Source organism: Mytilus edulis, chromosome 9, assembly GCF_963676685.1.
Source record: "Mytilus edulis chromosome 9, xbMytEdul2.2, whole genome shotgun sequence".
Taxonomy (NCBI): Eukaryota; Metazoa; Mollusca; class Bivalvia; order Mytilida; family Mytilidae; genus Mytilus; species Mytilus edulis.
In genome coordinates, this window is record NC_092352.1 from 70,273,827 (window position 1) to 70,395,722 (window position 121,896).

General features: G+C 32.6%; 5 protein-coding genes across 5 annotated transcripts in view; 3 read left to right on the plus strand and 2 right to left on the minus strand.

Annotated features, from left to right (window-relative positions):
* The window catches only part of LOC139490139 (integumentary mucin C.1-like), a 983-nt gene extending 275 nt beyond the window's left edge, over positions 1-708 (plus strand). The window contains exon 2 of the mRNA XM_071276989.1: positions 233-708. Within this exon, the coding sequence (XP_071133090.1) occupies positions 233-708 (476 nt within the window). The remainder of the gene's footprint in view (positions 1-232) is intronic.
* A 10,790-nt stretch (positions 709-11,498) lies between these two features.
* LOC139488922 (uncharacterized) lies at positions 11,499-19,744 on the plus strand. The gene is made up of 6 exons (XM_071274895.1): positions 11,499-11,689; positions 13,415-13,589; positions 16,078-16,184; positions 17,394-17,537; positions 18,264-18,344; positions 19,565-19,744. The coding sequence occupies exons 1-6, from the start codon at positions 11,614-11,616 to the stop codon at positions 19,660-19,662; spliced, it is 681 nt and encodes a 226-aa protein (XP_071130996.1). The 5' UTR covers positions 11,499-11,613; the 3' UTR covers positions 19,663-19,744.
* Positions 19,745-39,001: 19,257 nt separating this feature from the next.
* On the plus strand, positions 39,002-48,876 carry LOC139488923 (uncharacterized). Its single transcript, XM_071274896.1, has 6 exons — positions 39,002-39,112; positions 41,333-41,513; positions 44,619-44,725; positions 47,469-47,612; positions 47,902-47,982; positions 48,739-48,876. The coding sequence occupies exons 1-6, from the start codon at positions 39,037-39,039 to the stop codon at positions 48,819-48,821; spliced, it is 672 nt and encodes a 223-aa protein (XP_071130997.1). The 5' UTR covers positions 39,002-39,036; the 3' UTR covers positions 48,822-48,876.
* Positions 48,877-60,652: 11,776 nt separating this feature from the next.
* On the minus strand, positions 60,653-77,016 carry LOC139488929 (uncharacterized). The gene is made up of 9 exons (XM_071274909.1): positions 76,874-77,016; positions 73,623-74,018; positions 71,565-71,894; positions 70,281-70,559; positions 69,029-69,088; positions 65,740-65,818; positions 63,646-64,113; positions 62,806-62,985; positions 60,653-62,125 (listed from the first exon to the last, which is right to left on the minus strand). Exons 1-9 carry the CDS (start codon positions 76,923-76,925, stop codon positions 61,711-61,713), a joined length of 2,259 nt encoding a protein of 752 aa, XP_071131010.1. The 5' UTR covers positions 76,926-77,016; the 3' UTR covers positions 60,653-61,710.
* Positions 77,017-79,186: 2,170 nt separating this feature from the next.
* Positions 79,187-119,094, minus strand: LOC139488931 (uncharacterized). Its single transcript, XM_071274910.1, has 11 exons — positions 118,703-119,094; positions 114,064-114,288; positions 109,090-109,232; positions 106,813-106,993; positions 104,492-104,611; positions 87,079-87,279; positions 83,852-83,977; positions 83,507-83,575; positions 81,980-82,054; positions 80,784-80,865; positions 79,187-80,074 (listed from the first exon to the last, which is right to left on the minus strand). Exons 1-11 carry the CDS (start codon positions 118,779-118,781, stop codon positions 79,420-79,422), a joined length of 1,956 nt encoding a protein of 651 aa, XP_071131011.1. The 5' UTR covers positions 118,782-119,094; the 3' UTR covers positions 79,187-79,419.
* Positions 119,095-121,896: the final 2,802 nt, after the last annotated feature.

The window sequence follows — 121,896 nt, forward strand, 5'->3', positions numbered from 1 at the left end:
GGACTTAAGACCTAGTCTCTTATGATATTCCATAAATTCAACTTGATAGTGTGGATTCTTATGAATTAATTTTGTAATATGTATCAATTCTGTGCGTGACCGCATATAGCGTATATATAACCAACAACAACTACCACTGAACCAACAATAACTAATCCTGAACCAACAAAAACTACCACTGAACCAAGCACAACTACTCCCGAACTAACAACAACTACCACTAAACCAACAGCAACTACTCATGAACCAACAACAACTACCACTGAACCAAGTACAACTACTTCTGAACCAAGTACAACTACTCCTGAACCAACAACAACTACCACTGAACCAAGTACAACTACTCCCGAACTAACAACAACTACCACTAAACCAACAGCAACTACTCCTGAACCAACAACAACTACCACCGAACCAAGTACAACTACTTCTGAAACAAGTACAACTACTCCTGAACTAACAACAACTACCACTAAACCAACAGCAACTACCACTGAACCAACAACAACTACTACTGAACCAACAATAACTACCACTAAACGAACAACATCTACTCCTGAACCAACAACAACTACGCCTGAACCAAGTACAACTACTCCTGAACCAACAACAACTACCACTGAACCAAGTACAACTACTCCCGAACCAACAACAATTACTCCAGAACCAACAACAACTACCCCTGAACCAAGAAAAAACTACCACTGAATGAAGTACAACTACTCCTTAACCAACAACAACTACCACTGAGTCAAGTACAACCACACCTATACCAACAATTACTACTCCTGAACCAACAACAACTACTCTCCAACTGGAACTTTTCCAAACAAAAAGCGTCAAGATAACAAATTATGTAGAAAAAGTCAGGATAAACTAATAAAAAAGGCAGGACGGAAAAGACTGAAAAACAGAAAGGTAGGACAAAGATTACAACTTCAAAGAAATGCAAGACACAAAATTTCATCGGGGTTTTCCAGTTTGAATGGTTTACACTAGTCAATTTTGGGGACCCTTAGAGTCTTCTGTTCGGTATGACATAAGGCTCCGTGATCATGGCCGTTTTTTGACCTAATATGGTTGATTAATTGTGACTAAGTTTGATAGTTGTCTCATTACTTTTGACGTTACTTTTTGTGGCGTTGATACATTCGTGTGACAGAGACACAATTCGTAATTATCTTAAGCTGTTTGTGTGTACTGTCCTAAATAATATCAATCATTCGTTGTTATTCTGTGGTTAAAATGTCCAAATGTACTGTTATACGACTTATTTATGTATTTCGTTTTCCTACGTGTCCTAGCTTGTTTTTTATCCCTTTTCCCGTCATGTAAGGATGTCGTTTTAGCGGTGTGTATATAATTAACATTACAATAAAGCGCGGAGGTTTGGCTAGGCACAAAACCAGGTTCAATCCACCATTGTTTCTTAAAATGGCCTGTTCCAAGTCAGGAATATGACAGTTGTTATCTAATAATTCGTTTCTATTTATGCTGCATTTTCCTTAATTTTTCTCTCTAACTTCAGTGTTGTGTTGTTTTGTTGTTTTCCTCGTATAGTTAATGTGTTTCCTTCGGTTTTAGTTTGTAACCCGGATTATTTTCTCTCAATCTATTTAAAACTGTTGAACAGTGGTATACTACTAGCTGTTGTCTTTACTAAGTATTACGTTCACTTAGTTGATTTATTTATTAATAGACACATCATTTATTTCATCAGTATTTAAAATTGCTTTATTGAAAGGTTCATAAAGTTTTATCTGTGTTAAGAGCTCGTCAACATTTCAGTTACCTCCCTTTCTCCGTGTGATAACTAAGTTGTCAATCACCATAAATATTTCTTTGGTTTCATTTTCTAACCATGTGTCGATGGATCATTGCATTTGTTGTGACTACCTACAACTTTGTATCATTTAATGATATTTCAACAGCTGAGTTGTACAGCAATTCATCGTTATTTGTATTTGGTTTTGATTTAATGCCCGAATTTTTATATTTTACTTCGTAATTTGAATCTTCTCCAAATAATTTAAAGTATTGGATTAGCAATGCTTAGCGCCAATGTAGCAGTGTGTCCTTGTTTAGCTTTAAAGTTGCTTATGTTTTCCGCTATTTGATGTATGGGGCACTTATAGGACGGACCTCAGTGCTTCAGATGAATTTGCGGCTTTTGCCATGAGTAGAGTTGAGAAGAGATATATAACGTATAAACAACGCGTTTGGATTAGTTTATTCTATTTTAAAAACTTTTAATGTATTTTCAGTCACATTTCTCGTTATTTTAGCCCTTTTTGTCTTCTGGCAAGTTTGGGACATGGGGGTCGCAATGTTACAGAAAATAACTAGTTCCTTTATGATCAGGATGAATAATCCTCCATAGCATGTTATTGCACGTACAGATATTTGTTTGTGGTTGTTTCTAGTGGAAGATATTAGCAAGCAAAATCGAGAGAATTGTGCAAATGATGATACAAGCATGAAAATTAGCACGAAGCATCATTATTATATACTTTTAAAAAAAAGCTGCTGGCCATGAAAAAAAAATCATTTTTTCAAGTTGATCACGGCCTTTTTCAAAAATGGCTGTTTTTCCAATTTGGAAATACTTATTTTTCTGGAAAACTTTTTCTTTGACCTTCTGTAAGTGAAAAATACTATCAGGATTGGTGAAGTATTTGATAGAAATAAATATTTGACTTTTCAGGGTTTGCGCATGCGCGAAAATGTAACAATCTTCACACATAAACATTTGAACTATTTACTATAAACTTGGTGCTTTTGGATTTTTAATGATATTATGAATTGGTTTGAAAACATTTTCACTTTTTCGCATGCGCAAACTTTTTTGAGACACACAGAGTGAATTGCATTCACTACCAGGGCACACTGATGTAAATTGTAGTTCATCTCACAGACGAGGATTTGAATTCCAGGCATAGATTACCTTAGCCGTATTTTGCACAACTTTTTTTAATTTTGGATCCTCAATGCTCTTCAAATTTGTACTTGTTTGGCTTTATAAATATTTTGATATGAGCGTCACTGATGAGTCTTATGTAGACGAAACGCGTGCCTGGCGTACTAAATTATTATCTTGGTACCTTTGATAACTATTCGTAAACATAGGTCGTCATTTAATTACTTTAAAAATCTATGCTCTTCTATTCAAGTGAGTGTAATTTCTATGATGCCACTGATTGCAAACACGCCCATTCAGTTAAATTGATCAAGCATTCGATGGATGAGGTGAAACAGTGGTTAACTTTCAGAATTCCGGCCAAACATAATTACAGCTGCAGATAACCAACTTTTGGTATTGGCTAAGCAAATAAGCAAATTTAGTGGGAATGACCAGATTTGTACGGATAAGATGTTTTGTGAATAGTACATTGAAATGGCGTGTTTAAAAAAAAAATGGAGATATATTGTATGAAAGTGGATGGACTTGTGCCCTCACTGAAGCCGATAATGCAACACCTAGAACGTTATATTGCTTTCAAGTATATTCAAATGTACCTTAACAGAATAATGCAATTGTGAAGGGCGATGTTGGTACAACCGAAGATCTCTTTAAGACTATGCATGGATGGATGGAAGTCAGTAGACTGGTAGATGAATTTGAAAAATCTAGTGGTTTGAGTCATTCGTAAACAAATGAACGACATCATAAAGACTCTACAAAACACAAAAGGATTTCTTTGAAAAGTATCAAAGGCTTTCTAAAGTGATGATAGAGTTTGGAAATCCATTTTTTCTTTTTCTAGAACAGTTATCAGATTGGTACAAAATTGACTCTTTTAAGGAAAGAAATACCAGGCGTTAGAATATGTATAAAGTGCCTAGAAAATCAACCTAACGATGTTAGAGTAGATTTGATTCGTAACGTCCTCCCCGGCGCCGGGGCTGGAACCTGTACTTTTTATTTCTAACTTCTATGACAACACCGCCTAGCATTGCGCAGAGACCTTATCCCCTCCTCTAACTCTAGTTTATAAAAATAAGCTTTCGTTTCGGGAGGTGTTACCTTGTCGTAGGAATTAAACAAGGATCTATATATATATATAGATATAGATTGCCTAACAATGTAATTTTAACACACTATTTAGTATGTAAATATAAGAATGTTTAAAATATTTACAAAATGATAAAAATAAACGCAATATTTCGCTCGACCAATAGCTTTATCAAGCGTGCATCTATCCAGGTGAAATCGGATGTAGATGATAAGAAACTTGTACAGCCCAATGTATATGTTGCACTTGAATTTAGCTGCCTTGAAAATAAGAAAATTTTGCAGCTCAATGTATATGTTGCACTTGGATTTAGCTGCCGTGAAAATACATAATTGGTAGTAGAAGTTAGCAACGTCCATTGGCCAAAATTACAGGATAAAAAGGACGATGCTATGTATTAAATTATTCTTTATCTTTCCTGTATCTTTTCTCGTCTTTTTCGTTAAGACCATCAGGTTCTAAAGTGTGGAGTTGGTGGATCCAAAAGTTTTCTCTTCTCCCTCTCGCCGTGGTGTCCCACTCGGTGTTGCCTTCTGTGATTTGGAAAGTAACATTATCAAAAGGATGTCTTGTGAAAGGACAGTTTTTGTTGATTTTGTACGATGAACGATGGTTATTGAGCCGAATATTAAATTTGTCCATTGTTTCTTCCACATACTGAATGCCACAAGTGTCACATATTAATATATAAATTGAGTTCTCCGTTTTACAGTTGGAATTAGAGTAGATGGTATAATTTTGTTTAGTAATTGAGCTGATGAAAGAACAGCTTGTATTGGCAGCTTTACAACACAAACAACTCCTTCGACCACATTGTGTGTAGCAACCGGGAGATGGAGTAGGTTGCTTTGCTAATACATATGTCACTAATTTGTCACGGATGTTTTAGGTATTCCGTATAGTTGTGCCAAATACGGCTAAGGTAATCTATTCCTGGGATAAGAAAATCCTTAACCTTTTCGAAATTTTTTATAAAAATGACCATTTAAATGATATAAATGTCAACACCGAAGTGCTGACTACTGGGCTGGTGATACCCTCGGGGTAGTATCATTCACCATGAGTGGCATCGACCCAGTGGTGTAATAGTTTCAATATGTCCCTTTCGTATATATAGATTATCATTTTATAAAAGCTGGTTGTATTATTCATCTTTTCTAAACTTGTTCTAAAATGTTTCGTAAAACGTTTAACTAATATTAAAATCGATAACATTGATGTTTCATTATATATTATGGTAATGCTGATAAAGATAATTACTTCATCACAGATGGATTTGACAGGATACGTAAGAGTACACATGTTATAGCTTTACTGTATAATTTGATGTCTAAGAAATTATAATAAAAGGAGTAATTTAAAATCAATGATAATGAATCGTTTATTTGAATCTAAACAAATTTTTCTAATAATAATTTCTATATTTTGTCGTTATCAATGTTATAACCATGGTGAATACCTATTGTTTTTATGATATCAGTTGTCCAGGTAAATACCTTTTAATAAGTAGGCCGTGTGCATTTATTTGCGCCAATATTTATTCCCTTAGTCGTTTCGTATTTTTTTTTAGAACCCCAGGCCTTTTCATATTTGGTTAATACTTCAAAAGATTTTTTAACAGACATGTAATTTTTATTGAATAACTGTGAGTCGTCTGCAAACTTATTCAATTTGGTTTCTAGAAGTTACCTATTTTATTCACCAGGCAGTATTATGCATTGAATGTCTTTTTCTGCCCTTATTGCACATGACAGACTGTAAAATATACAAAAAAGAGGTTATATGATACCCCTGCCTGGCTGACCTAACTACTGAAATAATTTATTTAATCCAACATATACTATTTGTCTCGTTGTCAGTTTTTTGTCTACTTAAAAAGTTATCAAAGGTACCAGAATTATGATTTAATACGCCAGACGCGCGTTTCATCTACATAAGACTCATCAGTGAAGCTCAGATCTAAATAGTTATAAAGCAAAACAAGTACAAAGTTGAAGAGCATTGGGGACCCAAACTTTTTAAAAGTTGTGCCAATACGGCTTCGGTAATCTACTCCTGGGGTAAGAACATCCTTAATTTATTCGAAAAATTCAAAGTTTTGTTCACAGGAAGTTTATAAAAATGACATTTTAATTGATATTCATGTCAACATCGATGTGCTGACTACTGGGCTGCTGATACCCTCGGGATCGAAACCTCCACCATGAGTGGCATCGACCCAGTGGTGTAATAGTTTCAATATGCCCATTTGGTATATATAGATTATCGTTATATAAAAGCTGGTTGTATTATTCATCGTTTCGTAAAGTTAAAATGTTTCGTAAAACGTTAAACTAATATTAAAATTGATAATATTGATGTTTCATTATATATTAAGGAAATACTGATAAAGATAATTAATAACTTCATCACAGTTGGATTTGACAGGATACGTAGGAGTACACATGTTATAAATTTACTGTATAATCTGATGTCTAAGAATTTACAATGAAGAGGAGTAATTTATAATCAATGATAATGATACGTTTATATGAATCTAAACACAATTTGTTCCTTGGTTAATCTACACATATCCACAAACGACAAAAAATAAACAACAATTAATAATTAAAATATGTTGACTTTATAGAAACATATCTTGTAGAACAAACTTCTTTTCCTTTTTTCATGCTCAAGTTTATTAATCACAGGCACATTATACTTTTAAAAGAAGTCGGGTTTTCTTTATGTCACTTTTGTTTAGATCAGCTCATTCATCTTATATTTCCTAAGGTTTGGGAGGTTAAATATTTTGACCTGGAGCATCGTTGAAGAGATAGATACTAATTATCGAAATGCGCATCTGGTGAATAGATATTGTTATATTAAAGTTGTTATTGTATTAAAGAATTTTATACAATTTTATCACACAATCAAGATCACTTTCCTTATGTCGCCTCTTTGTGGTGAAAAGAATTATTATAATTATATTTCTATCAAAAACATCTGCCTCTTCAATCTTTTTTACGGTAAATTTCTATTTAGTTGAAGTAGTTCTTGTATCTCGATATAAAGTAAAATAGCAAGATATAGAAAAACTCAAGGGAAAAGGCAAAACGGAATGTAATTTATCAAATTGCTAAATCAAAAGCTCAACCACATCAAATGGACCGAAAACAGCTGTGAAATTGTTAACAGAAGATTAATGATCCATTCAAAATAAATTAACGATCAAAGAACAAAAGATAACAAAAAATGATCAAAGTCATTCTTTGATCATTTGTTTTATCATATGTTCAAAAACTAAGATTTGTTTGTTCTGAAAATTAAATACAAGCGCATTCATCGGCATTATTGATTAAGTGAGAACAAATCATATACAGTAGCTCATGTATCTCTAAATGTTATGTTGATAAAAACAAATACATTGTCTCGTTGGTTTGATAGTTTATTTCAAACCAGAAGCAATGCAGCTTATAGGTACATGTAGATCATAAATATATACATGTATATCATAACAGAACATTTTAAATACAATCGAAGGCAAGACTTCATATTATAAATTATTAAAGGATTGTCATGAAAATTTTATATCAGTGGCTTATTTCAAATATTTTCCTAAATTAAACAATTCCGATACATTCTTTGTTGACAATAATTGAACAAATTTTAAAACAAATGCATTTGTATAATAATACCTTTTGATACACAATTTTCTTATATTGTCATATTTAGGACATTTTAAAATAAAATATAACTCATCCTCGATATCACCTTGGTAACATAAAATACAAAATCTTTCATTTCTTGCTTTTTTAGTATATCTACCATATTCAATATTCAATTTGTGTGAACACAGTTTATACTTGTTAAAAATCTCACACATTGTGGACTGGATATTTTTGTAAAAAAAAATGCCATTGAAAATTAACCACAAGATGTTTATAAATAGTACATTTTGATGATGAATCGAAAAACATATTTCTTTCCTGAAGAAAATGGTCAATTAGCCTTTGTTTGATTAAAATTTAAAAAAAAACTTCGCATAAAACATGCTGTGCATACCAAATATGACCAAAACCTAAGAATGTAACATACATTTAACATTATTAACCCATGATGACTTATTTCTTGATTCACACTCATCATACATATCATTATACATAGCACTAATCATACAATTTCTCGTCCATAATGGACGAATCCTATATTTTAATATTCTTACTTTACTAGATATCAACAAAAAGAATCTTCCCAACAGAGTAAACCACATATATCTTATTTTCCATACAGCAGTGATAAACTTTTTCTTCATTTGGCAGCAAATTCAACTGAGTTTGATTAAACTTTGCATTATAATACAACATAACACCCAGATACAAATAAAGATCAGAAACTTCAATAATTTCGCCATTATACCACATTAGTTTTGCTTGCGTTTACAATAAGTTTCCACTTTTTACAATAGTTATGTAGTAAATTCAACATATTTTGCAACCAATCAATAGTATCAGAAAATATAACAGTGTCATCTGCATACATCAATAAAAACAATGAAAGTTCTGTTATGTCTACTGGCAGACAAAAGCTATTAATAAACTAATTTTCAAAATCATTTAAAAATATTGAAAATAGTATGGGTGATAATGGTTTCCCTTGTAGTACTCCTTTTCCTACAGAAAACATGTCAGAAAATTCAACTTTAAATTTCAAACAGCTCATATAATTATCACATTAAGATTTAATAACTGAAAAATCTTACCACTAATACCACATTTTGCAATTTTATAATATAAAAAAAACATATTCCTTTATAATCTATAAAGCAACAACAAATGTTTATCTTCAATTTCAAATAATTGATCGGAAACCAAACTGAGCATCAGTTAAAATGTCATTTTCGTTAGCTCACAATGTGCGCCTTTCATTAATAATAGTAGTAAAAAAGTTTGCAGAAACAACTACTTAGTGCTATACCTCTATAATTATCAGTAGTATATACATTAATATTTTTATGCACAGGAATGAGTACTCGGTAAAGTAAAGATTGAACATGGACGAAGTTAAAAGAACATTTATGAGGATCATCTCATAACCAATGATATTAATTCGGTTATATTGATTTTATTTTTGCATCCAATTCTGGACAAGTAGTCGTTGAAATTATAATTCACATTTTATAGATAAAGTTAATAATAATCTGTTTATGGTTTCTCTTACATATATTCGAAGGTTTGAATTAATTACACGGATACAAAATTACCCAAACATATATTTTCGTTAATTTGTCAAAGTTTGCATAACTACATGTAGAAAATATATACTCCGTTGAACACACGTTAAATATCTTAATTCACCGCGTTTATGTCCGATTTTTTTAAACAACAAAATCCTTGAAAATTGCTTTCCGGTGATTACATATGAACTCACAGTAGTTTGAATCATTAAGATACATTTGAATTTACTGAGGATTATTTTGAATTCATTTGCAAATGGTATTTTCTGTAAAAACACTGTTCAGCACACTGTTTATATTTTAGATGGTTCCAAAATTTATACCACTCGCACTACTGTTATTGAACAACTACAATAAATTTACTTGGTACCAAAATAAGCGCCTATAAATCATTTTTACAAGCTATTCATTTGATATTTATTAAGTATGTTTTGCTATACACATACATGTGCACATCTTATACTTTAGTACCGACATGATTTATAACAATCGTTTCTAAAATTGTCCGTTTATTTTTGAAATTACAAAAAAACTAAGGTAAAACTCAATAAGGCAAAGTTGGCATTAAATGGATTCGGCTGTTGTATTCGTTTTCTTTGGTCATGTAGCTCTTTAATTGTTTCCGTTAGTAAAAATCTTAGCTTTTTTTTCAAATATTTTGCTATGAAGTCAACGTTGCTGATGCTAGTTAATCCAGAAAAGCGCTTTGAAATCATAAAATGAATATCACGTGTTGTTTTTATGTTTTATACTATAAGTTGTCTACGTTCATATCAGTAGATGTTGATATTTAAGCACCATGAAATATCAAAAAGTAGGGTACTGAAGGGTATTAAAATATCGATATCTACGGACATGAACGTATATACTGTGGATTCATTCCTGTTCGTTGGATACTAATTTTCGGGGATTTCGTTGGTACAGGGGAACCACGAATTTAAATGGTTAACGAATTACAAATTTTTAAAGGATATTATGTAGACTTTGCCAAAAATCCCAAAATTTAGCTATCCACAAATATGAAAGTTTCCTCAATCCACAAAAATTGGAGTTAAACGAAAATAAATGAATCCACAATAACGACTTTATCTCCTGTCATATTTTAAATCTGGCAATTCTCATAGACTAAATATTTAAAAACATACATCATGGGTAATCTACAAACTTCGATAGTTCACAAAAAGCAACCATGGAACTCAGGAAAACGCGTCTGAAGTTACCCAAAGAAATGGATAGCAACGTCCGGTTATATGGGTCAGCAACAACATCGGAGCTAGCTGTGTGTCATACGAAGCTCGTCGAAATATTTTCTTTACATTTCTGTATGTCTAGGGCATTGTTAAACAAGTGTTCGTAGATCCGTTTCGTATTTGAATTGTTCGTGTTACAATTGGTGTCTCTTTTGACACACACTGAGCATAGTTTTAATCTTATGGTTACCTTCAGTGAACTATTTACATATCATCAAACAAGGAGACTAAAGTACTATGTATAAATGTGTGGAAGATATATTGCCGCAAAAGTGGCAAAAGTCGCTGCTTATAAAACTCTTTGTTCTGATAAATAATCAATAACTGGTAAGCATTGAAATTGATAATACTAGAATTTGATCTACAAGCATTACGGGTATTTAAGAAGTGGTGTTTCAATTGCAAAAATTATGCATTATGTTTCTGTTATATATAAATATAGGAAGATGTGGTGTAAGTGCCAATGATACAACTCTCCACCCAAATAACAATTTATAAAAGTAAACCAATATAGGTCAATGTACGGCCTTCAACACGGAGCCTTGGCTAACAACAAACAAAAAGCTATAACGGGCTCCAAAATTACTAGTGTAAAACCTTTCAAACGGAAAAAACCAACGGTCTAATCTATATGAAAAACGAGAAACGAGAAACACGTATAAATTACACAAACAAACGACAACTACTGTACATCAGATTCCTGACTTAGGACAGGTGCAAACATTTGCAGCGGGATTAAACGTTTTAATGGTACCAAACCTTCTCCCTTTTTTGTGTTTTTTTTATCGATAGTCAATTAAACTAGCATCTTGTTTTTACAAATTAGATATGTGTTGTATCTCATGGCTTTTTTATATTTTGAAATAGTTACTAGTATTTGTAATTGTGGTTGACTTACAAAAATTCAGTCAAAAGTGTTGTTTTATATTTCTAATGATGTGTATCGATTTTTGACTAGTAATTTTATTGAAACAAAATAGATAAAAATGTGTTAACGTGTATTGTATAGTGGTATGTATGCGTAGGAAGTTCTAATCGTCACATCTGCACAAAAGAGAAACAATTAACATTAAAATCAGTTGATATAGTAAGCAGATTAATAGTCAATTGAAAGAATTGAGAGAGAGAAGTAGAGATGTCGTATAGAAAAGATAACAATCGCTGGCAAAATATGATTTATTTGGTATTCGTCTTTTTTACAATGTCTGCAGGTAAGATTTTTTATTTGATATTTAGTAATAATAAAATAAATATGGTCAACTTGTATGTAAAATACCAACACATGTATAGTTTTCCTTCAGTTTTGAGTCTTGGTAAAGTGTGTAAATGACAAAAACTATAAATATGATGCTACTTTGCATATTGACATCACTAGCAAATAGAGTTTAAACAAAAAGAAATCTTCATTTGAATCGTCGTAAAGATTAAAATTATATTAATAGACCATTTAGGCATTTCCATATTTATTTTATAGTCAGTGTTTTGAACCACTGGTCCAACTAATCTCTCCGAAATTTTCGAGCTTTCAATGAATATAATTCGATCTTTATATCTATTTTGTACTGGCATGCACATGTGGCGATTGTTTGAGTAGAAGTTGCGGTTTCAATTTTTGTAAGCATTTCCATCCAGAATTATATCTCATGTTGCAGAGCTTCACTTCCTTGACTAGATGTTGATATATCTTAATCATGTTAATGTCCTTTTTTAAATCAGTCTATCAATGTTTTATCAGATTTATGAATTTCAAATATTTTCGGCCCTGACCATCACTGAGGAGACGGCGGACATTATTATGAGAATGCGCGTTTAGTTCATGAACACTGAAACCGTAAATGTTATCATATCTCTATTTAATATCGAAGATACCTCTCCACAACGAAGGCGCCACTGAATTTGATAGAAGTAACGGTGCGTCCATTCCCATTTACAATTATGAACAATACTCAGTTATCACCTATAAAGTAGAGTATGTTTCAACCAATGTGGCCAATTAATGATTAAACATGCACTTGGCGACAGTACCTAGAAACAATGATCTCCGAGTTTTTTATGCATGATATTTATACAACTAAAAACAATAAATTTAAAGCTGACATCTTTGGGGAAAATGACTGTGTTGTAAGTGACCACAGGAGTTCATATCAGACAGAGGTAATGGCGATCATTTGCGTAATTCTATCCACTATTAGATTCACAAACGGATTTTGTCGTTTTTGTAAGACATATTTTCTGACATGTTGCATAATTTTCAATCTACAGTTAATTTACATGTCGTAATAATTTAAAGCCTTACATTGACTAAAACCATACTTGTACATTTCTGCAAAACACTTGGGACAGGATATTGGGGTAAAGCTTTGCAAAATGTTTAACTAATTGAAAGAATAGGAAAACAAGTATTTGAAGTGTTTGTGAGAAAACAATTCTGTGAATAATGCTATGCATAAGATTCAAAATGCCAAAGTTGGTCAGGGCCGAAAATATTTGAAATTATCTTGTTCTATATTGAAAGGATATTAAGATATCATATAACAAAATTCTTTGTATACAGTTATTGAATAGCATTAGCAGCAGACGACAAAAAGCTGCAATTTTCTTTCATTCGAATCTTCTATTTCAAAGCATCAAATCACCCCCAGTTTTTTGTTGGGTTCGTGTTGCTTATTCTTTAGTTTTATATGTTGTGTCATGTGTACTATTGTTTATCTGTTTGTCTTTTTCATTTAAAGCCATGACGTTTTCAGTTTATTTTCGATTTATGTGTTTGACTGTCCCTCTGGTATCTTTCATCCCTCTTTTCTAACTCGACTATTAAACCAAACTACATTATACTGAATAATAAAAATCGTGACTACGTCTGGTACCTGGGTACACTGAATATTGGAATTCCTAAATAAATTATCACAAGACTACGCAATTAGTTTAAATTTCAGATGCTAATTGTCCGGGAGGACTTCCAGCAGATCTACAAAACAGCATGTGGATTGATGGATCAAACACATTAACATTTGGAACCACAACTTTCTCTGGATTTATTTTCGAAGACATGGGAACAATATTTGATGCATTTACTTGTATTAGTAACACAGATAATGTATATGTCTTTGGGTAATGTATTATTTATTTTACATGGAGTTTTTATCAAGCTCGCTGATTCATTAGTAATGCCATTCATCTTCAATCGTTATCAAAATTAATGTTTTAAACATTGGACACGCATTACATCTATCATGCTTAAGTATGGTATGAATTCATTGTACTTTTATGTGCTTTTATTAATCTAGCATATGATAAAATCTGCTCAGCATACGCCTAATTATAAGGCTGATTCCGAAATGATAGTGCATAATCCAGGTCATGAAATTATTTCAGAATAAATTAAACTCTTTTAATCATATACTAAATTCATGAATGTGACCTACCGAATTAGATTATTTACCGGGTTTGTAAAATGAGCAACACGGCAGGTGTCACATGTTGAGTAGGATCCGCTTAATCTGCCAGAGTACCTGAGACCACCCCAGGTTTTTTACAGGGTTTGTGTTGCTTAGTCTTTTGTTATTATTTGTATGTTTGCCTTTTTCATTTTTAGCCATGGCGTTGTCAGCTTATTTTCTATCTGTGAGTTTGAATGTCCCTCTGGTATCGTTCGTCCCTCTTTTCTTCAGTATATGCTTCATTCATTTACGCATAATTTAAATTTGATAAAGTATAAACTGTATTGCTGATTTTAAAGGAAATGTCATCCAATGAGTGCATTCTTTCCTCATTGTTTGATGGCCGTAAGGTGACCCATAGTTGTCATTTTTTTTGTCATTGTGTATCATTGGCAATCAATCCACATCGTCATTTTAATATTGACATACCAATTCCAAGAGGGATAACTATTTTAAATCGAAGCACTTCTAGACTATACGATAAACATGTACGTTTTGTATCAGCTTATTCAGAATGCCATACAATTATCATAATGTACTTTTTACATGACTGTATTGTATATACATGTCATGAGCTCCGGTACAATGTTAAATAAAGGATGAGTATGTACAGTATCCAGTCATCCTGGTGTAATGTTATTAAAGGTGGACTGAAATGCTTAATGTATTTGGGTCAATTTCCCGCATAGACACAGGCAATTAGTGTGTTCGTCTTTATTCTGCATTTATAATTTTTTCTAAGTTTTATTGCGTGTTCAACATTCCCACAAAAAAAAATACAGAACAAAGACAATCATGCAGACCAAAGTTATTCAAGGTATGGTAAAATGGTAGGAGTGATCTGACTAAGATATTCCCTGTTTAGCACACCAGAGTTGGGATGTATTTCAAAAATAAAATTTTCAGTTATATGTGTTAGCAAGCTCGTAAAGAGTTACAAAAAGACTTTTATTTAGTTAATAATTGTACCAAGAAACCAAGGTCATAGACATATCTTTCCGTTTGTTTTCGTACAACATCTTTTAATACCTTTCTTTTCATACTTCAAATTTGATTTTCAAAATTCTATCTGACAGATTTCTGTCAATTCTTTAAAAAAAACTATTATCATCGGCAATCTAAGCAAATTTTGGCAATTTGAATAGCTTGTACGTACTGATCATTTGAATTATATAAGTTACGTGTTGTTATTAAATTAGCAACACGACGGTGCCATATGTGGAGCAGGATCTGCTTACCCTTCCGGAGCATCTGATATCACTCACTCCAGTTTTTGGTTGGATTCGTGTTGCTTAGTCTTTAGTTTTCTCTTTTTGTACATTCCGCCACTGTAATATTGTACTATGGTCATTGTGTGTAAACTGCTCATTCAGTTGTGCTTATGCGCCTAGTCTATAGAGTCTCTGGACGTTATTTTGTTTTTCTTTGTTGACATAGGTATTTGTTTAATAGTGATTACGATTATAATAAAATCAACGGTACCAATTTTGTTGCACCAGATGCGCATTTCGACAATACATGTCTCTTCAGTGATGCTCGTGGCCAAAATATTTGAAATCCAAAGCTTATATAAAACATGAAGAGCAAAAGGACATGAGGATGAATGCTATACTCAAATTTATGACAGTTTCATGTTTTTGATTATCTTTTTGTTTTTGTTTTTCCTTACACATTGTTGTCGACAAAATGACATTTCATGCAAGTAAAATATTTAGTTAATTATATAAACAAGATTGTCATTGTCTACATAATTATGTAAATGCATGTATATAGTACAAAATATGACAGTTGTTTTTCATTCGTTTGTTGTGTTTTAGGTTTTTTTTTCTTGTGATAAGAGACTTTCGGTGGAGAAGGATTACATAGGCTGTGTCTGTTGCCCAATCCAATTCAATTTGTTTGAATTAAATATACTGTTAAAACTGAACTAGATTACAATTTTGAATTTTACTTTAATATCGATATTTATGATTTTTTATTCTTATGTAGTTTTCTAAGCTTCTCTCTTGATATGCATAGATAAACATTTGTGTCACTGAGGTATATTAATGTTGCCTTACTCTATTTATAACAAAATAAATAGTACAAGACAATGTTTGTACAAAAATAATCGTTTAAAAAGAAATTAACGCATAAATTGTTTGTTTTATTTTCTCTAGAAGTGATAATAGCGTTTCGACACCATTGAGTGCCCCTCATTACTATTATCTGTGTATGAGGATAACGAAAGTTACAGACAATTCATATTATTATTACTTATTAGGAGGTAGGATCAATTTATTGTTAACTTATAATTCACAAAACTGATAACATAAATACCAATAGGGCATTTATTATCTCGACTAAAACTTACTAACATAATATATGATAGCTTTTTAATTGAGCTGAAAAAAACAAATTGGTTGATTTGAAAAAAAAACCTGAGGAATTGGTGGAGACAAGTTTTTTTTATATATAAATATGCCCAGGACAAGAAGCTCATTACTTACCAAGTAAATACAAATTTTGAACAAGAACACAAAAGGCATCGTAGATATTTAGACGAATATATATATATAAAAGAAATTATGATATGATTGCCAATGACACAACTCGTCACAAAAGACCAAATTACACAGACATTAACAACTTTAGGTACCTGAAGGGCCTTCGACAAAGAACAAAGCCATACCGAATAGTCCGATACAAAAGGCCCGAACTGATGAATGGAAAACTATTCAAACGAGAAGACTAACGGCCAAATAAACGTACAAAAAATGAACAAAACACAAATATGTAACACAGCAGCAAACCACCACCACTGAATTACAGGCTCCTGACTTGATATAGTTCCGTGCATAGAATATAGGGCGGGGTTAAACATGTAAGCGTGATCCAAACCCTGATCCTAACCAAGTAAATTTGTGTAACAGTTTAACATTAAATCAAACTATGAAATCAGTTGAACAAAGGGGTAACTCATCAGATAGATACAAATAGAAATACATCTTACAAAACTACATACGCTGTCTTCGATAATACTGTTTAGGTTCTTCCATCTTGTACATACATACCTACTAGTAATGTGTAGGTTCCTGTATACCAGGTCTTGAACCAAAGTATTCAAAGATGTAAAGGCGACGATATATATACTAGTATGTCATTAGTTACAATTATAATGTAGAATTTGTTAAAACGAAAGTTTCATGACTTGTAGAAAATCGTTTAAGATATCAGTCTTGTATATTTTCATAGTTTTCGTCAAAATTGATCCTGAAAAGAAATTTATCAATTTGAAAACAAAGTCATGTCGCCGTTTATCTCCATAAATACTTTTAGAAACACTTATATAGAAGTAAGACGAACGACTGATATCTTAATATTAGCGATATATGTATTTTACAAGAAATATACATACTTTCTAGATATTAAGAATAAGAGATAAAAAAACGATGTCTTTACCAAACTTAGACATTTTATAATTCAATGTTTCCAGAAGAAAGTACTGGTACAACTCCAGTGGTAAGAGCTACAAAGAGTAGCGTCACACATTCTGAATCCCGTTTGCTTCCAACATGTGATATTTGTAGTGACAATAATGACGGAAATACGGAAGCATTTTTTCTTCGAAGATCGACAGGTACTATAATTATTCGATGTTTTAGTTCAACATTATACAATTCTGTTTCCTTTTTAAATATATGCTGCATGGGCAAGGTTCCTTACTATTCTAAAGATGTACATGCACGACCAGTTGTGCCTCGTTTGGCCAAAATTTTAGAACAAACTAAAAAGTTACCTTACATAATCTTTAATTTGATTTAACTTCTGTTTTAACATAGATACAAATTCATAATTAAACAAGTTACATTTACAACAAATCAAGCCGAATCGGGTATACATATTTTGCAACATTTCTTGATTTTCCTTTATCTTTCACCTGTCTACTATGAGTCGGTTAATTTTGAAAAGTTTTTTGCGTAATTTTGATTTATTATAATTCTTTGGATACCAATTGTCGTTCATGTCGTATGTAAAAGTAAGCCACGATTTTAAATGTTTATCTAAATACGAACTGTCTGACAGGTTATACGGACAAAATCCGACATAAATATCTACGAAGACAACATGTTTTTTAATCCAAAATAATTGATACCGACACAAATAAATGAGTCATTAGTATATTGTAAATGTACATATTAAAGTGTAATACGTGACATCGAGTTGAAGTTTTAAGTATATTGATTCAAAGCTATTGGAGCTGAAAGTTCTACGAACATTCAAAAATAAAGTGATATTTAAGATATTGAGCTATTCACAATGTTTTCCTTGTAAATAAATGATGATTTGATTTCTATAATTACAGTTCCGTCTGTGCCATCAGTGACAGCAGATCCAATTTGTTTACCGTGTAATACGACACAGGCAGAGTGTGATCTCAGAGCAGGTAATACCGTATGTTTGATAACATACCACCATAAGCAAAATACTATTAAATGTACTTTTATGGGTGAAGTATGAGGCTTTGGATATTCAAACTATAAAAGTAATAAATCAAATAAATTCGGCAAAAATAATTTTTCGTGAACATGTAGTATCGAGAGACTATTCTTTTTTTTTGTTTGACTTATCAAATGATGAGGGTTTTGCTCATTGCTGAAGGCAGTGCGGGGTATTGTAATCATTCCCATATTTGTTCATTGAACTTTTATGTTTAATTATTGTCTCCTCTGTCATTTTTATTTTTAAGGGCCCCAAAAATTACTAGGGGCCAGTTGAAGGACACCTCCGGGTGCGGGAATTTCTCGCTACATTGAGGACCTGTTGGTGACCTTCTGCTGTTGTTTTTTTCTATGGTCGGGTTGTTGTCTCTTTGGCACATTCCCCATTTCCATTCTCAATTTTACTAGTATAAAATCATTTAAACAGAACAAAACAACGGTCTTATATATGTACAAAACGAGGAACGAGAAATGCTTATGAACCACATCAACACAATGCTGATTTAGTAATAAGAAGAACTAAAATGGCTTGGATGACGGAGTAGAAAACATTTGCGCAAGCTTTGCGTCTGTTTGTTGTTACTAATTTAGTCTAGTTTGATTTGAATAAAAGGATAAAAAAACAGACGTTTATTGAAATTGGAGTTTTACGTACTCTGCACTCTACAATATTAAGCAGTCTTCCAATATTTGTTTGTTTGGTCTGTATGTTGAATGAAGCACTTAACAATGACATAACTCATTTAATTATTCCTTCCCTGAAAAGACATAAACTATTTGTCACTCAAAGCTAAACAAACTTTGAATTTTTCGAAAAACTAAGGATGTTCTTACCCCAGGAGTAGATTACCTTAGCCGTATTTGGCACAATTTTTTGGAATTTTGGATCCTCAATGCTCTTCAACTTTGTATTTATCTGGCTTTTTAACTATTTTGATCTGAGAGTCACTGATGAGTCTTATGTAGACGAATCGCGCGTCTGGCGTATAAAATTATAATCCTGGTACTTTTGATAACTATTAACAGAAATAAGAAAATATGTCCATCACAAATTATGGTGTTCTTCATTTATTATGCTATTGGTAAAGTAGAATGGACGATGTTATGATATGGTTATATTGTATTTATTTATTTTGTGTCATTTCAACTATATATCGTATTTTAGAACCAACAACACCTGCTGAAATTACAACGCCTGCACCAAAGACAACAACTCGTGGTCATCACGGTCATTGCAGGAAGAGACATCACGGACATCCTTAGTTTCATCACATGAGAGGATAGTCGATAACTTATCCAAATATGTGGATAAAAATAAGTCAAATAATAAAAATTTGATTTCATAGTTTTATTTCTTTTCAATCGAGTTATTGTCAGAGCCTGGTGTTTTTTAATAGTTCGTACTTGAAACAAACTTATTTGTATTAATGCAAATACCACATCGTTAATTTGTGTGTTACAAAACGGTCTTTATGTGTTATCTTCCATCGGAAACTTAAAGTACCGCATGCCTTGCGGAATGCAAGGACCGACAGAAAATTCAGATAAACGTATAAGTAAAATGCCTAGTATATCAATTGACAATTAAGGTGAAGTGAATGATTTGAACAATAATTGGATTGTGTTGATACGGTTTTCTCTACTTGCTTACACTTATCATATCATTTGAACATAAGGTAGATGGCTGTCATTTGGCAAAAACACTTCATTGCCTAATTTCTACATAATTCGTTTGTTCAATTAGCCTTAACAGTACAACCATTTTTAACTTGTACCATTGCAGTGTACATAAAACGTACGTAGTGTTAGATCAAATGTTCACTCTTAACACAGGCAGTGTTTGTGTGCATCACAACAGAAAGTATTACACAAAATTTCACATCTTAACAATTAAAAATGAGCGAAACATACTTGCGGGACACTCAAACTAGTCAATCAAAAATAAACTGATAACGCTTTGGCAAACATGAAATAAGACACAACTTAGAAAACCACAGATAAGGCAACACGATCCTCATCAAAACTTTGGGGTCATCTCAGGTGCTCCGGAGGTGTAAGTAGAATGTGCGTCACATGTGGCACCCGTCGTTTGGCTAATGTAAGGACAAACACTGTTACTAATCTAATTTGGCTGGTCACATTCTTGAAAAGTGGACAGAATTACAGGTTACAACACTCGCAACAAATCCGTTATCATCTGTGATACGTATATTTCATAACAGTAAACCGACTCGTGATAGGGTCAATAAAACTTACGATAAGCAGTTCATTCCCCGTACCGTAAGTCTACAAATGTGAATATGTACCTATAATGTTCGTAATAAATCAAAATGAACCAGATATGTAACATGAAAGTGAAAGTTTAATTTACAATTGTGAAGCCGGTCGTAATTGATGCATTAACTAAGACTTTATCAGAAACATTGCACTCTAAATATTATGCTTGGTTAGATCCCTCATGTTTTGGTCGTTGCACGTTCCTTCAAATAATACGGATATCCTTGTTTGTCCTAAGCCATATTAATGCCGAATTGAGTAGAAGGTTTGCAACTGTAAATAATGGTATTTCGACTATGTTGTGTCATTGGTATATTGCTTTATCTGATGCTGAACCAGTAGTCTTTGTTTTGTGTAGAGACATAGGTGACCGAGTGGTCTTAATAGTTTAAACAATGTTTCACTAGCGAGCCAAACATTCGACTTCGAATTCGACTCTAATGTGTATTTTTCTAGAATGTCTGTTTTAGTTCTAGGTTTTTATTGTGCATTCTGATTTCTTCTGCTATGGTCATCAGTGCTGAAAATGACCAATCAATCAATACATTTTATTTACTATACTTCAAATGCAAGGCTTAATAAATACACAAAGTAAACAAAAAAGATACAACATGTTCAGTCACGGATTTAAATTAAAATACAATAACAGTGAACCACACTGAAATACTAAGGATGGAAGTAATTTGTTGAGTACATTATATTTTCGATATTTATTGAAAGATCCTAGTGGAGGCCTTTCAACAGCAAATTAATTCATTGCGGATACTTATTAACTCAAAGAACCTATGTATATTGACCACCTGAATATATTAAAAAACGACTCTAAGCAGTTTGGTTTTAAAACAAGGATTCTTCTAAAAGCCTATATTATGAACATGATAACATTGGGAATGGAAAATGGGAAAGTGTCAAAGAGACAACAACCCTAGCATAGATAGTACTGCAACCAGAGTTCATTTTCTAAAACTTTAATGGTCCGGAAGAACACACACCTAAATTATATATCGATGGAAAAAGGAAAACGGGTACAATATACAAATATATCATGCTTACAAGGGGTATTTGCCAAAATACCGGTTGAGAGTTACAAATTTCCAGAGCCGTTAGGCGAGGGAAATTTGATTACCTCGACACCGGTATTTTTGGCAAATACCCCTTGTAAGCATGATATATTTGTTTAATTCCACCGAATGTTCCACCTCAGAAAGTTTATTATAATCAGGTATCATATGAAATTTCGACTTGAATGTATAATTTTTGTATTAGCTGTGCTCTTTGCGAAGTCAAATAGTATTGACTGTATAATCATTTCTTATCATTTTTTTTTATGTACAGTCACTGACTGTATACATATCTCCCTTTTTATGATAATAAGCTGGTTATCGGCTGACTACTTCACTTTGTTCATCAGTTTCAGTGAAGCGTAATACAAGTGGATTCCAGTTTTATGTGACCGGTTGACAATTCGTTTCCGTTGAGTTTTATTTATGACGTCATTCCCGGAATTTGTACGTCATTCGCTCCAAATTCAATAATGATGCTTTTTATCCTAAATATTTCATCTGGAACCATATATTTAGAATGACCATGAATTTGTCATATTAAAATAGAAATAATTCATTGAGTTATTTTTAGACATGGTATTCCCCATCTGCCATGGTATTTGCTAGGGTATTTCCCATCTACCGTGGTATTTGTTAGCAAATACCCCGGCACATGGAATTCCCTAATGGCAAATACCCCGGCAGAGAAAAGAAAATCTCAATATATAGAAATTGGTGAAAAATACCATGTTTCTCATCCAATCAAAATACAGCATTATTACATAAGGTGGAATTATAAGAAAAAATGGGTCGTAAAAATCCAGAGTGGTCAAATTTTTGTGAAATTGAGATTAAAGGTCAGACCTAAAAATATCAATATTTCGACCACAAGGACAAAAAGGAGAAATTTTCTGATATTTATTCAACAGAATGCTACAAAAACGATTCAATCATAAGCTTATGCTATTAAGGATGTTAAAACGACAAATTTGACAACTAATATGAAGAGCTGCCATTACAAAATAGCGTTGATTCTAACCTCCTGATTTTTTTCCATTTATGAATTAGCAAAAGAAGAAGTGGCCTTGACCTTTTCACATCCATAAACTCACATATTGCGTATGGTGTTTCTATACAGTATATTACAGAATTATTTTCTAAACTATAAAACATCAGTTTATCAAATTATTTCAATATTTTTTCTATCTTTGAAAAAAAAATTCTAGCGCTGAAACAGTGTTTTTAATTTTGCATCTAAAAGCTTGGGTATTTTGTGAAAATTAGTATCTAGTTATAGATAAATACATACATGTATTGTGTATTTGCAAAGTCTGGACAGATCAGTTTTGACACAAAATATACCATAATCACCCGAGGCGAATGCGAGGTTTGAAAATCATAAGTGTTACTTGCCTTGATTAGGGGTTTAGTTGAGTGTAAAACAAAGTCAGTTTGGTGCATGCACATTGTCTTAGTGGGATAATCCTGGTATAAAAGTTAACTCATAATTTTTTTTAGGGAAGGATTAAAATTTATACAATGTAATGCCAACTTTCTAATGTTGTGTAATTCAAAATCAGTCACTCATGATTCCGATATAACTTTTAAAAGCGACACACAATACCTCAAGTATTCATTAAATATGGACATAAATCAATCTCTTAGTAATTATAAATGGATTCAGTACGCGTATTAGCACTACAACACACTTCCCTTTTTTTACAAGAACAAGTTTGGTGCAGGACAGAGTTTGTTCAAAGCAAACAGTGTTTGAGTACAAATGCCATCTTGAGCGTAAATACCGTCTTGATTAGGTCAAACTGGTCAGATATAGTCTTACCTTTGCATAGGAAACACAAAATCAACGTGAGTACAACGTATCGATCAATGTTCGTGACTCATATTCCCATATGCATATGCATGATATATCTGCACGGCCAATCCCAAATGTAATGGGGCGAATGTTGATACAGAAACGATTGATTTTGTAGTAGCCATACATTTACGAATATTTTTTTATCTTTAGGGACAATATACGGTTCAGAAGCGCTATTGTGTTATTTTTCATCAATTAACTAATAAATGAACTTAGAAGCCTAGGCTCCGTGTTGAAGACCGGACCGTGACCTATAATGGTTTACTTTTATAAATTGTGACTTGGATGGTGTGTTGTATCATTGGCACTCATACCACATCTTCCTATATCTATTAAGAAGCTATGCGGGCATCATTTCCATAGAAATACTCAAACGAGGACATAGCTCATAAGAGCACTGGTGGCAGAATGAAGTAATTGTTCTTCTTTTTATGTATCCTTGATATTTTCAGACACACTTTGGTGTAATTCTGAAAGTCTTAACAGAGACTTCAATTTTCTCGCAGCAGATATGACATCCCCTATACTGATTTCAGAGCTGAACTCTATATTTCATATCCTTGGCCCTACTGTGTCTGAATTGTAAGGCGTCACAATATCTATTTAGTTCTCGAGTTTAGCAGTTTGGTAAGCATCAGAGACAATCTTGGGTAAAAGTTATCGGAATATGTAGAGCATGTGCTACATGAGAAAGGCTTTTCTTATGGAAGAACAGATCATCACTAACAATCGTTATCAATGAACTGACAGCAAGTTCAAATTCTATTTTTTCAGTAACTGTTTTACCTAATTGCGCAGGAGTTGACTCCAATAAGTACTTGGTAATGCATGGATTACTCACATTAATAAGCACAACTTAAAAGACTGTCAACATGTTTAGAGAACTCAGTTTTGTGTAGTTTTGTGGGTTTTTTTTAAAGGTTTTTCTTTTTCACAAAAAACCTGTTTTCATATCCAAACTACAAGGAAGAAACTGAGCGCGAGATCGTATAAAAGTGTCAGGTTTTGAGGATACGTGTCGATCAGTTTAATCACATATATGGATTTCTGTTGTTCCTAATTTAAAGTTCAATGACAAGGGTGACTGGGGAAACGAAATATGGTCACGTGGTCTTCTCCAGTTTGGCAGTAAAACGAAGTGGGGCGTCCAGTTGGTTGTGCGGGATGTATCAAGTTCGCAGTCACGTCCAGTCAGGATGGGGACGTTAAATCCGATGCCTCGTGTAAAGACTTAGAGAGTACCACGATATTTGCATGTTAAGAACCCTTGAAACAACTCTTTAAGGGGTCCGTAGGTGGCCTGTTGCAATTGAAAATATCTGTCCCAATCCAATATACCATCATTTTCCAATGGCAGTCCAAATTTTCCCGACCATCATCCCGAATGGCCCATATTATGACAAGACCTACCTATTGTTTTTTATTGTTAGCTTGTTCTCGTCCTGAACATGCATGAATATTTGCCACTGGACGTTAAACAATCAACAATCAATCAATCAATCTAATTTAAAGACGCAACAGTTTTGCCTACCGGTGCAAGTCTCATAACATCACTGATGATTCGCCAAAGGAAAGCAGAATATCAAGAGAAGTTGGTTGTAGCATCACCTTGTCACACACCAAATCTCTTCGAAACTTCAATAGTACTTTTCCCCGACCACTTGTATGCATTTTAATTGCTCTGAGGTTAAACATTGACATACAATTGTATTTTCACACAATATCAACTATAGTCATTATCCGGAAAAACCTTTTTTCCGAAGGATTTGGTTAACTTTTATAAAAAGTCAAAATTTTATTAACAAAAATATAACTTATTTATAGAAAATACACGATAGAACTACTATATATATTCAAATCACTCAAAAGTAAATTAACCTCTCCTACAAAATCTTCATAATTACATCAAAACTATCAAATTCATTGTGAAGGAAAATATAAAGGATGGAGCTGATTGACGGATAGGAAATGTCCGTAATTATAAAAGGTACAAATGATGTTTTTATTTTTGAGTTTTTGACAAAAACGTTTGGAATTTGCTCAACAAAATTTGCATGCAGTATCGCAATAATATGTTTTGTCCTCTCAAATGTCAAAGACTGTTTTTGAATCATATGTTTTCTCGTTTTCAAAGAAAACGCGTTAAATTTCTATATAAAAAAAAAACCAGCCAACTTTAAGTTTTACTTGGAGATGGTATTATATTTATGTCTTCATCATTCCGATGATACTTGATGATATGTGCATAGAAAATATTTACGAAAATAGCGGGAAATTTAACCAAAAAATATATTTTTGGATTTTAAGGTAACAACTCAAAACTGTAAATTGAGGGTTACCCCCATTAAAGGGATAAGATACAAAAATGTGACCACAGAAACTTTTTACGACCAGACGGAAATTAAAATATAGATAAAATTCTATCATTTAAAACAATTTGCAGTCGTGCGTTATTCCGGACCATTAAACTCGTTAACTAAGCGTCTTTTTCGATGTCAGTTGCAGTACTAAGAGCAGACAACAGCCGAAGGCCACCTATGGGTCTTAAATGCAGCGAGGAACTCCTGCACCCGGAGGTGTCCTTCAGCTGACCCCTAAATAAATATGTTTACTAGTTGTATGTATAATGAATGTTAACTAATATCGTTTTCCCCTAAAGGTTGGATATTGTTGTTGTTTACATGTAAAAAAGCAGTCAATTAATGAGTATGAGTATACTTCATGGTAATTGGAAGGAATGTTTGTTCGTAGATATTTCTTGGGCTTTTGCTACCTTACCTGGCTTCGATGAACAAAATACCGATATTACGCATGTTAAAATTAGAAATTCGAACACCTGACAAAAGGTTCAAGCAAATACATCTTTTCAAGTACTTTTACAAACAGCATACAAACGTCTGATCTCTAGTGGACTAAGTTAACCTCTCAATGGACTCGCTAGAGTCTAATATCAAAGTACTACATTGGTGGCATTATATCATTAACTTACATTGTTAAGCTTTCTTGTGCAGGTATTTCTTTAATAAAAAAACCTTGACGCATCTTGTCCTGCAGTTGATTTTTAACCATAGCTCTTACCTTAATGCTATCCCTTACCCTAAGCCTAACTCTAACTCTTGCTCTAACCCTCACCCTAACCCTATATCTAACCCTATACCTAACCCTAACTCTAACCTAAACTATAACCCTAGCTATAACCCTAACTCGTATCCTAGTTTTAACCCTTAACGTAACCATAGTAGCTCTTACCCTAACTCTAACCTTCACCCTAACCCTAGAACTAACCCTGACTATAACCTAGATCTAACCCTAACTCAGAGCTTTACTCGACCTAAATCGTACCCGAACTCAAACCCTAACTCTAACCCGAGCTATAACCCTAACTCTTACTCTTACCATAACCGTAGCTATAACCCTTACTATAACCTGAACTCCAAACTTACATGTAGCTCAAACACCTTATCATAACCCTAACTGTAACCCTAGTTTTTACATTAATTCTACCACTAACCCTTACCCTAGCTCTTACCGTATCTCTTACCCTTATGTTTAACCTTATCTCTAATTCCAATTTTAACCCTTACTCTTATCCTAGCTATAACCAAAATTATAATCCTTACCATAACCTTTCTTAAACCTTATATATAACCCTAATCATAGCTTTTATCTAAACTTGTCAGTTAACTCTAAGCTACCTTTAACCCTCACTCTAACCATAACGTCAACCCTACATCTTACTTGAACTTTAACCTTAGCTCTAACCTTTATTCTAACCTTAGCTCTAACCCTAACTTTACCCCTGACAACAAAACTACCTCTAGGATTGAAATTTTATATTTACGCCAGATGCGTGTTCGTCTACTAAAGACTCACCAGTGACGCTCGAATTAATAAAAGTTTGAAAGGCCAAATGAAGTATGAAATTGAAGAGCATTTAGTATGAGAATGATGTTTTTTTTAAATCGCATCAGTCAATCAAATGATTACCTTTGTTTTACTTTCAATGTTGACATTCTTTTCCTTTAAATAACTCTACCCGAACAATGCGTTTGTTCTCCATCTATGGATAAGGAGTTAAATTGAAGTCCAAATTGAATTCAATCAAATTATTTACTTGCAAATGAATAATTCATCATCAATGTTTGTTATCTTTTTTTGGCATATATAAACTATATTGGCACTTAAAAGCAATTTATTATTTCACTATTTCACTTTTATAAATGATTAAACAATAATAAAATCATTTTTTTATAGATTTTTTTATATATTTTAAAGCTTGTGACCCTTTAAAGAGTCAACGTGTTTATTTAAGGATCGTATTCTATCTTAACAGAAGGGGGAATTACCTCAACAAATGGCAGGTTTCAAAACCAGAAGAAATTTAAAAAAAAACAGGATATTCTCCTAGCAAAACAACGGAGCGAGACAGCATGCGAAAAAAGTAAAATGCATATTTCTCGGGAAAACAAATAGTAAAAAAAACGTCCCTAGCCCCTTCTCTCTATTAATCAAATGGTTGTTCGCGTATGTAACGGGTTTACTCATTGGCTAACATTTTCTTTGAATTCAGCAATTCATTTGATACTTTATAATCAACGATATGCTGGCAAAAAGAGGGGCGAAAGATACCACAGGGACATTCTATAGATAGAACATAAACTGGCAACGCCATGTCTAAAAATGAAAAGGAAAACAATAGTACACAAAACACAACATAAACAGCTAAAATCTTAGGCCGTGTTCACACCAAACGCCATGTTTACAATTAGTTTAATGTACTGGACATTGGTTTCACATTAAATTCGTTCACATCTATACACCTTGTTTAATTACCTGTACATTAGATTTGTTCATACTTGTAAACTCTATATTATTTAAATGTTCATTACGTAGAACCGAATGCAAAGTTATCGGAAAACTTTTCTAACAGTAAGGGAAAAACCATTTGACTTCAAATCGGGGGATGGGGGGATTCCGAACCCCAATTGGATAAAAAAAAAAGAGGTCCTACAGATGATACAAAAATATTCTAAATCAAGAGTTTCCCCATACATTATAGTGTTAAGTGTTGAGAAAAAAAACCGGAATAAAACGTTTGCGGAAAAATTTCTAGCCCTGATAAATTAACAAAATACCCCCCCCCCCCCCCCCCTTTGCCCCCCTTTTTTTAAGTTAAGTGGTTGCTTCTTTACGAAAGCCATTTTGATGATTTGCAGTAGTTTAAAAATAATAAAGATGTCTCGATTAAGAATTAGAAAACGTAGGCTGCAGCATCGTGCTTACAGGCGAAGAATATATATTTTTATTCTCATAAAGCCAATGCATTACATCGGTACAGAGATTGAAGGAGAAGAAGGAATTATATATTAGGGATCACTATATTCCTATTCCTATCTTTTCTGTTTGTTTCAAATGGTATTTCTTCTCTAAGGAGTATTTGGTAAAGAGAGGGGGTAATTTTTTTTTTTTTAGTTTGAAGGGTAATTTAACGGATCCGAGATACATATACTAGACAAACAATACATTTACCTCACACTTTTTAAGTAATGCATTTATGAGTGAATCGTTGTTTGAGTAAAGACCAGAGGCAAACATTTCTTCCTTAAATATACACGCCGGGTGAAACTAATGTTTTAAATGCCTATTTTGTGTACACTTAATCTACACAAGGCCTACATCGAGTATCGACTGCATGTAGACAAAACATGTTTTACACTACATGTAAACATTGAATGTTATCAATGGGAACGTAATTTTGTTTAGTTTACATGTGAGTTACACTTTCACAACACCGAGTTTAGGTCAATGTGAACACGGCCTTAGCAACACAAACCTCGTCCTAAACTGGCGGTGATCACAGGTGCTCTTGGAGGGTAAGAAGATGCTGCTCCACATGTGTCACTTGTTGTGTTACCCATGTCATTACATGGACGGTAAATAGTTTTATTCGGTAGGTCACATTCATGAGTTTAGCATATGCTTCAATGATTTAAGCATAAGCTTAGAATAAGCTTAAATTTTTTTAGTATTTGCTTAAATAATTTAAGACCTGGATTTTGCACAAACATTTCCAATTTTGCCTACCGGTGCAAGTCTCATAACATCACTGATGATTCGCCAAAGGAAAGCAGAATATCAAGAGAAGTTGGTTGTAGCATCACCTTGTCACACACCAAATCTCTTCGAAACTTCAATAGTACTTTTCCCCGACCACTTGCATGCATTTTAATTGCTCTGAGGTTAAACATTGACATACAATTGTATTTTCACACAATATCAACTATAGTCATTATCCGGAAAAACCTCTTTTCCGAAGGATTTGGTTAACTTTTATAAAAAGTCAAAAATTTTATTAACAAAAATATAACTTATTTATAGAAAATACACGAAAGAACTACTATATATATTCAAATCACTCAAAAGTAAATTAACCTCTCCTACAAAATCTTCATAATTACATCAAAACTATCAAATTCATTGTGAAGGAAAATATAAAGGGTGGAGCTGATTGACGGATAGGAAATGTCCGAAATTATAAAAGGTACAAATGATGTTTTTATTTTTGAGTTTTTGACAAAAACGTTTGGAATTTGCTCAACAAAATTTGCATGCAGTATCGCAATAATATATTTTGTCCTCTTAAATGTCAAAGACTGTTTTTGAATCATATGTTTTCTCGTTTTTAAAGAAAAACGCGTTAAATTTCTATATAAAAAAAAACAGCCAACTTTAAGTTTTACTTGGAGATGGTATTATATTTATGTCTTCATCATTCCGATGATACTTGATGATATGTGCATAGAAAATATTTACGAAAATAGCGGGAAATTTAACCAAAAAATATATTTTTGGATTTTAAGGTAACAACTCAAAACTGAAAATTGAGGGGTACCCCCATTAAAGGGATAAGATACAAAAATGTGACCACAGAAACTTTTTACGACCAGACGGAAATTAAAATATAGATAAAATTCTATCATTTAAAACAATTTGCAGCCGTGTGTTATTCCGGACCATTAAACTCGTTAACTAAGCGTCTTTTTCGATGTCAGTTGCAGTACTAAGAGCAGACAACAGCCGAAGGCCACCTATGGGTCTTAAATGCAGCGAGGAACTCCTGCACCCGGAGGTGTCCTTCAGCTGACCCCTAAATAAATATGTTTACTAGTTGTATGTATAATGAATGTTAACTAATATCGTTTTCCCCTAAAGGTTGGATATTGTTGTTGTTTACATATAAAAAAGCAGTCAATTAATGAGTATGAGTATACTTCATGGTAATTGGAAGGAATGTTTGTTCGTAGATATTTCTTGAGCTTTTGCTACCTTACCTGGCTTCGATGAACAAAATACCGATATTACGCATGTTAAAATTAGAAATTCGAACACCTGACAAAAGGTTCAAGCAAATACATCTTTTCAAGTACTTTTACAAACAGCATACAAACGTCTGATCTCTAGTGGACTAAGTTAACCTCTCAATGGACTCGCTAGAGTCTAATATCAAAGTACTACATTGGTGGCATTATATCATTAACCTACAGTGTTAAGCTTTCTTGTGCAGGTATTTCTTTAATAAAAATACCTTGACGCATCTTGTCCTGCAGTTGATTTTTAACCATAGCTCTTACCTTAATGCTATCCCTTACCCTAAGCATAACTCTAACTCTTGCTCTAACCCTCACCCTAACCCTATATCTAACCCTATACCTAACCCTAACTCTAACCTAAACTATAACCCTAGCTATAACCCTAACTCGTATCCTAGTTTTAACCCTTAACATAACCATAGTAGCTCTTACCCTAACTCTAACCTTCACCCTAACCCTAGAACTAACCCTGACTATAACCTAGATCTAACCCTAACTCAGAGCTTTACTCGACCTAAATCGTACCCGAACTCAAACCCTAACTCTAACCCGAGCTATAACCCTAACTCTTACTCTTACCATAACCGTAGCTATAACCCTTACTATAACCTGAACTCCAAACGTACATGTAGCTCAAACACCTTATTATAACCCTAACTGTAACCCTAGTTTTTACATTAATTCTACCACTAACCCTTACCCTAGCTCTTACCGTATCTCTTACCCTTATGTTTAACCTTATCTCTAATTCCAATTTTAACCCTTACTCTTATCCTCGCTATAACCAAAATTATAATCCTTACCATAACCTTTCTTAAACCTTATATATAACCCTAATCATAGCTTTTATCTAAACTTGTCAGTTAACTCTAAGCTACCTTTAACCCTCACTCTAACCATAACGTCAACCCTACATCTTACTTGAACTTTAACCTTAGCTCTAATCTTTATTCTAACCTTAGCTCTAACCCTAACTTTACCCCTGACAACAAACCTACCTCTAGGATTGAAATTTTATATTAACGCCAGATGCGTGTTCGTCTACTAAAGACTCACCAGTGACGCTCGAATTAATAAAAGTTTGAAAGGCCAAATGAAGTATGAAATTGAAGAGCATTTAGTATGAGAATGATGTTTTTTAAATCGCATCAGTCAATCAAATGATTACCTTTGTTTTACTTTCAATGTTGACATTCTTTTCCTTTAAATAACTCTACCCGAACAATGCGTTTGTTCTCCATCTATGGATAAGGAGTTAAATTGAAGTGCAAATTGAATTCAATCAAATTATTTACTTGCAAATGAATAATTCATCATCAATGTTTGTTATCTTTTTTTTTGGCATATATAAACTATATTGGCACTTAAAAGCAATTTATAATTTCACTATTTCACTTTTATAAATGATTAAACAATAACAAAATCATTTTTTTATAGATTTTTTTTATATATTTTAAAGCTTGTGACCCTTTAAATAGTCAACGTGTTTATTTAAGGATCGTATTCTATCTTAACAGAAGGGGCAATTACCTCAACAAATGGCAGGTTTCAAAACCAGAAGAAATTAAAAAAAAACACAAGGATATTCTCCTAGCAAAAATACGGAGCGAGACAGCATGCGAAAAAAGTAAAATGCATATTCCTCGGGAAAACAAATATTAAAAAAACGTCCCTAGCCCCTTCTCTCTATTAATCAAATGGTTGTTCGCGTATGTAACGGGTTTACTCATTGGCTGACATTTTCTTTGAATTCAGCAATTCATTTGATACTTTATAATCAACGATATGATGGGAAAAAGAGGGGCGAAAGATACCACAGGGACATTCTATAGATAGAACATAAACTGGCAACGCCATGTCTAAAAATGAAAAGGAAAACAATAGTACACAAAACACAATATAAACAGCTACAATCTTAGGCCGTGTTCACACCAAACGCCATGTTTATAATTAGTTTAATGTACTGGACATTGGTTTCACATTAAATTCGTTCACATCTATACACCTTGTTTAATTACCTGTACATTAGAATTGTTCATACTTGTAAACTCTATATCATTTAAATGTTCATTACGTAGAACCGAATGCAAAGTTATCGGAAAACTTTTCTAACAGTAAGGGAAAAACCATTTGACTTCAAATCGGGGGATGGGGGGATTCCGAACCTCAATTGGATAAAAAAAAAAAAAAGAGGTCCTACAGATGATACAAAAATATTCTAAATCAAGAGTTTCCCCATACATTATAGTGTTAAGTGTTGAAAAAAAACGGAATAAAACGTTTGCGGAAAATTTCTGGCCCTGATAAATTAACAAAATAACCCCCCCCCCCCCCCCCCCCCTTTTGCCCCCCTTTTTTTAAGTTAAGTGGTTGCTTCTTTACGAAAGCCATTTTGATGATTTGCAGTAGTTTAAAAATAATAAAGATGTCTCGATTAAGAATTAGAAAACGTAGGCTGCAGCACCGTGCTTACAGGCGAAGAATATATATTTTTATTCTCATAAAGCCAATGCATTACATCGGTACAGAGATTGAAGGAGAAGAAGGAATTATATATTAGGGATCACTATATTCCTATTCCTATCTTTTCTGTTTGTTTCAAATGGTATTTCTTCTCTAAGGAGTATTTGGTAAAGAGAGGGGGTAATTTTTTTTTTTAGTTTTAAGGGTAATTTAACGGATCCGAGATACATATACTAGACAAACAATACATTTACCTCACACTTTTTAAGTAATGCATTTATGAGTGAATCGTTGTTTGAGTAAAGACCAGAGGCAAACATTTCTTCCTTAAATATACACGCCGGGTGAAACTAATGTTTTAAATGCCTATTTTGTGTACACTTAATCTACACAAGGCCTACATCGAGTATCGACTGCATGTAGACAAAACATGTTTTACACTACATGTAAACATTGAATGTTATCAATGGGAACGTAATTTTGTTTAGTTTACATGTGAGTAACACTTTCACAACACCGAGTTTAGGTCAATGTGAACACGGCCTTAGCAACACAAACCTCGTCCTAAACTGGCGGTGATCACAGGTGCTCTTGAAGGGTAAGAAGATGCTGCTCCACATGTGTCACTTGTTGTGTTACCCATGTCATTACATGGACGGTAAATAGTTTGATTCGGTAGGTCACATTCATGAGTTAGCATATGCTTCAATGATTTAAGCATAAGCTTAGAATAAGCTTAAATTTTTTTAGTATTTGCTTAAATAATTTAAGACCTGGATTTTGCACAAACATTTCTAAACAAGCCAAATATGTCAGCATATGCAAAATGAATTTTATCAAATGCTAATTAAATTAAGCACATCCTAAAGTGATTTTAGAATATTAATATAAGTATAAAGATTAACAAACTACAAATATGTTACATAAGAAATAATTCTGAATTAAAATGCTTTCAAAAATTAAGAAGTGATTAGGAGGATCAGTTGCTTACAACACTGACTACTACATAAGTAGTATATGACTAAAAGGTCTATTAACAGTTAAATTTTAATCTTTTAGACGAAACAGATAAAGATGTCCATTTTTGTTTGAACTCTATTTACTTATGATGTCAATTTGTAAAGTACTAACATATGTATAGTTGTTATCATTTAAACATTTTTCAAAGTATCAACACTGAAGGAAAAACAACATGTTCATTATGTGTTAGTGTTTTACATACAAATTGACCATATTATTATTACCAATTATTAAACACAAATTCTTACCTGTTGACATTGTAAAAAAAGAAGAATGCCAAAAAAAATCATAGTTTGCCTGCTATTGTTGTCTGTCCTGTTCGACATATCTATCTCTATTTCTAAATTCTCTCAATTGATTATTAATCTTTTGCTCTTTTAATTGTTTCTCTTTTGTGCAGATGTGACCATAATATCTTCCTACGCATACATACAAGTACATGTATGCAATACACGTACATGTTGTTTTTTTTTGTAACAGTTTTGTTTCACTAAAAGCACTTGTCAAAAATCGATACTCAAAATTAGAAACATGATACAACACTCTTGACTAAATTTGAGTAAGTAAACCACAACTGCAAATAACTATTTCAAAATACAATAAATATGAGTAGCAAATCATATCTTATTTGTAAAAACAAGATACTAGTTAAAGTGACAATCTATTAAAACATATACCGGACACATATAACATAGTATAGTTAACTTTTATATTTACCAGTCAGTGATAATTTATTAGAACGTCATGTTTTATAAGCAGCGACTTGTCTTTTGACACCTTTCATCAATGTATCTTCCACACAGTTAGTACATTAGTCTCATAGTTTGAAGATAAGTAAACATCACTGAAGGTTACCATAAGATTAAGATTAGGCTCAGTTTGTTTATTTCGACACACTAGTAGTATTTTGTTATTTTTGTGAAAAAGCGAATTTTGTAGATCATCCGCGATGTGTGTATTTAAATATTTAATCTATAAGAATCGCCATATTTGGACTATGATCGGAGATAAAGTCGTTACTAAGGATTCATTTATCTTTGTGGGTACCAATTTTCGTGGATTGAGAAACTTGCATATTCTTGGATATTTAAATTCGTGGTTTGGGCAAAGTTTACATACATACCTTTTGAAAATTTGTTATTTGTTGAACATTTGAATTCGTGGTTCACCTCTACCTACAAAATTCAAAAAATAAGTATCCAACGAATATGAATGAATCCACAGTATATACGTTCATATCTGTAGATATCGATATTTTAATACCCTTCAGTACCATAGTTTCAGATACTTCAGGGTGTTAAAAAATCATCATCTACGGATATGAACGTATATCAAACATGAAAACAACACGTTATATACATTTAATGATTCCAAAGCACTTTTCAGGATTCATCATCATTAGCAGCGTTCATAGCCAAATATTTGAAAGCCAAGGATTGATATCAACCGAAACAATCAAAAAGCTACATGACAAAAATTACTCAATATAATAGTCGAATCCATCTATGGCCAACTTTGTCTCAGGGAGTTTCTTTATATTTTCAAAATTTATAAACGGACATTTTTGGAAAAGATTGTTATAAATCATGTCGGTACAGAAGTATAATATATGTACATGTAGATATCAAAAAATATTATTAAATATCAAATGAATAGTAAATTCATTATACATGTAGAAGTTCAATAACAGTATGTACGAGTGTCATAAATCTCAGAACCATCTTAAATAGTAAAAGTATGATGGACAATGTTTTACAGAAAACGCTTTCCACATGTCGGTTAATTCCCTTCACCATCCGCAACTGGATTAATAATAATCCTCATTATATGAATGAATGAATAAATAATTTATTAAAGTGCAACCTGAATTGCCATTATATAATACATATGATATGAACATTGTTATTTTCAGCCAGCCTTATAGGCTTACGAAGCACTGTCATTTTAAAACATTATTATACTCAAGATTATATTCAAATGTATCTTAATAATTCAAAATACTGTGGGTTCATATGTAATCATGAGTGAGCACTTTTCAGTGATTTTGTTGTTAAAGATCAGACATGAAATAAGATGTTCAATGTGTGTTCAACGGAGTTTTCTACTTGTAATATTATGCACAATTATTGCCAAATTAACGAAATTATATATTCACGTAAGTTTTATTTAGCAATTTGATAAATGACTTTCCGTTTTTCTGTAGGTTGCTATTTAACTTTATATCGAGATTTAAGCACTACTTAGACTAAATAGAAATCAACCGTCAAAAAGATTGAAGAACCAGATGTTTTCAATTAAAATATAATTATAACATTTAATTCTGATAACCACAAAAAGGCGACTATTTCTAATCCATTTGCAGATAGTAAAGGTAATTAACCGACATGTCTAACGCGTTTTCTGTAAAAACATTGTCCATCATACTATCAAATTTCATATGGTTCCAAGATTAATGACACTTGTACATACTGTTATTGAAAACCTACAATGTACTTACTTGGTACCTATAAATTATTCTTACAAGCTATTCATTTAATATTTAATAATATGTTTTTAAGGAATGACTGTAATATTTTTTCTGTCTATGAAGAAACAACATAAAAAATGTGGTGCACACTGAATAACGCGCGTAACGGGTTATTTAACAGTGTGCACCACATTTTTTATGTTATTTCGAATAGACAGAAAACTGTTACAGTCATTTCTTATAATTTAATTCTAAATTCCATTTTTAACCATAGAAAACCATGAAAAAACGTTGATGACGTTACGGTCACATGATTAAATTATGTCTATGGGCTCATAACAAAATAACGTCAGCCAATCAGAAGACGCGTTACATCCAAAATTAAATTATTGCTATATATACATGAGTAAGTTGTACTTCAATACCGACATGATTAATAACAATTTTTCTAAATTTCTCCATTTATAAATTTTGAAATTATTAAGAAACTTAGGTTAAACTCCGTAAGGCAAAGTTGGCCTTAGATGGATTCGGCTAATTTGAGGTTATTTTTGGTCATGTAACCTTTAATTGTTTCGGTTCGTACCAATCCTTTAATTTCAAATATTTGGCTATGAACGCTGCTGGTTATGATATATCCAGAACAGCGCTTTGGCATCATTAAATCTATATCACATGTTTCGCTACGTTCATATCCGTAGATGTTGATATTTTAACACCATGAAGTGTCCAAAGCTAGGGTACTAAAGCATATAAAAATATCGATATCTACGGGTATGAAAGTTTATACTGTGGATTCATTAATATTCGTCAGGTACTAATTTTCGTGGATTTCGTGGGTACAGGGGAACCACGAATTATAAGGTTTAAATAAATACAAATATTCATAAGGAATGTATATAGACTTTGCAAATAACCATGAATTTAAACCTTTCCACAAATATGCAAGTTTTTCTCAATCCACGAAATTTGGAACCCACGCAAATAAATGAATCCAAAGTAACGACTTTATCTCCGGTCATAGTCCAAATGTGGCGATTCTTATAGTTTAAATATATAAAAACACACATCATGGATAATCTTCAAAATTATATATTTTACAAGGAACAACCCTGGAACTAAGGCAAACGCGAGTGAAGTTACCCAAAGTAATGGGCAGCAACGTCCTGTTATATGGGTTTGCAACAACATTGGAGCATAGGGTTTGTCATACAAAGCTCCCGTCAAAATCTTTTCTTTACATTTATGTATGTCTAGGGTTTTGTTACACATGTGTTCGTAGATATGTTTCGTATTTTAACTGTTCGTGTTTTCTTTGATAAAAAAAATCGGATCTAATAACAAAATGCTACTGGTGTTTTTAAATACACAAAATGGGCCTTATTTTGATCTTGTGGTAACCTTCAGTGAAATATTTGCTTATCTTCAAAGTAGGAGACTGAGGTTCCAACTTTATGGAAGATACATTGCTGCAAAAGTGTCAAAAGACAAGTCGCAGCGTCGTTCTGATAAATAATTAGTGACTGGTTAGCATGACAGTTAAGTATACTAGAATTTTATCTACTTTTTCTAGAAGTGGGATTTTAATTGCACAAATTAAGTAATTCGTTTCTGGCATGTGTTTTGATAGATAGTCACTTAAACTAGCATATTATTTTTACAAATAAGATATGCGCTGTATCTCATGTTTATTATATATAGAAATAGTTATTTCAATTCGCCGTGTCAGAATCTAATGCATCCTGGGTAATATTTTCAAAAGTGTTCACCAAAACGTCGTGATTGGTTAAAAATGTCATAAACAATAGAAATTCAACCAATGACGTGACGTTATTTTCATTTTGGGGTACGAACAATGAAATTACCCATGATTCTTTAGATTCTGAAACGGCCAATTGTGGTTGACCTTCAAACATTTAATTAAAAGAGTTTTTATTATGTTTCTAATGTTGAGTATCGATTTTTAACATGTACTTTTAGTTAAACGAAACTGATAAAAATTTGTTTACTAGTAAGATCTAATGGTCACATCTGCACAAAAGAGAAACAAATTCACCATTAGAATCAGTTGAAATAATCAGATAAATAATCAATTGAGAAAATTGAGAAAGAGAGATAGATATGTCGAATAGAACAGATAACAATCGCAGGCAAATAATGATTTATTTGGCATTCTTCTTTTTTACAATGTCTGCAGGTAAGAACTTGTGTTTAACATTTGGTAATAATAATATGGTCAATTGTATGTAAAATACTAACACATAATGCAAATGTTGTTTTTCCTACAGTTTTGAGACTTTGAAAATTGTTTAAATTATAAAACTATACATAATTATGTTAGTACTTTAAATATTGACATCACTAGTAAATAGAGTTAAAAAAGAAAGGGAAATCTTTATCTTAATCGTCTAAAAGACTGAAATATAATCTACTAATTATCTTTTAGTCATGTCCATACTTGTGTGATAGACAGTATTGTAAATAACTGATCATCCTAATCTAATTTTTGAAAGCGTTTTCATTCAGAATCATAATTCATGGATGGAAAGCTCTACTTCCTTGGCCAAATTTTGTTAATCATGTTAATGTCCTTTGAAATTTTATCAGATAACATAAATAACCCCGTCACATTCTCTATGTATTTGTCTGTCCAAAGTCAGTAGCCTATCATTCAGTGGTAGTCGTTTTTTGATGTGTTACATATTTGTTGTTAGCATTTTGTAAGTCGTTAGTTTTCTCGTTTGAACTGTTTAACATTGTCATTTCGGGGCCTTTTATAGCTGCCTATGTATAGGCTTTAGTCATTGTCGAAAGCCGTCCGGGAACCTATAGTTGCAATTTGGTCTGTTGTGGATAGTTGTCTCATTGGAAATCATACCCCATCTTTATCTCTCTTTATGTTTTATTAGGTTTAGGATTTTCAAATAAATCGGCGATGAGTATTGATACTGTTTATATCTATATTTCATTTCGGAGAAAACTCTTAACAAAGAGGGTACCACTGAACTTGACAGAAGTGAGGGTGCGTCCATGTCCTTTCTCAATAATGAACAATACTTAGTTATCACCTGGATATTCCGTTAGGACACTGCAGGGATATAAAATATAAAATTACGTCTAAAACTTGAACACATTAACACTCATTATACTAAATGTAAATGTTCATACATTAATAACAAGAAATGAAACCTGAATTGAATGTATACATTTCATTTATAACCTTATATCTTTAATATACTTCACCATAAGTATTATTTTGATAAAGCTATAAATTGAAAAATTGTAACATATTGAAAGGTATATTTTTCTGTAAAGATCACAAGATGAGTATGTTTTAACCAACGTTAAAAAATCAAAATAAAATGTGTGCACTTGACGACAGTATCTAGAAACAATGGTCTCTGAGTTTCTTATGCATGATATTTATACAATTAAAAACAAAACAATATAGATGGTGCTTTAATAAGATGGACATCTTTGGAGAATACCCAAGTTGTTAATCATCACAGGAGTTCATATCGGACAGCAGTTATGGCGATCAATTGCATTAATCTACCGCCCATTAGGTTCACAAACGGATTTTTGCCGTTTTTGTAAGACATATTTTTCTGACATGTTGCACAATTTTCAATCTATAGCTTTTTTGCATGTTGTGATAATTCAAAACCATACATCAACCTAAAATTGACTAAATCCATCCTAAGGCTTGTACTTTTACGCAAAATATTTCGTACTTGGTATGGGAAAAAAGATTTGCACAATGCTTTTCACATTTTGAGGTAAGGAAAAAGAGCTTTTGAAGTGTTTGTTAAAAAATGATTTAAACAAATATATGATACATTCCAAATGCAAAAGTTCATGAAATTTAATTTTTCGATATCGAAAGGATACTGAGGTATCACATAGTTAAATAAACTTAATAGTTACTACATGTACTAAAAAGTATTAGCAGCAGAAGTCAAATCGCTGCCATCCATCACTCTTGTTTATTTTTATTTTAATTCTCAACGAATAGTACACAAGTTAGATATCTAAGGGTGAAAACGAGTTTATATAAAATGTCTCAATACTACCACGACTGGTGTGTAACACAGCACATAACAAAGTCGTTATTCCACGAACTATAACCGACTGGAACAAACTACCTTATAACACAATTATACATCAGTAGACTCTTTCAAATCTTCAATTGCAAAGCCTCAATATTAACTTCTATTAAATCAAACTAAATGCATTGCTTTTTTTTAAAGTCCTGATTATGTCTGATACCAGATTATATTGAATAATTAATATCATGACTACGTCTGGTACCAGATTATACTGAATAATTAAAATCTTGACTACGTCAGGTACCTGGATAAACTTATTATTTAAATTCCTGAAAAACTTGGTAAATGTTAATGAATTTACATTTTAGATGCTGATTGTCCCGGAGGACTTCCAGTGGATCTACAAAACAGTATGTGGGTTGATGATGCTGAATCGAACACATTTACATTTGGAACCACCACTTTATTGGGATTTAGTTTCCAAGACACTGGGACAAATTTCAACGCTTTCACTTGTATTAGTAGCGATGATAATGTATATGTCTTTGGGTAATATAGTATTTGTTTTACAGGAAGTCTTTATCAGGCTCGCCGATTCATTGGTCATGCTATTCATCTTTAATCGTTATCAATATTTATGCGTTTAACATTTGACAAAAATTGCATCTGCTATGCTTAAATATGGTATGAAGTCATTGACAAATTCAATTTTCTTATTTGAATGCATAAGTTTTTGCAATATGAAATATTAGAAAGTTTGCTGCAAAGTCTACGAAAAAACCGAGATAATTCGTATGTATGACGCGGAATCATGGTCATAAATATCGAATCTAGCATCTGCTTAAATCATTATTCTATATGGTAAATTGATTTTGTGGTATGCTAAGATTATTTTAGGATCTTCTCAATTTAATTTAGCATATGCTGAATTATTAGGCTTATTCAGAAATTTAAGTGCGAAACCCATGTCATTAAATTATGACAGCATATATTTGAATCTTTTAGGCATATATTAAAATCAGTTCAACATATGATAAACTCATGAATGTGACCTACCAAATTACACTATTTACCGGGTCTGTAATGACATGAAAAACACGACGGTTGCCACATGTGAAGCATTATTTTCTTACCTTTCAAGTAAGTGCACATGAGATCGCCGCCAGTTATTGGCGGTGTCTTTAGTTTTTTATGTTGTCTTGTGTACTATTATCAGTCTCTTTGTCTTTTTCATTTTTAGTCAGGACGTTGACAGTTTATTTTCTATCTATGAGTTTGAATGTCCCTTTGGTATCTTTCACCCCTCTTTTCCTCAGCATATGATAAATCCATTTAAGCATATCCTTAATTCAATAAAGTATAAACTCGTTGCTGAATATAAATGAAATGTCATCCAATGAGCACACCCTTACATACGTATACAACCATTTGGTTTATAAAGAAAAGGGGCTAATAACCATTTTTTTTCTACACTTTTTTTTGCTAAATATGCATTAAGCTTTTTATCGCACGCTCTCTCGCATCGTTGTTTTATTTAGATGATATCCTGTTTTGTTTATTTCCTCTGGTTTTGAAACCTGCCTTTTAAGACTAATATTGAGGTCCTGCAAACTTTCGTCAAGATCAAATAAGCTTTTTAATTAAAAATGTTGACCCCTTTAAAGGAGCACTTGCTATGAAATATGTAAAAAATCTAAAATAAGATTTTTTTTCTTTAATTATTCATAAAAGTGCAAAAGTGAAATACTGGATTGCTTTTAGCGGCCAGTATGGTTCAATTTTGTCACAAAAGATAACATGGATAAGAAACATGGATAATAAACTATTCTCTTGCAAGTAAATATTCGACTGAAATACGTATCAAGTGCACTTCAAATCAATCCCCTATTTCTTGATGGATACCACATGCATTATTAGTTATTTAAAGGGAAAGAATGTAAACGTTGAAAGTGAAACAAAGGTAACCATTTGATTGACTTATGTGATTAAAAATAAACATAATTCTTATACAGGTAAACACGATTGATAATATATATTTTAAGGTATAATATGAAAATTAAACAGACCTTGAAAAATCCAAATGCACGAGCTCGTATCTATTCAAATCTATAATTATGTTTATCTCACGTATCGGAGGTCTCCGGAGCTCAACTAAATAGTTAATTAGATGGCGTCTAGACTAAAAAAATACGAAATAAAGCTACAGATTTTCGAGGTCATGCCCTGTTTTTTTTTTTATCTATTTAAGTCTTTTTATAACAAAGATAAATGCGATAGATGAGTAAAATATGAAAATTTTAGTCAAATAGGTGAACACAAATTTGACAGCCAGAAAACATAAAAACGCTCACTGTTCAGTTATCGAATTCAATCTTGCAAAATTCTATAACCTGCAGATTTAATATAAATCTTAGAATTATTAAATGTGCAACTTCCTTTGCTAGACATTGTACATAAGATTAAAAAATATCAGTTTTGATTTGTTTAGTAAGGGCATACGGCAACTGTTTAAACAACTAGTTTAGAAACTGAGCTTTTCATTGGAGAACACAATTAATTAATCTTATTATGTAAAAGCCTCATTTTAGCCTGGATTTTTAGTATTTGTATTGTCATCTGATACATTTAAGTCATGCTGATTATAAGATGCACAGTTTTCTCTGCTTTCAAAATCTTTCTGTTTGAACCCGTCGACCTGGAACTTATCAATTATTGGTGATATTAACTATTTGGAAAACAAAAGGGCCTGGAATCGAGCAATTTTTAATGATTAGCATTGTCCTATATTAGTTATAAACATAATAAATAAAGTTTAATTCTTTGATTCCCTGTTTTTACGTCATGCCGGCTAACAAATTGGAAACTATACCTTCGCTTTATTTCAAGTCTGGATTTTTAGTATTCGTATTGTCATTTTATAAAGTCATGCTGATTAAAATACTAAAATAGGAAACAATGATGAATTTAGTAGTGCCAACCCTGTAATTATGACCCGTGTATATAGCAAATCCCAAATACACCGTTTGGTGGTGACCCTGACAGATGCGGAATGTACAAATAAGGTAATAGGTAACATGTTACGTATAATGACATCACTAAAAGTAAATCGCATCGGATAGTTCTGGAACTTATTAATATGTCTAATTGTTTATTGTTTGAAACAGTAATCGATGTAAAGGGTAAAATTTTCAATATACTTTATCAAGTATATATATATATATACGCTTATATAAGTTTGAAAATAAAACGATCTTTAGATTTAGTAGTATAGACATAAACAAAATTTAATCCAACATTGTCTACAAATGTAAATGCGTGTACTAAGTAAAAATATGACAGTTTCTGTTTCCATACGTTTGTTGAGTTTGAGTTTTTATTTTTTTATTTTCATAAGTGACTTTCGGTTTTGAATTTTACTTGAAAATCGATTTTTTTCATATTTTCCTTTTTCTCAAATAGTTTTTTAAGCTTTTCTTTTGATATGAATAGACAAACTATAGTGGAACTCAGGTAAAGAAATGTTGTTTTACTCTATTTATAACACCAAAAAAACTAGTAAAAGACAGTTTTTATACATAAATATTCGTTTAAACAGAAATTATCGTATAATAAAATATTTTCTAAAATAAAAATGTTTGTTTCATTTTTTTCTAGAAGTGATAACAGCCTTTCATCACCTTTCGGCAGTACTGAGTACTATTATCTGTGTATGAGGATAACGAAAGTTACTGAAAATTCATATTATTATTACTTATTAGGAGGTACGGTCAGCTTATTGTTAACTTATAATTCACAAAACTGATAACATTAATACGAATAGGGGATTTATTATCTCCACTAAAACGAACTAAAATAACATATGATAGCTTTTAAAATGGGTGTAAAAGACAAATTGGTGGATGTGAAAAAAAACTTATGAATTGGTAGAGACAAGAAAGTTTTTAATACGCCCTTGGCAAGAAACTCACCAACAACCGATCACCGTTCATACAAGTTTGAACAAAAACACAAAAGGCAACTAAGAATACGATCAATGTTAAAAATCGGCGAAGCATAATCTGTTACGTGTTTTGCGTACATTGCGTACATTGGAAGAATACAGCAGCTCTGTATAAATTTCAGACGAGTACCTTATAAACAAAATTCTTCCTGGGGTATAGATATGTTAGGTTTTGTAAGTATACGATGTGACCTGGACCTCTTTCTCCATTCCACTGCACCAATATAAAAATGCACCTTGTATTATTATGGATAATTAATCATAAACGAAAAGCTTATAGGTCATGAAAGAGTATAACATAAAATTGAGGATATGTTGCATAATTGCTAAACAGACAACTATACATCAAAATTCAAGTTAAGTAAATGCAAACAATTATAGGCACCAGTACGACCTTCAGTAATAAAACAAAACACATATATAGGGGGCGGCTATAAAATACCTTGACATGGAAAAAAAAAAACAATTCAATTAAATTGAGGAACATTTATTTTCATTGATTCCGTGTGTACAGGTTATTCACGAATTAAATGTTCAACAAAGTACATATTTTACGGGGTCTTTTATGCGGTCTTTTTTTAAACCTGGAATCATATATCCATATATGGTTTTCTCGGAAACAAAACAAGCCTTAAAGATAAAATCGCTGTAAAAAGTCTTAAATATAAAAAAGAAGATGTGGTATGAATGTCAATGAGACGATTTTTTTCCGATAGATGAAATGACACAGAAATTAACAACTATAGGTCATCGTACAGCCTTCAGCAATGAGAATAACACATGCCGTATAGTCAGCTTTTCATTGCATCGAATTGAAAAATGTAAAACCAATCAAACGAGAAATTTAAGGCATAATTTATATACAAAAAATAAACGAAAACAAATATATAACACATCAAAAAGCGACTACCACTGAATTACAGGTTCCTGACTTGGGACAGACACATATATACAGGATGTGGTGGGGTTCAACATTTTGGCTTTTTAACTATTTTGATCTGAGCGTCACTGATGAGTCTTATGTAGACGAAACGCGCGTCTGGCGTATAAAATTATAATCCTGGTACTTTTGATAACTATTTGCGGATTCAAAACCTCCCCCTAACCTGGGACACTAACCCCTCTCCCCCTAACAACTGTAAAAGTACAACATCAATAAAAAAAATAGTAGAAAAAAGAACATGTCCGAGGTATTGTCTTGCAATTCTTTATACTTTTGCTCATGTACAGTACCATGTGTGTCTCTGTACATAGGTTTGTAATATTATCTCGTGTGATAATTTTCACATGGTCTTGAATAGTATCTTCTATGTCCCAATGCACATAGTCGCTTTTAAAGTATGTCCTCCCTGTAAATCCAGTTTTAAAAATAAGTGGATTCCTGTAAGCACATTCCTTTAAAGAAAAACAAAAAATATATATGTATACATATATGTTGAGCTTAGATGGTCGAGTGGTCTAACGAGTGAGGATTGTGCAATGCGATTTGGTACTACGATATCTCAGTAGCAAAATTCGAATCCCGGCCGAGGAAGAACAAAATAATTTCTTCCGCCAATTTACAGATCAAACATTGTTTGGCTTATACATGTTATATTTAGACAAATATTTATATATAAAAGAAAATATGTTATGATTGCCAATGACACACCTCTTCACAAGAGAACGACACAGACATTAACAACGTTTGGTAACTGAACGGTCTTTGACAAGAGCAAGTCCATACCGCATAGTCAGATATAAAAGGCCCCAACTGACAAATGTAAAACAATTCAAAAGAGAAAAATTAACGGCCCAATTAATGTACAATAAATTGAACAAAACACAAGTATGTAACACAGCAGCAAACCACAACCACTGCATTAAAGACTCCTGGCTTAGTGCAGGAAAGTGCATAGAACATGTGGCGGGATTAAACATGTAAGCGTGATCTCCTAACCCGGTACAGTGGTGTAGCAGTTCAACATTATAACAAACTATAAAATCAGTTGGAAAAGACTTAACTCATCAGATAGATACGAATATAAATACATCAAAGAAAACCACGTACACACTGTCTTTTATAATATTGATTAGGTTATTCTCTCTTGTACCTACAAACCTGACTAATAGTGTGTATGTTCCTGTATACAAGATCTTGAACCAAAGTAAACAAAGATGCTAAGACGAAGATATACATATACCATCATTTACAACTACGGTGTAGATGTTGTTTAAACGAAAATTTCAAGTAGAAAATCGTTTAAAATATCAGTCTGGTACATTTTCGTTTTTTTTTAAATTGCTCGTGGAAAGAAATTTTGAAAAAAAAATCATGTCGCCATTTATTTCCATACATACTTTTAGAAACACTTATATAGAAATGAGGCGAACGACTGATATCTTGATATAAGCGATATATGAATTTTACATGAAATATTCGTACTTCCTAGATTTAAAGTATATGAGATAGAAAAAAACAAGTCTTTAACAAACTTATTAATTTTATAATTCAATGTTTCCAGAAGAAAACACTAGTACATTTCCAGTTGTTAGAGCTATAAAGAGCAGCGTCTCACTAGATACATCCAGGTCTCGTCCACCGTGTGATATCTGTAGTGACAGGAATGATGGAAATACGGAAGCATCATTTCTTCGAAGATCAACAGGTACTATTATTATTCGGTGTTTTAATTCAGCATTAAACAATTCTGTTTCCTTTTTAAATATATCCTGCATGGGTAAGGTTCCTTACTATTTTAAAGATGTACATACAGGAGCAGTCTTGTCTTCATTGGGCATAAATTATAGACACTAAAACGTTACCGTACACATTCTATAATTTGTTTTAACTTCTGTTTAAATATAGATACACATTTATATAATTAACATTGAACAAGTTAACGTTACAACAAACTAAGATACATCTCATCATTTTTTGGTTTCCAAAATTGACAGTTCCGTCTGTGCCATCAGAGGCAGCAGCTCCACTTTGTTTACCGTGTAATACGACACAGGCAGAATGTGATCTCAGAGCAGGTAATTTCGTATGTTTGATAATATACCACCATAAGCAAAATACTATTAAATGTACCCTTATGGGTGAAGTATGAGTAATAAATCAAATAAATTGGGCAAACATAATTTTTCGTGAATATTTAGTATCAAGAGACTATTCATTTTTTTGTTTCACTTATCAATTGATAAGGGTTTTGCTCTTTGCTAAAAGCCGTGCAGTGTATTGTAACCATTCCCATATTTGTTCATTGACCCCTTATGTATAAAAGATATCTCTTTTGACATCTTTGTTTAATTAGGGCCCAACAAATAACTAGTATTTAAACGGGAAAACCAACGATACAATCTATGTAAAAAACGAGAAACGAGAAACACTTATGAACCACATCAACACAAGGCTGATTTTTCTTAAACATGGCGGCTGTTTCTTGTAACGAATGTAGTCTAGTCCGATTTGAATAAAGGGGTAAAACAGATGCTTATTGGAGTTGGAGTTTTACGTACTTTGCACACTACATAATCAGTCTTCCAATATATGTTTGTGAGGTCTGTATGTTGAATGAAGCACTTACCCATGACCTTAATCATTTAGATATTCCTTTCTTGAAAAGACATTAATTATTTGTCACTCGACGCTTAACAGGCATTAGTAAATATGCCCATCACAAATTATGGTTAACTTCAATTATTATACTATTTGTAATGTTATGATATGGTAATTATTATATTTATTTATCTTCTGTTAATTTCACTTCTATCGTATTGTCATGATTGTAGAAACAACAACACCCGCTGAACCCACAACAATCAAGCCTAAACAAAAGACTCATCACGGACATTGCTGGAGGAGACATCACTGACATCCTTAGCTTCATCATATAAAAACATAGTCGATAACCAATCCAAATATATGGTTACAAAAGAATTGATTTCATAATTTTTTCACTTTTCAATCGAGTTATTGTCAGAGCCTGTTCTTTTTTTAGTAGTTCGTACTTGATACAACTTATTTATGTTAATGCAAATACCACAGCGTTGATTTCGTTGTAGCCAACCGACCTTTACGTATAATCTTTCATCGGAAACTCAAAAGTACCACATGCCTTAAGGAATGCAATGACCAACAGAAAAGTCAAATACACGTGAAAGTAATATGCCTATATCAATTGACAATTAGAGTGAAGTAAATAATTTGAACAATGATTGGATTATGTTGATATGGTTATCTATACTTGCTTACACTCATATCATTTAAGTTTTAGGTTGATGGCTGTTATTTGGGAAACACACTACATTGCCTAATTCTACATAATTTGTTTGTTCAAATAGCGTAAACGGTATTGACATTTTAACTTTAACCATTTCAGAGTACACAAAACGTAGTCTTATAAAAAACGTTCACACTTAATAAAAGCAGTGTTTGTGTGCTTCACAACAGAAGGGTTTACAAAAAAATATCACCTCTTAACTATTAAAGAGGACAGTCAAACTGGTCAATCGAAAATAAACTGAGAACGGTTTGGCCCAAGGTTTTTATTGTGCACTCTGCTTTCTCCTGCTATGAACATCAGTGCTGACATTGACAAATCAAACAATCAATTGTATTTTCTATACTTCAAATACACTGCTAAATAAATACAATAGTTATCAAAGGTACCAGGATTATAATTTAGTACGCCAGACGCGCGTTTCGTCTACATAAGACTCATCAGTGACGCTCATATCAAAATATTTATAAAGACAAACAAGTAAAAAGTTGAAGAGCATTGAGGATCCAAAATTCCAAAAAGTTATGCCAAATACGACTAAGGTAATCTATGCCTGGGATAAGAAAATCCTTAGTTTTTCGAAAAATTCAATGTTTTGTAAACTGGAAATTTATAAAAAATGACCACATTATTGATATTCATGTCAACACCGAAGAGTTGACTACTGGGCTGGTGATACCCTCGGGGACGAAACCTCCACCAGCAGTGGCATTGACCCAGTGGTGTAAATAGTTATCAAAGGTACCAGGATTATAATTTAGTACGCCAGACGCGCGTTTCGTCTACATAAGACTCATCAGTGACGCTCATATCAAAATATTTATAAAGCCAAACAAGTAAAAAGTTGAAGAGCATTGAGGATCCAAAATTCCAAAAAGTTATGCCAAATACGACTAAGGTAATCTATGCCTGGGATAAGAAAATCCTTAGTTTTTCGAAAAATTCAATGTTTTGTAAACTGGAAATTTATAAAAAAATGACCACATTATTGATATTCATGTCAACACCGAAGTGTTGACTACTGGGCTGGTGATACCCTCGGGGACGAAACCTCCACCAGCAGTGGCATTGACCCAGTGGTGTAAATAGTTATCAAAGGTACCAGGATTATAATTTAGTACTTCAGACGCGCGTTTCGTCTACATAAACCTCATCAGTGACGCTCATATCAAAATATTTATTAAGCCAAACAAATAAAAAGTTGAAGATCATTGAGGATCCAAAATTCCAAAAAGTTATGCCAAAAACGACTAAGGTAATCTATGCCTGGGATAAGAAAATCCTTAGTTTTTCGAAAAATTCAATGTTTTGTAAACTGGAAATTTATACAAAATGACCACATTATTGATATTCATGTCAACACCGAAGTGTCGACTACTGGGCTGGTGATACCCTCGGGGACGAAACGTCCACCAGCAGTGGCATCGACCCAATGGTGGAAATAGTTATCAAAGGTACCAGGATTATAATTTAGTACGCCAGACGCGCGTTTCGTCTACATAAGACTCATCAGTGATGCTCATATCAAAATATTTATAAAGTCAAACAAGTAAAAAGTTAAAGAGCAAAATAGACACACAATAGACACAAACATGTTCGTTCCAAAAGCATATAATATTGAATACAGTAACAATGAACTACATTGAAATACCTAGGACGGAAGTGATCTGTTGAGTATAATATAACCACCTATAGCTATCAACCTAATTATTACACTTACTAACCCTATCCCTAATCCAAACTCTGAACCTTAACCTAACCCTAGATCTAACCCTAGCAATAACCCTAACCCTAACCATAGGTCTAAAGTTAACTCTTACCCTCAACCTAACCCTTGCTCCTACCCTTACTCTAACCTTAGTTCTTATCCTAACTACAGTGAAACCTGGGTAAACCGAACCCTGATAAAACCGAATTTCAGTTTAAACCGAACAATTTTCAAAGTCCCACAAAATTTGCCTATCAATTAATGTTAATCTAACCTGAAAAAACCGAACCCTGTCAACACCGAATTCCGAACGCTTTTTGAAGGCTCGTTAGTAAATTTGTATCTAAAAATTACCTGTCAAAATCGATCAAAACAATAAAATGTAATTAATTATTTGTATGATTTAATTAAACAACAACATGATGGCAGAGTATCCCCGAAAGTATTTGAGGTTTAATGAGCTTGTGAGTTGTTATTACAAACTAATTAGCATGTCTGTGTCCATGTATAAAGTGATCTTTTTGTAAAGAAACGTTAAACTGGTCAGCTACCCCCATCCCCGATATTGACAAGAAAGGAACTTTCCCTTAGATCAATTAAATGCACCTTTCTCAAATAATTACGGCCAAAAAATCGAAACTGCCATTATGTAGCTAAACTGTTTAATTAAATAATAGTTTTAAAGACTTTCACCAGATTAAGGAGTGCAACACAACAAGGTCAATGGATTTCGATTGCTGGATTCCCTTTAGAGGCCCTATCTATTTGATTCGAATGCTCCCGAAGACTTCCGTTAGCTATTTAGCAACGATAAAGTCCGAGAATAAACTGGACCCCTGCTGCTGTTTCACTGTAACCGTGTGCCGAAGTATCAATCAGCGGGTGGCCAGTTTAGTCCGAGAACTCGTGTGTACAATGACGTTCCCGATTCAACTACGGAATCGTCATTTGACAGTGACAGTGTGTATCTGAATTGGTCAGTGAATTAACGGAGAAAATAATCATAAAAAGCAAAATCGCTCCACGTAGGACATCTCCCAACGACGAGCGTGATTGACGGAGTGGCGTTTGATTTATAAACAAAAATGTAGCAAAACGTCTTTCTTTTATCTTCTTTTATTTTTACATTTACATCTAAATCAACACAAAAATAAACTGTCGTCTGTTGTGTCACCTATTATTCCTGCCAAAATTATTTTGGTGTCTACTTCCGTCTACCTCTACAATCCGAACACCTGTGAAAACCGAACAAAACGCAAAGTCCCGTGGGTGTTCGGTTTGGACAGGTTTCACTGTATAACCCTTAATTTAATCCTAACTCTAACCCTTACCTCAACCCTAGCGTAAACACTTGTGCTAAGCCTTATTCTAACCATAGCTATCAACACAACTTTAACATTTACTCTAAACCTAGCCCTAACACTAACACTGAGCCTTAAAGTTAAACTCTAGCTCAAATCCCAACTTTAACCTTAACTCTAACCCTAACTCTTACCCTTACTCTAACCCTAACAATAACACTTGCAATAAAGCTAACTTGAACTCTTCCTCTAAGTCTTAACCTTACCCTAACTCTAACCCTAACTCTAACCCTTACTCCTACCCTATTTCTAACCCTAACTCTAATCCTAACTCTTAACCTAACTCTAACCCAAACTCTCATCTTTAACCAAACCCTAATTCTTAACCTTGCCATTACGCTAGCACTCACCAAAGCTCTAACACTTATTGTAAACCTAGCTATAAATCTTACTCTGACCCTAACCCTTACCCTAACTTTTACAGTAACTATAACCCTCACAATAACTATAGGTCTAGCCCTAATTTTAACCCTAACCCTTACACTAACTCTAACCTTAACTTTTACACTAACTACAACCCTCACTAGAACTTTAAGTCTAGCCCTTATTCTAAATCTAACTTTAACCCTTGCACTAACGCTAGTTTTAACCATAATATTAAACCTAGCTAAACAAGAGATATGGGTATCTCTTAACACGGATCGGCCATTTATCGTCCCCTTTCGACGGACTAGCATCTTTTCCTCAAGACCATACTCGCAAATGGTGTCAAAGAAGAGCCGAAAATTCAGTCCCTGAAATTTTCATCTCGGAACTGGAATCGAACCCGGAAACTTGTGTTAGTAGTCCGATGCTCTAAACACTACACCACGGGTCTTATTAATAAGAATGTTTTAGCCTGAAACAAACGTCTGTTGTATTTTGCGTTATATATTGTCTAACAATTTTTAATATATACCAGCTTTGATAAGTATTTGGCACATTTTTAGTATGACGATAAATGTTCACTGCTGTACTCGCACTATAAAAAACAAATCTATTTTGAAAATTGTGTGTACTCCTTGCAACAAAATTATTATATCTAAATGTAAATGTGTACAAAACACGTACTTCTTCAACGTCATTTGGTCCTAAGTAAAACGTGTCTTTTTGAAAATGATACATCTTTTCTATCTATATTGTATGAAAGATCAAATATTTTTCTTCAGTGTATACTTATTTCGTTTTTTTTTCATACGTTTTGTGTAGAGTTAATCCACTTCAATTAATATTTTATTGTGTATCTTGTTATGTTGTATAATTTTCCACCACTGTTTTAGGTAAGGGTGAAGGTTGACGCCTGTTAAAAATTTTGTAACCGCTTCATTTTTCATGTTCTGAGTCAGGAGCATATTGTTCGGTTTATGTAACTTACAGCTAGTTGAAAGCCAAAACAATAAATAAAAATAAATTATGCCCTAGAAACTAAAATCAACTTAGCACATCCAAGGAACTAGTATTTTAATGTCATGGATAGTCAAAGAAGACATTACTTGTGCAATGCCAAAAATACACAAGGCACGTTAACGCAGCGTGCACACATTTGGTTAGTTACGGTGGTATGGGAGTCTAAATTAAAAAATCAGGGACCGAATTTTAGGCTCTCTCTTGACACCATCTGCGAGTATGGTCTTGAGGAAACGATGATAGTCCGTCGGAAGGGAACGATAAATGGCTGATCCGTGTTAAGAGAGAGTCATATCTCTTGCACGTTAACGACACCCTTGTAGATTTCGAAAAAGATCAGGCGAATGCCGCTACAAGGCAGCACTCGCACCCGCAAAGTGGAAAGGGATTAAGTTGCAAAATTTGTTTCCCAATCCACTATAAATAAATATGTTTAAACTAAATTAAAAATGGCTAAAATACAAAATAGCAAAATTCCATGTAGATTCCTTCAGAAAATGCACTATTTCAGAGTTATAATGTACCTCCCCTTAAAATGTCAATTTAAAAACAATAAAAATCAAGCAAAAATAATCTACACTTGTAAAAAAAATAATACGTATAAGTTATAATCTTATAAATTCTTTCTTTCAAATGCAAATTTAAATAGTTATCTGCATTCCTGCATCAAATTTTGCTAATATGATTGAAAATCTGGACCTTAGATTCTCTGTTTTTTCACAATCCAATATGGCGAAAGACACTCAATCACCTTAACTTCGATTTTCGCGTTAACAATGATTACATTTATAAAATGGAAATCAATAATGACTACCCGAGGAATCGCGCGTTTACTCAGTCCGTTTAGTCAGTAGTAAACGGACGTTTACTTCTGATTTCACGAGTGTCTTTGAATGTGCAGTTGTACATCCCGTCATTGTGTTATTGTTTTATGATAATCTTGTATTCTTGTCTTTCAGTTTTGCTAATTTGCTTTGTCTATATGTCTTTTGGTGTCTCTTTGATACACATGTCGTGGTTCCGTAATTATACATCCCGTTATTTTCTTTTGAAAAACGTTTTTGTATTCTTGTCTGTCGTTTTTATGCCCCACCTACGATAGTAGAGGGGCATTATATATTCTAGTCTGTGGTCCCGTTCGTTCGTCCGTCCGTTCGTTCGTTCGTCCCGCATCAGGTTAAAGTTTTTGGTGAAGTTGAAGTCCAATCAACTTGAAACATAGTACCCATGTTCGCTATGATATGATCTTTCTAATTTTAATGCCAAATTAGAGATTTTACACCAATTTCACGGTCCACTGAACATAGAAAATGATAGTGCGAGTGGGGCATCCGTGTACTTGGGACACATTCTTGTTTATAATGTGCTTTGTCTATATGCCTTTTTATGTTTCTTTGATACATATATGACGTGGCTTTGTACTTAAACATCCCGTCTTTCTATTATTGTATTATGGTAATTTTGTGTATTCTTGTCTTTAGTTTTTTTTTATATATACTTCAACTGGATACCATTTTGTGCTTTTTTGTTATATATTTGTTTGTTTTATAATGATTGAGATTATAACACAATATAATTGACTGCAGTACACCTATTTTTGACGTTTTTACCTATTATGCCTGGGTTTTTTTTATGTCCACACATGCTTGGCAATATAATGGAATTTGATGCAACTGTCATATAAGTGTGAGGTTTATCTAGCTTTAAAACCAGATTTGATCCACCAATGTCTAGATAGGAAAATGCCTATACCAAGTCAGGAATATGACAGTTGTTATCCATTCGGTTAATATGTTTGAGCTTTTGATTTTGCCGTTTGATTAGGGACTTTCCTCGGAAATCAGTATTTTGTGATTTTACTTTTTAAAAGTAAACAGGTGTTCACTACAGGTTTCACAAGTGTATTTTAAGTGGACTTAAAGTAAATGCTCGTTTTCTTTTTGCGTTAATTAATTGTGTAATTATCAAATAAACATTTGCATAAAAGGAGTAGGTCCGGTAAGACCCCTTTTTGGCCCCAAAATATAGCAGTTTTACAAAATTGTTAAAATGTAAACTTTTAAATATATACTGGACAGTAGAATGCTTCTGCTACATAAATATTGGTTGTTTTTGGCAATACAATGCACATATATCGAGTACTAGCACCATTAAGTAACGCTAAATTACTGAAATCTTCACAATTCTATCATTTTAGCTAAATTTTAGACGGTTTTCGTGTAAAACGAAAGTGGCCGCATTCGTGTTCATCCTTAATATTGAAATGTAAGTTGTATTTTATGATAATACATAAAATATATAAAGATTTTGGATGAACACGGATGCGGCCACTTTCATTTTTGACAAAAACTATCTAAAAAGTGACATTTTTTGACATATTTGGTAGATTTTTCATATTTGAGCTTGAATCGGATCGTTTTCAATGACTAAACCAGTTAAAATCTTTCACATAAACTAATTGTTTCAAATGAAATAGACACTTAAGTGTTTAAAAAGAGGTCAAATTCATTCGTCAGAAGAACTTGAAATTTGAGGCCAAAATTGATCCTTACCGGACCTACTCCTTTTTGTTATGTTGTAAAAATGACTTTAATTTTAATATTTTACGTACATACCACGAGTCAAAAACATTGTTAATTCGAAATATTGACTTTCGTTTATTGCAAAGATCAGTTCCAATAACTTTAAATAGCGGATGTTCTATATTTGCTTTGCATATATCGACTCACAAAAATTATTAAAAATTTAACACTGAAAAACTATGTGTATATGTAAAGTTATGCTGTATACAGTAACATAATTAATTGGTCAAGATGCGGAAGATTCAACTAGGGTATGCTTCAAGAAATAGAATAATTGATATAGCAGACAACACTTGGTTCCATGCCGTAGCAAATAAACTTTGCTTTTCATCTCATACTAAAATATTAGTCAATCTGCTTTAACGCACGTTTACTCCGAAAGTAAACGTACGTTTATTTTTTTTTTTTTTTTAAATAAAAAAACGTATAATTTCAATGCAAAAGTAACCCCGGTTTACACTTTATAAAACTAGAAGACGCGCCGTTTTCGCGTTAACGTGGAGGTAAATGCCAAGGTAAATACCCGTTTACTGGTTATGTGTACTTAAATTTCGGAGTTAAAGCCGATTTGACGCGGCGTTAACATGTAATGCTTGGTCTGAACCCATCTGTGGTTGTTTCATTGGCACACATACGACATATTCTTTTGTATCTCTGTTATCGATACTAAAACGAGCAATTGCAATCAACACACAAAAGTAAATAATGATGATAGATTTGTTTAAATCTCGTTGATATTGTTAAACGTATGTGTAGTGAAATGTATAGAATAAATAACTGGATTATAATGTCGATACTTTAAAACTAAATATATTCAGAATAGTTGGTGTTTCATCTTAACGAATCAATAGTATTTTGATTGAAGGATACGGCGTGTCTGAATTTATGAAAGAACAGCTCGTTTATTTTCGATATACATTTCAAAATCCACTTTGGGGATTCTATTGTTGAAATAAACTTTACTGAAAATCGCTTCTCATGCATTTCTTTACATCAGCAATCATGTGTTGTTAAGAAAGTTTCATGCGTATTAATCACAAGTGAGCTCAGTCTTTTATATCCGTTTGAAGTGAAAAGTCATTTGGTAGAGTACTACCCATTTATCTAATATATCTTAAAAACAGGTAACCCTATTAAAATATGCAATTGCTTTTTTTTTTTACAAATATAGTCTGCTTGAAGGTTATGATTGAAAAAAGATAACAGCCACCGGACGCTTAACGTGTATCAATACATATAAACCTTTCTCGAACCGTTCTTCTTTTATATCTTAGACTAACACAATCCATCCTGATATATCAATACCAATTATCAACCCAGTTCAAGATTATTAATTTAAAAAAAAATATATAATTGTCACTTTTTATTTTGATCGAAATAGATAATAGTAACCATAGACTTTCACAGCTCTTAATTTGTGTAAAATTATTCATCCTTAGCTATAGGGACAAAAGAAACAGAATGTTAATGCCATCGTATTATATTCTGAAACAAGAATGTGTCCCAAGTACACGGATGCCCCACTTGCACTATCATTTTCTATGTTCAGTGGACCGTTAAATTGGGGTAAAAACTCTAATTTGGCATTTAAATTAGAAAGATCATATCATAGGGAACATGTGTACTAAGTTTCAAGTTGATTGGACTTCAACTTCATCAAAAACTACCTTGACTAAAAACTTTAACCTGAAGCGGGACGAACGAAAGAATGAACGTACGGACGGACGAACGAACGAACGAACAGACGGACGAACAACCGAACGGACCCACAGACCAGAAAACATTATACCCCTCTACTATCGTAGGTTGGGCATAAAAAGGAAAGTATTGACAATTTTTCTTTTCAATTTTAAACATAAATAGCTTCACTTTTATGTTTAACAATTCTATCTGAGATTTGAAAGGTACTCAATTATCAACCCTGTACAAACATATTAATAAACAAGAATGTGTCCAAAGTACACGGATGCCCCACTCGCACTATCCTTTTCCATGTTCCATGGACCGTGAAATTGGGTAATTATCTAATTTGGCATTAAAATTAGAAAGATCATATCATAAGCAACAAGTGTACTAAGTTTCAAGTTGATTGGACTTCAGCTTCATCAAAAACTACCTTGACCAAAAACTTTAACCTGAAACTCCCACTTTCATTTTCTATGTTCAGTGGACCTTGAAATTGGGGTCAAAAGTCTAATTTGGCTTAAAAATTAGAAAGTTCATCTCATAAGCAACAAGTGTACTAAGTTTCAAGTTGATTGGACTTCAGCTTCATCAAAAACTACCTTGACCAAAAACTTTAACCTGGACGGACGAACGGAACCACAGACGGACGGACGAACGGAACCACAGACGGACGGACGAACGGAGCCACAGACCAGAAAACATAATGCCCCTCTACTATTTTAGGTGGGGCATAACAAAGGAAAGTTTGTCACTTTGTATTGTTATCAACATAAATATAATTTTTATTAAGTAACCGTAGAATTACAGAGATGACAATGTGTGTAAAACTTACGATCCTGAGGGAAAAAAGAACAGATTTTAAATGCCGTTGTATAATATTCTGACAAAATGGCAAATATTGCACACTTTTTGGGAATGCAAATTCGCAGTTTGCAACTTGAACTTCAAATTCTTCCCTTAAGGCTTTTACGTCTTACAGTTCATAACAAGTACTCAATTTTCAGGCGTACATGTATCATATTTCAAATCTGAAATCAATAGAAACATAACAAAGTTTTATGTATTGCTTCGTTTGAAAACAACGGATAATACTTAACTTAACAAAAATAAGCGAAAACTTTACGAGTTGATCTGTAACATGTGTTATACAAGACTGATATTTGAATTGTGTTTCCAGACGTTTCGTTATAAATAATATATGTTGCCAAATGAGGAAGTAACGTGTTTGAAGTGTGTGTGTATATGTGTTTTAAACTTGAAAGTTCAATCCACTTAACCTGTTAAGTAGTGTAAATTGTTAGCAATTGAACATTCTTATCAATTGTCAGCTGAAATTCTAATCATTGATAAAAACTACCACGATACAATAAGACCTGTGTTGAACTTCCTATTGGCCTTTTTAGAACAATTGTTTTTCTAGCGAGAACGGGCAGACTTGTGTCAATTGGCATTGTAATACAATGCATTTTGCAATTCTGTCCTGCAGTTTGCAAATTTGGATGTGTGCTTTATACATACATGTATATGGCAATTATAGCACAGATAGCCGTAAGATGGTGTCATCAGAATCTATTGAACTCAAACATTTACCAGTAATTTGAACGAACGATATACCACCCCAATCGTGGTATGATGATGATAATGATGGTTGGCTGTTTGGCGCCCAGTGGCAAATCAATTGCACATTCAGAACAAACACATGTTGATGAAATATGGAACCTGCTATGTACAAGACAAGACGTTGGGTCAAATTTCTAACGTGCTACTTCACAAGGTAACAGTCCACAGGCAGCCATGTCACCCTAACCGGACATACTTATCTGATGTTAGTCACCATTCTTTACTCTCACTCGTTAATGATGTGTCTTAAGAACGATGCTGTAAATATAATTATTTAGCAATTGGTTTGAAACTGACAAAATCCCACAACTTCCAGCACTTGAGACGAGCACGCGATTGTCACATCATCGTGTGCGTCTAACAGGAGTTTACTTGTCGGGTGCTTAACAAATATTCTAATATGATGACCTATTGTCGTCAACTAGTATAATCACAATATATCTAATTTTAGAGCAAACGCAGTAATACATAAAAACGGCTGTTCCGCGTTACGACCAACTTATTTATACTATCAGATATACTCAATTTTCTACTTCAAAACCCCAGTTTACGAAGGCCAAGATTCAGATACATTATATTTATCTCTTTTCTACAGCAAAATAAACAAATCAGTCCATCAAGGCTCTCAGCATTGAACTCAAATTAAAATCTGGAAAGGAGAAGTGCATGTATCCTCATTCGTAACAATTATAATTAAAAAAAAAAAAAAAAAAAACGACATAAGATATTTTAGCCATTTTATTCCTTGTTAGGCAGCAACCATTTGATTTTCTGGGGGAGGGGGGGGGGGGGCTGTGGTTTTTTTTGGAAAAAAAGTTTGTTTCCAGTTTTTGGAGAAAAAAATAATTTGTTTTGATTGTGAGAAAAAAAAATTGTTTGTTTCACCCTCAGCTGCCACTATATGTAATGCTAAAATTGAAAGAAAAAACTGTTTTCGACTTGTCACGAAAAAAATAGATTGTTTTTCGCCGCCGCAAGCGAAAAAAAAAATTGTCAAGAAAAAAAAACCATAGACCCCCCCCCCAGAAAATCAACTGGTTGCTGCCTTATCTCCATTACCCAAAATGCATACTAAATTCATTTTTCTATCAATCACACATTCTTTCCAATAACAGTTACAACAATTGTATATAACAACCACTGTGTATAATTTCCTTGATCAATATGTAAATAATATACTAGTAAATATACATTGTACAATAAAATGAAGATTCATTGATAATACTGTTTCTTGAATAGCAAAAATATATCACATAATTGTATAACCTCTCCGTGTACAAAAATATAAACTGACCAAAAAAAATCGGTCTAAATAATAAATCAGTCTTTAAATATTTCTATATTCCGTTCTTTGAGTGATGTGTTTATGCTCTAGATATTTGATTTCCGCTATAATTCATGATTATGTTTTAGAGACAGTCTCAATTTTCGTTTATTCTCAACGTGTGTGCAATTAAGCAAAACTACTTTTTCATGTTAATAATATATCAGAAAACGTCGAAAAGGGGTAAAATGAATCTATGTCAATTTCATTACCATAGCTACCAAATCACATTTTAATCATAACTTTGACAGAAGTACTTTCAAATAATTCTTTGGAATTTTGAAAGAAATTCTTTTTGACGTCCATGCATTTTCATTGACAGTATTTTTAGCAAAATGGGAATTTGGTTGTTGATCAATGTATCAATAGATCTTTTATTTTTTAGATAGTGCTTTAAATTGCAATGCTTTGTTTTGATTTTGAAACCCTTTTTTCGTTTTAAATTATAATAATTGCAATTAAAAAATATTAACTACGTCTACACTACAACCATCAACTAAATATTTGGAGGTAACAGTATCCCGTCTGCTTTTGACATGGCCAACAACTGTACTCTCGTCTATATGTTACCATCTTGTAAAATAATCAATAAATTCAAATTAAAACGATTTTCGAGTTCACAAAAATCTACATTATAAAACAACAAAATACAATGGCAAATGTGTAAGTTTCCTTCGAAACAGATGCAATGAGGTCCGTTGTAAAATTGTAGTGCACACTTAGTCTTGTGGAACCGTGAGTTATTTCAACTGGAGACGCCTCTTCCATCATTCTTTAATATCACTAGGATAATATACTCTGCAAATAGTTCTAGCTATACGCTTGAAAAATCTTTTTCTTTCTGCTTATCCGTGATTAGATAACCGTCCATGTTTGGAGGTTTGATAGAAGGGAATTTCTTTGGCGATGACAGTATGGTCTCGGTTTGAGTTCCGGTCTCGTTCTGGTTCTCTGTTTTATCATAAAGATTTGTGTAACTTGACTTAATGTTTCCTCTCTCAACATTCTCTGAATTGTCTTCAGAATGAAGTGCGTCGTTTCTTAATGCTCTTTCTTCTGTCAATGTTACGTCACTTTCCATTAAATTGTCTTCTGTATCTGATATAAATGGCGGATCTGGCAGTTTATCATCATCACCATCTTGTTCCAACTGTTTTGTGCCTTTTCCGAAGGTCTTACTTGTAGTCGTTCTTGTGTCTGGTTGATCAATATCGATCGTGAAGAGATTTCTGGAATTCAGTTAAATCAACTATGATATAAATATCATCAATTATAACATGTGAAGTTATAGTACATGTACTCATTTAAACTCAAAATTGATTAAAACTTCGAATTCTTTCGTTTCTATCGCGTTATAATTATGTTCATGTAGTTTTACAGTTTAATGCATAGAGAAACGTTTATAACGTATTTTTTTTTGAAGTATCGAATCTTTGCAAAGTGGAAAAATTAACAGACATGCTTTCATATTTATCGCCGGTGACAAAAAGTTACATACATGTTAGACTTAAAAAAATCTTTTGATATATGGATACGAACCATGATCCTGTATATAAGATCGACTCGCTGAGAAAGAATTTTTAATAAGATGGCAGTTCACTAGAGAAACAGATTCCACCACAGTGACTGTTTTTCAACAGTTGAATTTTAATTATTTAAAACGCTCGGAAAGCCTCGCGCTTTAAATATTAAAATTAAATGTCTGGTGTGGAGAAATATCGTAACAGGTTGTGGAAACTATATTTTTCAAAGTAACGAGTTTGCAAAGTGGAAAAATATTTATCGCCAGTGACAAAATTACATACATGTTAGACTTTCTATATGGATACGAACCATGATCCTATATATAAGACCGACACGCTGAGATATATGGTAACTAGTAATGTATACACAAGTTATAAATGCTTACAATTTATTTTCTCCAATGAAACTATGTGGCCTACTCCTAACTCCGGCATCTGCATATTCTATATGATCTATATTAAGCTGACTTTTGGAACGTGCTGCAGGAATCGGTACATGTTGAGGACTGATATCGCTTTGTCTCTTATTGACAGAGGCATATATTCTAGACAGGTCTGTTGATTTTCTGTAAAGAAAAGGAAAACGATAAACAACTTTGAATTAGTTATTTCTGCATATATATTTACAAACTCCAAGAACAGAATGTAAATGTAATCAAAATCCCAAAACTAAATCGAATGAATTAGTTAACAGTGCAAAATTGGCCAGGTAAAACATACTCTAAGACTAATAACCTCAAGATTGCAACTAATCTTATACAGTCATGAGATTTCAAAATCTTCTATATTTTGTTTGAATACATATCTTTTCTATGCAATACGAAACATTCTTATCGTTCATTTTTACATCGTTTAAATATATGAATTCATTTTAACCAATCTTTCAAATCTGAATGTCACTTTGTGACCCTACAGAGAATCGCATTTGTTCTATACAGTCATGCGACAAGGAAATTCATTGTCGTGAATATTAGCAAGCGTCGAACAAAATTAATAAAAAAAGAGGTTTCCTATTAATGTGTGTGGCATAGAAAAGAAGATAAATTGCTTTCGTGGTTTTAATTCATTTTTAAAATTTTGTACATGTTGTAAGTTGGATTATTTCTGGGAATTTAAGATATATTCTAGATAAAATGTTCATGTACACAATGTATAAAAATTTAGAAATTTATAATTTTCAATGCAACGTTATTAAGTTGCAAAATATAAATCTGATAGTCACTCACGTTAATTTGTTTTGGTCTACCAGTTTTGCATTTGTGTACAGTTTTGAATCATCAGCTGATTTCACTATGTCGTCGTCAAGGTGATCACCGGAAGTCGGAACTGTTCCATTTCTCTGCTGACTTGATTTCTCATCCAATTGCAATACTACGTCATCGTAATGATTCTTTCTCGGGTGTGCCTTAGGTCTGGTATCTATAGTCTCGTTTTCATCAATAACTGTAGAATAATCTGGAGACAGGTCTATATTGTGATCAGTGTGGATAGAACTTCGATCAGATTCAGCCCAACTCTCACCGCTACCAACCTTTGAATCACTTCCTCTTCTTCTTAAGAACTGCGGACACGTGACTCTGTGGAACGACTGTGGGCATTTGATTCTTGGGAACGATTGGGGACATTTTATTCTAGAAAATACTTGCTGACATTTGAGTTTGGACAACACTTCTTTTAAGTCTGACGATTCTTTGCTGAAACAAAAGTATTAAAAAGATATGTCAATATTAATGTTGCTTTTGGCTTCCTATAACCAGATATACATATATCTATATATATGCCCTAAGCATTATTTGGGACAACTTTTGAAATCAATGATGGTCTACGCTCTTGGTTTTTGTATTTGATTTACCCTCAAAATGTTTCAATTCGAGGCAAATTGTTAATATGAAAATAAGAAGACGTGCTTTGCATCGAGACAACTCTCCACAAGAGACAAAATGGCACACAAATTAACAACTGATGGTCAATGTTCAAGTCCCTTCAACAATGGTCAAAGCCCATACAGCATAGTCATTTTTTAAAGGCCCCGAAATGACAAATATAAAATAACTCAAACAAAAAACTAACGGTCATTATGACATATAAATCTTAAGTAGACGAAACACCCATTTGACATAATAAACTATATATGCCTGGTATGTTAAATTATGATTGTGAACGTTACTGACAACGTTTACCCCGAAATTCATTAGTTTCTGTGTGCTACATGTATATCTATTTGGTTTTTGTTTAATTGTTTTTATCATAAATCAGGCCGTTGTTTTTTTGTTTGTTTTTTTTAATGTGTCGTTTGTTGCTGTTTGTCATCTTTTGTTTGTTTTCCTTTGTTTTTTGTACCATAAATCAATCTGTTGGTTTCTTTCTTGTGATTAGTTTTACTTCTTGGAAGCAGGGAACTAACTTCGTCACATATTATCTCATCTTTGGGTGAAAATCGAGTCGTGAATAAAATTGAGAATGGAAATGGGGAATAAATGCATGTCAAAGAGACAACAATCCGACCAGAGAGCAGATAACTTCAGTTTGTATTCATTAACTTAAATCATTATCTTCCATTACAAAATAAACAAATGACTTTATAAATAATCCAACTTGGTAATACTCTATAGGTTGCACTTTGTAAATACAGCTGTTTCTCAAAACACGCCTCTTTTGGGGAGTAATTGAATATTCATAGAAAATTGATTTTGTTTACATACTGGTTCCCAGTTATGCTCTCTGTGTTCCATATCGCAGAGACAGAACTTGGGAATGTTACCAGTAAATAAACACGTGCATATTGTTTACATTGAAATCTGTGGTAACCTTTCATTCGAAGTAGTGGTAGTTAAGAAAATTAGTGTAAGTTTAAACTCTGAGAAGTTCAGGGCATATAAACGTTGAAAATATGCCGCACAGCCCTATATTTTGACCTTTGAAAAAAATTGTGGTGCATATGAACTTTCAATTCTAGGATAAGATTTTTTTCAAAACTTCATGGTAAAAGTGGTACAGTTTTAGCCGAAAACGAGTTCCTATGGGAAATTGCATTGTCAATATTTACAGAAATGCAACCTACATGTATATATGAAAACGAGATTGCATGCATTGATTGTTTTTTATCTTATTAAATGTCTTTTAGTCAGTAACAACTTGATATTTAAGTTTCTGGTCATTCTTTTCGAGAATTTGTGAAAGTAGAGAATATTGAATAATTAAAAAAAAAACGTCCATAATGAAAGTTGTAATCATCTCTTAGTCATGTCAATAACTCATGTTAACTAAAAAAAAAACATACTAGCTTACCCTCTTATGATGGACGACCTGTGTGTACTTACTTTTTAATGCGATAGTAAATATAGCTGAGAACGACAACGGCTATCACTACTAGTAAAGACAGTATTACCACAATTATCACTGGAAGATATAAAACAAAAAATAACGAATGTTAGATAGCTTCTTGTCCAGTGACGGGTATATCATGTATATCAAAGACAAAAAATCAAATTAAACAGTAAGATGGTTGTGCAAGATGCGACAATATGGAGAGAAAGAGAGGTGTGAGTGAGTGCCATTAGAAAATACGGGTGTATGTTGGACAGTGGCAAATACCAGGCCAGAAATTTCAAAGTTTTTTTCTTCTGGTAAACTTAGAAATCTTAAACTACAAAGCGTATGACAATCTCCCCACACAATGCATCTGATTAAATGTCATCTTACCACCTGATCACGTTTATCCTTCACAGATAAACTGACACCAAACATGACCACTGGTTGAACTGACGGAAGAGGAGATGTCTAGGGTAAACCATAGTAATATAACCACGTCAACCCCTTATGGTTAGAAGTATTTGAACTAATATAACAACTGTTGACTTTATTTTATGCAATTGTATATAGATGTAGAAAGATGTGGTATGAGTGCCAATGAGACAACCTTCCATCCAAATAACAATTTATAAAAGTAAACCATTATATGTCAAGGTACGGTCTTCAAAACAGAGCATTGGCTCAAACCGAATAGCAAGCTAAAAAGGGCCCTAAAAAATACTAGTGTAAAACCATTCAAACGGGAAAACCAACGGTTCAATCTATATAGAAACGAGAAACAACGAGAAACACTCATGAACCACATGAACAGACGACAACCTCTGAACATCAGATTTCTGACTTAGGACACGGCAAATATTTTGTACGCCACTTTGTACGCCACTTTGAATAACAATCGTGTTACTTGATTTCCTTAGCGAGGGGATGGGGAGAGATATGTTTTATGTATTAACTTTAATATTACATCTTCATGAGTACTAGTATCCTAGTATAAGAACCTTATCAATAAGTTATTTCTATTGAATGCTGTTTTACACCCTTTTAGCATACTTGTCAACCCCAAAATGTCATTATACTTTCGGGCTATGGTTGCATTGTACATTGTCCAAAATCAGGGACCTCAACAGTGGAATTACTTGTATTATAAATTTATAATAAAAAGTAACATTTCCCTAACTATAATATAAAACTATTACAACGTAAACACATATTACATAGTATAAAATAACATTATAAATATTAATTTAGATCTTAATTAAAAGTAACTATGGAACTAGTTTGTGCTTTATAGCTTAACACAAATAAAGTTGTTGACCGTTGTCCGAACTTGTAAGAATTAGATGTTTTATTAAACTTTGCCAGACATATAAACGAAGGTCCATTTGGCCACAGCTGAAGTTTTATTGCACAGATACGTTCAATAATTTATCAAAGTACTTATTTGACATATTTGAAATATCCTATGCTTTGAAACTGTATAGAACAGATAAACAATAATTTTATATAAAATAGTTTACAAAGTAGAACTTACATAGATTAACTAATAAACTATATGAAATAAAATAAACTGCCTTTTTCTATTACAATACTTGTATCTACACATAGAGGCAATATTTAGGAAGCAAATGTGACAAATTTTAATTTGTAGTATAAATCGGTAATTAAATATCGTTTGTATTTCTAAAGGTATTTGACATTGTCCGTTTTCTCATTTGATTTATAGATATTTGAAGTCTCTATATATCTGTTATTTTGTTGAAAAGGTAAATAAAATTCAGTTCATGTTTAAAAATTAATGGTCTGATAAGTGCAAAGCTGTGTATAGAAATCCAAAACGTATACCTCCGTCTACACCTTCACTGCTATCTTAAGTTACAAATCTTTAAATCATCGTTCACGTGACTTTATCAAATTATAAAGAGAAAATGATACTGTATCGTGATATGTATAATAGACATATTAATCACACATTTTGATCCCCCCAAAAAAGAAATTTGATATTTATAAACCTTATTCACATTCGTCCACTGAAATTAGTCTCTCCGTAGAGCGATTGTAGCATTAAATATACGTACAAAGGTGCATCAAAACGGTGTGTATTTTTTTACAAAGCACATCAAAATAAATTAAAAAAACTTTCGGGTAGAAGTTATACTTTTTCTAATCGAATTTTGAAGAAAATAAATTTTGTTGCAGATTCATTTCTCTTGGTGTTGACTTGCTTTCTTGATTATATCACCTTGTTTATAGCCATTATGCAAAGAATGATATTTAAATGTAACTCCTTTAATAACGTATTTGATTGATCAGTGTTTATCGTCACTCTCAGCACTATTTTGTTATTGTGCTATTTCGTGGTGGTCAGTTTTGATTGATGGAGAAAGCCAACGTACCAGAGAGAACCACATATTTACGGTAGAAAATCCTTGTCAATTAAGATTATAGTCCCGAGCGGGATTCGAACTTAAAAAAAACCTCAGTGTTAGACTAAAAGAGGGACGAAAGATACCAAAGGGACAGTCAAACTCATAAATCTAAAACAAACTGACAACGCCATGGCTGAAAATGAACTAAAAGAGGGACGAAAGATACCAAAGGGACAGTCAAACTCATAAATCTAAAACAAACTGACAACGCCATGGCTGAAAATGAACTAAAAGAGGGACGAAAGATACCAAAGGGACAGTCAAACTCATAAATCTAAAACCAACTGACAACACCATGGCTAAAAATGAAAAAGACAACCACAAAACAGCACACATGACACAACATAGAAAACTAAAGAATAAACAACACGAACCCCTAAAAAAACTAGGGGTGATCTCAGGTGCTCCGGAAGGGTAAGCAGATCCTGCTCCACATGTGGCACCCGTCGTGTTGCTTATGTGATAACAAATCCGATAAATAGTCTAATTCGGTAGGTCACATTCATGAAAGGGAAGGGGATTGTAGTTACGACGTAAGAAACATATCCGATATCATTTGTGAAACGGTTATTCCATAACGGTCAACCAACTCGTGATGGCGTCCGTAAAATTTACGAAGGAATGATTTCAACTTCACCATTTGGAACTCTTGGTTTAATAGCTTCCTTGTGAGCAGCAACCCTCTATCAAGAAAGTCATGATAGGAAATGCAAGCACGGGAATATCGTATCAATTGGGAGATATATACCCCGTATGCAGGTGCTGCTGGAATGTTGCTACTTAGAAATGGAAAGTTCTACTTCGTCAACTCGGCCACCGAAATCAGCGTATTTTTAATCAGATGAGTTTCAAGTAAGACAAGGTTTTTTACCTGTACTTCCACTTTTAGTGTTAGGATCTCCCCGTGATGGCATCTTATTCGGGTCTTCAACTGAAAAGAAAGTTTTAATTGTTATTGATTAATACTTGTGATACAAATTCAAGTTTACTGTGTCTTAACACCATCAATTGTAGCGAAATTTACGCGAATGATAAAGAACAATTCATTTTTATCTGAAACTTGGATTTTCAAGTCATATGAAAAAAGTCAAATCACAAAAATACTGAACTCATAGGAAAATCAATTCGGAAAGTCCATAATCACATGGCAAAATCAAATAACAAAACGCATCAAAAACAAATGGACAAGAACTGTCATATTCCTGACATGAAACGAGTGACTGTTGAAAAAGAATGTTTATCCAATTCTTGGACCAATGCATGTACATTGTATATATCACAAACTTAGTCCTCTGCGCACGATTTTATAATTTTTTCATGCATTCATATCGTGAACTCGTTATCAAAAAATTCTCTCGGTCTGTAATGATGTGGAAATATGACAGGCAGCTAATTAATTGTCGTGTTTTGAAGTCGTAGTTTACCGAAGTTGTCACCTTAGTAAACAATCAACATAGAGGCATGGATATTGAGAATGTGTACAAAATGTATAACATGAACAATAAGATTATAGTTTATTTCATCGACAGATCCATGCGTATTACGATAAACCGGATTTTACGAGAGAAGTCCCACTGAGTTTACTACATACGGAAAACATATTGGCGAATTGTTTACTGAAAGCAAACAATTAAAAAAAACGTCAATTTCTTCTAAATTTTGACAAATTATAGAAATTTCTTGAGAATAAAGTATATGAACATAATTTTTATAATATAAATTAGCCATTTAGCTATATAAAAAAAAAACGTATACATATATTTTTTTTAATTTGAATTTTCATAATTATGACTTCAATATATAGATAAAAATTCAAAGTTTGAAAATCATTAGAATTTTATGAAGATGACATCGAACAGAAAGAGCTTTAATAGAAATTACTTAAGTATCCGCGAAAATTGCTTAGTGTTCAACATATTAATAAAGATACATACATGTATATTAAATCGGAAATGCAGTCGAACAAACAAAAAACAAAACCTATCCAATAATATTGATTTAAGTTAAACATCGAAAAAAAATAGCATTGCACAAGCAGTATTAGAACAAATTTAGAAATTCAATAATCAGTATTAAAAAAATGTACAGGTATTATTATGCTTATTTGTTTGGTTTGTACTCACCAATCGTTACGTTGACCATTTGCTCCTCACTATACATAGCTCCTTTAATATAGTGGTAGGCCTTGCATCTATAAATACCACTTTTATTTGTTAACATTTCCTTGATGATGAAAGTATCCCCAGATGACAAAACGGTCTCCAAATCTGGTTCTTTATACCAGTTATAAAAGGGTGCGGGGTTACCATCGGCGACACATGTTAAGTTGATTTGGTTCATAGGGTCTCTAATATGAGTCTCAACATCCGGGTCTTTTGATATCACAACGTTTCTTACTTTATCTGAAATTACATTTAAAAGTAAAGAATCAATAATTCTGATCTGAACTGCAACTGACACTGCTATGTTCGTGTACTTTTCATATGTATAGCAAGGTCATGAACACGACTTATGTCTAGATGTATTTCCAAGAACAAAGCGTACACAATTTCAATGCATAAAAAAACCCCAAAAAAACTTTTTGTGTGTTCCAAACTTTATTCTATCAAGCTGATGTTTATTAATCATAATTAGCAGACGTTATTATTTTAATAACTAGTACAGAAAACTTCAACTTTTTTTATCAATATGTATGTATATTAAGTCAAGAAGAAAGCTTGAAACAATAACTTAACTAACAATAATCAGTCTTTCAAAAACACAATGCAAAGCTCAATCCTGCATACATCTTTAAATACATTTTGTAGCAGTGTTGAACGCTTTATGATATCTAAATACATGAACCTGCTTTAAGGCTTTTAGTAACGAAGTATTGCATGCTTATAAGCCTAGTCCGTTTCCGTAAAAGAATTAACCATTCTATAATAACTTTATGAAATGCGTAATTCACACACGGCAAACGCGCACACCCCGGAGATGGGACAATTCATGTTTACCATGAGAAACCCAAATAATTATGACATACAAAAAATGTGACCTGCTCAATTTCATGTTATGTAGAAAAATCGAAGGAAGTTTGGAGGAATTCTATTAGAAATAGCAAAAATTACAGAATATTTTTTCTATTGCTGTTCATTCATCTGAAGGGTGTATTTAAGTGAAATTAAAAAAATCTAGACCCTAAAATTGATACTAGAAGTTAGAAGAACATTACTTAAGGAACAACATAAGCTAAAAAATATCGATATGTTATGGAGCTCCTTGTCGAGATATCTAATTGTCTTACAAAATTCCAAATCCTCGCCTAAGTACACCGTACACCGTTTTCTCTTACTGAAACGTTTGAACAATAAGTTGAGTGAACTCAAGACTTACAGAACAACCCTTTAATTTAATCTGATACTCACAATGTATGTTTAATGGTGAAGTTTTTCTCATCATAGTCTCTAACTGGTAAGACTGTTCTACACAGCTTATTGTTGCACCGTTATCATCCTCTGTAAGTTGTATTGTTAAATTACTGGTACCATGGTAACTGCAACTGTCTTGTATCTTCGTGGATACAGTCACGGGGTCGCTGTAAACAACGGGATTATGTTCACCAGCGAGATGTTTTCTCCAAACGAATTTGCCGGCTGGGTTACCTACATTGCCCTCACAGATGAACGAAACATAGTCCTCGTGGCTTATACCAGTGAAAGGATACATTGTCACACTATCTGGCTTGGATGAAGGACCTACATGTATAGAAACCAATGTAGTAGTGGTTTAAAACAATACAAGTTTACAATGTAGTTCATTATAGTACAATCTTAGTAATGTAAACAATAATCTAGCAATGACAAATTAACAACCGAACGAAAATAAGAAAGAGATAAATAGAGAAAGAACATAATGTATAGCAAAAACAAAAACGGACAAGGAATCTTTGCATGAGGGAGATATATAAATCCTTGATTTGAGATTATTTCCATAACATTTTATAAGGGACATTTCAACAATCAAAGAGTATCCATATTTTCATGCAAGGACAAACAGTCCCTGAAGTGATATCAAATAGGTAGGACATTGTACATGTAGTCGTGACGACATAAACAGTATCCAATTGTTAGTTTAAATTGTTTCACATTAAGTATACTAGTATGACCTTTCATACATGATGCATTAACGATTTTTCTCATTGAGGAAGGCCGTACGGTGACCTATACTGGTTTATCACCTATACGTCATTTGGTGTTGATGGACAGTTTTTAATTATGCCACTTCTTCATTTTCCATGTTAATATTTGCCACTAAATGTCATGTGATGGACAACATTGTTATTAATAAACGGTTTGAGATTCATAGACTTACAGATGAAAACATTTTGACCAGTCACATTGTTGCTAAAGTCTTGAAAGACAATAATAAATTAGGTTTTTTTTTTAATACAAACATTGAAATTATATACTTTATACATAGTACACAACCTCGCAGACAGTATGTATACAGTGACGAGTATCTTTAACAATTTAGAAAATTAATACGATCAAGACAATTTACAACTAGTCAATTTACATTTATCATAATCTATACTGATTAACTGTAAATACATGTATAACTCATCACAAAACATAAGAAGGACATTTTCAATGTGTATTTACCAGACAAATAACTTTTTGACACGGCAATTAATCTGTCTAACAATCAAGAACATATATTTGAGTGATAACGACCAGTTTTCTTATAAAATTGCAAATTTTAATGGCATCGTTTCTAACAATCTTTAAAACCCATTTATGTCGTATTTTTATATAATACATTTAAAATTCGTATTTGTTTTGTATTACGTTTCAAGTAAGAATACGATTAAGATTATAATAAGGCTTTTGTAAATTTGAGCATAATATTAAAACCAGGGTTAAAATGCGAAATTAGAAACAAAAGGGGGAATTTTTAATCTCAAAATTATGGAATACTAACATGCAAAATATTTCTTGATTTGTAAATTATTTTTAAATGTTTGAAATCCCTAAAAATTTCGAAACCGTCATGAAATATTTGCCACTGAACGTTATGCCAACAATCAATAACTAAATGTCTGGTAACATATAAATATAAAAAGAAGATATGGTATGATTGCCAATGAGACAACTCTCCACAAGAGACCAAAATGACACAGAAATTAACAAATATAGGTCACCGTACGGCCTTCAATAATGAGCAAAGCCCGTACCGCATAGTCAGGTATAAAAGGCCCCGAAATGACAATGTTAAACAATTCAAACGAGAAAACTAACGGCCTTCTTTATATAAAAAAACAAATATGTAACAGATAAACAAACGACAACCATTGAATAACAGGCTCCTGAATTGGGACAGGCTCATACATACATAATGTGGCGGATTTATGTTGCGTTATTGAGGTCTCCAAGTATACATACTACATTGTACCTTTAAATATATACGTTTAAAAATATACCTACTTGTAATAGTTATCGTTGTTGGATCAGATTGCATGGTTTCTAATTGTCCATTATTATCATAATGTATATCACATCTATAGTCCGTGTCATCTTCACATTGTACTGGATTCTTGTAAGACATGATGGCGGCGCTGGTATCACTTGTGGGGTTCGTAAGTGAAACACGGCCACTGAGATACTCTCCGCCAGTGCTTAAAGATGCCTCTTTGTTTCGATGTGGTGGATAAAATGTTACTATTCGGTAAAATCTGTCTGTTGTTTTATTTCTTGCTGTTAAATAAATCAGATTGACAAAATCGTCGTTTTCTGTTGTGAACTGGCATGTGAGTTCAACATCTGTATCACCGATAGCTGCCGTGATGTCAGAATTCATATTCACTTGTAATGCATTCACTCCTACAAACAATTAATATTTGAAAATAACATCCGTTTTGTTTAAAAATCATATTTTGTTAGAACATCTTTTATAATCAATATACAAGTATTATATATATGGCAGTTTGCTATAATGTACTTGATCATGTAAGAAGTGATACGTATAAGGTATGAGGGAACGAGATCTTCACTCCTCAAGCAGTATCACTTGATCAGTATCTACTGATTGGAATATGCTAACGGTTAACCTTAAAAATCTGTTCAAGTATATAACGTAGTTTAGCGCAATGGTTAAAAAGCGGATGATTTTCTTAAAACCAAAACCGCTACACTAGATACATGTGAAGTTATAGTGACACAGCCGTTCCCATTTTGTTGTCTAAGAAATAAAAACCTTGGGGTGTAATATTTTTAACGTGTATTGTCTTTTAAAATTTATTTGCCGAAAGATGAAATGCATTAAAACATACATTTATTGTCAAGACAGACGCAATGATATAATATACTCTTATTGTCAAGACATACGCAATGATTTGAAATAATTTAATTGTCAAGATAGCACCAATGTTTTAATGTGCTCTTTGCCCAAGATAGAAGCAACGCTTAATGGTACTCCTATTGTCAAGACAGACGCAATGTTTTAAAGTACTCTTACTATCTAGGTGGATTCATTTTTTTTTTAAAGTACTCGTGTTGTTAAGGAACTTTAAGATGAAATACTTTAAACTTCTTTTATTGGTGGCTTTAGACTGGTTTCTTTTACTCATTGGTCGGTTTGTTGTCTCTTTGACACACTCACATTGTCATTCTCTGTTTTATATTTGAATATCTAGCATGTCTAGGTAGATGCAATTTCTTAAAAGTACTCGTGTTACTTTAAAAGATAGACGCAATGCTTTCGAGTACATGTACTTTTTTTTAGTGAGGCGCAATACTTTAACGTGTATATTGTTGTCAAAGAGAGGAGTAAGATACCAAAGTGATACTTAAACTCGCAAGTCAACGATAAACTAACAACACCAAAGATGGACTCAATAATACAAATAAAATTTTAAGTGATAGACACCTTGTTTTAAAAGTAGTGATCTTGTCAAAATCGACGCACCGCTTTAAAATTAATATTGATAATTTATCAATTGGCATCAGATTAAATTATTTTTCATTATTATTGTGCCTATCGACCTTATTTTTTTTTTAAACAAAAATCAGGAAGAAACAACTTCGGGCTTATTGCTCTCATATTGAGGAAGTAAACACGAACATTTTCCGTTTTCTATAAGGATGCGGATATAGCGAAAATATAGTCAAAGTTTGAATAATGAACATTAGCTGAAGTTTTATTAGAGAATACACTCATATAACAATTCATAATCACAATATGAAATATTAAAATAGTTAGAAAGGGGGAAGTTGAACATAAAAATAAATTTCGAAATCATTCATTGGATCCGATACAATCAAAAGATCGTGTCGACCACCGTGACAAACATTAAACTTATATTGATCTAGAATAAAGAGATATTCATAAGTAAGACAGCAAACCATCAACATAAAAACAAACAAAAAAGGTTGTGAGATCAAATAAACGCTGCTTACTTTCTCACTACGATTGATAATTATGTGCAAAAATGTCTATACCAAGTGATAGATAGTTCGCATCTTTTGGATTGTTTTTCTGTGGGTCTTTTTTTTTGTAAATTAAAGCATATTTTCGTTGAAACCCTAAAAGTGATAATGTCACGAGACGAAGTCCAATTTTATTATCGTTACTTTTTTGTTAAAGTCGAATGCCGGCAGTGCATTACAATTTATCTATATTATAGCTATACAACCATGAATGGAGCTTATGGGAATATAAATCTCAAATTACTGCGTTACGATATAAGAAATTTCCACTGACAAGGTTTCTGACTTATACGGTCAAATGAACATGTGGTGAGATTAAAAGATATGAAATTTTGTTTCAGATTTTAATCGTCCCCTTGTTCACCTCAATCAGATGAATATAGAACACTACACTAAATGAAATTAACATGGCGATATGAGTATTTCATAAATAGCAAATATAAACACAGCAAAAAACAAATAACGAACAATAGGTGTGAATAAATGATACAAAGTCGTATTTTCCATTACTCTAATATCAGCGACTGTACATTTGAGTTGCTAACTTTGAGTAATAGCGGGATATCTTATATCGGTTCTTTGTGTTATTATTATTTTTTTTTGTTAGACGTTTTTGCGTTTGGTATCGTTCTACTGAGTGAATCCTTTTGTAACTAATTTTTCCAGTTTGTTTGTTCTTATGTTATGCTGTGGGAGGATTGAGAGCTCAGAAGGCATGTTTAAGCACGCCACATGCTCTATGTGGCTATCCCACGCCTAGAAACTGTAATTCAGTGGTTGTAGTTGTTTCATATTTGCTTATCGTAAATTGTTGTCGTTATTTTACATATTGAATTGATTCATATTTGAATCATGTCGAAGGCTTTTATAGCTATATGGAATGGTTTTATTTTCGTCTCTTTAATAAAGCATATCAATCCCAAATCAACGTCATTTAAACTTTTATGGTTGTAACGGGTAACGGAGAATCAGGGTTCGATTCCGGAGAGGGAGCATGAGAAACGGCTACCACATCCAAGGAAGGCAGCAGGCGCGCAAATTACCCACTCCTGGCACGGGGAGGTAGTGACAAAAAATAACAATACGGGACTCTTTCGAGGCCCCGTAATTGGAATGAGTACACTTTAAACCCTTTAACGAGGATCTACTGGTTGTCTCTTTGGCAATCATATCGCATCTCCTTATTTCTATATAAAATGTCTTGTTACCAATATAAAAACGGAGCAAAAAGAAGAATAAACAAACATTACCTTTGAAAATAATCCCAAATATCATAAATTTTCCAAACAACGAAACGGCCATTTTTTGGTTGAAAACTCCCGACAAGACTGTCGACTTATTGTTATGTAAATACAAAAGCTAACTGATACTTTAATAGTCCACATTGAAAAATGAAACTTATACTTATTATATTAGTTTATTATTTAAACGTATATTTAACCGGTCTAGTGAGTGTGCATCTTTTAAATATTTTGTTTGAATAGTTTATATTTATCAAAATCATCAAGGAGCGTTATACACCTGACCAAGGTTTTAATGTCGTACATGCATAATATACGGCTAGAATTTAGATAAAACCATTTTAAAAAGATTTAATTAGGTAATCATTAATATTAATCATATGACTTTGAAGAATAAATATATTATAAATAACAAAATAACTACCAAATAAAAAACAGATGTTACATGGACATACTCTTAGTTGTTATATGTTAGGAGGTCTGGATATGAAATTCTCCTCTCATTTTACAAGTTTATTTGGTTTTGCCTTAAAATCAAGACAGGAGATGCATAAAAGTACTGCAGCATAGCTAATATTACCATAAAATCCATGCAATTGTTTCTGATAAGTAAAACATACAACATGGGAACGGCCGAAAAACTGAGCAGGGAACCAGTACACTAGTTACTTTATTTTCTTTTCATGTAGATGGATTGATAATTTTTTCACAAATAAATATTACGAATTCCTGTATTGAACAAGTTACTAGATATTAATAAACGACAAAAAACAATCAATTAGTGTTAAGAATTTCAAAAATAAAATGATTTCTTCAGAGTCTATTTTTTTTTTATCTTTTATGAAATCAAAAGGGTCAATAACTAAAAAGACTACAGTGATCAAATATTTTCGTGGGTAACAATTTTTGTAGATTGAGAACATTTGCATTTTCGTGTTCCAGGGAACTAGTTTTTTGTAGATATTTGATAACATAGTGTTGCAAGAGTCAAAGTAAGGAGAGCGATTCGAAAGATACCATAGGGACATTCCAACTCATAGATCAAAAACAAACTGACAACGCCATTATTAAAACAGAAAATTACAAACAGACAAATAAATTAAAGCACAAAAAAAGCAACATAGAAAATTAAAAGATTAAGCATCACAAACCCGCCAAAAACTGGGGATGATCTCAGGTGCCTCTGAAGGGTAAGCAGATCCTGATCCACATATGGCTCATTCAACATTCAACATGTAGAATATTTGTTATTATATTATTTGAACTATTAAATTCGTTGCTCACCTGTACAAACGAAATCCTCGAAAATTCGTACCCCACGAATAAGAATGAATCCACAGTATATTGTTTCCGAAAGCATTATACTATATCGAAGGGAATATACAATAAGTGAATCAGTTGTATCAGTAAATTTGTTTAGTTCGTTTAATTTGTTCGTATTGTCACTAAAATATTTTGACTAAAAGATACCGATTGAATGACTGCGAGTGTTCAACCTTATACAGGTTTTAAATTTAAAGTATAAATTGAGAATCAAAATAAATAATGTGTCAAAGAGAAGCCAACCCGACAAAGAACAGAAAAGTGCCAAAGATTATATATGGGTCTTCAAAACAGCGAGATAATAACGTACCCAAAGGCGGGCTTTAGCTGACCCATACAAAATAAATATACTTTTTCGGAGGAAAGCACACCACAACTTACCCCGAAACCAAATTTTAAAATTACACATTCAATACTATATATCAAAGGCCAGAGGGTTCCGACCTCGGACAGGCAAAACAATGCATTCGGGTTAAACATGTTTTGGGAGATTTCAGTCCTCCCACTAAAGGTGTCAAACCACCAAGTGAAAGTAGGCCTACTCTAATAAAAAATAGTGCGTGTGATGTTATTGTTTACTTAAACTAACCCACAAATTGGCAGAAAACTTTTGGTAAAAGAGAAATATATTGAGACTATTTTGAGCCAAAATTTACTTTTCTTTGAGTTTGCATTCAATTTCGAGGAATTAAAGCACTCCATACAATACTATTTTAAAATTTCCAGAAAAGCAGGTTTTTTTTTTAGTGGTACCTCTATTCGGGAGACCTCTTCTTTCTTATATGATTTTAAATGGATGCTGAAAATTGGCATGAAGAAAGCTGATACATGTACAATTCAGGATATCTGGTTTCTACATGTATGAAGTTAAACTTACTATAGGTAAAATATTTAAATTAGAAAGCTGTGAAAATTGCAAAATTTGATTGAACTTATATGGAATTTTAATTGTCGGTCTGACACCTTATAACCCGTCAGCATTGACAAAACAAACACAGATTAATACGCACAGCAAAATCTATTTAAAACGGAGTCCGATTTGTCAAGTTATACATCAAATTACATACAAAAAAGAAACATCTAAAAAAATATATGATATAACTGTAGTAATCTATCATACAAGTACCCAAACGTTTTCTAAAGATTCACATTTCAAATTTCATTTAAGCACCCTACGGCGTCTGTTTTATAAAGAGTCAGTCGAAACAATATCGCGAGAAATATTTGTTATTTCATTGCTCGTTCGTGCTACTTTGCTTTGTTTCACATTTTTCGTAAATATCAGCTTCTAAAGGACCAGAATGATCATACATGGGGTCAGTAAGGTGTTCACTCGGTCCTGACTGATCGTACGTTGGTTCACGAAGATTTTCACATGATCCGGATTGATCATAAGTTGATTCATGAACATGCTCACATTGTTCATGTTGTTTTTGAGTATCTGAAGTGTCATAGTCAGTGTCCGTCTGTTTTGCATGATCATATATATCGACAAAATCAATCGATTTGTCTCCCTTTGTCTTCCTTGCTGAACTAGTTTCATCGTAGACAGAATTGATATCGGCGCTAACTTGCATTAGATCGTAATGATTAAAATCGTCGCCATCTTTATTTGTCCGCTTCTCGGAAATAACCGAAATATCATACTGGTCGTTATCTTGTAAACCGGTATGGTCATAGACGGGACCAGTTACATCCGAATGATTTTGCTGATCTGTGTCACCCAAGTGATTATACACATCTGTTTCATTTACTAGACATGCTCCTTTGTCATCAGCGAGAGGAAGATCGGGATCTTTCTTAAGTGTTACTTCATCGGGTACTGTCGAATAGTATACTGCAGATATATTCTGTTCGTTTTCGTTTTCATTTGTTTTTCGCTTTCTTCTGAAAAATGACAAATAATTATTATAAAACGAAGTAAAATTAATAACCTGGTGCATACTAGAAGAAACTTAACATAACTTTTTTTTTACACCTAATGTAAATGTATAATATTTTATTTTTGTCATTATCATCTTGATGTTTCTAATGTATGGACACATTGGTTTGCATACTCTTTATCGCTATTCATTCCATTCTGGGACAGTGAGTTCGATCTGCATTGACATGCAAGACTTTAACAAACACAAGTAGATCTAAGATTTAAATGGCCGGGTAGCAAAAATTGATCTTAAAAGTAAAACATTCTCTATACTTTACATTCAAATATCTAAGATATGAAATGTATGAATTCCTCATAAAATTCCGTAAAAACTGGTTCACAATTTCAATAAATGAGTAAGTTCAGGAGAAGTAGAAGCAGTTGATAACATAAAACTTGTACCCTCTGGAAAAATGTGAAAAATTTCCTCAAAATATTCCATAATAGCAAGTCCGCATTTCAACAGATGTGCAGTTTTCTTGTAAAATTTCACTGAAATACGTGAAGATTAAAAAAGCATGGGGAGTTGAAAACACAAATAAGGTACCCACTTTTACCAGACCGCCATAACGCCAAGCCGCTTGCCCGCTAGCCTTACGTTATCATACTTTACGCATATAATGATTTCGCCCAACCCGGTCATTAAAAAAAAAAAAACCAGTAAAAACTCACCTTCTTTTTATACAGATCATTGCGACTATAACAGATACAATCAAAACTGCTACGGTTAATGGAACAGCAATGTACAGTTCAACTAAAAAAATAAAAATAAACAAATAAACAAGCATTCTTATAATGCCTGCAACACGTACTTAATATTCAAGTTATACAGTATGTAGCAAAAGTATGCCAACACTTATTATAACGTCCTTTTCACTGTACTAGTACACATTTTCATGTAGGGACCAGCTGACCCCCATCTCCGGTGCGGGATTTTCTCGCTGCATTGAAGATCCTTTTGTGGCCAACGGCTGTTACATGTATTTGCTCTTTGGTTGGGTTTTTGTCTCTTTTGACATATTCCCCGTTTTCATTCTCAACTTTATACTTAATGATTTATCAAATGGATAATGAATGTAAAAAAGGTTAGGATCAGTAGTATAAGATTAGACTTACAAATACAAGTATACATTGTATGATTGTATAAATGACTATTATAATGTCTCGTGTCTATTTCGACAGGTATAAGATGCTTAGTTCAGAGATGAAATACCCGCACTAAAACGTCTAAAGTATATCCCTTTGAAATTTAAAAAAAATTAAAGGTTCGAAGAATTTTATTACAATTATTTGAGATTTCCGCGACTAAAATATTGCTCCTACCACAATACATTTTTTCACATTGTACATATAATAGAAGTGAAGCCGTCTGCATTTGTAATTGTCTGTATGGTCAAGATTCGTGTGTACGTACTTGTGCTGCTACACCAACCTGTAATACTTTCACTGCCGATCGTACAAATGTACATGGTATCATTACATCCAATCAAAACAAATGAAAATCGAATGATGTAAGATCTTGATTTTGAAAGTAGTTATGATGTAGCATGACCAAGGACATTTGAAACTCATACTGTTCATGTTACTATGTGAATTAAAGATATGGGGTATATAAAAATGTTTTTTTTAGCAAAACTAGAGAAGATGAAGAGAAACAGACTAAATCATCAGTAATAAAAGATCAACAAAAAAGAGATTTGTGTCATGAAGTATATTTATATCAACAATGTTGAGAATGTCCTTTGTTTGACTTGCACATAGACTAAGGTGAGCGACACAGCCTCTTTAAAAATTTTGATTCGTTTGCTAGATTCATTAGTGCATGTTAATATTTGTTTAAATTGTGTGTTTATATTAGGAACACGTACCTTTCGAATTGTTACTGGATGGATTCTGCATGTCTACTGCTCTTGGTAGTTTGTTGCTGGACACTGTCACTAAACCTGAATTAAATATTTAAAAAATCTTTGACAATTTTCAATGTGATGATTAAGGTGGATGTAAAAAGTATAAAATGATACTATTAAAATGTTAATACATTTTAAATGTTATTACGACAGGAAATTAAAATCTATATAAATGTATTGCTATTGGAGAGTTTCCGTAAAATTAGATTTGAACTGTCACAAAAACAGGACAATTATCTACAAGTATACATGTAGTGTTACAGACACACTTTACTCTGAGACTCAAAAATGCAAATTTGAAAAACGCTAACAATCACGCACATACACACACACACACACACACACACAAAATCAATAAAAAAAAAAAATAAAAAAAAAGATTGACTTTGAAAAAAATAATGACCTCTATTAAGTACCCAAAATTGGTTTTCTACTGATTGCAGGCCCTCTTGGTTAAAGTTATAAAAAGAAAATATATATATTCAGACCTCGAATGCTGTTTAGTGGCTGTTGATTTTATGATTTTATCCAAAGCTATTTTCCTCTTTCATTTTATAAAAAGTACAATCGTTTCTTTTTTCCATACAGTTTTATATTACACAAAAGTTACACAATCAAATTAAAGGATTCCACACAATTAAATGCAAAAAGCATCAACATTACTTTTTCTTGTGTATGCTCGATTCAAGGAATAAAAAAAAAATAATAATCATGGTAAGAAAAACAGCGAAACAAACTGTGCATTTCAAAGTCAATTGCAGCTGGAAACAAATAGTATAGTTTATGTAAAATCGGGTGCTTACATGGCACTAACTATCAAGCGTTTGCTACTTGCAGGACTAATGTACCACAAACTAACGAGCAAATCGGATTTAAGAAACTAGTAGAAGAATGGAAAAAGCTATGACTAGACAATGGTATAAATGAAATGTTAGGCAGAGTTGAAAGACGAAGATATTAGTACTTATAGATGACCGCACGACTTTCAACAATGAAATCTCCGACACCGTACAGTCAGTCACAAAAGGCCCGAAAAGAAAGATGTGTAATAATTTAAACGAGGAAACTAATGATCTAATTTATAACAATTCATACGAAAAATTCACATACACGAGTTATCGACAACCATTGAATTTCAGAGGGCGCATTACATGTACGTCTGTGCGCAAACGTAATTGTAATTGCGCGGAAACGCAATGCTCCGATTTTCAGACCCCTGGCTTGGTACAGGAATATCAATCATGTGACAGGGTTTCAAATGTTTGTAAATTTCCTTTTCATCTCTAGCGCTTGACTTTAAATCTACAGTGGTGGACTTTGTATATCTCCTAACGTTAAAAGCAATAACTCGTAAATATCTGTATGAGACCAACAGGGCTCTATGGAATGAAAAAAATCCTTTCAAACGAAATCGTATGCATGGATTCATTATCAAACGTCAATGATTTAATTGCAACAAAAACAATGTTTTGTACTACATGTATTTACCCGTTGTTGGTTTAGACGTATACTCTGGATCAGTAGTTTCTTGCTTTGCATTCGTGTAAATTGTTGTTTCTAAAATATAATGTCAATAAATATAATATTCAGTATTAAACCAAATCAGAGGTCATGCAGGAATAAACAAAATTTTAAAAGTTGGGCATAGAAAAGGGTCCGACAACTTGAAATGGGCATAAGTTTATTCCATGTTGTCAAACACGGTTGTTGTTGTTGTTTTTTTTTTTTTTTTTTTTTTTTTTTTTACATCATTCCAATTTCAAATTGAATTGTATCATCTTTGCAAATGTCATAGGACACAAGTGAAACACGTGTATTGTTTTATTTACATACCTGTTTTTGGTTTCCTTACACAAAGGGCCTTGTGTTTGTCTTTACAATTAACAGCCAACATAGTATAGTTCCCGTCCTTTCTCAACTCTATCGCCAAACATTTATAGTTAAATATAGGTTTATTCTCTGTAAGGAAAAATGTAGAAAAAAATCAATGTTTTATCTGTAACAATGTTCAAGAAAGGAATAGTGTCCGCCTAAGATCGTGGTTTTTCAAGTCATTGATCGTTTGTTTTTTTTCGAGTGTGACCACTTTTTCTCCCGAGTGAATATGATCAAAAATGTATGCAAACAGAAATCTTTCCTGACCAGACGTGATATCAAAACTTGAGTTTAATATACAAGTTTATATAAGGTATTTTAGTACCTAAATTAAAAAGATTGTATGAATCTGACATTATTTTTCGTTAAAAGAGTTAAATTTAGCCTTAAAATGCCAAAACAATGAATAAAACCATAATTATTATTTATACACATAACAATGCAAATGTCGAAGGAAATGCATACATGAAATCGACATATCCTTAGATATACAGAAAATTTACAAACATTCTGACTTGTTATTGCATTGAAAATGACATTTTGAGACTAAATCCATTTCTATATGTTCGGGTTGTTTTCTAGACCAGTCCGAGTTTTTTCGAATGCATCCGTGATTTATCACGTGTAGAATATATGACATACATGTATATGATTATACAAATTTTGTATTGCTTAAAATGTTTTGTGTCAGTGTATATACATGTACGTTTAAAAACAATAAAAAAAAAAGATTCACATTAAGTACTTTTCAAGGCATAAAAACTAATCCATTTATCAGTTTGACATATGCATAGTTTTTATATAATATCGTTCATTTGTATATGCTGTTGGAAGCGGCAAAAGGTGAAATTAAGAATAAAACTTAAGTCCTAGGCAATACGCTCACGCATAAGCATTAAATTATGCCTTAAATTTCCAAATATTATATATATTAAATAAGCTTATTTCCTGAAATCGGATGATGATTATTCATCCTATTGCTTAACATCATTTCAGGCAATAAGTGAACTTTGAGCTTTTCTGCTTATCTCTAAATACATGTACTATAAAAATGGTTTACTTTTATAAATTGTTATTTGGATGGAGAGTTGTCTCATTGGCACTCACACAACATCTTCCTATATCTATGCATTCGTTGAAATGATCTTTATAAATAACATTTTAAAATTAGATTTTAGAATTTAACATACTAAACTTATTTGAGAAAACTTTGATTTTAGTATAATTGTTTCGTATTCAAAAAAGAGTTATTCGTATTTCTTTGTGATATTTTTCTTCAATGGTCAGGTTGGTTTAAAATGGTCAAAATACCCAACTGAAGACATGAAATTTTGTGACGTACATACATCATATGTACATATAGTGTGTTTTTAACGAGAGAAATTTATGTATTACTGAAAAATTATTACACCGGGGTTTTCGATATCACAAACTAGTCAAAACATTTACTAAATTTTATCATCGGTATAAGGACATTGTTTGTAAATATAGCTCAACATGCAGACTTCTTATACGTTCAGGTATTTCACATCCAATTTTTTATGGAAATATTCTTTATAAAGCACAAAGGTGTCAGTATTCACCTCAAAAACTAACAAAACCTTTGAATAGACTTATTAAGAAGGGATATAGTTACGATACTGTTGTCAGGTCATTAAAGAGTGCATATTTTGGCGTTAATATTGATTCACTTATAGGGTCTTTGCATCGGAACTAAACACATTTATTCAAAAACCAGTTGTTGGCATGACACGGGTTATGTTCTTCTCATATATGTTATGATGGTACATGTATGATACTAAACCCCTAACGGGAAGGATTGTGCCTGATGTTCATATGATGAAATCATAATCTTTCAGTCAGTTTGATTGAAGTTTGGAGCTGGCATGTCAGTTAACTGCTAGTAGTCTGTTGTTATTTATGTATTATTGTCATTTTGTTTTATTTTCTTTGGTTACATCTTCTGACATCAGACTCGGACTTCTCTTGAACTGAATTTTAATGTGCGTATTGTTATGCGTTTACTTTTCCACATTGGCTAGAGGTATAGGGGGAGGGTTGAGATCTCACAAACATGTTTAACCCCGCCGCATTTTTCCGCCTGTCCCAAGTCAGAAGCCTCTGGCCTTTGTTAGTCTTGTATTATTTTAATTTTAGTTTCTTGTGTACAATTTGGAAATTAGTATGGCGTTCATTATCACTGAATTAGTATATATTTGTTTAGAGGCCAGCTGAAGGACGCCTCCGGGTGTGGGAATTTCTCGCTACATTGAAGACCTGTTGGTGACCTTCTGCTGTTGTTTTTTTCTATGGTCGGGTTGTTGTCTCTTTGGCACATTCCCCATTTCCATTCTCAATTTTATTATATGTTACATTTTTGTAAGTACAGCTCTTTATCAGAACCAGGCAGAGTGCCATATACATGTGATTCATGAGGGTTACAGATTTTTATCTATAAATGGCCTAGAATAAGCAGTAACTGAATAAACACTGCTAAAAAAATAAAGGGGAAAAATTCGAGTGGTTGCCATGGTAACGGACACTCTTTTTTTTTTGGTTGTGAAGCATACTTTTTGTCTAGTAAAATGTTTCAAAAATCAGCTAAATCACTACAATTCAGAGCCTGATTATGAATAGAAACAAACATTTTTCATTAATTTTCATATGTAACATTGATACAACTTGGTTGAAGCTTCATTTTAGTTAAGATTGCATGTAAACCGATTTTTTTTTCTTTTTTTCTTAAATTGCCAAAAAAGGCATATTTTCAACTTTTCTGAATTTGGGATTTTTGCGAAATTATCAAATTTCACTGGTGTTTTTCAGAAAAGAGCAAATGTGTACAGCATAGTTAGCATTGTAGTTATGAAGTTTGGATACTACTTTACCAAATTAAATAGAAAAATGCGTGGGACTTTCTTTAGTTTTATCACCATAGCAACCATTTTTTCCGATTGGAAACGGAGTTATTATTTGCAGAATAAAACTTAATTGAACACAATTTAACTTATTTCTTTAAACCAATTAGTAGATATTTAATTATATGATATGTTCATGATGTTCGTCAAAAAGGTGTTTAACGTTTTTAAGACTGGTTGTTCTGACTGTAGAAACAATGGTTCCATCTTATTTTCTCTTCAAAGTATTCAAATGTTTTATAATATTTATATTCTTTCAAATCATACCCGTATCCCAAACAAGTATTTCTTTCATGAAATCATTGTGCCAATTTTTCTCCTTATCAACACCTGTTTGTGAAATACATTTATCGTTTGATGGTGTGTAACTTGGTAAATACGTTTTATCTTTCCGACACTTTTCTTCTGCTTGGTACCAATTTAAATGTAGCTGGTAACATCGTTTTATACTGACTTGTCTGCTTCCATCTGTAGCATAAAAATATGATTAAAAGAAATGGTATGTTCATTACAAAACAATCGGCGACATCCATTATTTCATCTTTAAAAAGTAATTTGTTTAATCATTCAATATGTTAAGCAACAATAAATATTTATTATTTAACTTTTAAAACTGCTGCACATCTTAATAAATAAATAAATTATCTTTTGTTCAAGGGAACTATCTTATCATTTAAAACTGATTTTCTTGACAGTCCTCAAAATAATAATAACATATTCGTAAAATGCATTACATACTATGATAATATATAGATAATAAACAATCTGATATAGAAGACAACAAAAAAGCATAATAATCTGCCTTTTTCACGACAAAATGGTTATTATTTGTCGTAAAAAATATTCAAGTGTTTGCACCCAGATTTGTTTTTTCTCAATCGCTTTATGACTTTTGAACAGTGGTAAACTACTGTTGTCTTTATTACTCATCTTTACACACAACCACGGCAAAGCCGAGAGAACGGTCGTGTGGCATCCTCATCAGTCAAACAAACTTAATTAGATCATCGCTTTAAGAAACGATTTATTTCATTTGTCAACTCAAACCTTTGACTTAAGGATGTTTGCCCCTCTTGCTGTTGATTTTTTTGTCAGATATTTGGAATCCTTTGTTACTATCCAGCTAGTGCTCACTAAAATTATGCTGCCAACGGTAATTGTATGAAACATCTAGAGAGAATTATTTCCCACCAAATTTTCCCTGACTTATATCTCAAAAACAAGGACCCATTATTTTTTTCCCTTCTTTTTCAGATCAGTTATTAATTTTCTATCAATTTATAGAAGTCTTGTAAAAAGCTTGTTATTTTTAAACAGTGCAGCTTAAGTCCTAAGCATTAACTTTCGAATCCCGCTAAAAAAGGAACACGCGTATTATAAACGATCTCAAAAGACTGCTCAGGTACAGGGTTGTCCACTTCATTATCTCATGTCAATTCTAGCATATAGACATGTGCATGTTAAGGGGGTAGATAAAGGCAACAGTAGTATACCGTTGTTCAATACTCGTAAAGCTATTGGACAAAAAACAAAATCGGGGTAACAAACTTAAACTGAGGGAAACGCATTAAATATAAGAGGAGAACAACGACACAACATTAAAATGTAACACACACAGAAACGGACTAAGCATTAGACAAAATCCGATGAGAATAAATAATATAACATCAAAACCAAATACATGAATTTGGGATAGAAAAGTACCATTACACATCTTATAGTAATGTGAATTCAAACTCAAATATAAGAGAAAATAAACGACACAACAGAAACACAACGTTAAAATGTAACACACTTAGAAACGAACTATAATATAGCAATGGCCATATTCCTGACTTGGTACAGGACATTTTTAAAGAAACAAATGGTGGGTTGAGCCTGGTTTTGTGGCATGCCAAACCTCGCACTTAAATGGCAATGTTAAAAATAACATTAAAATGACAACATGCTATTACAGGACTACAATACAAATAAACAGGAGAACATATTAGACAAAGAAACACATGAATAATAGCCAACGAAAGGCATCAGGTTTAAAGTTCAATACGCCAGAAACTCGCACCGTCCAAACAAGACTCACCAGTGACGCCAGGATATAAAAGTTCGAAAGTAAAAAAAAAATACAAAGTTGTACAGCACTGAGGATCAAAAGTTCAAAAAGGTTGGCCAAATACAGCTAGGGTTTTCTGCTGGGGATAAGAACATCCTTATTATTTAGAACAATTTAGGCTATTGCAAACAGTAAATTTAATCAAATGAATATAAAAGAATTACATGATAAAACTGAAGTAATAACTAATTACAGAAAACAAAACCCGGATACATTACAAAGACCAACACAAAAAATAGACACATCCGACTTAGTCAAGACGTCAAGGCAAAAATCGAAACAAGTGACGTCACATACGAAGTGGTGAAAAGGATACCTTGGTAACACCAACATTTTCCTCTCGTTAATTTTTCTTATATTTACATCATTGAACAGGTAGGGGGTCCATGCATCATCTGCCAAAGTCTTAAGGAAATTCACCGTTTCATTTTATGTTGAGGGTATGTTGAATATGACCAGTTTTGGGATACTCCAAAAAATGGTCGAAAACACTAGTTCATGTAGTTTTTAAAAAATCATTGACTGTTCCTGCACATTTTGTCATTAAAAATACCCCTGACTGTAAAATTGCATAGAAGAAACATATTTTAAAGTAAATCATGGTATTACAAATAGCCTGAACGTAAAAAAAAACAGTTTTTAATAATTCATACGACGAAAAGTGTGGCCAGCTCAGACAACACAAGTGTTTTCAAATGTAGCTAGAAAAAAATTGTCGTTTACCAGTATCTGAGCAGAAAGTTGATGAACCAGGGGTATGTCAAAGAACGTCTCGTCCTTTTTCTAAAAAAGTTCATCGGAAGGTACCAAGAACTTGTTGATAAATATTCCGTTTCAATTTCACAAATAATACACGATGGTCTTGAAGTATAGATATTGCGTACTGACGTTGTTTGTCATTTTAATAACGTGTTATAGTATTCTTGTATTGATCTTTATTAATAATACTTTTACTGTTAAGTCTGTTTTTTGAGATATTCATTTGACGTGAATCTGTGCTTATGTATACCAACATACTTTCAACGACAAAATTATTTTATTTATTGATACTACTTTTACTGTAAAGTCTGTTTTTGTGATATACATTTGACGTGACTCTGTACTTATGTATCCCGTCATACTTTGAACCACACAATTAATTTATTTTTTAATATTACTTTTACTGTTGAGTCTGTTATATGTTATATCTACTTTACGTGATTCTGTATTTATGTATCCCGTCATACTTTGAACGACAAAATTATTTTATGTCTACCTGTGCGAATTTCAAACGCGCAATTTAAACCAGTACTTAAAATCATCCATCCTTTAGGGGTTGATTTTGCATAGATAAATAAAATCGTATAATGTAAGCAATATGATGATGTTAAATTTGATGTATCATGCCTTTTGGTGCTTCTTCGTTACATTTGTTGTTGTTATAGTGATTAAGATGATAACACAATGTTGACTGCTGTACCCCAATTTTTGACATTTTTGCCTGTTGTGTCTGTTTGTTTTGTTCACGCATCGTTGACAATATAATGGAATTTGATGCGACTGTCATACAAGTGAGAGGTTTGGCTAGCTATAAAACCCGGTTCAATCCACCATTGTCTACATAAGAAAATGCCTGTACCAAGTCAGGAATATGACAGTTGTTATCCATTCGTTTGATGTGTTAGGACTTTTGATTTTGCCATTTGATTTGGGGCTTTCCTTTTTGAATTTTCCTCGGAGTTCAGTACTTTTGTGTTTTTACTTTTTAATTCCTGCAAAAGATTGTTTAACATTTATTGGTTATTAATCTTTTTAAAAATACAATATTTTATCAAATATGACCGTTTGAAATATTCTAAATTTTTCGACAAATTGGCTTACAAGGCACAAGAAATTTTTTTTTGTCCCCCTTTCCCCTGTCTTTGCATTCTTTTAATGTGTAATAGTCAAAAGAGTACTGTCTTATAATAATTGTAATTATTTTATAAGGAAAAATATTTATATTGAAAAAAAAAAACCAAACACAAACAGTAAGTACAATTTCTGTATCAATGACTAAGCACTAAAACCATACTACTTCATTATTTAATTCATATGTTCGAATCGAATTTCCCAAACTTCCAACTTTTTTTCTAAATATTGTCACAAGGTCCTTTAGCCAGTATAGTTGCTCCAGAACTCATCAGACTCAGTTCATTGGTGTTTTTTTTTTTTAAAGCATTTCAGGTATGAATTGTAATTATCTACCTTTTCATCCACTTCATTAAAAACAAATGTTCTTTTGTTTAATGTTTGGTGGTGACAAATATGTACAGCTTATTGGATCTGTCTGCATCATTCTTACAGCCAAATGTAAACAACATAAATGCTTGATCACTGTTTTAATTACTGCTATGTTAAAACGCACTATGACTTTCAATACATGTGTAAGCGTTGTCTCTCATATTCCAGGTCTACCCCCTTAAATTCATTGATATTACAGTTTTTTAATAGTTCTAATAACACGAGTAAGATCCTTTGTTTTAAGATTCTGGATTAAAAGGGGCATAAATAAAGGCAACAGTTGTATACCGCTGTTCGAAATTTATAAATCAATTGAGAAACAAAAGACTTCAATACAAATAAATGAGAGAACATATAGGACACAGAAACACACGAATAATAGCTAACATAAGGTACCAGGTTTAACATTTAATAAGTCAAACGTGCGTTTCGTCCACGCTAGATTCATCAGTGATGCTCAGATGAAAATAGTTCGAAAGCCAAAACAAGTACAAAGTTGAAGAGTACTGAGAAACAAAAGTTCCAAAACGTTGTGACCAATACGGCTAGGTTTTCTGTCTGGGATAAAAAAAAAATCCTTATTTTTTAAGAATGATTCATACTTTTGCAAACAGTTAATTTATAAAATGACTATTACCGAAGTGGTGACTAACTACAGAATAAAAACGGATACATTACATAAACAACACAAACCAGCAAATTTTCTCAATCGATTTACGAGTTTCGACAGCGGTATACTACTGTTGCCTTTATTTATATACACACGAAAAACTGAAACATTTGATCGAGTCCCTGATTATTAATTGTTTATTTTTGACTCATTGTTATTTGTATATATACGAGTCAAATTGGTGAACGTGAATTTGAAAGCTACTTCCTATGGAAAGCAAACAGGGTCAAAATTCTAACTTCGTTACTTGTCAATTTGTAACTTGTAACTGTGTGATTTGTCAATTTGTATATGGATGTTTTGTAACTTGTTGATTCGTAAATTGTTAATTTGTATATTGCTGTTTTGTAACTTGTCAATTCGTTAAATGTCGATTTGTATATTGATATTTTGTAACTTGTCGATGCGTTAATTGTCTATTTGTATATTGTATCTTGTCGATTCGTTAAATGTCAATGTGTGAAATGTCATCGTTGTATTATGCTAACGATCATAATTATGACGACAGATGGCGCTCGGTTTCTTCTTCGGTGTATAAGACTCCCGTAAGTAGGAGCACCGCCATATGGAAAATATACCAAAGTAATTTAAATCAATTATGTACAGCACATCTATATAAAAGAAAACAAATAGATGAATACATTGTTTGTTTTATATGGCATGTATACCAGGGTCTCGCTTTTATTTAGAGGGGACCACGAATAAACATGTGTGTTTACTGTACTGGTCACCATACCTGGGATGGGGTGTGTCACTTCCTGTATTAAGGTATACATAGATGTGTCGCTGGAACGGGCTTCCTTATCAACTTCGCAAATATATTACTGTCACTTGGCAGGAAATTTCTACTTAATATTTAACCGGTTCAAAATAACACTAAATACATGAAATATATTAAGACGGTGCTGGAAAATTTATACTAATAGTGTCCTGTGCCGCAACTTTTGAACTAAATGTATAATAGGAGAAATGGTTTGACACTCTTCTTAATATTATAATCTCAATATGAAAATTACAGAAAAGAATGTAATTATCTAATGATGCGGTTTTAATACAAGAAGCAAATGGACGAACAATCTTTATTTATTTGGCTCCTGAGTAATGAAGATAAAAAAATGTTTTATTATATCATATTTGTACTTTGCATAACAAACTGAATGGAAAATTATTTTAAATGAGTCACTTTATTAATGTATAATATATATCAAAACTGTATTGGATATGCACTATTTTGTAATAAAATCTAAAGGAACCAGAAAACTAAACAAGGTCCTAAATTGGACTACCAATATTTCCAACGTAGTCAAGAAGGTAAAATTAACACTAGGATTCCTGATAAGAAATTTGAGATATTGTCCATCGGAATGCAAAAAAAACGCATATATTTCGCATATTTCAACAGTAAGTTCAATAATGGGATAGCATATGGTCAATAGTATGGGACCAGTACACATCTACAAATAATTTAATTTTGGATGTAACGCGTCTTCTGATTGGCTGACGTTATTTTGTTATCAGCCCATAGACATAATTTAGTCATGTGACCGTGACGTCATCAACGTGTTTTCATGGTTTTCTACGGTTTAAAATGAAATTTAGAATTAACATAAAAAAAAATGTGGTGCACACTGTTAAATAACCCGCTAAGCGCGTTATTCCGTGTGCACCAAATTTTTTATGTTATTTCTTCATAGATAGAAAAAATATTAGTCATTCTTTAAATATCAATAAGCTTGAAAGAATACAACGACCACTCCAGCGAGATTTATAACAGGAGACTACAAATCCGCGGAGAAGTTGGTTGCGTCTCAAACACGCTTACCAAACTGAAGCTACAAGACATACAGACAAGACGCTCAAGCCAGAAGCTAATATTTCTGTACGAGGAGGTCGAGGGGCTGGTTTCTCAGTGCTATAGAACCAGACAATTAAAAAAAAGCTCGTCCAAAAAGAACACTAAATTTCTGTCAAGGGCCCGATTTAACAATTATCAGTCAAAAACTACACAAAGTGTTTTAAGATCTATCCCAACGAGCAAAATTCCACAATATTCCAACTCATTTTTCGTAAAAAACAGTATTCGAAAGGAACCACCTTGAAGAAACTGTAGTGCGCACACCGAGCGTTAAAGCCGGTATTTCTATCCCCAACGTATTCCTACAGATACAGATACATATCTAGAATGATCATGGTACTAGATCGAAATATTATATTTGGTGTCCCCTCTGCATATTTTGTTAATGTTCATGATAGTAAAACTATGAAACTGTTTATTTTTTACTACACGCGTCACCTACATTAAATTGACAATGGAATTGGGGAATGTGTCAAAGAGACAACAACCTGACCATAGAGCAGACAGCAGCTGAAGGCAAGCAATGGGTCTTCAATGCACCGAGAAACTCCCGCATCCGGAGGAGTCGTTCAAGTGGCCCCTAAACACATATGTATACTAGTTCAGTTATAATGGACGTCATACTAAACTCCGAATTATACACTTACTTACTTACTTACTTAATCCACATTGTCCCAAGGGGGACTATAGTTACGAATTATACACAAGAAACTAAAATTAAAAATCATACAAGACTAACAAAGGACAGTGGCTCATGACTTAGGATAGGCGAAAAAACTTGCGGCGAGGTTCTAATTTTTTTTGAAATCTTAACCCCTCCCCTAATACACCCACTTTTAATCAAAGTAACGCCCTATCCCTTTGACTCGTCAGAAAAAAGATCTCGCAATCTCGCCATTTCCATGACAGAGGCAATTATCTCCAATATGCTTTCACTAATTGTATTTCTCCATGAAAATATTTGCACGTGATTTTGGGTTTGGCCCAGGGGTATGCATTGAGTAATTTTAAGAGTAAATTGGTAGCCTGGGATTCTGGCTGACTGCTCGACAGAAGAGCCAGGCGGAATACAACATGGTTTGTCAATTGAGGTAGGATTATATTGTTACGAATTCATTGCAAATTATTTTTTATTTTATATGACATGCAAATTAAAAAAAAATTAGCTTTATTGATTAACATCGTAAATCATTTCGGTTAATTAACGATCCGATTGACAAAATATTAGATTTGGTAAGGTTGTCAGGCTTTAAGGAGGTGTGGCACCGGGTGGGGTTCATATCGGGAATACTGGGCGTTAAGCAGCTGTTGAGATCGAGGGACTCGTGAATATTTTGGTCTTTTGGGTTGTAAATATTTATAGAACGGAAATCTTCTAGCGGCAATTTTTAAGCCTCTTGACCATAAAAATTCAGTAGGCATGTATATTAATATTTAGCTGATCTGTAACAATAACATCTTCATGCCTTATATATCATGTACTGTAGTACGCCGCTAGATTAAAACTGACGTGGAAAGGTAACACATGCCCACCGAAAGCTCTTTTTTTGAGAGCCCAGGTGGTCGTGTGGTCTAGCAGGACGGCTGCAGTGCAGGCGATTTGGTGTCACGATATCACAGTAGCATGGGTTCGAATCCCGGCGAGGGAAGAACCAAAAATTTGCGAAAGCAAATTTACAGATCTAACATTGTTGGGTTGATGTTTAGACGAGTTGTAAATATATACATATATATATATACGAGTCTAAATTGAAAACTACGTTCAAACCTATGATTGCGTTGGATAAAAACCGCAATTTTTATACGTGTGCATGTAAAACAAATTTCGTTGTAGAAGGGTCTAAATACAGCACAAACAATATTTTCCAAAAGACCAAAAAAGTGAAAAAGTATATTTAAACAAAACGCATTTGACTAACAGGTCGAACAACTGATGTTCTTTAACCCTGCTGACTGCCATTGGCGATTGCCAACTAAAATTGATTACACGATGTAACAAAATGGATCTTAATATAAATGTAATACTAAACAGAAAACAATTAACTTGTGGTCACGATGTTATGCCACAAACATAAGGCGTCAATATTTTTTTTGTACACCAGATATGTCAGCCCTTTCCCCTCCTGTCAGAATAAAATGGTCCGGTAAAAGCATTTTAGGATTAATAGAAATCGTTTATTACTAGTACCTGGGTTTTCCAGTAATTATGTAGCCTTTTATAGCCGACTATATGGTATTATATTTTCTCATTGTTGAAGGCCGTTGGTTGCCTATACTTGCTTACATCAACTTTATTTGAACTTCGCTTTGGTGGATAGTTGTCTCATTGGCAATCATACGGTTTATTACCATATCTCCTTATTGTACTTACCTGAATAATCCAGTCGTTATATATATTCCACTGACCAACGACTATTTCATTAATTTCTCGCAATTAGGAGAGATCGATTACGTCGAGGGACTGGACTAGTCGGGATGTATTTTATATAGTTTCCATTCTCGAACGAAAGTCTACGTCAGTAAATAAAATGAGACTGGGGTCCTGTAAACATACAATTTTGTTTTGTTTTCTTTTAGGCGCATTTGCTGTAATTGATTGATTAAAATTGCTTCGGTATAGATTTCATATGGAGGTGCTCCTACTTACAGGAGGCTTAATCACCGAAGAAGAACGAAAGAAGAGCGCCATCTGTCGTCATGATGATCATTAGAATAATACAACGATGACAAATCACACATTGACATTTAACGAATCGACAAGTTACAAACAACAATATACAAATTGACAATTTACGCATCCACAAGTTACAAAACATCAGTTACTGTATACAAATCGACATTTAACGAATTGACAAGTAACAAAACATCAATATGCAAATTGACAACTTACGCATCGACAACTTACAAAACAACAATATACAAATTGATAATTTACAAATCGACAAGTTACAAAACAGCAATATACAAATTCACAAATTACATCTCGACATTTAACGAATCGACAAGTTACAAAACATCAATATGCAAATTGACAATTTACGCATCGACAAGTTACAAAACAGCAATATGCAAATTGACAATTTACGAATCGACAAGTTACAAAACAGCAATATACAAATTGACAAATCACACTGTTACAAGTTACAAATTGACAAGTTACGAAGTAAGAATTTTGACCCCGTTGGCTTTCCATTACTTCCCAATAAATAGATATAGAAAGATGTGGTGTGAGTGCCAATGAGACAACTCTCCATCCAAATACCAATTTAAAAAAAGTAAACCATTATAAGTCAATGTACGGCCTTCAACACGGAGAAGACTGTTTTCACGGCGAAATCTAACTGTCTCCTATCAAATGATTCTGGATTTCCTCTGTGCACCTTTTATATCTGTGAAGTAACATTAATATGTGTTTGCAATCAGATTAATAAAAACATTCATTTAAATGTATTAATAAAAAGTTTAATACCTCCTTGTACATGTACATGTATTTTGTCATCCTTAGTTTTTTTAATATTTCGTGTTTCGGTTTATAATACTTGTATGCATTTTTTACTTTTTAAAGAAGCATACTGCATGCATGTCACTTTGATGTATTATTCCGGTAGGTACATCCAAGCTACGGAAGCCGATAAGGGCCATTAAAAAATTTTTAATTATGTCGTTATTACGACATAGCATGTCGTAATTTCGACATAACATGTCGTTATTACGACATCGCTATGTCGTTATTTCGACATAACATGTCGTTATAACGACATCGCTATGTCGTTATTTCGACATAACATGTCGTAATAACGACATCACTATGTCGTTTTAACGACATCACTATGTCGTAATAACGACATCGCTATGTATATAAAAGAATATGTATTATGATTGCCAAGAGACTAAATGACACAGAAATTAACAACTATAGGTCATCATAATGCCCCCAATAATAAGAAAAGCCCCCGCATAGTCAGCTATAAAAGAGGGACGAAAGATACCAGAGGGAGAGCCCCCGAAATGCTGTGTGGCAGACAGTGTTATTAATTAATTATTAGCTCCCTTGGTAAAACTCCAAATTACATATTTAATGTATTTCATTGTTAAATAATTTACATGACGCTTAATAAGTATATATTTGTTAATTGCATAGCTTTTGCTTTTTGAATTCATTGGTCAAAGATATTTATTCATATTGTAAAGTTTAATATTTGTATCGTCGCAAAATCTTTGGTTACCTTCTTTGGTTACCTTCTGTGAGAATCTTATATATTTTATAGATCCTATCAAAGTATTTAATAAATTACCGACCGTGGAAGGGCTGTAGAGCCAGTCAAGGTCTAATGAAACTTCTACTTGTTGGAAAAATTATATGTGGAAATATATGAGGACTGACATTGAGTCCTCAGAAGGGAAGCCAAGCTTACCACCTCCCTTTAAATAAGCGCAAACTACATGCCTTCTTGTATTAAGGGTGAATTGAAGTATTGGTTGCTCTTTTTCCACTTTCAAACGTTGGACACGATGTTCCTACAACCTCTAGGATTTAAAACAGAATCTTCGAAATTTCATCCGCAAAACAAAATAAAAATGTTAAAAAACACGAACCAATATTAAAACAAATTCAATACATGTTTCAAATTATGTTTTTACAGCTCTTGGTCATATACTAAGTAATATCTAGTATATTTGAGGATTAGATTAACAAAGCTATGTGAAAAAAACCGGATGTCCAACGTTACATTTATGAAAAACTGTTTTAACTCTTATGTATAGTGATCCTATTTCTTATTCTCTGATCTTCTTGATTCTTGGTAGGAACAACGACATGTGTCGGTTCTTTGTGGCGTTAAAGCCGTTATTTTGCCAAAATTTCATTTGACTCGGTGGCTTCATATTAAGCTGGAATAAGAAAAATGTCCAACGACGTTTTTCGTTAACTCAACGACTGCAAGTGAATTTTGTAAGTAGATATAGCAGAAAATGAATAAAAAGAGTAAGACAATAATAATATCTAACAAAAGTACAAACATTTGCCTCATTGTTCGTGAGTTCAAATATTGCTGATTCAATAAAATCTTCTCTACACAGTCGTTTTTCAAACGGTAGCCATTTTGTCCAAGTTGATATTTCATTTTTCAAAGCAGTTAACGCGTATTTTTTATAATTGATCAAAACAAAAGTTAGATACACGAAGAGTAAAAAATGCCAAGATTCTTTTCTTATTAACTACATGTTTGGGTCTTAAAGGAATAAAATGCTTCCACACATTACAAAACGGTAGCCAATTTGTCCAAACGTCTAAAATCCGAAAGACGCTAATTTCTGTCTTTACATGTGCTAAAGTTTCAATTAAATGTTCATGATAATTAAAACAAATCGTGTTATGAAATTTGGAAAAAGAGGTTGATGATTGCTGCCGAAAAAAAAAGAATAGCGCATGTTACTATAGACTCCAAGCGGGGACATAGATTCGACACAGGTTAAATTTTGCAATTTTTATTAATCGTTTATAGCTTTTAACGATTTATTTAAAAGAATGGGGAAATGGGGGGAAAATCTCATTACATGAACTTCGTCCAACTTTTGCAAAGACAAATTGGAGACACCAAGACAGTCCTCTAAATGTAAAATGCGAATTGAAATTTATGTTGTGGAAGTACTCCGAAATAGATCATTTAAAGTCGTCACTTCAGTAAGGTGCAATCACCAATATTAAAAGACTTATACAAGTTCACGGAATGTTTTACTTCGCGATTTGTCCTGCTATTCATGTTATAACTGTCTTGATGAAATTAATTCCTGTACTGGCGAAGCCGGAACTTTTCGTCAATATAAACTTGTGCATGAAATGGAGGTAATTGAAAGACAAATCCCAAACAGCGACGAAAACCGTTTCATCGAATTAATAAAAACCCGGGATTATATAAGCCGTTTTCGCGGACGATCCAGGAGTAGATTACTATATTTTAAAATGTATATCAGAAGTTAAACACTATAGATGACTTGGGGAAATAATTCTCAAGCCAAGGTTCAAGTAATTGAAGGGGTGTATTTCGACAACTTATGTGCCAGGGAAAATACAATTCTATTCAAATTTAACCAAGGGTAAAAATGTTCGATTTACTTGCAGAGTGTCAGATATATTTGTATTGGGGTTGAATTAAGATATAGAAATTTTACAATGACAGATGATATGCACCTTGAAAGTTAAACATCATATGATAAAAGTTTCGTACATCTAAAAAAAAAAATTGTTTATGGAAAACCGTACCACATCTTCCTATATCTACTTCCGTCCCATCTTTCCTTCCTACATTACTTGCGACAGTAATGCATTTTTAGTTGAAATAACTTAAAGGGTAAACATTATTAAATCGATTTCCACAACTTGAGGTAATTTATGATAAAATGACATCACAAAATGAACAGAAGCAGAATCAACCAACATATAAAAAAACCGAATAAAACTTGCAAAAATTAATCGAAGTCAAAAACTCTCTTCGACGCCGCTTTTTAAGTGTAACGTTGTGTTGTAGGAACATAGTGTCCAACGTTTTACAGTAGAAAAAGAGCAATCAATACTTTAATTTAGCCTTATTACAACAAGCCACGGAGTTTGCGTTTATATAAAGGGAGGTGGAAAGCTTGGCTTGCCTTGGTAGCACTCAATGTCAGTCCTCATCTAATAATTTAACTGGCTATACAGCCCTTCCACAGTCGGTAACTTATTACACTGAATTGGGATCTATAATAAGATATATAAGTTTCTCACAGAAGGTAACCAAAGAAGGTGACCAAAGATTTTGCGACGATACAAATATTAAACTTTACAATATAAATAAATATCTTTAACCAATGAATTCAAATAGCAAAAGCTATGCAATTAACAAATATATACTTATTAAGCTTCATGTAAATTATTTAACAATGAAATACATTAAATAGATAAGATAAGATAAGATAAGATAACTTTATTTGCAACACAGACAAAAACCAATTTAGGTTATGTCAAATACAAAACAAACATGATCAAACATAATGAAAACTCGACAATATTATAATAGATATAATGATAAAAACAGTTATTGTTCTCCTTTCCTCAGTTCTAATAACTCTTTAATAAAAGAAACAACTGCTTTTACATCATTTGGTGTTGATGGATTTAGTATAATCACGAGTTTATCAGTAAAATTAAGTGTATTAAAATTCACATATTTTTGTATATAATATTTTAGAAAGATTTCTCTTTTATTTTCATTTATTTTACAGTTAAAGAAAAAATGAATATGAAATTTGGAGTTTTACCAAGGGAGCTAATAATTAATTAATAACACTGTCTGCCACACAGCATTTCGGGGGCTCTCCCTCTGGTATCTTTCGTCCCTCTTTTATAGCTGATTATGCGGGGGTTTTTCTAATTATTGCGGGCATTATGATATGCCCTTTAGTTGTTATTTTCTGTGTCATTTAGTCTCTTGGCAATCATAATAGATATTCTTTTATATATATAGCGATGTCGTTATTACGACATGTTATGTCGAAATTACGACATAGTGATGTCGTTATTACGACATGTTATGTCGAAATTACGACATAGCGATGTCGTTATAACGACATATTATGTCGAAATTACGACATAGCGATGTCGTAATAACGACATGTTATGTCGAAATTACGACATGCTATGTCGTAATTACGACATAATTTTTTTTTTTTGAATGGCCCTTATCGGCTTCCGTACCAAGCTGACAAATATGCATCTAACTAATATCAAAATAGTACATTTTTATTGTTCCTGATGAACTACGACATTTCACACACGTATTTATTAATTGTTTAGTTCTACACATGCAAAAAAAAAATCCTCGCCGATAATTTATTTCAGTCCTTTTTACACGAACATTTTTTAAACTCCTTTTTGTCTTAGTGAACATGATAGTATAACGGATAGAATTGTTAATTGTGTAATTCATACCGCTGTCACACTAGGCCACGATCGATCTCTGAAAAAATGAAAATTTTGACCATCGTAGTGCGATCGTGTAAATCGCAGTAAGGACGTGGAACGATCGTTGTTTTGTTTTTATGATCTTGATGAGCGGCGCTAATTATATAGAACATGTTCGTGGTGCGATCGTGTCGAAATCCGGTGGTAGTAGAAGCGTAGCGAGAGCGCAACAAGGTCGTTGTAAGATTGCAAAGGTCGCTGTACCATCGTACCGACAGCGTAGCGAAAGCGCGAAACTTGTCAGAGATATTGCGCGACGAGCTCGCAGCAAAGTTACTACGACCATCACGTTATCCTCGTGATTAAACAACGCTTCTTCTAGCTCCTCAGGTTTTGTTTGTATTGTTTTTGGACCTCATGTCCCTTATTCTCGATCTTTTCCCGAATGTTTTTGACATGTCAAAAACTCTCGGGTAGAAAGTCAGATCGATGACGACCAATATAGACCACACCGAACATTCTTGTCGATTAACACAGACCAGTCTCCCGATCGCTTAATTTGTCTTGGTCGAAATTGATCGAGTTGGTCTGATCGGCAGTTTGAACCTAGCTTAAACGGAATCGTTGTAAAAGCATAAATCTAGGCTCACACTGCCGATCAGCCCAAATTAATCAATCCCGATCAAGACAAATAAAGCGATGGGGGACTGGTCTGACTCTATCGACATGAATGTTCGGGGTGGTCTAACTTGGTCGTTATCGGTCTGACTTTTTAGCTTTTGACATGTCAAGAATATTCGAGTAAGGATCGAGGAGCCAGTCACTCGAGAAGAGATGGAGAATTTGTCGAGTAGCGGTTGAGTTGATCGGGAAGAGATCGTGTAGAGATCGAGTTTGGTAGGAATACAAATAGTTTACCAATCAGTACTCGATCATTTCGATCTTTGCTCGAGTTATATCCGATCATTTCCCGATCAACGCCAACTAGTTTGATATGTAGTCCAGATAAACTCGACCAAAGTCCGATTGCTTCATAATCACTGCGACTTCTATATTTTTTTTCATCTCAGACCATCTCGACCAATACCCGATCTCTACGCGACCACACTCGATCACTCTTCGATCTCTACTCGGCCATTCACGATTCTCTAAAAAAAATTGTGTAGGTCTGATTAATTCTCATAACTTTGCTTCTGCAAAATCATATTGTCAGCATCTACTTTTTTTAACAATACACAAATTTCTACATGTACAGTATGCGTCTGTACTTTGGAAAGGAGGTGTAAAATTTTAAAAGAGAGACAACAGATACCAAAGATCATTCAAACTCAAAGGTGGAAAACAAACCGACACAGCAATAGCGAAAAACGAAAGCCGACGAAAAGACAAACAGCAGTCTACAAAACACAACATAGGAAATTAAAAACTTAGCAACACGAAACCCAATTAAAACCTGGGACATGTGGGATGATCTTAGGTGTTCCGGATGGGAAGTAGATCCTGCATTTTGGCGCAAGGGAATTTTTTAAATATAAAAATGTAATCGTGCATTATAATTCATTATTAGACATCTGATGACTAATTTAGCCTTCAAAGTATTTAGGTTTTTAGGAACATCCATATTATATTTTACCGGTTGAATAGGCTACTTTTGTTTGACTGTCCGTATTTTCCTTATGTCCAGAATTTTTGTAGGATGAGCATGCGCGAAAGCGTATAAGACGTGGATCGATAACGATCACCGAATTCGTACATTTTTTAAAGATTGTTCCAAAAACAAATTTAGGAGGTATAACACACTATATTTATGTAGCATAATTATCACTAATACTTTTGACTTTTTATGGTTTCAGAGATGTGTCGGCTCAGTGAAATAGGTCTCTTAGTAGTATAGATAAAGGAGCAAGCCATGTTAGTCCCTTGTACATGTTGTACCGATGAGTATGAAATGTTCATTTATATAACCACACTATTTGAAAACAAGGCGACGACACAACTTTATTAAACTTCTTTGAAATCCTTTACCAAAGATTTATATAGCAAAATTATACATGTGTTATATAAATCTTTTTTATATTCGTAGTATCATAGTACATTCCATTGTCTATTACGTGTATCAATTCACGTGTACACTACGCTTGTTATTCCGTTTGAATCTTTCAGCTAATGAAATGAGACGAAACACGCTGTTTGTTTGTGATGCGTCAGAATGTAATCAGTGAAGTATCAAACGCTTAGCGTTCAATTCATTTCAATTAGTAAATTGTACCTTTTTTTAATACATATACTTTTTCTTTCAAAAAATGTTTTGGCTTTGCTAGTTTTAATAGAATTAATACATTGTAGCTGAAGTTACATCAATAATTTGATTATCAGTAAAATGAAAGTTTTCTTTTTATAGTTAGGAACCATACTGATTTGAATGCAAGTATTGCTTCTGATTTGTATTCATTGTTCCACATAATGTAAAAAAACTATTTAGTACACATTCATTACAGCTACACACAGACCGCAATAATAATCAAACAATGACAGAATAAAGGCATAAGAAAACATAAGATGCATTGGCAAATAGTTTTGTATCTTTTAAAATAAGTTGATTCTATTTAATAATGTCCATGATATTTTATCAATTTACTCATAGTAATTGAGGATATTATCGATGTATAAAATTAAACCAAGAAGTTTTTCATCATCTGCAGTCTCTAATCGTTCATCTGAAATATTGTATATCTGAACTGTTCCTAGTTGAATACATCTAGAACATTTCTAAATATTTTTGAACAGATTGTGTGTTTTCTGTTACTTCGAAATAAACCCCATTATTGATCTTTTTTAATATACCTGATGCATCTACCGTCTGACACTTAAACTGCAATCTCTGGCAACAGTTACCACGGATTGGTGTTGATCGTTCATTTCTATAAGGGTCTGTGTAAAAACAGGTACTTCCAAGATGTATATCTGCAAAAAAGGTTTATTTTTTTTACATTGATCTGTAATTCATACATGTTATGATATTAATTGTTAAAACGGTGAACAAGACTTAACAAAAAATTTTAAAAATTTCCTTCAAGAATTTCAAAGGCTTGAAAAAAATTCTTCTTCTAGAGAGAAATAAAATCCATATCAGCAGGATAAATTTTCAGTTAAGAAGTGTTTTAGACATATATCAATCGTATTGCTAATATATATAACACAGTTTGAGTATGACAAATATAGAAATTTAAGTATTTAAAGATGTTAGATATAAGTATCTGTGACAAGAAATTACATACCATAATAAATAGTTCATAACCTATATTTGTACTAATTAGGTAATGCACAATAATATAATCCGTATAGTTTCATAAATATCAATCTAAAACATTATAACTGTTACAAACTCATTTACAAAAATATAGGGTTTGTTAACAAAGACGTAAGGATTAAAAGTTTTACTATTCACTGAGGGTCACCAGAGGAAACAACCAATTAATTTATTTTTCGAATAATTTTCGTGTCAAATTTTTATTCAAATTTTTTATATTATAGTCTTACAGATGAAAATATTTGCTCTAACGGTACCGATGTGACGGAATGGTTGAAACATGTTTACCTTAAAGTATTAGCCTGGGTTTAGTTCATGTTTGCTCGGAAGCGTTTTTAAATAAATATTTAGCATAGAGCATTCGAAACAAAATGAATCTTATTTACAAGTAAGATTAATCAGTGATGGCTAATAAATTTTCCAAATGAGGTTTTCAAGAAGATCACTTTAATATATTTTATGTAAAGTAAACAGCAATATTCTAACAGGAAACCGATCATTATCATTTTTGTATTCAATACTCGGTAGTAACGAGCGATACTCGAATATTCGAGTTCTCGTTGACATCCCTAATTTGAAAGAATACATAAACTTTTATTATTGATCTCCAATTGCCAAAAAAAAAACATGTTACAATTTTTTAGTCTGCCAACTAGCTTTATTTCAGTTTTTATAGTATAAATATAAACTGCTGCGCGAAAACATAACCCGAAAAATGTAAAATCATTTAAATACCGAACTCCGAGGAAAATTCAAAACAAAAGGTCCCGAATTAAATGGCAAAATTAAAAGCTCAAATACATCAACCGAGCGGATAACAGCTGTCATATACCTGAAGTTTACAGACATATTATGATGTAGATATTGGCGGAATAAACATGGTTATATAGCTAGCTAAATGTCAGTCTCATACATTTTCAATATCTGGACAATAACACAAACAGATACAATAACTAAACATGTCAAAATATGGGTACAACAGCCAACATTGTGTTATAATTTTAATCAGACAAAGCACATAAGCAAAACTGAAATACAATAATACAAAATTTGCACACAGCATATAAAAACAACGACGGGATGTAGTGATACTTCGCCACGTCAAATGGAAATCCAAAACAAATAGATCAAAAAATAAAAATGATTTTAAAACAGACAAATAAAAGACTACTACAACACATTAACAAGATAATAAACCACGTCAGTACCTCAAATTTGTACTATCGAGTATTATTTGTTAAGTTGGTACGTGACATTTATCAACAAGAACTTGTTATCTTACAAGGATTTTTTTTTAAGAAAAAGGACAAGACATTTTTTGACATACCCCTGGGTCATCAACCTTCCTTCCAGACTCGGGTGACGTTTTACAAAGTCTGAGTAGCAGCTGCCAGCTCTTGAATACATCATCGATTGTTAAATGTATTTCCAGAACCGATTTCCAAGGATGTAGTATGTATCTGCTGTATAGTTATAGTTACTTATTTTAAACAGATGAAGATAATAAGATTCAAATTTGACAAACACATCTTCAAAACGTTAGACTTCGAGTGGTATTTTAAAAAGGATGCGTATCAAACTTTTATAAAACTGTATGCCTATAATTGATTTTAAAACATGAAGCAAGACAATAATCGGAGGTTTGCAGTACAAACCGAATTCAATAGTTTGAAAATAATCCAGAACTTAGAAACAAAAAAAACAAAGCACAAATCATGATTAAAGTTACTCATGTTACTTGAAACAAATGATAACCCAATGTCCTAATTTCTCTATACCTCCACTGTCAGAAGATTAGTTAACAGTACTTAATAATTCTAAACGTATTAGTTATAGGCTTATAGCTATACTATACCTTCAGTATTATCTCCTTTGAACTTATACGCAGACACAACATTATCACAGTCCGTATCTCCACAACGATCATTGTTCTCACCAGGGCACTGTCTTGAACATTCACCAGTTGAAACCTCCTCCACTTCTCCTTTTTCATACCATTTACTTAATACTTTTTTAGCACAGTAGCATTTAAATCCCTGTAAATAAACTCATCATAGATACCAGAACTAAATTTAGTATATACGCCATATGCGCGTTTCGTCTACAAAAGACTCATCAGTGACGCTCGAATCCAAAAAGGTTAAACAGGCCAAATAAAGTACGAAGTTGAGGAGCATTGATAACAATAAAGGTCAACAGAAGTATATACCGCTGTTCAAAAGTGATAAATTGATTGAGAGAAAACAAATTCGGGTTACAAACTTAAACAGAGGACTATAAGAGGAAATCAACAAAAACACTAAAGTGTAACAAAAGCAATCGATAATGCGTTATACATGATATACATAGAAACAAACAATTCATGACTTGGTACAGGATATTCAATAAATGTTGAATTGCATTGTTTACTTATGAATTACGTTTTGAAATTTACATCACTTGCTTATACACCAAACATGCCTTTCTATACAGTCACATGATTTCAATAGCTTTTTTGTATGTATGTTGAAAGAAATGAGTATTCCAACTTTGCATCTTGCAACACAGTCTCATTCAATCAGCGTTTGTGTAAATTATGGGTCCTAGGTAATTAAATGTAGGTCACCCCTTGTACATATTAAGCGGCGTTACCATGGTTTTGTTGACCGTTATGGAAAATCTGCTTCACAAATGACCAAAGGTGTTCAAACTATTAAAGCCACGATTCTTTCCCCTTTTTCTTAACTGTGACACCACTAAATATAAGCAATATACGTGTATGGTGTAATGGTGTATGGCATATGATGCAATGGTAGAAAGTGTGTGGTGCTATGGTGTATAGTGTAAGGGAAAAGTTATAACGATGTAACGCGCGACCGGGAATTGTGTGAAAGAATAATGTATGACAATTAATACTATACAAAATAGTGATAAGAACTGATTTTGAATTTTATACGTCAATTTACAATATTGTGATCCAAAATAGTTTTTTTAAAGAAATAAATAATTTTGGCTTCGCCGCGGTTGACAATGTTTTCTCGGGGTACCAATCTGCTCTATCACCCTCTCAGCTTTGTGTTATTAATATACTGTTTAAGTTATAGTAATGTCAAATAAGAGCTATCCAAAAACAGGCCTACGCTATAATTTTCAAAATTCTGCAGAAGTAAAATTGCTTCTGTCTGCATCTGCTCTGAAGAGTCATGATAACTGTTCTACTGACTGCTTTGGTCATACTTTACTTGTTTACAGTTCTTGGTAGATATTTGAAAGCGTTTCCCTGTCCTGAATACTCTTGCATTTATTTTAACTGTATCCCTGTCATGTTATATTGACATTATAGTGTTATATTTAGCATTGCTATAAAAGCACGTGGTTTTACTAGCTACAAAATCAAGTTCAACCCACCATTTATTCTTAAAATGGCCTGTACTCAGTCAGGAAAAAGGTAGGTGTTATCTTCGTGTTCGTTTCTGTGTGTTGCATTGCCGTTTGTTTGTTGCACTTCAGGATTTCTGTTGTTTCGTTTTTTTCCTCTAATATTTGATGTGTTATCCTCGGTTTTAGTTTGTAACCAGGATTTGTTTATTCTCAATCGATTCATGACCTTTGAACAGCGGTATAATACTGTTGTCGTTATTTAGAACTGATCCCAAGAACTGATCCCAAGAGTATCGTTGTTAGATTAACATTAAACGATCAATACAACGAAACGAACCTTCGAAAGGATATTAAAAGCAAATATTTGAAATATTTGCATTATACTCAAATGTTTACCAATCTCTTATGTACCTAAAATAGTTTTCAAAAGTAAAGAAATACTACTTCATTTTTTTTTAGTTTGAATATCACTTTGGTATTTTTAGCTTCTCTTTAAATCAAAGGTTGAATACTTCACATATATTTGGGGGTAAAAGTAACTACGTGAAATACCAACTTAAAGGCCAAATAAAAATGCACTTTACGTATACATGATATACACATTATAAACTTACTTTATGTGACGTTTATTTCTGAAAAGTAATTAAGGATGTTTCTATTTATTTTATTTATAGTAAAACATGAAAAGAAAATGACACATCGTTAAAGAGTTGAAGTAGATCTATTACAATACTACAAGTCCTTAATTTTGAACAATGGTATGCATGTTTACCTGCAATAAAATGACCTGTTCTTGCTGTGCATAACCTTTACTTCTACAATACCTCGAACATTTTAGTACACCATTATCTGTAATATTTTGCCAATGATCTAATGTTTTGACTGTTCTAGAGGATACAAGTACTTTAAAACATCCTAAAACAAGCCAAATAAATTGTTCATCATAAAATTGATATAAAAAAACAGAAAAGAAAAGAATGTCAAACAAAGCTTAAAATGGATGACTATCTTCAAATAGTAGGTTCAGTTTGTTTGCCACAAGAACCGGAACAGATAAGTAAGACTCTTAAGTTAACATTCATTATTCTAACATACAAATATATATTTTCATTGATGTTAAGATGCCAGCTCTTAAGCCCGACTCAGGGTATGGGGTTACTTGCAGTATTGAATACACATTGGTGGCCTTATGCTGTGTTATGCTCTTTGGTCGGGGTGTTGTCTCTGTGATATATTTCAAATTTCTACTCTCAATTAAATATAATGGTTTTTGAAACATAGAATTAAATGCATCTTATCATACAAATTGTTATCAAGGATTAGGTAGAAAATATGAAAATATCCAATAATGACTTCTACCGGGAATATTAAAAACCTTACTTTAAGATTTTGTCAACTAAACTAGATTTTTTCAAAGTATCTCTTAGTGCGAAGATATTATTGCAATATTATTCAATCTTCGTTCATAAAAAATCGTGCAGACCGCAAAGAGATTAGTGGAATATTTTGAACAATGCAAAGTTTTGACAACAGTTAATATAAATTATCAACATTACCATATCATCGATATTTTCATGTCAAATACAGAACTGTTTACGCCTGGGCTGATATTTGTTTGCATTTGTAGAGTGCAATTCCGAAAATATATAAACAATGCAATTTCCCATAGAAACTCTTTTTACGACACAAACGTTGCCACTTATGAGGCCGTGCCAATAAGCATAGATCTTCGTACTGTACAAACATGGAATGTGCAAAAATTTAGATTCAGTTTAAAGCGCTCTTAATTGATTTGTTATATCATAAAAAGATGTTAGAGAAAAAAAAAGTTTTCGATCACATTATTACATCTTGTATCTAAGGAAAATGTTCCCTTAGTTACGAGTACAAAGAGCGTACAAAAATAAGACAAAAAGCAACACATTTGCAGGCTACCGAGACAAAAATGTATGACTAGGAATGTGTTTGTTGTAAGTACAAAGTAAGGTAACCATTGAAAATCATATAAAACATTTTTATCAGTGATGATGTTTTTGTAATACGTTGCTATGGCAACGGGAAAATGCAAAGGAATTTGAATTGAAAACATTAAGGAATAAGACCCAATTTGTATCATATGTATACACAAATCTGGACTAACAGTGATAAGATGTATTATCTTTTTTTTGTGATAATTTTTCATATCATTCTACTCGCTTGAGATGGAAAATTAACGCTAGAAACTAAGCAGGCACGTGGCGTTGCTAACGAAATTGACATGAAATTGACAACGTCGTCATAGGTAAAATAGCGATAAACAGATTATCATTGATCATCTCAACTCAATTGCTTTTCTCGCATTCGCCGTCACGGCTCAAGCGAGAAAATCAATCTCGTTGAGATGATCAACGATAATCTATAATTGTGTAATGTAATATTAAATATCTTTAATGTTAATTGAAAAAAAATTGGGTAGACTCTAAAGAATTTTTTTGGCTGACTGTTTCCTTAAATTAAAAAAAAAATGCATTATTGACACTTTCTTGAAGATTGGTACAAATTATCTTCATACATAATCAATCCAAATGTCATTTTAAAAAAAGATGTGTCCATGAACTCGTTTTCAAATTCAGTTTGAATGACAAAAATCAGTCGAAAATGCATCTTTTCCCGATATGTCCCAATTTGACATTTTACGTTAGCAACGTAATTACCTCCTCTGTAACTATATCGAATTCCCTTAAACTTGGACCTTGATCCAGTTACATTTTCCTACAAGAGCCTATGCAATTATTCGCTTATTGCTGTTTCAAAGAAAGATCGAATGAATGAAATCATCGAACAAAGTTGATTCGTTTTGATTTATCATGAAATCATATAATTTAATTACGGGTGTTTGATGTGGAGCAGGCTCAGCATTCCGTTCTGGAGCATCTAAGATCACCCCTAAGTTTTTTGCGAGGTTCGAGTTGCTTAATCAGTATTTTTCTGTATTGTGTTTTGTAAACTATTGCATGTTTGTCTTTTTCTTTTTTATCCATGGAATTGTCAGTTTATTTTTTATTATGAGTTTGAATGTCCCTCTGGTATCTTTCGTCTCTCTTTTACACCACATATGTTGGTTGCTATGTAATAAGAAGTGTTACTTCACATATTTTTAAATAAAATATCATTATGCACATGATGCATAATTGATCTGTTTATGCTATTTTAGTTTTTATCAGGTATTTATATTTTTAAACAGTCAGAATTCTTCTTCGTCAAAATGATCTCCCTATTACGCCAGTTAATTTTCACAATCGTAGAAATGGAAGCCATTGTAGGGATAACGCGCTGCCAATTTTGCTCTTGAAAACCGATAAATTTATCCGCATAGCACCATTACGATACTTACCTGTCAGTTGTATTTTAAAAGACAAATATATCTACTAGCTAATGCGCATCAGTTAATAATCTTGTCTGCATTCATTCAACTTTAAACTATAAAGTCTAATCGGTTGTCAGGTGATATTTGAAAAATTCATAAACATTTAAAAACATTTTAATTAAAAAATTTATGGAAGGGCAGACTAGATTTTTTTAGTGGTTGAGGACTATAAACCTTATTTATCATGCACACACAATTGTTTTTATTTTTTTCGAAGATATGCATTTTCATCATTCAAATTGAAAGACTGTCGTCTAGTACCTTTAGTAAAAAAAAACTATTCACACACGCCTACTCTGTTTTTATGATTCATTAGATACATGTAGGTATTTCACTTGACCCATATATTTTATCTTTTAGTACTGTGATTTTTTTTTATGTTATAAAGTCAACCTGTAGCTTTAATATATAAAAATGATAGAATCTGAAGCGAGATGATGTATCAAATATTTTTGTTTTGTACGTTTTCAAGACAAAATATTCAACTCAAATACGCACTAACATAAAAAGGTACACTTGATTTTCTCTTTTCATTACAATTGTTTCCCATTTTTTATATTTTTTTTCTTGAGTCACATAATGGAAGGGCAGACCCGAAAATTGCTGAACTAGTAGATAAATATGTTCTCCGTCAGTGGTAATTATTTTTTTTTAAATCGGAGGTTATGCATTTTCTACTTCCAACTTGATAGATACCCATGTCATCGACTTGGTATCTAATTGTTCTGCTTAACTGTGTAATAGATAAACTTAAACCTTATGCAAATGGTGTTTTTAAAATAAAACCCTTCGTAATGGGGAAGAAATTGTCATTTTATTCGATCATATTATTTTTTATTTTTTTGTTACTATAGTAAACATTACAGTAAGCATTTATCGCCGTCTCTAACAGAGAAATTCGATTCTTTTGTTCTGTTTCAACCGGGTTTCCGCCTGTAAATTGTGCTTGTTATCTATGAATTGAAAGTTGGTATTTTCAAGTATCAGTTGGTACTAGGCATTTATGTCATGAGTTAGTTTTGCTAAGAAGAGTTTTTCATATCCTAACGCACAATTTGATTGTTATTGTGGGTTTTTTTTTTATCACCAGCAGCTTCAAGTGACTAATTTAGTGCATTTTGTTAAAAATCAACATTGTTTATTTTCATTTTCAATTGGTTGCTATGCAAAACATATGGTTGCCATGGAGTTTTATGTATATTTTCCTACTAAATTGAATGCACTTTTGTGTAAGATTTATTTTGTCAGTACAAATTATATTGATATGTGTACTTTTTTATGATATTGACCCCTATAAGCATAATAAGATGACAATATTTGTAGTTTTTGTATAAAATTGCTTCAAAAACAGCAAATTTTTGGGTAGCTGCCACCATTATAAATACAAAAGTCTACCCAATTTTATTTTTTCTTTGATTTATATGGTAGTCACTCATTTTTGTCAGTACCATATTTTATATTATATACATCTTGATTTTTTTTAAATTTTGACCCAAAGATTGCTTATTTGTGTTGAAAAATTTATGAACTTGAATCATTTGATTTTCCTGTTACCATAGAAACCAAGGATAAACATTTTTAAGATAATTTTTTTAAGCTTTTCATTTACGGTTATACTATTAAAATATTTACTTGCAATGACCACTTTTCTTTATTCTGATATTTTATTTCATGTCGGAATATCCTGTTTTTACCTCAAATAGTGTCTCAAATAGACTAGTTTCTATGGTAATAGTTATCAAAAGTACCAGGATTATAATTTTATACGCCAGACGTAACCGTTATTTGACTGCCAAAATGTTTTTTTCTTCTTTCAAGTGATCGTTATTGCTTGTTAAATAGTCTTATAAGACTAAGATGTTTATTTTAATCAAGGTTTAATTATTTTTAATTTTTTTCACTTTCCACGTCAAGCTCTATGCATATTGGCACAGCCTCTTAACTCTGAAGTTTCGTAAAAAGGGTCTCTAACGTGATGATCGAGCTCGATGTTAAAATCAAATGCTAATCAAATCAAAGCGACCCTACAGTGTAGCAAATACTATCAGTTGTTTACCCGGACTTTCTCTATTCAATAGATCACGTGATATTCTAATGGAACATATACACACATCGGATGAAACCAACTAATGTTATCTCTGATTACTCCATGGTGAGGTTTATATATGAAGCATTTCAATTTACTAATTGAATACGCTCAACCAGTGAAAGAGTATTTTGTGTCAATTGGTTTCAAAATTTCTTCCTGAATGAATTAAGTTACGTGGAAGTATCAGTGAATGTTTTCCCTTTAGAATTATAAGACCGTATAATTACCACAGTGTTGACAATCATATCTACCTTTATATTCCATAACTGGTGACCGTACCACGTATGCGTTAATCCATACAATTTGCGCTGTGTCTTCTATCGTTGAGCGGTTGATTTCATGTCCCTTTATATCTATTGTTTTACATTTTTGTGGTTGATAGCTGTTAAACTCAATTTGACCTGCAATTTTGTAGCCGGGGGAACACAACGTTTCAACATTATCAAACTCATCAATATTATTTGATAATACAAAAGCTACAATGTATAAAATGAATACAGAAGGCAGTTCACAACATCCTGAAAATGACAAGTCAGTTCAAAACCACAAGTCGAGCATGCTTATGTCAATTTATTGAAATATTTCAAAATAAATTTGACATGTTTAAGAATTGCCATTGAAATTCAAAAGGGGAATGTTTCCTTTTAAAAAATAACCGAATTTACCATTTAATGTTGATTCGTGAAAATCGCAGTAAAAGTATAGATTTGTATTTTTGCCGACATTGATGACTTTATGACTTTTAGAATAATGTGTTATACTAGGTGTGTTATTTTGTAACCATTTATCACGTTTTGCTTGTATGCATAGTATAAAAAGAAAAGGACTGTATACCATGTATAAAACGTTTTTGTACATAAATAACCAAGTCGGCAGATGCCACATGTTGAGCATGATATGCTTGACTTTTCAGAGCACCTGAAATCACCACCACTTTTAATGGAGGTCCGTAAATTTTCTGTGTTGTGTTTTGTGTACTGTTGTTTGTCTGTGGTCGGTTTGATTGTGACTTACAAGCTTTCATATCCCTTGAATATATTTTGCATCTCTTAAATACGGTCTAGAAACGAAAGCATGTTCATTACTTCACGACACACTACCTGTATTCTCAATATTCCATGTTGAACTTCAAATGATTTGAAATCGGGATCGACTCCATTAATAAATATGAATTATCAAAAGCTTGAATTAAAAAGTCAATAACAAAATTTCAATGTTGAACATGTTAAATGACTACAATCTAGTGTAAACTGCATTCAAAATTAGCCTCGACACGATGTTAGACGGAGAGAAAAAACGACGGATAACCAAATTATAGATGATTGCGATAATTGTAAACCAGAAAGTTCTTTCACTATCTTATACATGCTATACAAGACACACAAATTGAAAATCTGGAAGATTCAACGAAATTAGCTGATACCACTTCCTATGCCTAAACAATTAATAATGTTGAGATAAATACAGACAATCACATGTTTTGAATAAATATCATATTGTGTTTTAAATGCAGACAAACATTCTTTTTCTGTTTTTTTTTTTGTTGTTGTTTTTTTTTTTTGGAATGTTTGGTTGACTGATTCGAGTGCCATTTGTGAGGTATATGTCTGGCGTTTATACATGAGTGATTTGTTAACCCGAAAATGACATAATTTATGACAGTTTTTACCGTACAAAGGAAGCAATGATTGCAGGTATAAATTAGCCAGTACACGCAGAAAATATATAACGTTTTTCGTGTTTTACCTTATTTATTAGTCTTTTTCAATAATTGCCCTAAAATTACAAATTTTGCATGTGAGGGTTGTTTTGTAAGCAAATATATTGTAGTTCTTGGAGGAACCACATACAAAATTGTTTAAGCTGTTAATTGCTTTATTTACACCAAAACAAATAAATTACTAGATTTTACTTAAAACAAGATTTGTTGTTACTCAGATCTAGTAAAAAATCTACTAAAAGTGGTTGTCAAAAAATTAATAATTACTAGTAATACCAAGTAAGTGTAAGTAAATATGTAGTAACTAAATGTAAGTAATTCTTTAAATAAATATTAAGTTATTTTTTCCATAAATAGTAAGTAAGTTTTTAAGTTCACATAAGGCATTTCTTTTCTAATATTAAGTAATTATTTTGATACACATTTAGTGATTCTTTTAATAATAGTAAGCAATTATTTTAATAGATATTGAGTATTTCTTTTAATAGTCTTAGCATTTCTTGTATCAGTAGTTATAAGTGCCATCCTTTTACTTATGGCAAGTAATTTCTATTACTAGAATCAGTAAATGTATTTGTAAGTTTTGAGTGATTCTTTTACATATACAATGAATACATGATATAGATAAGAATAAAGATTCCGCATTGTTTTATTACAAATGCAAATAATTTGAAATAGTAACATACCTTTCAAAGAAAGATCATATACTATATTCTTTATTTTAGTTCATTTCTATATTAATTTGTTGTAAGTTCACATGGGCTCTATGTGCTACATTTTCATTTAATAGAAATAGTACACATTTTGTAAAATTTAATGTATTCCTTTGTTTTCATGTTTGTCAATTGTGCAGGTATTTCATCAAACTCAGTACTTAAATCTGAATGAGAAACAGTAATTTTTCAAAATCAAAGGAAAGATTAATTTTAATTGGCTAAAAATTTGTTCAGTGTCATATCAAAATCTACTGGCAATATGATGCAATTTAGTACGTTTATGATTATCAAGTTTTGTAAGAATTTAAAAATGATGTTAAAAATGACAAATGACCGCTTAAAGGAATTTTGATACGAAAATAATTTAAAGTAATGACTTAGTTATTTTAAGAATCGTTTTTAGTTATTTAAAGTCAAATTCTAAGTTATGTAAAGTAATCGAAAGCAAGCAGGTTTTTAGGTATTTCTAAGAATTATATATTTATCAAAACTGACGCAATTTAAGACTGTGAAACCAACATCAGTAACATTTCAGGTAAGTGTTTGTTAAATTATTAAACCTTATGCAAGTAACTGACATAATATAGTGCCTAATACTACCCAGGGGTGTGGAAATATTTGTTGCGAGCACTTGTCCCTGGGCAAGTAAAACTGTAAATACTACTTGTCCGGAAAATAAGTTACTTGCCCTGATGGTCCCAATAAATATTGAAGCATTCCATTGTTAGCTAAGCCTTATATATGATTCCTAATAACACTGTTTTGCATCACAAACAAATAAAATTCATTTGATTAAATGTTTAAAAATTTAAAACAATAGGAAATGGGTTAACATCAATGGGACAGAAACCTAACATCAAACCAACCAATGAAATGACATGTAAAGGACAATTTTGCAGCAGTTTTTGAATAAAAATTGTAGCCAGTAGGTACATGTACATATAATAATTTTGATGACAGTGAGTAAAGAAATGGAAACTAATTAATAGATAAACTATTGTTTTTGGGTTTCTTTCAACTGACATACTTGTTTTTTCTTGATTATGAGCGTCACTGATGAGTCTTATGTAGACGAAACGCGCGTCTGGCGTACTAAATTATAATCCTGGTACCTTTGATAACTATTGTCTTGATGGGCGATAAAATCATCCCTTCTATTTACTACTTTGACAACAAATAATGTTGACCTTTCATCTTTAGAAAGACAAAACATTTATTTAAGTTCCCATCCTAGATAGCCAGGGCCAATCTGATATCCACGATGTCTGAAATTCTCGCTTCCGTATATTTTTTTTTAATGCTGCTTGTCCTCCATTTGCATTTAAGTTTTCCTTGACTCATTACTCTTTTTGTCTTGCTTGTCCGGTGTTTTATTAAGTATTTATCAATCTGAATATCGATACAAAATCTAAAGAAATGACATTTCCGGTGAATGATGGATAAAACCTTATTGACGATCCCGGGTCAATGGACAAAGTCAATGCAATGTTACGCGACTCAGGTTCGCATACTTATTTTATTTATTTTGGTAATCGATCTTTTCCCGTTATTTTGCAATATTTATGGGTCATGAACATTGATGTTTTTACTTGCTGACCATTGGTTTCTTCTAAATAAATTAAACATCTTGATACGTTTTGAAATTTATTCTATATTTTCGTTGGATTTGAACTTCGTCTTGTATATTTTTTTACTTGTCCACGGGCAACCAAGACAAAAATAATTACTTGTCCGGTTGTTCAAATGTACGAGTCGGGCGAGTCGGGCATAGCATTTCCACACCCCTGGTACTACCTATTAATAAGAAGTTGTATTTCCAAGTTTAATATCAGAAGTAATTCCAGTAACTTTCATACTGCATTTTAGCACAAAAAAAAAGTAGCTCTTCAACAATTTTCCTAAATTCAAATAACTTCTTTTTACTTAAAACAGAAAGTTGTTACTTAAAAAAGTACTAAGTAATTCATTTACCCAAGTGAGTAAAATTATTATAAGTACATATTTCTTAGTTTAGTATTTTTTAATACAAACACATTTTCAATAATGCAATTACTCGTTTCGATAACTATTTTCAAATTGATATCTAGTAAAAGATGAGTAGTTCCTGGTAATAAGTACATAAAAATACTTAATTTAAGTAAAATGTCATAACTTGTTAATAGTTTTTTGTGTGATGTCAAAATTACACCAAACAATAAATAGATTACATGCATCACTGTTGACAGTTTAAATACTTTAAATTTTGTTTTCGTTTACTAAAAGCCTCACTTAAGTCTTATGCTGACGGAACAAGCGTCCATCGTTTTAAATGACAAACCTGGTATAATTGTTGAATATTGTTAGACACAAATAAAACACATCATACGTGTTTTGTGAACAAGGTGATGGTGATGATCGTTATGAATAAAAAGTGTCGATTGTATTGGGAAATTTAAGAATTTATTGCATACTTACATTTTATTTTTACTGAGTATATGACAACAATAACCAGTGCCTCCATACACATCATGGAAAACTTTGCGAACATGTTCATTCACAAAATAAAACGAGGAAGTTAATATGCCGCCACCTATAATAATCACACCCTACTTCTGTGAAACAGTTATAAGTTGTGAAACATCACTCTGACAGGAAATAAGAAAGTATGTCATACATTATATTTATAAATAAGTGTCTTGTTAAAATTAAACGCAAGTATTTATACATGCAGTATCAGTTTAACAGTAGTATTGGTTGTGTACGTACGTGATTTATAACATATCTTTTCTAAATGTCCTTTCATAAGTTCCTATTAAATTACAAGGAACCAATGTTGCAACTACTTCGGCAAAAATAGACCATAGGTTGATTTTTCTATCATTTGTACATGTTGTATGTCCTATTTATAAATCGACAAGTGTTACGGTACTCATATATGTTATACGTCGTCCGCTTTTAAATATTTCGATAAAGTCTCATACAATTTATTAAGTGCAATTTTCATTGTTTTAAGTACTTTAAATACAGATATTTGAATAAGGTTTGAAAAGGGAATGACTCACACAATGATGGGTGCGAACTTCCTATTCTCAGCACTAAAAAGCACCTATATTCCCTTCGAATTGCGTATATATTATATATCCCAATTAATACGTTATGTTTGTGCATGATCAGATGTTTCGGAATTTCTAAACAACGCCTTTGACACAAATATCTATACAACATAATTACGGGGAAAAACGACTGAAAACGTTACTGCACAAGTCATTTTAAGTTACACGGACACCAACACGGATTTCTGTAACAGTATTTCTGTTTCAAATTGCATAATTATATTCACTATAGAAAATGTTATTTCGTTCGTTTCAATAACTAGTGTTTTGAAAGTGTGCTTTGCTCATTGTTGACGGCCGTACGGTGACCTATAGTTGTTAATTTCTGTGTCATTTTTAGTCTCTTGTGGACGGTTGTCTCATTGGAAATCATACCACATTTTCTTTTTTATATTTACAGATTTAAAACAAAATCATTTTTTTTGTAAATTTCCTTACAGATTTTATGATTTTAATTTACATCCTTCGTTCAGGTTAAATTCCGAGTGCGGAAGTTATCTAACTTTCCACAGAACAACTATTTAAAGTCCTCTGGTATTCAGACATTTATTTATGTTTAGATAGGTAAATGATCAAAAACATGTAGTCATATAGACGAAGTTTTAAACCGCTTTGTATTATATCGATAACTAGCAGTCAAAGATCATCGTTTGAATGAACGAAACAGAGAGCGGATTGTTCTGTGTTTTTATTATTTGCTCCTTTGAATTTCAATTAAGATTCATAAAACCTTCATAAATGATTCAATATATGTTGAAGATGTGCACTTGCTGTTATGGAATTGTTTCAGATCAATTTTACTTTTCCGCATGAAGTTAATAAAGTGTTGTTCTAATCTTTATCAGCACAGAGTCGATACGGCTGCTGGTGGACTTCAGTCCCTGAGTGTATTGTCCGCTTAGCAGTCAGTATATTTTGTGAGAGACATGATTTATAAACAAAATCTGAAATAGGGTATTGGTAGATTTATTAATTTTAAGCAACTTAGGTAAGGTTTGAACTCCATCAGGTAAAGTTGACCGTAGACGTATCATATGTTGAAAAGTTTTTGTCATAAAGCTCTTCAACTTGTTTAGTTTAGTTTGAGGTGCATGATTTGTAAAGTAGCTGTTATTGGCATTGAACTAGCTGACAGTAAATAGTTATCAAAAGTACCAGGATTATAATTTAGTACGCTAGACGCGCGTTTCGTCTACATAAGACTCATCAGTGACGCTCATATCAAAATATTTATAAAGCCAAACAAGTACAAAAGTGAAGAGAGGGGATCCAAAATTCCAAAAAGTTGTGCCAAATACGGCTAAGGTAATATATGCCTGGGATGAGAAAATCCTTAGTTTTTTTAAAAATACAAAGTTTTGTAAACAGGAAATTTATAAAAATGATCACGTTATTGATATTCATGTCAACACCGAAGTGTTGACTACTGGGATGGTCATACGCGCGGGGACGAAACGTCCACCAGCAGTGGCATCGACCCAGTGGTGTTAATAGTTATCAAAAGTACCAGGATTATAATTTAGTACGTCAGACGCGCGTTTCGTCTACATAAGACTCATTAGTGCCGCTCATATCAAAATATTTATAAAGCCAAACAAGTACAAAAGTGAAGAGAGGGGATCCAAAATTCCAAAAAGTTGTGCCAAATACGGCTAAGGTAATATATGCCTGGGATGAGAGAATCCTTAGTTTTTTTAAAAATACAAAGTTTTGTAAACAGGAAATTTATAAAAATGATCACGTTATTGATATTCATGTCAACACCGAAGTGTTGACTACTGGGATGGTCATACGCTCGGGGACGAAACGTCCACCAGCAGTGGCATCGACCCAGTGGTGTAAATAGTTATCAAAAGTACCAGGATTATAATTTAGTACGTCAGACGCGCGTTTCGTCTACATAAGACACATTAGTGACGCTCATATCTAAATATTTATAAAGCCAAACAAGTACACAATTGAAGAGAGGGGATCCAAAACTCCAAAAAGTTGTGCCAAATACGGCTAAGGCAATATATGCCTGGGATGAGAAAATCCTTAGTTTTTTAAAAATTCAAAGTTTTGTAAACAGGAAATATATAAATATGATCACGTTATTGATATTCATGTCAATACCGAAGTGCTGACTACTAGACTGGTCATACGCTCGGGGACGAAACGTCCACCAGCAGTGGCATCGACCCAGTGGTGTAAATAGTTATCAAAAGTACCAGGATTATAATTTAGTACGCCAGACGCGTGTTTCGTCTACATCAGACTCATTAGTGACGCTCATATCAAAATATTTATAAAGCCAAACAAGTACAAAATTGAAGAGAGGGGATCCAAAAAGTTGTGCCAAATACGGCTAAGGTAATCTATGCCTGGAAACTTGGAAATTTCAACTTCAATCTTACCACCCTCATTAGCTATACATAGTCCGACACTGATTTTTCCGACTCTCATTAACCTAATGAATCCCCACACTGAGAACATCGTGACTTTTTGTTATCATTTATTCATCTACTTATACATCTTCTGATTTCAAATGGTTGGTTTTTAGCGTTCCTGATGAAG

What these genes read in the sequence shown, in the direction of transcription:
- LOC139488923 (XM_071274896.1), top strand. Translation starts at nt 39,037, where the DNA reads ATGTCGAATAGAACAGATAACAATCGCAGGCAAATAATGATTTATTTG. An exon ending in CTTTTTTACAATGTCTGCAG is followed by an intron (nt 39,113 to 41,332) that starts GTAAGAACTTGT and finishes TTTACATTTTAG; the next exon opens with ATGCTGATTGTCCCGGAGGA. An exon ending in GATAATGTATATGTCTTTGG is followed by an intron (nt 41,514 to 44,618) that starts GTAATATAGTAT and finishes ATTTTTTTCTAG; the next exon opens with AAGTGATAACAGCCTTTCAT.
- LOC139488929 (XM_071274909.1), bottom strand. Translation starts at nt 76,925, where the DNA reads ATGGCCGTTTCGTTGTTTGGAAAATTTATGATATTTGGGATTATTTTC. An exon ending in TTCACCATTAAACATACATT is followed by an intron (nt 70,560 to 71,564) that starts GTGAGTATCAGA and finishes ATGTAATTTCAG; the next exon opens with ATAAAGTAAGAAACGTTGTG. An exon ending in TTCATTGGAGAAAATAAATT is followed by an intron (nt 62,126 to 62,805) that starts GTAAGCATTTAT and finishes ACTGAATTCCAG; the next exon opens with AAATCTCTTCACGATCGATA.
- LOC139488931 (XM_071274910.1), bottom strand. Translation starts at nt 118,781, where the DNA reads ATGAACATGTTCGCAAAGTTTTCCATGATGTGTATGGAGGCACTGGTT. An exon ending in AATACTTGTTTGGGATACGG is followed by an intron (nt 83,978 to 87,078) that starts GTATGATTTGAA and finishes TTTTCCTTACAG; the next exon opens with AGAATAAACCTATATTTAAC. An exon ending in TACGTCTAAACCAACAACGG is followed by an intron (nt 82,055 to 83,506) that starts GTAAATACATGT and finishes TATTTAATTCAG; the next exon opens with GTTTAGTGACAGTGTCCAGC.
- LOC139488922 (XM_071274895.1), top strand. Translation starts at nt 11,614, where the DNA reads ATGTCGTATAGAAAAGATAACAATCGCTGGCAAAATATGATTTATTTG. An exon ending in TTATTATTACTTATTAGGAG is followed by an intron (nt 16,185 to 17,393) that starts GTAGGATCAATT and finishes CAATGTTTCCAG; the next exon opens with AAGAAAGTACTGGTACAACT. An exon ending in AGAGTGTGATCTCAGAGCAG is followed by an intron (nt 18,345 to 19,564) that starts GTAATACCGTAT and finishes ATCGTATTTTAG; the next exon opens with AACCAACAACACCTGCTGAA.